This window comes from Dendropsophus ebraccatus, chromosome 7 (genome assembly GCF_027789765.1).
Source record: "Dendropsophus ebraccatus isolate aDenEbr1 chromosome 7, aDenEbr1.pat, whole genome shotgun sequence".
NCBI lineage: Eukaryota > Metazoa > Chordata > Amphibia > Anura > Hylidae > Dendropsophus > Dendropsophus ebraccatus.
This window is the reverse complement of record NC_091460.1, coordinates 29137224-29281402: the sequence shown is the minus strand read 5'-3', so window position 1 is coordinate 29281402 and position 144179 is coordinate 29137224. Positions and strand designations below refer to the sequence as shown.

Here is a 144179-nt window from a genome sequence, read left to right as displayed (position 1 = left end):
GGGGAAGGGGGGGGCATCTATGAGGGTGGGGGGGGAGAGGGGGCATCTATGAGGGTGGGGGGGAGAGGGGGCATCTATGGGGGGGAAGAGGGGGCCATCTATGGGGTGGGGGGGGAAGAGGGGGCCATCTATGAGGGTGGGGGGAAAGATGGAGCCATCTATGAGGGTGGGGGGAAAGGGGACCATCTATAAGGGAGGGGGGAAGGGGACCATCTATAAGGGAGGGGGGACATCTATAATGGAGGGGGGAAGGGGACCATCTATAAGAGAGGGGGGGAAGGGGACCATCTATAAGGGGGGGGGGGGGGGAGGGGACCATCTATAAGGGAGGGGGGGGAGGGGGCCATCCATAAGGGAGGGTGAGGAGAGAGGAGGCCATCTATAAGGGAGGGGGAGAGGGGGCCATCTATAAGGGAGGGGGTAGAGGGGGCCATCTATAAGGAGGGGGGGGGAGGAGGCCATCTATAAGGGAGGGGGTAGAGGGGGGCCATCTATATGGAGGGGGGGAGAGGAGGCCATCTATAAAGGAGGGTGGGGGAGAGGGGGTAGAGGGGGCCATCTATATGGAGGGGGAGAGGAGGCCATCTATAAGGGAGGGTGGGGGGAGAGGGGGCCATCTATAAGGAGGGCAACATGGGGGGAGAGGGGGCCATCTATTTGGGGGGGGCAACATAGGGGGAGAGGGGATACACAGAGGGGGGCATATACTATAAGGGGGGTCACATAGTGTCAGGGCTACCTACTAAATGAGGGTGTAAAGGGGCCAGTACAGATGTGCAGTGTGTATAGAGATGAGGATGGTGCCAGAGTGAGGAGACTAATATGTCTGTCTGGCAGATTCCGTGGATTCGTGGCTCGGAGAAGTTCTCATAACGGCCCAGGACAGATGGAGAAGAAGATAAAAAGGAAAGAACTCCGATCAGAGAAGAGGTCCCCCTGTGAGTCACCTGATATATCTGCACTGTAATGTATATGGTGTATAGAACCTGTGTAGAGCTGGGGCCACCTCTATATGACTGGATGAGGTGATTTAGTATACTGGATTTGGTCAGTAACAATATGGTGGTGATGGTAGTGGTTGTGGTGTGGCAGTAATGTTTCCTTCCTATATACTGGTATTACTGGTAATATTGGTCTCAGTATACAGGATTTGGTCGGTAACAGTATGGCGGTAATATGTACGGTGATAATACTTTCTCTTCCAATATGCTGGTGTTATTGGTAAAATCTGTCTTGGTGTGTGTGTGTATATATATATATATATATATATATATATAATATATCCATCCAGCCTGCTACTGCACATACTGTGTGTATATGTGTGTGTATATATATATATAGTATGTGCAGTAGCAGGCTGGATAGATATATATCTATATCTATATATCTTTTTATATATATATATATATATATATATATATATATATATATATATATAGTATGTGCAGTAGCAGGCTACAGTCACAGTATGGCGGTATTGGTCAGGTATGCTATGTTGGTGTTATCCAGTCACAGTGGGGCGGTATTGGTCAGGTCTGGTATACCGGTGTTATCCAGTCACAGTTTGGCGGTATTGGTCAGGTGTGGTATGGCAGTGTTATCCAGCACAGAATGGCGGTATTGGTCAGGTCTGGTATGGCAGTGTTATCCAGCACAGTATGGCGGTATTGGTCAGGTCTGGTATGGCAGTGTTATCCAGCACAGTATGGCGGTATTGGTCAGGTCTGCTATGGCAGTGTTATCCAGCACAGTATGGCGGTATTGGTCAGGTCTGATATGGCAGTGTTATCCAGTCACAGTGTGGCGGTATTGGTCAGGTCTTGTATGGTGGTGTTATCCAGTCACAGTATGGCGGTATTGGTCAGGTCTGCTATGGCAGTGTTATCCAGCACAGTATGGCGGTATTGGTCAGGTCTGATATGGCAGTGTTATCCAGTCACAGTGTGGTGGTATTGGTCAGGTCTTGTATGGTGGTGTTATCCAGTCACAGTATGGCGGTATTAGTCAGGTCTGGTATGCAGATATTTAATGTGCAACCTTGATTATATTTTAAGCGGTTAAAAACCACATAGAAAAAAAGTCAGACAATGCATGTGCCGAAACCATGCGTCCATTTCCTCCCCAGCAGCCAGGAGGGGGGGCCCCATTGGAAAGTTTGCTATGGGGCCCAGCCATTTCTAGTTACGCCCCTGGACAGTGGTGTCGAGGAAAGGTAAGTATATGTTTTTTTATGTTCACTACTTCCCAGAGCCTTCCCCTCCAAAAAATTTCTTAGGAATGACCCTTTCCTTTAATCATAAAAAAAAAAAAAATGTGTAAAAAAAAGAAAGCATGTAAAAGTTCAAGCTATATAAATTTATAAGGTTAAAGGAGAACTCCAGGCTGGGATTATTTTTAGCAGAGTGCTCCCCAGCTCCAGCATTGGTTCCAGTATGCCACTGCTCTGGTCCCCCTGTTCCGGTCGCTTCTGGGAGTGGAGACCTTGGACATGACAGGCCCGCTGATCCAGTCAGTGGCCAAAGTGGGTCCATTCAGGGGCGTAACTAGAAATGGCTGGGCCCCATAGCAAACTTTCCAATGGGCCCCCCCCCTCCTGGCTGCTGGGGAGGAAATGGACGCATGGTTTTGGCACATGCATTGTCTGACTTTTTTCTACGTGGTTTTTAACTGCTTAACATATAAACAAGGTTGCACATTAAATATCTGCATACCAGACCTGACTAATACCGCCATACTGTCACTGGATAACACATACTGTGACTGTAGCCTGCTACTGCACATACTATATATATATCCAGCCTGCTACTGCACGTACTCCCCCTCCTTTCACGACCAAGTAATGCTATTGGTGTGTGTATATATATATATATATATATATATATACACCAAGACAGATATTACCAATAACACCAGCATATTGGAAGAGATAGTATTATCACCGTACATATTACCGCCATACTGTTACCGATCAATTCCTGTATACTGAGACCAATATTACCAGTAATACCAGTATATAGGAAGGAAACATTACTGCCACACCACAACCACTACCATCACCACCATATTGTTACTGACCAAATCCAATATACTAAATCACCTCATCCAGTCATATAGAGGTGGCCCCAGCTCTACACAGGTTCTATACACCATATACATTACAGTGCAGTTATATCAGGTGACTCACAGGGGACGTCTTCTCTGATCGGAGTTCTTTCCTTTTTATCTTCTTCTCCATCTGTCCTGGGCCGTTATAAGAACTTCTCCGATCGACGAATCCACAGAATCTGCCAGACAGACATATTAGTCTCCTCACACTGACACCATCCTCATCTCTATACACACTGCACATCTGTACTGTCCCCTTTACACCCTCATTTAGTGGGTAGCCCTGACTCTATGTGACCCCATAATAATATATGCCCCCCTCTGTGTATTCCCTCTCCCCCTATGTTTCCCCCCCAAATAGATGGCCCCCTCTCCCCCCACCCTCCCTTATAGATGGCCCCCTCTCCCCCCACCCTCATTTATAGATGGCCCCCTCTCCCCCCACCCTCCTTTATAGATGGCCCCCTATACCCCCTCCCTTATAGATGGCCTCCTCTCTCCTCACCCTCCCTTATGGATGGCCCCCTCTCCCCCCCCCCTTATAGATGGTCCCCCCCTCCCTTTTAGATGGTCCCCTTCCCCCCCTCCCTTATAGATGGTCCCCTCCCCCCCTCCCTTATAGATGGTCCCCTCCCCCCCTCCCTTATAGATGGTCCCCTCCCCCCCCTCCCTTATAGATGGTCCCCTCCCCCCCCTCCCTTATAGATGGTCCCCTCCCCCCCTCCCTTATAGATGGTCCCCTCCCCCCCTCCCTTATAGATGGTCCCCTCCCTCCCTCCCTTATAGATGGTCCCCTCCCCCCTCCCTTATAGATGGTCCCCTCCCCCCTCCCTTATAGATGGTCCCCTCCCCCCTCCCTTATAGATGGTCCCCTCACCCCCTCCCTTATAGATGGTCCCCTCCCCCCCTCCCTTATAGATGGTCCCCTCCCCCCCTCCCTTATAGATGGTCCCTTCCCCCCCTCCCTTATAGATGGTCCCCCCCTCACTTATAGATGGTCCCCCCCCCCTCCCTTATAGATGGTCCCCTCCCCCCTCCCTTATAGATGGTCCCCTCCCCCCCTCCCTTATAGATGGTCCCCTCCCCCCCCCTCCCTTATAGATGGTCCCCTCCCCCCCTCCCTTATAGATGGTCCCCTCCCCCCCTCCCCCCCTCCCTTATAGATGGTCCCCTCCCCCCCTCCCTTATAGATGGTCCCCTCCCCCCCTCCCTTATAGATGTTCCCCTCCCCCCCCCCCTATAGATGGTCCCCTCCCCCCCTCCCTTATAGATGGCCCCCTTCCCCCCTCCCTTATAGATGGTCCCCTCCCCCCCTCCCTTATAGATGGTCCCCCCCTCCCTTATAGATGGCCCCCTCCCCCCCCTCCCTTATAGATGGCCCCCTCCCCCCCTCCCTTATAGATGGTCCCCTCCCCCCCTCCCTTATAGATGTCCCCCCCCCTCCCTTATAGATGGTCCCCTCCCCCCCTCCCTTATAGATGGCCCCCTCCCTTATAGATGGTCCCCTCCCCCCCCTCCCTTATAGATGGTCCCCTCCCCCCCTCCCTTATAGATGGTCCCCTCCCCCCCTCCCTTATAGATGGTCCCCTCCACCCTTCCCTTATAGATGGTCCCCTTCCCCCCTCCCTTATAGATGGTCCCCTTTCCCCTACCCTCATAGATGGCCCCATCTTTCCCCCCACCCTCATAGATGGCCCCATCTTTCCCCCCACCCTCATAGATGGCCCCTCTTTCCCCCCACCCTCATAGATGGCCCCTCTTTCCCCCCACCCTCATAGATGCCCCCCTCTTCCCCCCCACCCTCATAGATGGCCCCCTCTTCCCCCCCACCCTCATAGATGGCCCCATCTTTCCCCCCACCCTCATAGATGGCCCCTCTTTCCCCCCACCCTCATAGATGGCCCCTCTTTCCCCCCACCCTCATAGATGCCCCCCTCTTCCCCCCCACCCTCATAGATGGCCCCCTCTTCCCCCCCACCCTCATAGATGGCCCCTCTTTCCCCCCACCCTCATAGATGGCCCCCTCTTTCCCCCCACCCTCATAGATGGCCCCATCTTTCCCCCCACCCTCATAGATGCCCCCCTCTTTCCCCTCACCCTCATAGATGCCCCCTCTTCCCCCCCACCCTCATAGATGGCCCCTCTCCCCCCACCCTCATAGATGCCCCCTCTTCCCCCCCCACCCTCATAGATGCCCCCTCTTCCCCCCCACCCTCATAGATGCCCCCCTCTTTTTTCCCCCACCCTCATAGATGCCCCCCTCTTTCCCCCCCCACCCTCATAGATGCCCCCCTCTTTTTCCCCCACCCTCATAGATGCGCCCCTCTTTCCCCCCACCCTCATAGATTCCCCCTCTTCCCCCCCACCCTCATAGATGGCCCCATCTTTCCCCCCACCCTCATAGATGGCCCCTCTTTCCCCCCACCCTCATAGATGGCCCCTCTTTCCCCCCACCCTCATAGATGCCCCCCTCTTCCCCCCCACCCTCATAGATGGCCCCCTCTTCCCCCCCACCCTCATAGATGGCCCCTCTTTCCCCCCACCCTCATAGATGGCCCCCTCTTTCCCCCCACCCTCATAGATGGCCCCATCTTTCCCCCCACCCTCATAGATGCCCCCCTCTTTCCCCTCACCCTCATAGATGCCCCCTCTTCCCCCCCACCCTCATAGATGGCCCCTCTCCCCCCACCCTCATAGATGCCCCCTCTTCCCCCCCCCACCCTCATAGATGCCCCCTCTTCCCCCCCACCCTCATAGATGCCCCCCTCTTTTTTCCCCCACCCTCATAGATGCCCCCCTCTTTCCCCCCCACCCTCATAGATGCCCCCCTCTTTTTCCCCCACCCTCATAGATGCGCCCCTCTTTCCCCCCCACCCTACGTAGTGTGAACGCAGCCTTAAAAAAAAACAAAAAAACGAAACTCACCTGACAACGCGCTCCCACGTTGATCCTCTCTCCTCCTGGTCTGTCCCCGGCTGCTGCGCGGCTGCCGGGGGTGTCGCGTCTTATCCCCGGCAGCGTGCGCATCCCAGAGCTCCCTGCGCGCCGGAAGTCAGGGCCCAGGGCGCGCAGGGAGCTCTGGGATGCGCGCGCTGCCGGGGATAAGACGCGACACCCCCGGCAGCCGCGCAGCAGCCGGGGGCAGACGGAGCCGGACTCTTGTGACCGCAAGCAAAACAATGCTTGCGGTCACAAGAGTGATTGATCGGGAGGGCCACGCGGGCCCCCCTACGTGGCGGTAGCTACGCCACTGCACATCACCCAGGCAGTCACAGTGACAGGGAGGGAGAGAAGGGAAGGGGGAGCGCACGGGCACGGAGTTCAGATGCAGAGTGCAGACAGTTTCTCCCTGGGTAGCCTAACCAGGGAGAAACTGTCTGCACTCAAAGAGGAGAGAGGACACAAACAACTAGCTGGCCGGGCCCGGGCCCCTTGATGCGGCGGGCCCCATAGCAACCGCTACGGTTGCTATGGCGGTAGTTCCGCCACTGGCTCCATGTTACAGCTGAGCGGACCTGACACGTCACATCCTGGGTCCCCACACAGACCCAGACGTGTATATGGCTGGGGGACCGGAACTGCGGGATACTGGCACCAGGACTGGAACGAGTTATATTTAATGCCAGAAATGCAAATGTTTGGCTATCTCCCCTCCCCACAATATTTAATAAAAGAGATCTACAAGTTAGGTGAAAATCTAACCTAATTGAAAATGGTACAGAGAAGAAATACAGAAAAACAAGCACTCCCCCTCCCCCCCCCCCCACACAGGTCCATCGCAATAATAATACATTTTATAGGTGTCAGAAGATGGTAAGTAGAGGCAGGGGCGGTCTTGGCATTTCTGGGGCCCCAAGCGAAGTTATGTCTGGCCCCCCCCCCCCTCAACACACGCTCCACAACAATAGACCGCTGTGTGCTGCCCCCAGTAGTATATACCCCTCGTGCACTACCGCCAGTAATATATACTCCTCGTGTGCAGCCCCCAATAGTATATACCCCTTGTGTCCTGCCCCCCAGTAGTATATACCCCTTGTGTGCTTCCCCCAGTAGTATATAGACCCCTGTGTGTTCACCCAGTTATATATAGCCCCCCCGTGTGCTCCCCCAGAGGTATATAGACCTCCTGTGTGCTGCCCCAGTTGTATATAGACCCCCTGTGTGCTGCCCCCAGTCGTATATACCCACTGTGTGCTGCCCCCAGTTGTGTATATACCCCCTGTGTTCTCCCCCACTAGTATATAGACCCCTGTGTGCTCCCCCAGTTATATATAGACCACCTGTGTGCCTCACCAGTAGCATATAGACCCCCTGTATGTTCCCCCAGTAGTATGTAGTATATAGACCCCCTGTGTGCTCCCCCAGTAGTATATAGCCCCCCGTGTGCTCCCCCACTTGAATATAGACCTCCTGTGTGCTCTCCAAGTTGTATATAGACCCCATTCTGCTGCCCCAAGTAGTATATAGACCCCCTGTGTGCTGCCCCCAGTAGTATATAGACCCCCTGTATGTTCCCCCAGTAGTATATAGACCCCTGTGTGCTACCCCAGTATTATATGTAGACCCCTGTGTGCTCCCCCAGTTATATATAGACCACCTGTGTGCCTCACCAGTAGCATATAGACCCCCTGTATGTTCCCCCAGTAGTATATAGACCCCCTGTGTGCTCCCCCAGTAGTATATAGCCCCCCGTGTGCTCCCCCACTTGAATATAGACCTCCTGTGTGCTCTCCAAGTTGTATATAGACCCCATTCTGCTGCCCCAAGTAGTATATAGACCCCCTGTGTGCTGCCCCCAGTAGTATATAGACCCCTCTGTGAAGCCCCAGTAGTCTATAGCCCCCTGTGTGCTCCCCCAGTTATATATAGCCCCCCCTGTGTGCTCCACCTGTTATATAGCCCCCCCGTGTGCTAACCCCATTTATATAGACCCCCGATGTGCGCTCCCCCAGTTAAACAGACCCCTGTGTGCTCCCCCTCCCATATAGTATATAACACAATAAAACAAACACTTATACTCACCTGGGTCCGGGCGTCTCCTCTTCTCTTCACTCTTGTGGCCGCAGGAAGGGTTTTCCCTGTGATCACAAGAGGCCGTGTTCCCCTTGTCCTGGTGCCGATGCTCCAGTGATGTCACTGGAGCACCGGCACCACAAGGACAAAGCGGCCACTTGTGACCGCAGGGAAAACACTTCCTGCGGCCACAAGAGTGACTGACAGGAAGGGAGCCAATGGTTCCCGCCCTGTCAGTGCTGCTGCATGTAACTATGAGCGAGCGGGGCAGCGGCCCTGTCCAGCCGTCTTGAGCACAAGAGCGGGGCATGGGGGCCCCCTTGGATGTTGGGGGCCCCAAGCGATCGCTTGGGGTGCTTGGTGCCAAAGACCGCCACTGAGTAGAGGAATTCTGAAATGAAAGTGTCCCAAAGGTCCTAAAAAGCCTTGTATGACACTCTGCAGTCTCCTAGAACGATATTCAAGCGATCTAACACCAAGATAGGGTAACCCTAACTCAGGAAGATCAGAATGATGTAATTCCAGTGACATATTTACTATCAGGAGCAGCCACTGTCACCCCTCCCCCTCCCTGGCAGCAGCATATATATATATATATATATATATATATCCATCAGCACCTGACAGACAGGTTGATTACCTGAGCGAGCCACCAACTCAGAGACAGGGATCAAGGACCTGACAGCTAGAGAGTAACCCAGTAACTGCTGGATATAAATGAGAGACGGGACGTCCATATCGCCACCATATTGTTTACATAGATGTAATTATCTCCATCTGTCATCGATTGGACACGGGCCGGATCAAAACCCAGAATGTTCTCCCGCAGAGCCAGCACATCAGATAATAGAGGGCCTGTACAGTAAACTTATGCAAACTTCTCAAAAAGCATTACAAATAAATCTTGGCAAATAGTCTTGATATTCCATGTCGTATATGAAGTTCTTATGCGTAGCACCAAGAGGAAACTCTGCACCAGATCATGCAAATTTTGGTAAAAAAAAAAAAAAATTGGTTGTAATTTTGCAAATTTAAATTTTTTTTAAATCAGTGCAAATTTTGAAAAGTTTATTGCAAATTTGGATTTCCCCATTGTAGTCAACGGGGAAAATTACCAATAGAACCCTACGTTTTCAGTCCCCAAAGCTGACATGCAGGGCAGTTTCTGCATAGAACAGTCAATTTTTCACAGATTTTTCTCCACCCTCATTCACTTTGCTGCTCTTTTAAATTTTATGGATTTTCCGCTCACAGAAATTACTGTGTAGAATCCTCATTTCCTCTACGTGTAATCCTTAAATGGTTGTCATATTGTTCTCCTCTGAACTCTATTACCCGGGGACTGGACTGAGGATTAACCATGGAAATTAGCAGATCTGCGAAAAACTTTATCTCATCAGATGAAAACGCGTTGATACCTTAGGTAAACTCATTTGTAGTGGTGGACACGGAGGTGGCGACATTTATCAATTACTCAGGATTATTCTAATAAAATCAATGAGCAGAGGGGGAGGCAACATTGATCTGTTTCCATGGTAACGCTTGATTATTATTAAAGCATCTTTATATTCTGTAACACTTATTCTGTCTTCTTAATTCTACACGATATTGCTTGTCAGTCAATGCAGACATTTCATACTGATTCTGTCCTGTTTACACTGACACAGTGGGGCGGATTTACTAACACGTTCCTGGCGGTTTAGTTTTCCGGCATATTTACTAAAGGTGTTTGACACTAATTTTGCAAAAATCCGACCAACCCACCATTTTTTTCCAAAAAAAACAAAAAAGTGGGTGTGTGGTGGGTGTGTCCTTTTAAAAACCCGCTGCAACTGACAGATTTATTATGGAAACCGTCATTTAAAAAAAAAATTGGTTTTCTGTTCTAGTATCAGCCACTTCTAGTGTGGGGGGATGGTCAAGTTTTAGTTTTGCCATGAGAAAAACCGACACATTTGTGAATTTGACGTAAAAAAGCACAACACAACTGCCAGCATAACAGCTTAAAAATGAGGGACTGTTAGTAAATGAAGCCGGATATGAGTCTGGTTACAACCCCCACTCTGCATGGACCAGGCGGTATTTTTCTGCCGATAATCTTCTATGTTTCTATGTTTCAGATAGTACTGCTTCTTCCCCTCTTTGTATATTATGCAGTTTGAATTATTCTCTTTTTTATATTCTATGGCAGACGATTGTGGAGTAAGGTGGAGTATTGCCTGTATCACCCTACCGGGGGTTAGTATAAGTAAGAGCAGCCCTGTCCATTAGCCATGGAATATCTAGTGCGAGTAATGAAGAGGTTTATGCTGTTTATGTCATTCTCCAGCTTTATGATTGAAAGTAATAGAAAGGAAAATTGACAAAACACAAAAGCCTGATAGGATTGCTGTGTAATTTATGAAGTGTGTTCTGCGTGGCGTGCCCTCCTCTGTGCCAATCACATGTGACTTCAGCTTTCGACCTTGTTCTGATATTGTCGACGTCTCTGAATTATTTTATTGTTCTCCGTGTGATGAATCATAAGCAAAAACTTGTGTCAACGCTCGTAAACATAATGGAGAAAATATATTAAACTGTGAAAGCCAGACTGGCGTCCAAAAGTGGCAATTGTTTTGAGTGAATGTTTGACATAGTGTATATTATAACAGAAGTTGTTGTGGCACTGGTACAGTCCAAGCGCGCCAAATATTTTTGAGAGGCCTGCGCCACTTCTCCAACTTCTTCTAGTCTCTTTGCTGCCCATGCTTGTACACACCGCAGTACGTTGCCCTCTGTCTTCTTTTAACTCTCACTTTACAACATTTCCTAACACCTTACAATTTTCTTTCTATGCCCCCTACATTTACCTACACCCTTAGGGGGGCATTTATTAAGTCCGGCGTTTTTTACGCCGGACTTAAAAATGCCCCCGCAGCTCCGGCGCTACGGAGATTTATGTAGAGGCGGACTGCCTCTACATAAATCCCCCGCGCGCCGGTGCGCACCGCCGAAAACCTACGCCAGCTGAGGACTGGAGTAGTTTTTCGGCGTATATTTGGGCGGAACGGATGGTAAATCGCGCGGATTCTGAGTCCGCGCCCTCTACACGCCCCCTTTCCGCCCCCCTGCCGTACTCGGCGGAAAGTGCCGATTTGCAAATATTTTATTCGCAGATCGGCCATTTGCGTATAAAAAAATACGCAAATCGCCACTTTCCACCGAAATTCATCCGTTCGCAGGATGATACATGTGGCCCTTAGAGTATGTTCACACTATGTATTGACAACGGCCACTTACATGTTCAGCCATCCAATACTGCAGTGTCAGCTATTAAAGTGCTGTATTGCTCCCCAAAAGTTATACAAATCACCATTATACACTTATTATGGGAAATAACTTCCAGGATAAAATGGTGATGTCACTTCCTGGATAACATGGTGATGTCACTTCCTGGATAAAATGGTGATGTCACTTCCTGGATAACATGGTGATGTCACGACCCGACTCCCAAAGCTGTGCGGTCTGTGGCTGCTGGAGAGGATGATGGCAGGGGGACACTGAGGGACACAGGGCACTGGAGGGACACTGAGCATCCCTCTGCCATCAATGAGACATTGCTCTGTACATATTTTATAGGCAAAATTTCAAGTGGAATACACGTAAAAGTAAACGCAGATTCAGCATGAAATTCCTCGCCTAGTAAGCAGAAGGGACTGAGTACTGTTGGAATGTCAATCCAATATAGACAACCCTGTGGATCTGTGATGTAGAAGAGTCATATACGTTGGGTCAGATTTTAGTGTCATATACAGCAAATCCCAGGATGAAAAGAAGCCTAGCAAGGGGGTTACACCTTATATCCAGACCCTATCATTCTGATCCTGGGGCGAAGCAGGGGATTGCCGTATGCCAGGGTAGCTTTGGGGGTGTTATGGCAGCTCAGTGGGTGTAGGGTCACTTGAGCACTTATCACGGTAGCCTGGAGTGGCGTTGGCACCCACCCCCGGTCAGACAGGCACTGCTCACACAGGTTTGGATGACCCAAGTGTAACCTGGTGTGTAGGTGCAGAATGATAGGCAGAGTCCAACAGCTTAACCAGAATAACGCCCGTTTACCATCACATGCGTCCTCTTTAACCTGACACAGGGATAGAACGGCGCTGTGACGGGGAAGCTGGTGCCGCGGCCCGTTGTTCTTTTCACGTTTACCGCCGCCGCCGTTCTATCCCTGTGTCAGGTTAAACAGGACGTAGCTGGTGGTACATCCTCTTTAAGTTCTTCAGTGCAATATAACAACAAGGCTTCAGTAACTGCAGGTGCAGGCAAGAGGTAGAAGATAGAGTAATTGTAGAAGTGAGAGTAGAGGAGCGTCTTAAGGGCCTTATCCAATGTAGCTATGTACTCTGCCAGAATAGCAAAGTGAAGAGCTAAAGAAGAAGAAGATAGTAGTACTCCCGTATGGATCCTTTATCTGACTGTCATATGCCCTGCAGTGTCGAGATACTCATCCTGCTAGGGTAGTACGAAGTCCCAGGTCCCTGCGCTGGGTTGAGCAGACTTCCCAGGGTTTCCCAGAATAGCCGAGCTTTACAGTAGGATATATAGGCGAGTTGCAGCTTTGTCCTACTGGGGCCAGTACCTAGCTCAGGTATGCTGCCCTGTGTCTTGTTGATAGTATCCCTGGCATGGACAAGGTGATCCTCAGAGGACGTTCCTTTCCTCCTGAGGGGTCTAGCACCACAGGCCAGCATTGGTGAACAACTTAGGAAACTTCTCTGACTCTGTGTCTCTCCCTCCACTGACTCAACTGAAAAGACCCTCCCACCAGGAACTAACCTCGCTTTTATAAAGCCAAACTAAACCTCCTAGTGATTGGTGGAACTGTGTGTGCAAAAGAGAAAAGAGATAGGACAGAAAAAGGAGGATTAACAGGCCTGCACCTGTGATAGGGGGAAAACAAACATGTGACAAACTGCAGTTAACCCAATGCTTCCTTCAGCTGTGCTCAATACAATACACACAGTAAGTTCAACAGAGACACCTAGTGGGGAAAACACATAGTACATCTTGACTTCATCCCACTGTGAAAACCTGAGTTACTTTGCCCAGGTGCAATAAAAACTTAGTGGCACATCAGTGCAAGAAATATCATTCAGTAGCTGCATTTCCCCATAGTTTCCAAATTATCTTTGCTCTAAGTAACCTGCAGATGTATAGAGCCGTCTATTCCCAGAGAACTGAATCTATAGAAACATTCCCATGAACTTGATGGGATCATTGGCATTATGAATGGAAAATAGCAGGATCATGTCAAACATTCCCTGAAAATACCCATGTCAGTGGTGGCACTGTACAGAATAGCAGGATATATATATATATATATATATATATATATATATATATATATATATACAGGTCACATAGCTCTGTATAATTATATGTAATTATCCACCAGAAGCTGAACATTTGCATAGAACTCCATCTATACCTCTTCTCAACAAGGACAAAGTTATTTGTGGGTCTTCAGGGAGTGATTGACATACAGTACTACAGTGGCCCCTTTAATCCCCAATGGAGATGGCCTAGTTTGGTATGATGACACAGCAATTTGTTCTCCGCTTTTCTTTTTTTCTCTCAAGCCCACATTTCATTTTGAAAATCATAAAATTTTATAGGTTTAATTTTGAGGTACATATTTTACTTTCATTTATTTATTTTAGTTTTACGGGGGGTTGCTGGAGTACACCCCCTAATAGTCTATTGCATACTGGAAGCCTAGGCGTCTACCGCATATTGGAGCCAAAGAATCTACTGCATACTAGAGGAGTCTAGGTCTCTACTGCACACTGGAAGTCTAGGTGCCTACTGAATACTGGAGCATAGGAGTCTACTGCACACGGGAGGCTAGGCATCTAATGCATACTGGGGCCTAGGAGTGTACTGCACACTGGAGCCTAGGAGTCTACTGCACACTGGAGCCTAGGAGTGTACTGCATACGGGGGCCTAGGAGTGTACTGCACACTGGAGCCTAGAAGTCTACTGCACCCTAGAGCCTAGGAGTCTACTGCACACAGGAGCCTAGGAGTCTACTGCACACAGGAGCCTAGGAGTCTACTGCACACAGGAGCCTAGGAGTCTACTGCACACAGGAGCCTAGGAGTCTACTGCACACAGGAGCCTAGGAGTCTACTGCATACTGGGGCCTAGGAGTGTACTGCATACTGGGGCCTAGAAGCCTACTGCACACAGGAGCCTAGAAGCCTACTGCACACTGGGGCCTAGAAGCCTACTGCACACAGGAGCCTAGAAGTCTACTGCACACTGGGGCCTAGGAGTCTACTGCACACTGGGGCCTAGGAGTCTACTGCATACTGGGGCCTAGGAGTGTACTGCATACTGGGGCCTAGAAGCCTACTGCACACAGGAGCCTAGGAGTCTACTGCATACTAGAGCCTAGGAGTGTACTGCACACTGGAGCCTAGGAGTGTACTGCACAGTGGAGCCTAGGAGTCTACTGCACACAGGAGCCTAGGAGTCTATTGCATACTAGAGCCTAGGCATCTACTGCATACTGGGAGCATAAAAGCTTAATGTATTTCTAGAAGGACAGATGACGGTAATTCAGTCTGTAGTATATACTTTGCAGAGGGTCTTTGTCATGGGTGTCAAACTCGGGCCCTCCAGCTGTTACAAAACGACACTGAGAGGGAATGGGTTCTGGGAGGGAATGGGTAAACTGCAGTCAAAAAACTCCGGTACTGGCTAATCCCTCCCAGAACTATAGAGCCGAGCGCTAAAATTCCATCATGCCCAACTTTTTTATCTGTCGGTGGAGTCAGGAGGCCCCAATACACCTTATATTTATATTAGTCTAACAGGCCACCAGTGGTGGGTTCTATCAACTTTAACTTAGAGAATATAGACACCTTTAGAATGGACTAGACCTTCGTCCAATGGAGAAAGAAAAAGAAAAAAAATCAAGGGAGTTGAAAACTTTAACTTTTAGATGACCCCAGCAATGTAAATGGTACATGTTTTTTGGCTCTGTGTTAGAATTTCACGACACATTTAGGTTAAAGGGAACCAATCACGCAGAAAATCACCCTAATGATAAGGAAACGTGCTGGCACATCACCCAGCACACTTCCTAAACATCCCCCTTTACCCTCCGTGCCCCCCTCTATTAGATCGTATTCTTACTTTTACGCTGTATGTAAATGCCGGGCAAGTAGTCACGGTGGGCAGTCCTGGTCGGATCTAGTCACGGTCCTGGGCATTGGAATAGCTGTAATCACGCCCAAAGGGACATGATTGAAAGACCTGCGTTCTTCCGACGTCACCCGGGGCCTGCGTTCCACGTCGGCGGCGTGCCGATGTCTTCAGGACGTGCTAAAGACGTCGCTGCGCCGCCGACGTGAATCGCAGGCCCCGGGTGACGTCGGCAGAGCGCAGGTCTTTCAATCACGCCTCTCTGGGCGTGATTACAGCTATTCCACCGCCCAGGGCCGTGACTAGATCCGACCAGGACCGCCCACCGTGACTACTTGCCCGGCATTTATATACAGCGCTGGACATCATACAAGTAAGGATACGGTCTAATACAGAGGGGCACAGAGGGTACAGGGGGATGTTTGGGAAGCGTGCTGGGTGATGTGCCAGCACGTTTCCTTATCATTAGGGTAATTTTCTGCGTGATTGGTTCCCTTCAAGCCTCCGTCCACCATGTTCCAGATAAAACCCAACAATGATTTAAACATCATCTTAATTATAAGGAGACTTGGCTACTACGGAGAAGTCTGAAGATGTTCAAGGACATAAACAAATCTTTTAAAATCTGGTCAGTCATTGATCTGTCACACAGGTGGCAGCTAGAGCGTGTACCTGACATAAAACATGGCAGGTAATGAATTGCTTTCCTGTCTTCATTTTAAAGACGCATATATAATAATTGTCAGCCTACGTCCTCGCCCCATAGTAGATGCATAGATACCAATCCACGGATTTATCTTGGTCAAGGACAAAAATGTTTCTGATGGATATGGGCGCATATTCAAGTGCAAAAAAAAAAAATGGAAGAGTTAAATGGAGCCACTTTAAGTAACGGGCCACATGTTTTAAAAGCAATAAACAATTTTTTTTACTTCTGGGTCCAGTACAAATTTCAAAACTTAGTTTAACGTTTCTATAAATTTTTATGTCCATCCGGAGGTGAAACGTGAAAGAATATTTCTGCAAACCATTTGCGCCTAGTCTTGGCCACGTCTCACACCATGCTCTGCCAGCAGCGGGGTAATCTCTGCTATGAACTGTACACAAACCTATTTTAAGTACAGACCAACGAGCTTATCATATCAGTGTGGCCAAGTGGAACATAGTGCGGTCTGTCTGGGGAAGCTGGGCTACATTAAGGAATGAGAGCAGCGAACATAAGAGCCAGCGGATTCATTTTCTAAATGTACAGAGTGGCCGTTCCATTTCTAACCTTCTGCCTCGGCCCGATTGTTATTTACTCTAGTCATTTACTTAATGTGTTTTTCTGGGTTATTGTTATTTTCTGGAGGCTGGTAAGTGATTGCATTAAAATGTGCATGACCAATAACCAAGGGGGTGGAGTAGGAATATTCTATTTGGTGTTGATTGAATGACTGTGTCATGCTCCACCTCCTGAGGCCCTACATCATAACGTTGCACTTTGTAGAGTTTTTTAGCCGCATAGCACATTGGCTACAGATCACAAACTAGAGATGTGAATACTTAAAGGGAACTCCACATACGGAAAACGTGTTCTCTATTAAAAATGCATTAAAAGTTACATAGATGTGTCTATATAATGTATTAGCGTATCTGTACGGTTCTGCCACACTGGTAGCTGATTGAAATCCAGGAAGTGAAGAAAAATGGCCTCTGTTCCTATTCACATTGTCTCCTGCTCCTTCTGCTCTCCCACCTTAGGAGACAAATCTTCCATGCCTCTGTCTCACATTGTGTGTGTTTGCTGTGCACAGGCTGATGATGCAGATAGGGGGCAGGACGTGATGTCACAGGAGGCTTGGCTGGATCCCCCATCTCTAACCAGCCAGAAGCAGCTGCTGCAACTTCACTGATTGTGCAAAACTCTGCAGTGAAATTAGGGCTATGTTCACACATGTTGGAGTGTCATCGCAGTACTGCAGTGTCTTCACAAAAATGATGCAGTAACACAATTAAATAATGCTAATCGTCACAGAAGATCAGAGCTGGCACTGCCAATCCCACCTGGACAAAAAACAAAGCATAAACAGTATATCCCATGTAACATAATATCGGATAAAGTCCTTATTGTGGAGCTCAACCTCAAAGATAAAAGATGTTTGATCATAATATGTGCGTGGAGATGAAAAGAAAAAAAAATTTAATTAAATAAAAAAAGTTCTTTACTTTATTCCAATATCGGCGTTACAGGTAGAGAATACACTGTGCTGTGTGGGTGGGACCACAATGAAGTGATAAAGTACTGCAAATAATTCAGTAACACAATGAACCTGCAATGTGTGAACACAGCCTAGATGTTCTGCAACAGATTAGGACGGGGAATAGGCAGGGTGGAGGACTGTGATGAACAGCTGAGGGAAAGCATTGCATTCTGGAACCTGTAGTACTGTGTACAACTGCTCAACCAGGAAGTACAGAAACACAATACAGAGCAAAACAAACCACCCCAAAACATATGGATTTTTGGTAGTTTCAAAACTGGGATTGATAGTTAAGTAATGCTATATACTTCTGAAGAAGGCTCCTCCCCCCTTCCCTACCTGGAGTTCCCCTTTAAAGCCTTAATTATCATCAGACAGGGGTGTGGGGTCCTTTTAAATGGCTCTAAGTAGTTCTGATCAGCGAGATCATGGCTTGTTTGCAGAGCCTTTACAAGGCTCAATCAATTGTGTGGACGGGATTGTTGCATTGTGGCCCATTCATTTCATAATACTGGTAATTCTAACATCCACACAAAGAATGCGATCAACGGACGGAAAAGAGATTTCTTATTTATCTTCTTATCACTGGTCCTTTTGTATGAAATGGTTATTGTCAGTAAGTCTTCCTGCCTATCGATCATCGGCCCATGTAAAAGGACCCTAAAGGATCCCATGGTCTCATAACAGGGCTGGATGCAGGGTAGAGGCAAGGCAAGATCCCTATTCAGGTGAGTTGGCAGAACACTTAGTAGGGCAAACAAAGCCTAAGAAAAATCGTTGTGGTAGTTAAATTTACTAGGGGTACTATTACAGCAAACGATTATCGGTTGAACTTGGCCGTTTCATGGCCATTACGGACAATAATAGTTTAGTGTAATAGGTCATGCTGAAAGGCAGCGATCAGCCAACATGCACAATGCTGTGTAATAGGAGTGGTGGCAGGAGACAGTCACTCTCTTCTATAGGCCGCCCGGATGGTCTAACGATTGTCCAGGCAGCCCCCCCTACAGCTGGCTGCCGCCTCCCCCCCCCCCCCGCTTTATACCTGTGCGTGTAATAGCACAATGAGCGGGAAACGGTTCCTAATTATCGGGTCGTGTAATATGGTCCTTAGGGCTACATGTCCCCAGCTAGGAGAGGTACTTAACAAGTTAAAGAAGTAGTTTTTGTCACAGGTCTCTTGTTACTTTTCCCTTTCTCTGGTGGGCACACGCTCTGGTCTCAACAATGTGCAGCTGCTTCACAAAGGGATTTTTTTTTAACTCTTCACCATCTTCACCCTTGACCAGCTGCAATGTGTACTGTGTGGACTTTGGGGCAGGATAATCTCCAGGCCATGATGAATTGGCATCCGCAGCATTCACACTGAAGTAACATAGTCAGAAATGGAGGTAGTGGTTGTCACCAGGAAATAGAATGTCACAGGCCAGATCAGGAGACCAGGTAGAGAGCCACCAAGACAATGCTGTCTGATCTATATGTGGTGTCTCACTGTGGGTGTTGCTATCCTTTACACCCCTTGTAAAAGTCTTTTCTTGTTTGTGGACTTGTTACAGCTGTAGTATTACCAGAGATGACCACTAGATGTCGCTGTATAGTATAACTAAGGTTTAGAAGCTGCACAGCTGAAGTATCCTAAAGGATTATTGTTTGTGTAAGCCCCAGATTCTGTTATCCAGTAGGATTTCTCCTTTCTCTCTCCTTTTCTCTTTTCTATCCCGTTTATCTATTGCACTCTTTCCACCCTACCACAGCGCATCTTAAACGCTGGTTAGGAAGTTAGTTCTTGGGTGAAGGAGGAGTCTTAGCTGAGCTTTGGTGGAGAAAAGACGCAGCTCGGATAGCTCTTCACCATAGTTCTACCTGGGCCCTAGCCCTCTGCCAGGTCAACCCTACGAGTTCAGTCTTAGTCAGTAACCCACATGGGTAGGATGCAGAACAGACATCCTTAAAGTTCTTGAACCACCCCATACTCTGTGTGATGCACTTTTAAGCCCTTCAAGAGAGGATTAGCCAACAGATAACCTCAACCCACGCTGAGGACAAGGAGTAGCTACAGTGCAGGACAGTATCCACTACAGAGCCAAAGAGCTAGGAACTGATCCAGGTGGAGCAAAGTTACATAAAGTCTATGAACTCCATCTTGCAGCGCGGGTGTACTTAGTAAATCCTAACCATTCCGCTCATCCCAGGTAACAGGGTCTGGGGCCTGTGTCACCCATTGGTACGGTTCTGCCAAAGCTAGTGGGCATCAGGTGGTGTGAAGAATATAGGAAAGGTCAAAACACAGGCACAGGTTGTTTCTTCTTCTTCTACAAGTATTCTTCTCTACACTCTACTAATTGGGTTAAGACTCTCACGGCACTCTCCTCTCTACTACTACCTCAGTACAACCTTATCCACTGTACTACATCCTACTAATCTAACAGATCTGGTGGTTCTATATTTGTGTATTTATTGGAATTGTATCAAGTGTATTCAATATTCGTTGTATTACCTGCTGCACCTTTACAAGTAGTAAACCAAGTCAACGTTATCAACCCAGTCTGTGATTATTCACTACCACCTGCACAGCACTTGCACCACAACCTTGGGACATTTCCCCTTTCTGTGGCCATCTGTGACTATAACACCTGTGACATAATCCTAAGGGACCCTGAAGCAACCCACCAGGACACCGACCACAGGGGAAAAGGGTACAACCGGCCTTACACTATAAAAGCAGGCATGCCATCACACCTGTGTGCCCACCAGGAGTAGTGGCATCACACTTCCACCTAGCAAGTGATTGGCCATCCAACCACTACAACATCATCTGGGGGCACACCACATATAGCCATCATGATATAGAGTAGGACCGAGCAGATTAATATATATATTTGGGGGATAAGATTCAGTATAACTTGTTGATTGAAATCCCTGATCATTCATTTTTAAGGAGTCCAGTGGGTGGTGTCACTTAATGGTCTGGACTCTTTAGCCTGGAAACATCAGAGATTTAACTGAATCTTTTCACTGAAGATAAATATCAATCTGCTCAACTCCTTCTTTTCCCTAACACAATGCCAATAGCTTAGGTAGCATTTTCATAGTGTTGGGTTCCCTTTAAGAGTTATTTTTCACTTTTGATAATTTTCACTTATCACTTTTAGGCTATGTTCACACACCGTTAGAGACCGGCCGTTCCGTGACCCCGGCCGGGTCACGGAACGGCCGGTCTCTGCCCTGATCATCCCGGCCAGTACCTAAGTACCTCTCTGCGCCCGCATCAGAGCATCGCATAGCACACAGTGAAGTGAGCGGCCAGAGTTGCTCGCTTTACTGTGTGAACTGACAGGTCTACATTGAATTCCGGCCACAGAAAACTGACATGTCAGTTTTTTGCGGCCCCGCATGGGCTCCCGGCCGGAGCGTATACGATGTGTGTACGCTCCGGCCGGGATCCCATTCATCAATAGGCATTGTTCCACCCCGCAAAACTACGGCCATAGTTCTGCGGCGAGAACTACGGCTGTATTTTTATGTTGTGTGAACATAGCCTTAGGCTGGGTTCACACAGTATATTTCAGGCAGTATTTGGTCCTCATGTCAGGTCCTCATAGCAACCAAAACCAGGAGTGGATTAAAAACACAGAAAGGCTCTGTTCACACAATGTTGAAATTGAGTGGATGGCCGCCATATAACGGTAAATAACTGCTTTTATTTTAATACAACAGCCGTTGTTTTAAGATAACAGCAAATATTTGCCATTAAATGACGGCCATCCACTCAATTTCAACATTATGGGAGAGATTTATCAAAGGGTGTAAAATTTAGACTGGTGCAAACTGCCCACAGCAACCAATCACAGCTCAGCTTCCAGCTCTGGTTAAAGAAAAGCTGAGATGTGATTGGTTGCTGGAGCCAGTTTGCACCAGTCTAAATTTTACACACTTTGATAAATCTCCCCCTATGTGAACAGAGCCTTTCTATTCTTTCAATCCACTCCTGGTTTTGGTTGCTATGAGGACCTGACATGAGGACCAAATACTGCCTGAAATATACTGTGTGTGAAGAACCCAGCCTTAAGCTGATTGATCATAAAGTGTTAAAAGAAGAATTACACAGTGACTATTTAAATCAATGGTTGTCTGTACACAGCAGGACAGGATAAGTCCTCCAAAATGAGAGACGCTCTTTGTAACCAGTTTTTCACTAAAAAAGGCAAAAGATGAGAATCCTGAGCAGAGGACCCCCAATGTCTATACTTGGGAATATAAAGGAGTCCCTGGATACTGGGAGTCAGGAGGAGTTCTGAAGAAGTTTATGCTATAAAACACTGAAGCTTAACAGTTTGCAAAATAATCTGCTACAATGGGAAACCCTCTAACATATGGTCCCCATCTGCAGGAAAATAACAAAAGACAGTAATGTAAAAAACATAGCATAAGAAACAAATCACAAGAAGAACGTTTTTTTTTCCGGGAGCCTGCCATGTGGTGCCGATGATCCGCACCAGGATTCCCCCTGCCGGCTACAATCAATTCTGCTCTGCTTTAGAGCCGCTTCTTGTTTGATAAAATTTATAACAGAGATGAATTCTGAATTCCAGAAAAGCCGCGTGCGTGAAGCGACACCTAATCTATACCGCGGTAATGGAAGTTCAGAAATCACACGGCAGAACTATCGATTTCTCAAAGCATCGGCATATAATCTTTTTGGACAGATAACAAGACGCAATAAACCCAGCGGCCCGGAGCGAGGACTTCATCTGACTGTACTGTATCAAACTTCTATATATTTGAATCTGTTTACATGTAGGAAATCTGAGTCTGTCACTCGGCATAACTCTGTCTGTCACTCGGATCACATTGCCTTTGCTTTTCCATAGTCCTGGTATTTCTAACATCGGTGACTTAACTTGGGCATGAATGAAACCATAAAATGCTTTGGTGGCTTGTAATTAGAGATGATCGAACAGCGGAAAATCGTAGGTTCTATAGAACGTGAACCTTGTTACACCTTCTGCATTTGATTCCCGATGCCTTCCCGGTCCGTGGGGAAGGAGGAGACTGCCCAGGTACCGCCTGGAATTCCGGGATACAGCCTATTACCTAGACTGAATTCCAGAATTCCAGGCGGTACCCGGGCTGTCTCCTCCTTCCCCACGGACCGGGAAGGCATCGGGAATCAAATGCAGAAGGTGTAACAAGGTTCAAGTTCTATAGAACCTAAGATTTTCCGCTGTTCGATCATCTCTACTTGTAATAGCTCCCCCACTTATCATACCCTCTCATAAAGAATCCAGTGTAGAGATGTGTGAACCTCAAGCACGCTCAGGTCCGTCTGAATCCGAACTCTCTGCATTTGTGGCTAAAGAAGTTGGATGCAGCCATAGGGAGTCCTGGAAAACATGGAAAACATGAATTCTGAATTACATCAAACCATTAACAATGATTTTGGTGTCAGCACCAAATGAATGAAGAACGATTTCTTGTTGGTCGTTTGATCGTTGCCTGCATTTACACAAAGCCATTCTTTTTTAAATTCTATATAACGATAACTCGTACGTAAATATAACGATAACTCGTATGATAATCATCCCATTTAATCAGGGCCGTATTAACAGCTGCTGCTTCCCTAGGCACTAAACCTGAAGACACCCCATCTTGGGGAGCGTGAAGGAGAGAGGTTTCGGTCACATGCATCTTTCTACATGTAGAAACTTTGTCTGAAACGCGTTTTTTCTGGTTTTTAACTGCTTAAAACATAAAATTAAAGCCGTCTGCATATTGTGTGAAGGAATTCTCACCACAGGATTGGTGCTGCCCCCCTGCAAGGTGCTGCCCTAGGCACCGGACCACGGGTGCCTAGTGGTAAATATGGCCCTGCGTGTAATAGGGCCCTTACCCTGCCCACTCATAGAGAAGTTGTAAGAAACTTACTGGTCTGAGATGCCTTGGGAGGGTGGTTGTGTTACCCTGGCAACCTGATGATGGCAGGGTTGGTCGGCCTATAAGTGAAACAGGACGCTGGGCCAATCAGCTGGGATGCTGGTGACCATACTGGTCCCTAGCATGGTACACCCTCTTATGATGCTCAGCATGACTCCCCTCTCAATCCTTGTCCCCAGCATACTTCACTATTTGATTTCCAGTCTACAATCCAGGTTACATATATCATTCCTCTTGTCTAGCCAGGCTCATCCCCTCAGTCCTGGGCCAGCATGGCTCCCCAGCTCATTCTTAGTCACCAACTTGGTTCCTTTACTTCTTCCTAGTTTCCATCATGGACCACCATTTCATTCATGGTCCCCAGAAGGACTTCTCTCTCGTTCCTTGTCACCAGCATGACTCCACCTCTTATTCTTTTATCCCATCATGACTCACGTTTCATTCATTGACCCTGCCATAGCTCCCTATTTTATTCCTCAACCCCCCCCCCCCCCCCCCCAGCATGTGTCCCTGTCTTGTTCCTGGCCCCCTGCATGACTTCCCCTCTTTTACTGAACCCCCAGCAGGGCTCTCTCTCCAGGCTTCCATCGTAGAAACATGGAAAACTGTCACCACTTTTTTGGGTGTTTGACATGGCCCCCCTGTCAGTCTAAAGTCCTATTAGACGGGGCGATGAAGGCCGGATCAATACTCTAAATGAGCGCCGATCTGTTGGATCTGCACCCTCCCCAACCATAATGAATTGCTGTGACATTTGAAGGGACAAATTTAGTCAGGATTTTTTTTCAAATTAGCATTTGAATATTTTTTTAATAATTCCCGAACTACAGGATTATTGGCCGAAAATATTTCTTCAGAGTGATGGTAATTTATACAATGTTAATATGGTGTCCTGGGGGTTTCTACTGAATATATCAAAAAGGTATCGATAAAGATCAACTCATCTGGGGCTCCTCCACAACGTAACATGACGGACAATGTTAAAGTTCAGATGTCACTGAATTTCATTTCGCGGCCGAAGAAGCAACTAAAAAAATCAATAGTGTCATTTCTTGTCCAGCCTTGTTCTCATTGTGAATAAAAAACACAGGATTATAATTTACTGAAAAACCACAAGATCAAGAAATATCCTGTAAAATTGGCCTTTCAGGCCGGGGGTCACGTCACATAGACTGACATAGAGACATAAATCAATCGTAGTCACCTTCACAAGTTTGTGTATCTGGCTAAAACTAGACAAAGGCTAAAGCCACCAGGTCACCACCCATGGTGAAGAGGTGAGGCGAATGATTTCATGGGGGCACAGAATTGTGGGCCAAGTAACTGTCTACTAAAACATTAGGGACTGTTCACTTTTATTTGAGGGTGCCTTCACACGTACCTGATCCGCAGCGGATTTTACGCTGCAAGTTTCCTTCCACTGCAGATATATGACCCGGCCCCTTTAACCCCCGGCCGCCCACCACCCTGGCCCGGAAGATACATTACCTGCTGCCGTGCACTGATTGGCTGATGAGGAGCGAGCCGAGCGACTGCTCCATCTAGCCACATGGCATTCCTTTATTCCTTCCACCCACCAATGTATACCAGTTGAAAAAGGTTGTACTAGACCGAAACGTCCGTTATGGTATATGTTCTATGGATGTTGTTATACAAGAATGCATGTGCCTAATTGCGGAGCCAATTTTTGTGTATAAATATTGGAATAAAATAAGAAAATAAGAAAGAAGCAAGATAACTGTTTCATGGTGTGCAATTAATATTACAATATGACCTATTGATGTTCTAATTGCACCCAATAGTGTGCACAGATATAATACTACTATGATTTATTTGAGGTGTCTGGCCCAGAGTTTGGATTACGTTAAGGCTGGGTTCACACTATGTATATTTCAGGCAGTATTTGGTCCTCATAGCAACCAAAACCAGGAGTGGATTGAAAACACAGAAAGGCTCTGTTCACATAATGTTGTAAATGAGTGGATCGCCGCCATATAACAGTAAATAACTTCCATTATTTCAATACAACAGCCGTTGTTTTAAAATAACAGCAAATATTTGCCATTAAATGGCGGCCATCCACTCAATTTCAACATTATGTGAACAGAGCCTTTCTGTGTTTTCAATCCACTCCTTGTTTTGGTTGCTATACAGCCTCAAATATACAGCCTCAAATATACGTAGTGTGAACCCAGCCTGAAGGGTTTAATTTGGCGTCTAATTAAGTTTAGGGAACTTGTATTGGTCTAAATGATCTAGCTTCTATATGAATTTAGCACAAATAAAACATATCTTTCTTTACCTTTCATCTTGGCTTGACCTTGGAATCCTTAAATTGTTACTGTCATTTGAAAAAACTTTTGCCATGTCCCACAGATATCAGAAAAAAAGAAAAATTTGATTCTAATGGAGCAAAATCAGCACTGGCTACCCTACGCCGTTCTATCCATGTAAAAAACTTAAAGCAAATATTCTGAAGGTACATTCCCTTAAAATCACCCACAGGACATGGGTGGAGTGCAAGCCAACAGGAGGTAGCCACCCCCACCCTGCACATACAACAGAAAAAAGCAAAAACTGGCAGCATCTCTATGCCTCTGTTCACACTGTAGGTTGCACGTTGCTTGTGGCTTAAGTACAGACAAAAAAAAAAAACAGAGAGTGCAACAGCAACCCACAGGTGGAAGTGCTTACCGTATATACTCCTCCCAGTGTACACACGAAAGAAACCTGCTCTATAGATATTAAAAAATGTTCTTAGTAAACTGTTTGATCAAATAGAGCGTACCACGTCACCATGTTAAGTGTGCAACCCAGGGGCCATTAATAGTATGAAAATTCTAGAATAGGACCATGTCTTTGAGGACACTTTAATGTGGTGACATGGTACTCTCAGTTTGATCAAATAGTTTGCTAAGATCCTCATTTTTTAATATCTATAGAGCAGGTTTTTACTGTGCATACCCTGGGGGGAGTATATAGGGTAATCACTTGCACCTGTGGGTTGCTGTTGCACTTTTTGTTTTATGTCACACAGATGTGTCAAATGTTTTACTTGGGCGGAGTCTTAGTGCTTTCTAAAGGGTGGACATGAGTATATTTATAGGTAACAGCCAATTTCTATTGTGTTTATCCCTATAGGCTGTGCCGATGTAGCCTTCTCTCCAAGGATGGAGGTTCAACTACCTGGATACTTTGGAGATGGTAAACTCCACACATTAATATAATATAATATTTAACAAGAAGCATTGTAAGGACACCAAACAATCAATAGACTCGAAGAACCGTCTTATTCAAATTTTTTTGAAATTTTTATATTAATACCAAAAATTCATTTACAATCCATAAATTTCTTTCACAAAATCACTATGACGTCCCCTCCCCTCATCCCCACATAAAAAGAAATGGCCATCAAATCAGCACAATATAGGACATATATCTAGATATCTGTTTCTCGGAGGCCGCAGCAGTCTGTGAGGTCGTACATTTGATACTCTAGTTCCGTAAAGTCATTGGAGACGGCCATGGAGATGGACTCCACCTCGCTCTTGTAGGCCGCCGAAATGTTACTTTTTGTCGAGCTGTTCCTTATCTTATTAGAAAGGTTGTTCATTTTTTCTTTCAGCTGAGAAGAAGAGCTTCGGAAAGGAGAGATGAGCTTCCAACTGTTTCCAAATTCCATACTCTTCCTCCTGGTGGCGATGCCGTGATCGCCGGGGTTAAAAATAAATGAGGAGTTCATGGAGGAGTAGTCTGTAGGTTGTTCTGCATCGGATCCCCTCCTGGAACTGGTCATGGAAGTTCTCCATTGATGGTCGTAGACCCTCCATAAAGGACGCCGCCTTCTCCGGCAGCGGCACCTCAGCAGTCTTATGAAGGCCCTTTTGAATTCCTTGCTGGAACATGGGTATATAATGGGGTTGACGCAGCTATTAAAGTATCCCAACCAGAAGATGACTTTAAAGACGGAATCGGAGGGTCTCAGAGAAGGAAAAAATGAGCCTAAAAAAGAAAAAAATAAGAACATTAGAACAGTCATACACTGTAGATCATAACTTTTTTCCCCTTTAAATAGATTTTTTATTTCGAATTCCAATAAAAAACAAAAACACAATACAGCCAAGGTGTATCACACCCTATATCAAAGAATAAACAAACCCACCCTATAGAGGAGAAAGGGTATATCATAACTGTTTATGTGGCGCTGTTTATGGAAGAAAGTAACCAAATACTGGATAAACCCTTTAAAAACAACACATGGGATGACACATAGAGGGGCGGGACACACTGCGACATTGCATAACAATTATGGTCACATATTTCTGCTGCATTTATGTCATGTGATAATCCAAAAGAGCCACACTTTGCTGGGTTGTTGCTGCAGATTCGCAGAAAGTTTAACCTTATATGTGGGCAAACCTTTTACACAAGTATTTTTCACTATAAAAACTAAATGTATTATAATATGCACTATTACACCTCAAATCTGCAACGATTCTAACACATCTGAACATGGCTTTAAATATAGGGTTACCATACCACAGTTAAAGGGTCAAAGGGGTTATCCTTGGTTAGAAAAGCATGGCCGCTTCCTTTCAGAAACCACTCCTGTCCTCAGTTTGGGTGTGGTATTGTAGCTCATTTCCATTGAAGTGAATGGATGTTAGTTGTAATACCACACACAAATTGAGGACAGGGGCGGTGCTGTTTTTTTTTTTAGTTTTACAAGAAAGTAGCTGTGCTTTTTCTAATTCTGGATAACCCCTTTAAGACATTCAAACTAATTAAGCACAACTCCACTCCATTAGGGGGCAGTGTTTAACACAACAGTGACACCTAGTGGTTGGTTTTATACATACAATGTACTAGCGGAAGAAAAATTAACGATGGTTTTGGTAAAAAAAAAAATAAAAAATAAAATAAAAGCAAGGTGAACAACATGTCTAGTTGGTCCTGAATCAAGATTTATATAAATTATAAATGAGCATTTTATTCAAAGTATATAAATTATAATATAGGGGTTTAAAGCATTAAAAAACATAGCTGGTTTCTTCCAGAAAAAGTGACATTCTTGTCCTTGTGTGTGGTATTACAACTTGGGTCCATTCACTTCAATGAAACTAAACTACACTACCACACCCAAACTGAAGACAAGAGTGGCGCTGTTTCTGGAAGAAATCAGCTATATGTTTTTGGCTGACTCCTTTAACATTTTGTTTTTCAATCATTTCATCATTTCCAAGATCTCTGGTTACTATAAGTTAATGGAAACGTTATTTTTGTGACCTTGTTCGATAAAGTGCGCCATTCCTCTCTAATGAGGATTGTACACCAGCCTACAGTCTCATTTACATGTATCCAGCATGACAACATTTACAAGTAATTTGGTGACGCTATCATTCAACAATCATTTACCACTAATCTTCTCTATCAATCACACTGACCAACTATTCTTATGATTATAGCTAAATGGTTCCATGTAAATAGATTGTTACCTACACTGATACACTGTAACACACCCTCAGCTGTGTGGGCCCAAGGAAATGTATCCAACCTGGAGGTGTTGCCCATAACACCCAAACTACAACTTTATACTACTCACCATAGGGCTGTGGCAATCGTGGTAAAAGGATTTTCCTGCAGCTGCCACTAGAGGGCACTCACAGAATAGGAATTTTTAAAGTAACTCCCACAACGTAGGGCCCCTGGTGGTTGCTCTCAGTAACTACAACACTGTTCCTTTGCTTTTGTTTTCGTAAATTAACGCTACACATTTTTTCTCATCAATACAAAATTTTGCAGATCGTCTTGGTCTATGGTTTATTACACAATGAGCGATCTACGTTCCTCCTAGTAAGTAAGTGCTTCCAGACGGATCTCCAATCTATATGTACCAGATCCATGACAAATTCAAGAGGAACTAGATGGACGAGATAATTGGAAGCAGTCAGAAAGATTGTGGTGAGAAAGCTTAGCTAAGACCCTCTAATGCAAATATATTACAGTAAGGTGCCCAGTGGTGGGAAGCATCTGCTCTGAAGCTGGCAGAATTATGAGTACAGCTCTGGAGGGAATTATAGATTCTTTGAATCAGCACAAGATAAATACAATCTACTTACATAGTAGAAAAATTATTATCACCTCCAGGTACAGTACTCTGGTACTCACTGCCTATATGATATGTTCAGGATGCTCTCTCTCTCGCTCTCTCTCTACTTACTGTCATTTCAAAAAATTCCCCTCCATGTCATACTCTATGTGATTTGTGTTAATAATCTGTTTGTAAATCAAAATGACTCCTTAACCTAGAAAAACAGCTAAAAAAGATCTCGGCCGCTAGGTGTTTAATTTCTCTGCAATCTCTGTCTGTTGTTAGGGGCGATCTGTCTCTAGTAACAGAGACAGCAATGTGGATAGTAATGGCACAGTACAGTTCTGAGGGGGAGGTAGAGCCGACAAATTCCCTTTAACTCTGCAGCTCGGTTTGTTCAGATCAGCTGTCATGTAAAAAAACCCAAGCTCAGTAGATGTAGAGGGCAATAGTAGAATCATGTTAACTTTCAGAAAGTTTTACTGAATTTTTAACAGACAAGATGTAAAGTGTCAAAACTGAGAGATCAAGAAGTCAAATAGAGAACAACATAACAGTAACTTACTAAATCAATACTGAGATCAAATATGTCCAATAAATGTCAGACATACAGTATACTGAGGGAAATTACAGACACAGACAGATAGATAGGAAATAGATAGATAGGAGATAGATAGATACATAAAATATAGATAGATAGATAGATAGATAGATAGATAGATAGATAGATAGGAGATAGATAGATAGATAGATAGATAGATAGGAGATAGATAGATAGATAGATAGATAGATAGATAGATAGATAGATAGGAGATAGATAGATAGATAGATAATAGATAGATAGATAGATAGATAGATAGATAGATAGGAGATAGATAGATAGATAATAGATAGATAGATAGATAGATAGATAGATAGATAGATAGATAGATAGATAGGAGGGTAGTCTTTTGACAGCACATACAGCCTGAACCTCCAGCAGGACTCTAAACTGTTGCTTAGAGTGTTTCCTCCCTGCTGCTCATTAGATGCTAGTGATAAAATGCCATGTTCCTTCCTATCAGTATGACATAACCCCCTGGCTGTTGATATTGGCCCTACCTTTATGCCACAGGCTCAATCATAACAAAGCAGCAAAGAAAAAGGTTCCAGTTCCATATTTTTTTCCAAATATTTAACTCACTGAACTGCTCTCCTGCTCCGCGGCCGAGATCAAAGGACCAACTATGACCTGCTCTCTACTACCCAAACAGTCAATGTGACTACTACTCAACATGGGCCGTGCAAACAGCGAAACACAGCGGGGTGCACACAGTCCCAGCCATAGTGAGGAGGTTACTTGTTCCAATTAAGAATATTTAACATACTGTTATTCCATTTACTCTTACTCAAAGGAGCAATATTATACTACTTACGGTATATTATTGTAGATATGAGGCAGTATTATAGTAGTTATATTCTTGTATATAGGAGCAGTGTTATAGTAGTTATATTCCAGTATATAGGGGCAGTATTATAGTAGTTATATTCTTGTATGTAGGGGGCAGTATTATAGTAGTTATATTCTTGTATATAGGAGCAGTATTATAGTAGTTATATTCTTGTATATAGGAGCAGTATTATAGTAGTTATATTACTGTATATAGGAGCAGTATTATAGTAGTTATATTCCTGTATATAGGAGCAGTATTATAGTAGTTATATTTTCATACATAGGAGCAGTATTATAGTAGTTATATTCTTGTATATAGGGGGCAGTATTATAGTAGTTATATTCTTGTATATAGGAGCAGTATTATAGTAGTTATATTCTTGTATATAGGAGCAGCACTATAGTAGTTATATTCTTGTATATAGGAAGCAGTATTATAGTAGTTATATTCTTGTATATAGGAACAGTATTATAGTAGTTATATTCTTGTATATAGGAACAGTATTATAGTAGTTATCTAAAGCAGAATGCGGTCGGCACCACTGACGCTGTGATAGCAGGAGGATATGCAGTGACACAGAAATTCCAACGGGGTGCTCCGTACAACAGAAGAATGTGTAATGTAAACAGTGAAGACAGAGGTCCGGGCACTCACCGATCTTCAGGAATCTTTATTCAGGCACAGTATACATCAGGGAAGGGAGGACAGGTGAAAGTGCGGGCGTACGCTACCCCAGGACAGCTGTTTCCCGGCTGATTGCCGCTTCCTCAAGCTAGGGTATCACGTGACTGCAGGGGGGAGGGTGCTTAAATAACAAAGCGTGACACTAAGCAAAACAAGTGATAAAGTAATAAAGTGACACAATGTTAAAAACAACACTACAGGCAGGCATTGAAGTCGTTGCGCTCATTAAGCCCTAAGGGGCCAGTGGCATTGAGTTTAGAGATCCAGAATACCTCTCTGGCAAGTAGTAACTTATGTCTGTCTCCTCCCTCTGGGGGGATATTAACCCTTTGCAGACCAAAAAATCTCATGCAACTTGTGTCTCCACTGTGAACCAGACGCATATGCTCAATGAGTCGGGGGACACCTTTCCCTGATCTCACCGAATACATGTGTTCCTTGAACCGGACCCACATGCACCGCTTCGTTTTCCCCACATAATATCTGGCGCAAGGACACGTCACAACATAGATGACAAAACTTGTCTTGCACGTGATAAAGTGGGATACTCTGCACTCAGTGCCATTGAGGGAAAAATAGGCTCTGTCGATCAACTGATCAGCCGGGAAACAGCTGTCCTGGGGTAGCGTACGCCCGCACTTTCACCTGTCCTCCCTTCCCTGATGTATACTGTGCCTGAATAAAGATTCCTGAAGATCGGTGAGTGCCCGGACCTCTGTCTTCACTGTTTACATTATAGTAGTTATATTCTTGTATATAGGAGGCAGTATTATAGTAGTTATATTCTTGTATATAGGAGCAGTATTATAGTAGTTATATTCTTGTATATAGGAGCAGTATTATAGTAGTTATATTCTTGTATATAGGGGGCAGTATTATAGTAGTTATATTCTTGTATATAGGAGCAGTATTATAGTAGTTATATTCTTGTATATAGGGGGCAGTATTATAGTAGTTATATTCTTGTATATAGGAGCAGTATTATAGTATAGTTAATACGGTTGAAAAAAGACACATGTCCATCAAGTTCGACCAAGGAGGGGATGGATACAGGGAAGGGGGAGGGGTGATAGGTTCAATACATATGCATTTATATTATTTTGGTCTAAGAACTTGTCTAGCCCTGTTTTGAAGCCCTCTAATGTTTTTGCTGTGACCAGATCCTGTGGTAGACTGTTCCACAGATTCACTGTTCTCATGGTAAAGAAGGCTTGTCGCCTCCGGTAGTTATATTCCTGTATATAGGGAGCAGTATTATAGTAGTTATATTCTTGTATATAGGAGCAGTATTATAGTAGTTATATTCTTGTATATAGGAGCAGTATTATAGTAGTTATATTCTTGTATATAGGAGTAGTATTATAGTAGTTATATTCCTGTATATAGGGAGCAGTATTATAGTAGTTATATTCTTGTATATAGGGAGCAGTATTATAGTAGCTATATTCTTGTATATAGGAGCAGTATTATAGTAGTTATATTCTTGTATATAGGAGCTGTTTTATAGTAGTTATATTCTTGTATATAGGAGCTGTTTTATAGTAGTTATAATCTTGTATATTGGGGCAGTATTATAGTAGTTATATTCTTGTATATAGGAGCAGTATTATAGTAGTTATATTCTTGTATATAGAAGCAGTATTATAGTAGTTATTTCCACAAAGAGAAAACAGGTAACCAGCACAGCGGTGTATAATATGCCCTAGTACATGGAGGTGGATATATTGCTGTGTAGGAGGCTACAACCATATAAAGATGCCGTACTCCCGGGTTGCTCGGAGCAGAAGCTAGCAAACAGTAAATGCTGAGGTAAGAGAAAACAAGTTCCGCACTCACCGGATCCGATGCAATCAGGCAAATCTTTATTGTGTGAACTTACACATAGCGGGGAGGGGATGGAACAGGGTGCTCAACGTGCCTCTTGCGGCAACGGCCGTTTCAGGATATTCCAGCCTATCTTCTGGCCTAAAGGTACCGTACTCTTAGGCCAGAAGAAAGGCTGGTATAGCCTGAAACGGCCGTCGCCGCAAGAGGCATGTTGAACACCCTGTTCCATCCCCTCCCGCTATGTGTAAGTTCACACAATAAAGATTTGCCTGATTGCATCGGATCCGGTGAGTGCGGAACTTGTTTTCTCTTACCTCATCATTATAGTAGTTATATTCTTGTATATAGGGGCAGTATTATAGTAGTTATATTCCTGTATATAGGAGCAGTATTATAGTAGTTATATTCTTGTATATAGGAGCAGTATTATAGTAGTTATATTCTTGTATATAGGAGGCAGTATTATAGTAGTTATATTCCTGTATATAGGAGCAGTATTATAGTAGTTATATTCTTGTATATAGGAGGCAGTATTATAATAGTTATATTCTTGTATATAGGAGGCAGTATTATAGTAGTTATATTCCTGTATATAGGAGCAGTATTATAGTAGTTATGGTTCAGGGAAGAAACAGAGTGCTGCACCTCACACCTATGGCTGATACTAGTGCCGCTTGGCTAAATAAAAAACACATCAGAATTTTGTGTATGAATTGATCAAGCCATACTGCCCCATGTACCTCGTGCCGGTATCTGATACACATGGGTCCCTACACTAAGTCCACACCGTGCCAGTCAGTGGCCACCAACCCCGCAGGCGTGCACAGCCAGGGAACGGGGGCCATGGGACGGCCCTGCGACCCCCATGCCACAGGACCAGACCCAAAAACACCACACCAGAACCCGGCCAGCACCGCCGGCGGAGAAGGTCGCCCCCAAACAGCACAAGTCTGGATAAGGTATTGCGCTCACCATAGCTGCAGCAAACAGAATGGGAAAAAACAGGAGGGATTAAAACCATGTGCACTCAGGTGTCTCCTGCTAATTGCGGTCATGTGGGTCTCACCAGGAGGAGTGCAATACACGGAGAAAAGAGAGAAACAAAATGCGGTTCAGGGAAGAAACAGAGTGCTGCACCTCACACCTATGGCTGATACTAGTGCCGCTTGGCTAAATAAAAAACACATCAGAATTTTGTGTATGAATTGATCAAGCCATACTGCCCCATGTACCTCGTGCCGGTATCTGATACACATGGGTCCCTACACTAAGTCCACACCGTGCCAGTCAGTGGCCACCAACCCCGCAGGCGTGCACAGCCAGGGAACGGGGGCCATGGGACGGCCCTGCGACCCCCATGCCACAGGACCAGACCCAAAAACACCACACCAGAACCCGGCCAGCACCGCCGGCGGAGAAGGTCGCCCCCAAACAGCACAAGTCTGGATAAGGTATTGCGCTCACCATAGCTGCAGCAAACAGAATGGGAAAAAACAGGAGGGATTAAAACCATGTGCACTCAGGTGTCTCCTGCTAATTGCGGTTATGTGGGTCTCACCAGGAGGAGTGCAATACACGGAGAAAAGAGAGAAACAAAATGCGGTTCAGGGAAGAAACAGAGTGCTGCACCTCACACCTATGGCTGATACTAGTGCCGCTTGGCTAAATAAAAAACACATCAGAATTTTGTGTATGAATTGATCAAGCCATACTGCCCCATGTACCTCGTGCCGGTATCTGATACACATGTGCTGCTTGGGGGCGACCTTCTCCGCCGGCGGTGCTGGCCGGGTTCTGGTGTGGTGTTTTTGGGTCTGGTCCTGTGGCATGGGGGTCGCAGGGCCGTCCCATGGCCCCCGTTCCCTGGCTGTGCACGCCTGCGGGGTTGGTGGCCACTGACTGGCACGGTGTGGACTTAGTGTAGGGACCCATGTGTATCAGATACCGGCACGAGGTACATGGGGCAGTATGGCTTGATCAATTCATACACAAAATTCTGATGTGTTTTATATTTAGCCAAGCGGCACTAGTATCAGCCATAGGTGTGAGGTGCAGCACTCTGTTTCTTCCCTGAACCGCATTATAGTAGTTATACTCTTGTATATAGGAGCAGTATTATAGTAGTTATATTCTTGTATATAGGAGCAGTATTATAGTAGTTATATTCTTGTATATAGGAGGCAGTATTATAGTAGTTATATTCTTGTATATAGGAGCAGTATTATAGTAGTTATATTATTGTATATGGGGCAGTATTATAGTAGTTATACTCTTGTATATAGGAGCAGTATTATAGTAGTTATATTGCTGTATATAGGAGCAGTATTATAGTAGTTATATTATTGTATATGGGGCAGTATTATAGTAGTTATACTCTTGTAGGCATTCCATAATTGTACCTTGGGGTAATATTTTGGTGCTCACTATGATATTCGGCTTAGTTTATAGGACCAGGACTTTGCTCAGAATCAATGTTTTCTCGTGTATTAGTCGGGAATGTTTATTGCACTATGGATGGTAATATCAATATTGACTAGATTCGCTCTGTAAAATACAGGTTTGCTTTATAAAACATGAAATACTAATAATCCACAGGGAATGTTCCAAGTTTTAAACACTTGTCCCTTGGAGTTTTATATTTGTAGAAATGTCTGTGTTTTGTTAGGACAGGCTCCCTACAGAAACATATCCCTCCAAATGTTTATATTAGACACGATTCTCACCATCCTGTCATCGGTCCGGGGTTTTTAAAGGACAACACCATCATTTTTTTTTGTGTATCAGCTCTCTGGATGAACACCAAAGACTTATCAATATAGTTATTAATAATTTTTGAAGATGACACCTGTGCATTTAAAGGGGTAGTCCACCATGTGCAATTTTTTTAAATATTGTAGACACCTCAACTAAAGAGAAAATTAATAGATTTGAGAGGGATTGAATAACATCTTTTTCTGAAACGGTTTTGTTTTGATGGGGCATTATACATCATAGATACCAATGTTAATAACATGGCCCCTTTAAGAAAACACATCCAACAGTTTTGTACATCCAGCAATGTGCCTTGAAGCTGAGGATTATCCGTATATCCTATTCTTGGTGTAATCTAATAAAAATCATGCAACTAATCCCAACTTCTGCTTGAGTACACAAGATTCGGCTTATAGACTTATAGAAAGTCCGTCTGTAAATAAATGAAAGTTTTTGAAAGTGATCCAAAAGTTCTATCCTAGGATCCCAATTGTGTAATGAGGCTGTAATAATCCCTTATGTAATAGCACTCTCTCTATGTGGAACATTGGGGGCAGATAAGTTAGAGGTTGAGATATGGATGCAGCACAGTAGGGCGATGGATGACTGGCTTGATTTATTTCAGCTTCCAATTGGTGCTTGACCTCATGCTGAGAGTTCCTGCTGGGGAGGGGAGATAAAGCTGCTCAATTTATAAACCAGACTTAAAGCTATTTTGAAGGCGGCTGCAGAGACCATATCATCAAAGGGGTTGTTCCGTGAACATGATGGGGGAGATTTATCAAAGGGTGTAAAATTTAGACTGGTGCAAACTGCCCACAGCAACCAATCACAGCTCAGCTTTAGGCAGTGCTGAAAGGAAAGCTGAGCTGTGATTGGTTGCTGTGGGCAGTTTGCACCAGTCTAAATTTTACACCCTTTGATAAATCTCCCCCGATGTGTTTTTTGCTCACAGTGCCAGTATGGTGGCACAAGATGAGACTATGGGGGTATTCGGATGAAAATCTTTTTCTTTCAAATCAACTGGTTACAGAAAGTTATATAGATTTGTAATTTACTTCATTTTAAAAATCTCAAGTTTCCCCATACTTATCAGCTGCTGTATGTCCTGTAGAAAGTAGTGTTTTCTTTCCAGTCTGACACAGTGCTCTCTGCTGCCGCCTCTATCCATGTCAGGAACTGTCCAGAGCGTTTCTATGGGGATTTGCTACTGCTCTGGGCAGTTCCTGACATGGACAGAGGTGGCAGCAGAGAGCACTGTGTCACACTGGAAAGAAGACACCACTTCTTGCAGGACATACAGCAGCTGATTAGTACTGAAAGACTGACGAATTTTAAATAGAAGTAATTTGCAAATCAATATAACTTTATGAAACCAGTTTATTCATAGGAAAGTGCTATAAGTGCTGCCATGCGGTGCACGAATGACAAAATTTTATTTATCGTGCTACAAAGTTTCTTTTCTAGGATTCCTTAGGGAAAAATACCTAAATGTGTAAAATTACAGCCACGCAATGGTTCAGTATAGTCCAATATACTGAACTGATCGCTGCCACTTTTAACGACCGAAGGAGGGTTTCTAGCAACTCTTCTGGATGATAATCAGCCCATGTAAAAAGCCTTTAACAAGCAAGAAAAATGTGGGAAGTAGGAGTAATGGTCCCCAAACACTATGGGGGGCACTTATTAGGACTGGTGTACTCGTACGCCAGTCTTAAGCCCTTAAAGGGGTTGGCCACTTTATAGTAAAATAGGTCAGTATACAGTATTAGTAACTCACTAGTAACTCATGTACTCACTGTAAATACTGACAGCAGCTCCCTGTGTACCTCATAGAGCTAAAATCAGACTCCCCTTCACCTGGCTGGGCTGTCCTGCTCTGTTTGGTTTCTGTCCATAAAATGGCCGTTATGGAGGAGCATGTGACCATGCCCCGCCCCCTATGTCCTCCATAGACATATACAGGCTCAGTGGTGATCACTGGGGGCGGGGCTCAGTCACATGCTCCTCTATGTCAGCTATTTTATGGACAGGAACATCACAGAGCAGGACAGCACAGTCTGGAGGAGGGAAATCTGATTTTTAGGTCTATGGGGTACACAGGGAGCTGCTGTCAGTATATACAGTGAGTACACCTACTTATACTGTATACCAAACTATTTTACTATAAAGTGGCCAACCCCTTTAAGGACCAATGCAGAAAGTACCTAAAGGACCAGAACCTATTTTTTAAATCTGACCTATCTCACTTTATGTGCTTATAGCTTTGTGATGCTATAACTTATCCCCATGCGATTCTGAGATATGTGTACTTTTTTTTCTTAATTTATTATTATACTAAACAAATACTAAACTAAAATACTGTATGTGAACATAGCCTTAAAAATGAAAGAATAATGAGAAAAATAAATAAATAAAGACCTAAATTTTATTTCCTTTAGGGGATTTGAACCAAAGAATGGTCTCTAAACAGGTGAGTTACCCCTAGACCACAGTTCCAACACATTTGGGCTGAGAGATTCAACCATATCTGAGTGCTTCTTTCAGACATAAGCTGCCTACAGAGGACTGATCTGCAATCAGAGACACTGGCTGACAGGCAGGAGGCCGGGCAGCATTGATTATTCATGAAGAGGGAGCAGTGAGTTGTGAGGTATGCCAGTGTGTGGTACAAACAACTCCTCTTTGCCTCTTCAGTACAGTAGGAGACGTGAGATTGTGAAAAATCCACTGCACGAAAAATTACCAAATGGCGCCATGCTCACTAGGGGACTGCCAGCTACAGCACACTGTCAGCATCTTAGGAAGGGCCCAAGAGCTGACAGATTCCCTTTAAGGTAAAAAGCAAAAAAGACTGCAGTACCAGGATGTGCATGTGGGGGGCGTAGTAGATGCATTGGTAGAAACTACCACCAGACTTCTATTTTCTACATTGACAATACCAAGTTTGTGTCAAAATTCTATCATCTGGTTTCCTAGAAATGGCATTACATCTGCTACATTAGAACATCGTGGTCACAAACTCCACAGCAGTACACCTGGGACGTGGCATTATCCTGTCCGGCTGCCACGCTGTGATTACATTTTGTTTGTTTCCTCAGGAGTTTCATATGTTCATAAAAAAAATGGAAAAACAAGTCAGCCATTAAATTGAAAAGCAACTGCCTGATTGCTCCATGTGGTCTCTCCGATCCGCTGGACGATGTCTCAAAAACAAATCCCTTTTTTTATGGTTATATTCTTGATTTCGGGAACATGTCAGAAGCCAAGGCTGGCCGCTGGTATTGATGTTATACTGAAGTGGGAACATTGAGTTTACCCGACCACTTAGATTTCTCAAGAGAGAGTTTTATGAAAAAAATATATGTATGGAGAGGAATAGTGACGGTGCAATAAGAGGTTCATCAAACAGCGGCAATGAGAGGGTCTAATTAGAGGAAGGGAACAGAAGGAGCCTGAGAGGAAGATAAAAGGAGCTTGGAACTCAGTAAATTGAATGGCTGGCTTTATTTATCTTTAAGGAATAGGGTATTGATCATCGTTCACTTCTTTAAGATGTAATTATTAATTGGAGACTTTGCAATTACCCATTTTTGTAAAATATGTTTGATTGGATAAGGCAGAACATTAAGCATTGAAATTGTAAGGGTACCGCAATGGGCACTTACATGCCCCCTAAAGCAAGCTGTTACTAGGATATTTGTGGAACACAGGAATGTTTTTATAAAATATGAAATTATCTTCATCCTCACTAAAGAGGGTAATCGTCGTTCTACCATTGTGGACTTGGAAAGTGTTTCTTGGCCATATCGGCTGGTTTATAACTTAGAGGTTCATAGTCAATTTGCTAAGTGATTATCAAACTTAATTTAGTGCAAGGTAAGTATAACATGGCTACACTAAGTAGGGTTCATCTAGCGTCATTATAAGCTTTTCATCTGCGGCACTGTGGTCACTGAGTTCTAAGTGGGCTGTCCTGACTGTTCCTTTTTTAATCAAGTTTCAGTTGATTATGCAGACAGTTGCTTTACTCAAAGCCTATGATACTGCTGAAGATAGCTGACTACAGTGTTCTACTATCTCTAGAGAGGCAGTGTGCACGCTTAACCGCTGCTCAATTCTAACAGGAACATTCTGGATACAGTTCTCCTGCTCAGCAGGAGACAGTAGGACCCCTAACCACCTGTGGGGTGGTAACCTGTTGTAATTATGGCATAACCTGTTATGAGGGTTATCCAGAATTGGAAAAAAGCACTTTATTGCAAAAACACCTGTCCTCTGGTTATGTGCGGTATTACATTTTAGCTCCATTCACTTTAATGGAACTAAGTCGCAAAATTACACCCAGACTGAGGACAAGACTGATGCTGTTTCTAAAAGAAAGTGGCCATGTTTTTTAAGTCTTAATAACCCCTTTAAAGTGTACCTGTCGTAATTTTTTTTTAAAAGAAATCAACAGGGGGTGTGTATATCAACTGAGGGCAAGTGACTTAAGGCCCTACTACACTAAAAGATTATCGGCCGTGTTTGTCTTGTGTAATAGAAGTCAACGATCAGCCGACATGAACGATGTCGGCTGATCGTTGCAGTCATTTGTCTTTCAACATGTTGAAAGACAAACAACTTAGATAACAGCGATCTGCTGCTGTCGCTCCATGGAATAGGAGCTGCTGCAGCAGACCGCTATGGGCTGCCCAGACGATCAAGCGATCACCCTGGAACCCCCCACCCGTAGCTCCCCACGGCCCCCCCTGTACTCACCTGCTTGCTGCCGATGCATGTAATAGCCCCGCAAGCGAGCGGGGAATAGGGAACAAACATCGCTTGTTTGCTCCTCTCTGTCGCCCTGTGTAATAGGGGCTTAAGGCTAATTATATTATTATATATTATTATTTATTATATATAACTTTTCCTAATTCTATTATCAGCTCTGCAGCTTACCAGGAGACAATGTTTTTTTATGTAACAATTCAGTCAGTATAATGTCACTGTGTGGTTACAGAGGTTTTGGTGCTGTGTGACAGGAGAGCTGACCATACAATGCGAGCACCCCCAGGATTATGTGCTACTAAAAGTGGACAGGCAGAAGCCATACACATGGGCAGTAAAGGGAAACACCTAGTGGCCATATGTATAACAACTAATTTAATCATAAAATTTTTTTAATAAAGTGGAGTATATTGCAAAATTACAACCCCTCTTGGTTTCTTTAAAAATAATGTCATGACAGTGCCTCTTGTACATCGTACAAGATAATTTGATTTTAAAAGTGGAGGACTTGACTCCATAAAGTCTAAGTGCAAGTTTAAAGGCCAACCTAGACACAAACATTTTTTTATGACAGCAACTTATTAAGCAGTTTATCTAGTGTTTTTCTTACAAGCGTGGTCCCTCATAGCAGCCAATGGACATAACCCTGCCATTGACTTGACTTTTATGGAAGCCTAAGGGAAGTATAAAACATCATTCACATTAGAAATCTAAGTTCTCCAACACTCTCATGACCTCTTTGTGCTGCCATTCCGTCTCTGTTTTTCTATATGTATGGAGATATTCTCCCTTAGAAGGCAAGCAGAGTTCCAGTAGGGCCCCATGCTTCCCTATGGGGGCCCTAGTATGGGCATCTTTGACAAAATGTCAGAAGAAAATGGTCCAGTGACTGCGACCTAACGCTGGGCTTTGCTTGGAACTAGTCATTGTTTGCTTCGAGTTCCTTTTTGTTATAAAACATCTCAGCTAGTAATTGGCATAAGCCAAAGCCTATGTTTTCATTAGTCTAAGCTGCTTTCATTGTGCTTGTCTCTCGGGAGGTTCGACAATAGGGACTCTAAGACCTTAAATACTCATGAAAATCACATAAAATGTTTTGTAAATAACTTGCGCAAATATAATTACACAAGAATTACACTCGGAATTATTTGGGTCCTTTGAAAAGTACTTTTCGGCTCTAAATGAATCTTTGTAGGAAGAGAAATATTACCGACAACGTTGTCTCATGCGATGGATTACGTAACTCTATTAAAGGAACATTCTGGTTGAGAAACTATGTCTACCCCCTGCCCTGGAGACCCAATTTCCTCAAAAAAAAAAAAAAGTCCCAGCATCTTCAGGGGATTGGTGGTCTTTATGAGAACCATGAACTTACTTGTTAAGGCTCAAGCCATTTGAGGATGTGACCACACTGAGAGGCAAATAAAGCCCCCCGTCCTGGTCTCTGTGCCAACTATAGTGGTTTACCACCTCTTTTGGCTTGTGAGTTAGTTTGTGTTCTATTACCACATACAACTGTCACTGACAATAAAAAACACTTACAAATATAGCATATGCACATGGTCGCAATATATCACTAAAGTTAATTGAAAAAAAAAAATAGCAAAAACAGGGTGATGCGTCCTCATTGACAATATATAAAAAGGGAGGCGGCAGACGTCCAGCTCCAAACAACACACAAATTGATGTTACTGCACGTCTACCTGACCAAAGACATCCCCAATTAGGAAAAAGCAAAAGGACCCAACGTGCTTCCCCTATGCAGTCAAACTTTCATCAGGGGATCAGAAGCAGGGATTACAAAGGCACAGGCTAACCATGCGTCATATGTAATGAAATAAAGGGGTAAAAGATGCAGTAATAATCAAGTAAAATGTCAAATTACTAACGTGTCAAATGAAAAAAAAGAATTATAAAAAAGCAACAACAGGGTGATGCATGCTCAACGCCAATATACAGAAAGGGAGGTGGCAGACGTCCAGCTCCAAACAGCACACAGACTGTTGTTACTGAATGCCCACCTGACAAAACCATCCTCAATTAGGAAAAAGCCAAAGGTCCCAACGTGTTTCCCCTATGCAGTCAAAGTTTCATCAGGGGATCAGAAGCTGGGGTTACAAAGGCAAAGGCTGACCATGGGTCATGTATAATGTAATAAAGGAGTAAAAGATGCAGTAATAATCATGTAAATACATGAGACTATAAGGCTTTGATGACCGGCTTTTATAGAGTCCGGAGATAGTAGATGGGGAAAGCAGCTGGTCATCTGTAAGCAGTTAAGAAAGCAGTTGTTTATGCAGCAGTGTAGCGGCAGCAGGGTTACTGTAGGGTGTAGACTTTTCTGAAGAGAGTTCCTTATGAAGGTTTTTATAGTGGATAAAAGTCAGATGTGACAGAGAAGTGACTTCCAGAGTGTGGGGGAAGTATGGGAGAACTCTTGAAGATGGTTGTGTAAGGAGCGGACACAGGGAGAGCACAGATAGAGGTCTTGTTAGTATTGGAGATTGTGTGATGGGCGTTACTGGGAGATCAGGTCAGACATATAAGGAAGGGACAGATGGGGACGGCCTTGTATGTCATTACCTGTTAATACTGAATTTAATATCCCCCCTTTCCTTTCACCTTTGTACCTCTTTTTTTACTTCCCTATCCCTTTCCTGATCAGTCAACCTCCCTTACCTGACCACTCCGACCTCCACCCCCCACCCCCCCCCTTACGCAGTTCAGATATGTTATTTCTAGTTGACTTACTGACAACATCCTCATTAGCGTTCCACAACCCATGTAGATGGACCTCCGCTCCAATGGACTCCTGTTGCAATTAAAATATTGCTGATTTTACACTTTATATATGATATTGTAACAACTATTGTTTTGTTATGGCCTATCAGTACGGTCAGTACTGTCAGTTAAAGGGCCGCACCAGCCGTCCCTCATGCTGGCCCCCCCTCTGACGTATCATCAGCTGCTCAGCCGTGATTGGCTGAGCATAACTATGCTCAGCTAATCGCGGCTGAGCAGCTGATGATGCGGCAGAGAGAATGACGAAAATGACGTCGTCGACCCAAGATGGCAGCCGGGGTCGACAGCAATTGAGTAAGTATACTACACCACACTTCCGGGGTGGGGGGAAACATGGGGAAGGGGGCCATTAACTTAAATAACACACATTACAAAGTTGTATAACTTTGTAATGTGTGTTATTTAGTGAATAAATGTTAAACGCTGCACTACCCCTTTAAGCTTATTTAGATATCTCTGCTAGTAGAGGATAGACGGAGGTCCCAAAGAGTCCATCTATCTATCATCTATCTATAGAGGGATGAGGAGTAATAGCTACGGCAGAATGAATAGCCAGCTGAATACAATGAAAGAGTTAATCCCTCATGTCGGATTGCTAAGTAGATAATTATACCTAAAAACCAGATCAAAACCATTGACGGGGAGCTGGCAGGTAGACGGGATGAGGATGGGGGTGGGGAGGCTACATGAAGTCTGCAGAGTGATAATGACGCTCTGCTATTCCAGCAGCACACATTGCGTGTTGTGAGGGGGATGAGGTCCTGGGGGACATGATGAAGTATGTACAGCAATCAGTGAGAACATGAAGTCTGGAGATTCCCATGTAAATAAATATATGCAACCTAGAAACTGAAATACCGCGACCCTGTGTCCATCCCATCCAGGCTCAGGGATGGATTCCGGATAATCATGGGGAAATGTGTGTAACCTATACTGGGAAATGTCCGCCGTTATAAGTCATGTTATTCTTACAATATAAATCAAAGTCGCCCCCTTTTAGTCCACACACACTATGGACACCCCATCCCCAGGAGCGTCCATGCACCTAAGATCTAGGTCTGCAGCAGGGGGTGAATGTGGCTTAGTTGCCCCTAGCAACCAATCAGATTCCACCTTTCATTCCTCACAGACTCTTTGGAAAATGAAAGGTGAAATCTGATTGGTTGCTAGGGGCAACTGAGACAGACTGGAGGTGACTGGAGTATGAATGATGAAGATATGATAGTATGGGGGTAGTAAAGGCAATAGAGGAGATTTAGCAACCAATCAGACTCCACCTTTCATTTTCCAAAGAGTCTGTGAGGAATGAAAGGTGGAATCTGATTGGTTGCTAGGGGCGACTGAGCCAGTCTCACTTTACACCATGTTTGATAAATCTCCCCTATTGCCTTTATTACCCCCATACTATCATATCTTAATCATTCATACTCCAGTCCCCTCCAGAGCTGCATTCAAAATTCCCTTTGCTGCATGAAATCTGAATCCACAACAGAATAATTGTGGACAATTCACCTGAACTCCCAGAATGCAATGTGTTCCGTTGTATTGCATCATTGTAAGGGCTTTTTACACAGGCTGGTTATTTAAAGGGCCTGTGATCAGCTAAGGAATGATAAAGCGGCATCATTTGTCAGCCGTTGAAATCATTAAAGTCATGGCCGCATTGAATGACTATAAAGAGTAAAATATAGTTGTTATGATCCAAAACATGAGGGGAGATTTATCAAACATGGTGTAAAGTGAAACTGGCTCAGTTGCCCCTAGCAACCAATCAGATTCCACCTTTCATTCCTCACAGACTCTTTGGAAAATGAAAGGTGGAATCTGATTGGTTGCTAGGGGCAACTGAGCCAGTTTCACTTTACACCATGTTTGATAAATCTCCACCATGGACTCTAAAACTGCTCACAGAACAATTGCGCTGCAATCTATGAACCACCACTAGGTGGCAGCACTGTAACTATAAACTATAACTATAAAGGTATTACTAAAGAAAGGTTTCTCATAATAGGAAACTTCAAGGATTACAGGATGACTTGTATGTATTGGGTAACTACAACAGACTGTGTACAGAAGGGCTACAATGTTAAAGTCTGGGGCAACGCCAGTGCAGTCAGATTTACACAGAACTATAACAATGAATGTCCTTAAAGGGGGTTATCATCTTAAAGGGGCTCTCCTATCTAGATATCCCCTTTCCATATGAGGGCTATTCTCCAACCTGTGGCTCTGCAGGTGTTTCACAGCCCAGCATACCCTGACACTATTGCACGGAGTGATTTTTAACGATTAACGACTAACGATACACGATCGCAAACGACATTGTTCATTGTTAACCTGAAATCGTTCACCATATTACACAAAACGATGGTCGTTAGACACGATCGTTATTGTGATTGTTTATTCCTTCTCATCTCAGGAAAACAATGGGCAATGTGCAATTACACTGAACGATTAGTGATAAAATGCAGAACTTGAGCGAACGAAGGTGGAACTACAGCGAACGATTAGCGAATGATTAACGATAATTTTAGCTTCAGATCTAAATCAACGATCAACAACATACGAACGATTTTTCGATCTTTTTCCTGCAATTACACAGAACAATTATCGTTCAAATTCGAACGATATAGCGATTTTTCGCACGATAATCGTCCCGTGTAATAGGACCCTAAGGAGAAAAGACTAAATATCAACACAGAGGGAGCATTGACCACAGTTTAGGTTGACTATATTGCAAAACTGTTGATTTCTTTTAAAACATTGTGAAAAGCATGCTTTAAAGGGTCCATCCAGGATTAGAAAAACATATCTGCTTTCTTCTGAAAATTTCAGGCTCTTCTATTCACTTCAATGGAACTGAGCTGCAATACCAGTTACAAACTGAAGACCAAAGTGGTGCTGTTTTCTGGAGAACTTCGCTATGTTTTTCTGATCCTGGATAAGCCCTCATACATTAAAGAACAGAAGGCCAAATTGACTCATAGTTTTGTATATTTTTTGTAGAACAATATCTTTGTCACTACTTTTATATCTTGTAGACGTGGTCCGTATAATTCTAATCATTGCTTTTTATCAGACAAGATCGGGTTTCCTGTGCGCTGTGTGACCTCTGACCTAGCCATGTTATGAGGGGCGGGGTAGAGACGTATACAGTCACATTTCACATGAGTCTTAGATTAGAGGATCAGATACAGCAGCACTTGAGCAATCTCATATTTCATGGACTCCTATGGGGAATTGGGGATGGAGCGCGTGCAGCGCGCCAGATAATTTAATAATCGTACATTAATACTCGGTGGTAAGCGGCGGGGAACTGGACCACTGGGTATTGTTCAGACAGTCAAGATGCTCGTATGGCTGCCTGGAGAACCATGGGTGGTAAAATGTACATGTGATGCTAAAGAGCTTGGCAAATATTGTACTAATATTAAGTGATATGATGCTGTATTCTCTAGTTATATCCAGAGCTGCACACGATTGAACACTTACACTGGCTTTTTCCACAATGTATCTATCCATATACCATGCCGAGGCATACTGGGGGTGGGAGTGAGATGTAAGGTTGGCCTTCCTGTGAGCTAACAGAACACCTGCTTGGAATGCAGCTTCAGGCTATGTTCACACTACGTATATGTCGGGCCGTAGTTCGTACGTGGCCGGACATGTGTGGCTGAAACTACGGCCGTGTGAAAAATAGACATGCGGGCGAATTGCGAACATACACCCGTAGTATAGTTATGCTTCCCTAGCTTGTTTCGAAGCTGTCTGAAGCAGGTCATTTACTTGGAAATCTTCGCCCAGCCCAGTAAACCACACAGAACCTTTTAATATAAAAATCAAGTTCAATTTGGCTGAAATAAGTACTCCGTACGGGGCCGCATTGAAATCCACGGCCGTGAGTTGGAACAGTTCCGGCCTCAAACAATGATCTTGTTCTTTTTTCACGGCGCCGTATACGATCCGGCCGTAGGCTCATACCTAGTGTGCATTGTGCGGCCGGATATCGTATACTTTCCAGGGTACGCATCAACCTCATAACTATGGGCGTATATTCGCAGTTCGCGCTACAGCCGGAAATATACGTAGTGTGAACATAGCCTAAAACAGGACTGGAGCTTGTAGAGCCTTTTGCACAGGCAATAAATTATTAAATTGTTCAAATATAGGCAATAATCTTCTGGTGTAAACATGAAAAAACAATCAAATGAGACCAGAGGAGTAATTGACAGGGCCGGGAGCTAATGGCACCCGGCCCTGTCAAAACACTGCAGTAACGCGTACAATTAAAGGACCAGAGTCAGTAGCCGGTGGCACCTGCCTGGGTGCTAAAGCTGGCCCGGCAAGCAGTGCATCCGAAATTCTGGAGAGTTTCCGGGTGCCCATCCAGAGCTGTCTAGAATTCCAAATGCCGACAAAAAAGCAAAAAGTGCAACAGCAACCTACAGGTGCAAATGCTCCGATAGAATTCTTGGCCTATTTTCCGGACAAACACCCTTCAGGAAAAATCCTTAGGGTGTTCGTGCTCAATAGAACCCTAAAGGTCAGGAAACCTATCGAGATCTCCTGATAAGAAATCGAGAAATATTTTCATGATATTTGAAGGGGCCAATAATCTGGAGAAATGATAGAAAAACGGGACGGGTCCTCCATGTTCTGTGTGCAGGAGAGAGAGAGAGAGAGGTTTTGTATCTGCAAGCTGCATCAATCCACCTGCCGATAATTATTGAATTAGAACATCATCACAATTTGAACATCATTTTTTATCTCAGCACCCCAAAATTAGTCAAGATCAACTGTTTTCATGTCGGAACCTTTTTGGCTGTTGACCAGTGTAATGATCCACACTGTTCCTGAAAGGTAAATCAAGTCTTCCCTATGATCTGTGACCACCCATAAAGCTCAGTGCAGCTGTCACTTAAATACACCGCCATGTAACCCCCCTTCCCTTTAGCTTCTCAGCATCCGTTCACTGTTTAGTGTAACCCATTCCTTGCTGCACTCCCACTGCTTTTTTTTTTATTTTCTGCTCAAACCCAGTGCATCAGTAACCCACTTGTTCCTCCACATACCTACTACTATACTGTGTTAATCATCAGGCTCTTCACTATGTCATGGTGTAGCAGAGAGGAGCTGTGCTGCGCTGTGACTGGTCAGAGAGCTAAGGGAAAGGATGTCTATTCCTTATATTAGGGTAAAATCCTAATAAGTCATGTGTCTTTGGTAGTTTAGTGATGAGTAATTTTGAACAGACACATATAAGAGATATACTTGATGCATAGGTCGCATCCTGGGGAGACACGGTTATTTTTAGCGGCCCATCATAACATGAACACACGTCTCATCCCAGGACTATGCCACGCGATGACAAGTCTGACCGGACATAATTGGGCGTCAATGTATCCACCGGCTCCAGACGTCGCCATACGTAATGCAGAATGAATGACCTTCACAGTGATGTGTCAAGGTTGTTACCCAGAATTCACCATTTTTAGCTTTTCTTTTTTTATTTTACACAATTACACAGAAAGATCAACAGGCAGAAACAGGTTCCTTGTCCCCGGGAATGAATGAAAAGCTAATTAAGTCCTAATGTCGCTATCTGCCGGTGAATAATGCAATGATCAGGCACGAGGTCAGCGCCCGCACAAGGCAATTACTACTAAAAGCAAAATGGACAATGCCTTATATTAGTCAGTCACTTAGTCATGTGCAGTGGAGGCGGCGAAAAATAATAAAAAAAAAAGAATATTCCCAGTCTTGTGTGTTCTGACACCTGAATCATAAGCGACCATTCATTTCTCGGCAGTTTGCTTTACAGCAGCGTAGGGGATAACTAGCTCAACAATTGGTGGTCTGACCACCAAGATCACAAGGTCAAAGGTCACATGACAGCCCAATTCACTGTCTATGATTCTTCTGAACGTGGCTGAGAACATACGTGCTACCATTCTAGTCACTCAGGGGAAAAATTACCTCACTTTTTTACCTCAGTTGAATCCTCACCAATCAGATACTGTAGTTATCCCCAATAATCATTGTAGTATAACACTTCTAAAGGGATTGTCCTTGATAATCCAGAAACAGCACCATACCTGGTCTGTGTGTTGTATGTATTACTGCAGATCAATTCCATGTGGAGTATTTTGATCCATCTCCCGTTTTTCTAGCTGCTGCCATTCCTGAGTTTTTCTAAAAGCAGGTCTATAAGCAAAATGGTGCCAGCCAGAACTACATTTCCCAGCATGCATTGCACCTCAGAGCCAACTGCCAAGAAACTGCCTCATCTTGTAGTATCTGCCCATCACTGGCTCAATCTGCTTCTGGTTAACACTGGAAACAAAATATCTATCTATCTATCTATCTATCTATCTTTCTATCTATCTTTTCATCTACATAGATATATTAGAAGGAGAGAGAGAGAGAGAGAGATGAAACAACTGTGTTTCCTTACCCTATACTGCTCAGGAGGCTGTCACTGTTCTATTGTTTCCCCACCCCTTGACCATGTGCTCACTGATTGGTGTGTCAGTGATGGGCAGGGTTACAGAGGAAGTGTTACAGCTTGCCTGGAAACAGAAGAGACGGAGGTCCTGTGACTTTGGTCTCAGAAGGGAAGGGGAGGACAGGACAGAGGAGCCGAGACCATGTGGACCATGAAGTGAGGATTTTCAGCAGCTTCAGGGTGTGAGGCAGGATGTGCTGCAGTCATACAGCCCAATTCATGTAATAGAAACCTATTACACACAAGCTTAGATTAAGGGCAGCGATTGTACAGGTTTAAATCTTTCTTAAGTGGAGTACCCCTTTAAGTAATTTGTCCTCACACAACCTGAGTAGAAGTATGGTAGTGTTTTTGGAAAAATGTCATCTAAAAATGGATAACCCCTTTAAAGGAGCACTCTGGGCAAATGTTATACATGTAAGAATCACCTTTTGCCTCTTCTGTCCTGGCACCAGGCGCAGGGCCAGCTCTGTTGCCACCACATTAGGAGCTGGCTGCCATGGAAACCTATCAGCACCCCATGATCAATCAAAGCCCCTCCTTTTGTTTAACCACTTTCACGCCACAGTTGCTATTGAAGCCAGCATCTAAGGGGCTAAACTTCTGGGATCTGAGTTATCTCTGATCCTTGTCAAAGAATCAAATGATGATGTCACATAACGGTTTACTGCAGTTGTGATAGGTCTTGCTTTTCAGGCGGGGTGGAGCTCATTACTTCTAGTCTCGATATTGCCACTTTAAGGGACCATCTAGTGTAGATTCCTTCTCCGTTTTACAGACACCCTTAATTAAGCAGTCCTGGTACAATGAGATGTGGGCATCATAGGAAGGGGGGGGGGGTAAAATTTTAGAAAACAGTAAAGACTGACACATTTCCAGGGCAGCAGTGGAGGAGGAATAGGAATGGATGTAACACTGTATAACACGGCTAACAGGGTCTAAGAAGAGCTGAGTGATTTCTAGGCACTATGAAGGCCGACATTAGTCCTAGTAACAGCTGTACACATAAAAGGAAGAGTCCGGCTTGTATTTATAGGTCTTAACATCTGGAAATCATCCAACCTCTCCACGACCTCCGCTCCTCATTATATATATCATCCTTTCATCCTGCCGCTCATTCTTCTTATCCCTCCACCGGCTTATTATATTCCCACTTGGCGCTCCTGTGTCCTCAGCCGACCTCCCCAGGGCTCACATTGGAGGCATCAGTTATGGGTCATCCCAATGATCCCTACACATATCCCTAGAATGATCCCTACACTGATATATGGCGTGGATAGGTGTGGGGTGGACACATGTCAAATGTATAGGTAATGTAATATATGTACACAGTGACCCCACCAGCAGAATAATGAGTGCAGCTCTGGAGTATAATACTGGATGCAACTCAGGATCAGTACAGGATAAATAATGTAATGTATGTACATAGTGACCCCACCAGCGGAATAGTGAGTGCAGCTCTGGAGTATAATACTGGATGCAACTCAGGATCAGTACAGGATAAATAATGTAATGTATGTACATAGTGACCCCACCAGCGGAATAGTGAGTGCAGCTCTGGAGTATAATACAGTATGTAACTCAGGATCAGTACAGGATAAGTAATGTAATGTATGTACACAGTGACCGCACCAGCAGAATAGTGAGTGCAGCTCTGGAGTATAATTTAGGTAATCATTACTGGTCATGGTGTTCTGCAAGGTATGGCTTCCCATAAATTGAGAATTACCTATGTAAATAAAATAGTGGCCCTATATTTCCTAGCTGACCTTCTGAGAGAGTCATGGTTAATGTTAAGGACTGGGCCTGGCTGTATCTTTCGCTCTGTCAGTAGCAGACTATAGCGGGATCACAGGCAGACTCTTACACTCCGCCGGCTCCTATTGAGGATTTCTTATGAAGGATCTGAAGACTAATGATCCTGCTGATTTTCATTTACCTTCTACACTACAAAGACTTTAAGGACTGTTTCAGATTTGCCCCTCTCCAGACCCCTGTCATCTCCATCTTACATCCCGCCATGTGCCCTGACCTCTCCGCAGCCTGCCCTGGGTGTCTCTGTGCACCCGCTCTGCAGCTTACAGTCATATCATGTATACAGATATAGCAGAGCCAGCTATTTATTATAAGGCAGATTAGCTGCAGTCCCATGTAAAGATATCGCTATGAGCTGTAGCAAATGACAACCTCAGCTCAGATGCATCAGTCACAATCAGCTCTGCTTCATCTGCGTGTGCATACTGTATATAGATATTGCTGAGATGAATTTGTATAAGGGCTCAGTTTATTTAATGTGGCATAGCTGAGGATGTCACTTGGCACGCTCCGCCGTGATAGCACAATGTTTATTATTCCTCACTCTATACTGTATCCTTCAGGCTTCCTCTACATCAGTGATGGATTAAGTGTTCTTCTCCCACTGATTATTTCTTTCACACATTGTCCTTGTTGCTTAAAGTGATTAAACTCCAACAGATCAGGTTTGGTCGATGGGGGTCCATGTGCCAGGACCCCGACCATACTTCACTTGAACAGAGCTATATTGCAGTTCCTTGCACAGCAGGTCCCTTCGTTCCTACATTCTTAGGAATGGCGGAGGTCTTAGAGGTTGGACCCCCACCAATTATAATATTATGGATTTCCTATTATAGGATGGGAGTTCTAAGAATTGATGGTCTTGGATGGATTGGCCAACACCATGGTCCCATTTTCACTTTAATACAGCTATTACTGTAGCTAACTACTGTACAGGTATCACGCTTTTCACAGCTGAGAGTCAACACATTGCAGGTAAAAAAAACATTATCCTGGCTGTATAGTTCCCACTGTATAGTTCATTGCCTACACTAAGTACATCCATATGCTGTTCAAAATAATAATGCCATATGCTGTACATATAAAAAATACTGCCATATTCATCTCATATTAAATGATACTGCCATAGGCCATGTTCACACAACCTAAGTTCTGCAGTAATCACGGCTGTTGTTGCCGATTTTCAACAACGGCCGTGATAACTAATGAAACTACATTGTGCTGCAGGCTAAAGGAATCCTGGCCGGAGTGTATACACATAGTATGCTCTCTGTGCGGGATCGCTAGCAGGGCTGCAGAAAACTGACATGTCAGTTTTCTGCGGCTCCTATTCATTGAATAGCGGCCGCAGAGAACCTGTCAGTGCACACAGTGGAGTGTGTGGCTCACAGAACGGCCGGAGTCTTAGGCCATGTGAACATGGCCATATACTGTTTATATAAATAATATCTCCATATGCCGTACATATAAAAAATAATACTAAATACTTCTGATATAAATGAAAATGCCATTTATTGTGTAAATAAATAATACTGCCATATTCTGTACTTATAAAAATACTACCATATACTTCTCATATAAATAATACTGCCATATTCTGTACTTATAAAAATACTACCATATACTTCTCATATAAATGATACTGCCATATACTCTATATATAAATTATACTGCCATAAGCTGTACATATAAATGATACTGCCATATACTGTATATATAAATAATACCACCATAAGCTGTACATATAAATGATACTGCCATATACTGTACATATTAATAATAGCTCCATATGTTACATCATATATTGTACATATAAATAATATTGCCAGGCCAGTAGAAGCGCATGAAGCGCAAAACGGGCCCTCGCCTGTGGAATACCCTTGCTACCACTGTGTGTACCCCACTGTGATGTGTCGGTGAATTTCACAATAAAAGGACCTTATCGCATGAATATGCGAGTGCCGCTGGTTTATCTGCAGGTATCCTATATAAACAATATGGCTATATGCTGTAATATATAAATGATACTGCCATATACTTGACATATAAATAATGTCGCCACACACTGTACATATAAGTGCAACTCTGCAATTCCTTTCTGATGTTCTTTTTGTTTCAATCCTTCATCATAGTTAAGACCGCTGCTTGCTGTCAGTGAATAAAAATGTTACTGTGTATATCCACAACCCGAAACAACTGAACATGTAAAAATGTAGGTAAAATGTATCATCCTGTATAGTTCACAGAGAATTGCTTACACTAAATTGAACAAACCCTCAGCTATGTAAAATATTAGGTTTTTCGGTGTAAGGTTGGGAGTATATAGTAACTGATTCTGTGGGTCCAATCAGCCTATACAAAAGTAATGGATGTTCAGTTTGAGCTCCATATTATCAGTGACACAGTAACCCGAGCAGCTGTAGATATTTCCTGAAGTGCCGCTTTCCGTTCATGCCGCTCAAATATGTAACAAATCAGTAAATCCCATAGAATTGGTAAATGAGAACAGAATGTGATGTGTGGAATGTATACATCACTGACAGCTCTTATACAAGAAGGCTGATTGCTTGTCATATAATACATGAGCCGCACAGAACAACGGCAGCAGAAAGAGATAGCGGATCTGCTGGAGATTGACATATATATACAGAACACTTACCGTATATACTGTACTGATTATATAAATAATACGTCTATATGATGCACAGAGGGATAAAACCTCCATATGCTGTACATATCAATCATATCACCTTATACTGACCATAAAAATAATGCCTCCATATACGGTACATATAAATGATACCGCCTTAGACTGACCATATATATAATACATCCAGTAGATGCACCTATAAATAATAACACCATATACAGTACACATGACTAATACCTCCATGTTCTGTACATATCAATCATACCATCTTAAGTCGACCATATATATATAATACCTCCAATAGATGTACATATAAATGATACCACCTTATATAGCACATATAACCAATACCGCCATATACTGTACATATAAATTATACTACCCTATACTGACCATATATACAATATAATACCTCCAATATATGTACATATACATGATACCATCTTATATAGCACATATAATTAATACCTCCATATGCTGTACATATAACTCCAACCACCTTATACTGATCATATAAATAATGCCTCCATATACTGTACATATAAACAATACCACCTTAGGCTACGTTCACACAGAGCAAAAGGAGCGGATTACGCAAGGAAATATTTCCGCCTGAAATCAACTGACGCTGAATTCCGAGCAGAATATAAGCAGAATGCAAGCAGAATCCCTGCGTATTCTGCTAGGAAAGTGTTCAGCTCGTAATCAGCTCTTGACAAATTCAGTGCGGAATACTCGAGGAATCCGCGCTGAATCCGCATGCATTCAGCGCTGAAATTCAGCGAGTATTTGGTGAGTAAACTAGACTATACCAGAACATATACTAGAATCCTCCTCCCCCCCTTTTCCCCATTTCCGCGCTGATTCAGCGAGTAATTTCCGCTTGTATTACGCTTGTATTCCGCGCTGAATCCGCGCTGAATTCGCGCTGAAACAGAAAATCAGAGCCCCATTGACTTGTATAGGCTTCCGCTAGCGGAAGAATGAACATGTTCATTCTTCTGGCGGAAAGCGGATAAGTTCAGTGCGGAAATTCCACTGTGTGAACTGCAGAGCAGAATTTCCATTCAACACAATGGAAATTAGCTCTGCACCTATTTTAACGGCTGAAATTTCAGCGCTGATTCAGCGCAGAAATTCAGCTGCTTTTGCTCAGTGGGAACGAGCCCTTATACTGACCATATATATAATACCTCCATAAGATGTACTGTACATATAAATGATGCCACCTTATACAAAAAAATAAATAAAACCTCCAGTACATATAAATGATACCGCCTTACACTGATATACTATATGTATGCACTTTTATATACTATACATCCAGATAATACCTCCATATGCTGTACATATAAATTAAACTACTATATACTATACATGTAAATAAGACTTCCACACGTATGATACCACCATATACTGTATATATAAAGTGTTGCCATATGCTGTATGTCTAAATCATCCTGTCATATGCTGTACATATAAATGATACCATTAGCTACTGTACATATAAATAATGTTGCCACTTGCTACACAAAAAATATTGCAATATACCGTACACTATAAATAATTGCTACATATGCTGTACATAAATACTATACCACCATATCCTTAACATACAAATAATGCCTTCATATACTGTACATATATATGACACCACCATATACTGTACATATAAATAATGCCTCCATATACTGTACATATAAATAATGCCAATATATGCTGTACATATATATATATATATATATATATATATGATACCACCATATCCTGTACATACAAATAATGCCTCCATATGCGGTACATATATATGACACCATCATATACTGTACATATAAATAATACCTCCATATGCTGTACATATATATGACATCCCATATCCTGTACATAGAAATAATACCTCCATATGCTGTACATATATATGACATCCCATATCCTGTACATACAAATAATGCCTCCATATGCTGTACATATATATGACTTCCCATATACTGTACATATATATATATGATACCACCATATCCTGTACATACAAATAATGCCTCCATATGCTGTACATATATATGACACCATCATATACTGTACATATAAATAATGCCTCCATATGCTGTACATATATATGACACCCCCATATACTGTACATATAAATAATGCCTCCATATACTGTACATATAAATAATGCCTCCATATGCTGTACATATATATGACACCCCCATATACTGTACATATAAATAATGCCTCCATATACTGTACATATAAATAATGCCTCCATATGCTGTACATATATATGACAACCCCATATACTGTACATATAAATAATGCCTCCATATACTGTACATATAAATAATGCCTCCATATACTGTACATATATATGACACCCCCATATACTGTACATATAAATAATGCCTCCATATACAGTACATATAAATAATGCCTCCATATGCTGTACATATATATGACACCCCCATATACTGTACATATAAATAATGCCTCCATATGCTGTACATATATATGACAACCCCATATACTGTACATATAAATAATGCCTCTATATGCTGTACATATATATGACTTCCCATATACTGTACATATAAATAATGCCTCCATATGCTGTACATATATATGATACCACCATATCCTGTACATACAAATAATGCCTCCATATGCTGTACATATATATGACACCATCATATACTGTACATATAAATAATGCCTCCATATACTGTACATATAAATAATGCCAATATATGCTGTACATATATATGACACCATCATATACTGTACATATAAATAATGCCTCCATATGCTGTACATATATATGACATCCCATATACTGTACATATAAATAATGCTAATATATGCTGTATATATATATATATATATATATATATATATACACACAATACCACCATATCCTGTACATATAAATAATGGCAGCTTATGCTTTTGTAGAAATGGTAGTGACCCCACTCCTTCTTGGGAAACAGAATGATCTGGTGTAGGGGCATTTCCTCCATATCTATAGATGAAAGAAGACTGTGCCCTATGGGGGAGGACACTCTCTATAGAGCATGGTGCCCCCATATTGTATGCCGCCCACTAATATCATCTATGTAAGAAGATGTTCCATATCAGACAGTGGAGGAAGAGACTGGAACAGCTGGAGGGGTTCACCCGTGCCTCATACCTATAGATATTTCATGCTCATGGCGATTCCGATGTGAGAGGTGCTGTCTGTCTGATCATCTACAACCAGATTACATTACCACTTCCCCGGGAAGAAATCTGAGGCATGTGCGTGCAGCGCGTAGGAATAATCCGGTACATGTGCCCGGGTCACCCGTCTCCTCTCACCACATAATAGAAACCAGGTAGATGTGAACAGAACTCATTCTGACAGCTCGCCGCCAACAGCGTGAAGATGTCAGCCTAAGAAAACTTACCAGCACCTTGCCGAGTCCTGAGAGTCTTAACCTCTGGAAGAACGGAAAAGGTTTCCTTTTTTTTTTGCTTTATAGTTAGAGTTGTTTACTTAGTTACATCCTTAGGAAAGCTGGGTGACAACCAACATGGCCGCCATTGCATCAGGGACTCTAAATTCACAATACTGAATGACATGTCAAAAGTTTTGATTGGTCCGGGTCCGAGAGTTTAGACCCATAGAACGAGCCAGGAGAAGACCGCACTTCAGACCCTGTAAACAAATACAGACCCCAGAGTAGACCTCTGAAATACAGATCCAGATTTGACACCGTGAACAAATACAGACTTCACACCAGACCACCTTAAAGGGCTATTCCAAAATGAAATGACTTGTCCCTTATCAGTCATTCTCTATGGAGTGCAGCACTTGACTCTTTCTGACAGCTCCATAGGAATGAATAGAGACATGGGTCACAGGTAGAGATGAGCAAACCTGGAGCATGCTCGAGTCCATCTGAACCCGAACTTTCGGCATTTGATTAGCGGTGGCTGCTGAAGTTGGATAAAGCCCTAAGGCTATGTGGAAAACATGGATATAGTCATTGGCTGTATCCATGTTCTCCAGACAACCTTAGAGCTTTATCCAAATTCAGCAGCCGCCACTAATAAAATACCAAACGTTCGAGTTCAGATGGACTCGAACCCAAACCCGGTTTGCTCATCTCTAGTCACAGGCCATATTCAAAACAAAGAAGGAGCAGGCTGCCACAGAGATCGCCGGAGGTATAGAGATTGGACCCCGCCAATCTCTTACTTGTCCTGTCCCGTGGATAGGGGACAAGTTATTTTATCTTGGACTACCACTTTAATATAAACAAATCCAGACCCTGTAAACAGAAGCCGCCGACCGTACGCCCCCAAAAATCTAGATCAAAACTTTTTTGATTAGTACTAAAAAGACATCCTAGATCCCTCTAAATTATTGAGGGTCTCCTACCCTTTCTCACTTCATCATATTACTAACCCAACAGACTCCCAAGCAATGTCTGGATCTCAGTCCAGACCTCCTAAACATATACAGACCCCAAACATCTTTCTATATACAGCCCCAGACCCTCTAAACAAATACACACCCCAGACCAGGTCTCCTAAAATCAGTTCCCAGGTAGTGTCCCAGCACAGGGGTGCCACTAAGTCTTATTGCACCTGGGTAAAGTAACTCTCACACAGAAGTGGATGAAGGAGATTGTATTGTTTGTTTTTCCACACTAGTTGGCGCTGTATTTATTGTGTACTGTATTATGCACAGCTGAAGGTCTAAGGGTTACTTGTCTTATGTCACCTGCTATGTTTCCTCCTATCACAGGTGCAGGCTCTGTTCCCTCACTTTTCTGCCTATCCTATCTCTTCTCTCTTATCTACACACAGCCCCATCAATCACACACTAGCTAAGATACCCCCATAAAAAAGAGCTAGTTCCTGGTGAGAGGGTGGTTTTCTCGTTGAGTAAGTGGAGAAAGACACCACAGAGCAAGAGATATTTCTTCTATGCAAGTTACCACTGCTACCATGCAGTGCTAGAAAACCTTAGGAGGAAAAACCTTGTCCACGCCAAAGATACTTTCTACAAGACGCAGAGCAGTCACCTGTAATAAGATACTGACCTCAGTAGCACAAGCAGCGTTAAGAAAGCTGACATATCTTACTGTAACGCACAGCTTGTTACGGCCGCGGCGGCGTCCCGCGTTCCGGGCCGCCGCCGCGACCGCTACCTGCCCTATGCAGCAGCCGGTGTCCATAGTCGGGGACCCGGCGCTGCTGTCACCTCGGCCCCGGGGGGCGCCTCACCTCTCCACGCTCCTGTCTCCCGCTGTGCCGGCCGGCGCGCGCGTCCCCGCCTCCTAGGGCGCGCGCGCGCCGGCTGTCTCAGATTTAAAGGGGCAGTGCGCTCCTAATTGGTAGTTGCACCCAATCACTCCCCTATAAATCCCAGCATGCCCTGTCCTTAGTGTTGGAGCCTCTACATGCTTCCCATAGCGTTTGGCCCAGCCCCCTGTTGTTCCTGAGTCCTATCTGTTACCTGGTCCCAGTCCCTGTTCCTGAGTCCTATCCGTTACCCGGTCCCTAGTCCCTGTTCCTGGTTCCTGTTTCCCTGTCACTCCATCTGTTCCTGCGTTCAGCCTGTCACGTGCGCTCTCACCTGCAGACCTTTGCCAGTGCCATCTCCTGCCTACTGCTCCAGCCACGCCTCGCCTGCCGACACCAGCAACCAAGCCAGGGGTAGCGACCTGGGGGTCGCCTGCCGCAGCAAGTCCATCCCGCCTTGCGGCGGGCTCTGGTGAAAACCAGCGGCCCCTTAGACTCCGCTCCCTGGTGAGGTTTGTGCCATCGCTGGTGCCGGTCCAGTGGATCCACTACTCCGGGCGTTACAGTAGGCTCCAACCATGGATCCCGGCGAGGTGCCAGATCTCCGTGACGTCGCCAGAGTGGTCGCGCAACAGGCTCAACAAATCCAGAAACAGTCACAGCAGATCCAGCAACTCACTGCCGCCTTACAGCAGCAGTCTACTGCCCAGCGCACACCATCTCCTGACGCTGCTTCTTCACTCCGACTGGCTCTCCCAAGCAAGTACTCTGGGGACTCTAAGTTGTGCAGAGGATTCCTGACTCAGTGCACCATGCACATTGAACTTTTGAGTAGTCAGTTTTCCACCGAGCGCTCTAAAGTGGCTTTCATCATCAGCCTATTAGAAGGTAGAGCCCTGGCCTGGGCCACGCCACTGTGGGACCGTGATGATCCAGTTGCTGCCAATCTCCGGGCCTTCCTATTTGAGTTTCGCTCCGTCTTTGAGGAACCTGCCCGTGCTTCTTCAGCCGAGACTGCTCTCCTCAATCTCTCTCAAGGCAGCTCCTCTGTTGGTGACTACGCCATCCAGTTCCGCACCCTGGCAGCCGAATTGGACTGGAACGAGGCCGCCCTATTGGCCACCTTCAAGAAGGGCCTGTCTAGTCGTGTGAGAGACGTGCTCGCTGCCCGAGACCTGCCTACCTCCCTGAACGAACTCATTCTACTGGCCACCCGAGTTGATACTCGTTTTTCGGAGAGGGAGGAGGAGGTTCGGCATGAACATTTACTAACCCGTTCCCGTCGCCATCCCCAGCTGGCGCCAGTTTTCCAGAATCCTGACCTTTCGATGTCCCAACCCTCTCCTGAGATTCCTATGCAGGTGGAACGGGCTCACCTGACGCCTGATGAAAGAATCCGGCGCCTGGAGCAGAATCTCTGTCTCTATTGCGGTGGTTCCGATCACTTCCGGCTGGGATGTCCCCTACGTCCCCAAACATCCGGAAAATGCTCGCACCTAGGTCCGGTGGGACAGGTGTCCCTAGGTGTGAATGCCACCATTCCAAGTCTGTCTATGCCAGTTTCCATCCGGACTCCCTCAGGACAAAATCATCAGACTACTGCCTTCCTCGATTCTGGGTCAGCAGGCAGTTTTATTGCGGCAACATTGGTCCAAAGATGGCGGCTACCCGTGACCCGACTAGCCAGGCCCCTGACTATCTCCTCGGTCACAGGCGAAATTCTTACCGACCGTGTGTACTACCAGACCGCATCTTTAGTCCTCCAGGTGGGTCCTTCACATCAAGAAGAGATATCCTTCTACGTCCTGCCCCATTCTTCCCCCGCGGTCCTCCTGGGACTCCCGTGGCTACAAGAACATGCCCCTCAGCTGGACTGGAGAACCGGGGAGATTCTCAGTTGGGGTCAGGACTGTTCCCACCAGTGTCTCAAGTCGCCTCAGACCAAGTGTATTATGTCATTTCCTGTCCCGGCCAAGCCTCTATCCGGCCTACCGGCAGAAGACCAAGACTCGGCGGATGCCTTCTCTGCCGAGGTGTACCCTCTCCCCGTGCCCAAGACTAAGGTCGTGTCCTCTCACCACCGGAAGAACTTACAGAAGGTCCCTTGCCACGTTATACCGCCTGATCGCCTAGTACCAGTCGTCACCTCCACTCTTCAGAGAGTACCCCCCGGAAAGACTCATGTTCACCCTGCGCTTCGAAGAGGTATTTTGAACTGGGGACATTCCTCGTTGGAGGCCGGGCACCCGGGAGTCCGTAAGACCGGCCAACGGATCTCTCGCCACTACTGGTGGCCCAGCCTATCCCAAGATGTCAAAGACTTTGTGGCTTCCTGTGCCATTTGCAGGCAAGAAAGAGGGGGAGGCCAAAGGGGGGGGGTACTGTTACGGCCGCGGCGGCGTCCCGCGTTCCGGGCCGCCGCCGCGACCGCTACCTGCCCTATGCAGCAGCCGGTGTCCATAGTCGGGGACCCGGCGCTGCTGTCACCTCGGCCCCGGGGGGCGCCTCACCTCTCCACGCTCCTGTCTCCCGCTGTGCCGGCCGGCGCGCGCGTCCCCGCCTCCTTGGGCGCGCGCGCGCCGGCTGTCTCAGATTTAAAGGGGCAGTGCGCTCCTAATTGGTAGTTGCACCCAATCACTCCCCTATAAATCCCAGCATGCCCTGTCCTTAGTGTTGGAGCCTCTACATGCTTCCCATAGCGTTTGGCCCAGCCCCCTGTTGTTCCTGAGTCCTATCTGTTACCTGGTCCCAGTCCCTGTTCCTGAGTCCTATCCGTTACCCGGTCCCTAGTCCCTGTTCCTGGTTCCTGTTTCCCTGTCACTCCATCTGTTCCTGCGTTCAGCCTGTCACGTGCGCTCTCACCTGCAGACCTTTGCCAGTGCCATCTCCTGCCTACTGCTCCAGCCACGCCTCGCCTGCCGACACCAGCAACCAAGCCAGGGGTAGCGACCTGGGGGTCGCCTGCCGCAGCAAGTCCATCCCGCCTTGCGGCGGGCTCTGGTGAAAACCAGCGGCCCCTTAGACTCCGCTCCCTGGTGAGGTTTGTGCCATCGCTGGTGCCGGTCCAGTGGATCCACTACTCCGGGCGTTACACAGCTCTTCTGGGAAGTCTTGTAAAGTCTGCTCAACCGAGTGCAGGGTCCTGGGACCTCGTACTACCCTATTAGGACAGGAAGCCGACACTGTAGGGCAAAAGGCGGTCAGATTAGAGAATCTAATCTACGGGTATCTTCTTTTTTTCACTAGGCTATCCAGGAAGAGTTCATTGCTACATTGCACAAGGCCCTCAAAATGCTCCTCTACCCTACCCTGCTGTTACAACACTTGCCACTATCTCCTGCCTGCACCTGCAGTTACCAAAGTGTATTTAACATGTATTGCACTGACGTTCTATTTTGTTGCACCTATACCTCTACACCTGTTCACACTTGGGTTATCCAAACGTCGAGCACTGTGCCCATTTGTCCGGTGGTTGGGTTCCAACACCACTCCTGGCTTCAGTGACAAATGCCCAAGTGACCCTTCACCTACGCAGCAGCCACAACACTGCATAGCTACCCCGGCATACGGCACCCAGAACCCAGCCCCAAATAAATACAGACCTCCTAAAAAAGGACAGACTGAGACCCCCATATACAGAGACACGTGTCAAGTACAGACCCCTGAGTAGAGCCCCCTAATAAATACACACCAAAGATCAGACCCCTTCTGTAAGTGGATAGAGACTTAGGTCAGACCTCCTAACAAATAAAAAGTGTAGATCAGACCACAAAACTAATACTGGCTATCAGTGGCGTAGCTAACATTGAGGCAGGGTAGGCAGTTGCTATGGGGCCCTTGCAGGAAGAGGGCCCGGGGGAGAAGGTAAGAGGTGTGTCCTTCTGCTTAACCCCTTATGTACTGCAGTATGTAAGTGACCCAATGTTTACTAACATGCTGCAACACAAAAAAGGGTTAACAAGCAGTAGACAGAGATCTCTGCTTCACTACTCTGATAACCCCTGACCTCTAATCTCCAGCTGGCAATTAAGTAGGAAAGGAAAATGTGCAGAGCTCCATGCAGAGGTCAGGGGTTATCAGTTATCACCACCAGTAAAGCATATATATATATATATATATATATATATATATATATATATATATATATATATATGTGTGTGTGTGTGTGTGTGTGTGTGTGTATATATAAATAATCACAGTGCTTTGTGTTATGCGTAGGGGAGGGGGGGCCCTTAAAATTTTTTGCTATGGGGCCCTGTGAATCCTAGCTACCTCCCTGCCGGCTGCAGATCATACTCTGCCTGTTCCTGCAGTCCTGATTGCTGCCATAGTCAATGTCAAGATGTTATCTGCAGCAGCATTCAGTGAGGAGGACTGCAGGAACAGGGAGAGGTGAGTATTTAGTAAGGATGTGCTGCCCCCTTTTTCTTGGAGCCCCCTATGATTTTGAGGTTTGGGGTACAGCAATAGACACATAATGACATAGTGATTTGTATCTTTCCTCTCCACTCTTAACATTGCATTAGATTGGCTTCCTTAATGGACACTTCTGTTACACACATGCTTTGCATCTGACCATGACAGGTGTAAATATACTGCCGGCAATGTTATGGGTACAAAACACACATGAGGGAAAGGAATGTCTGCGGTGTCCTTCAACATCAGAGCTGAAGTCACTGCATTGTTTTTCTTACAGAATGTAAGAATTATTATTTTTTTTAAATCTACTTTGAAATAAAAAGTATGAAAAATATGAGTATCACTATACAAATCGTAATGTAGAATATCACAGACACTATCATTTTCCAGATTTACGCATTGTAAACGTGTAATTTCCAGTTGGATAGTTGGATGTAGCAAAAACTGAAAAGCGTGGTCTTTAATCACAAGCCTTCCTCGTATATCTTTTTACTGGTGCCTTGAGCTATTTTATGCTATATCACGCAGCCAACAAAAAGTTTGAATCTGAAATTCATCCAGTTCTCGGTCTAAAAATCCCAAGTACGTGCTCTCACGAGGCGAATGAAACGATATACAGAGCACTTTTCCAGCTACTGGCATCCCCTTCGCTTTACGTGTATGGCGTATAACTCTTCCAGGGCTATCAGGAGCATTGCACACATAACTTGGAACGGCATCTAAAACTACTTCATCGTAAATCACCGGGAAGTGCGAGAGCAGAACTGAAAACATAACGTCATAAGAGAAATCAATCACCAAAGAAGTTGACAGTTCTGTACAGAGGGGAGAAGACAATGGTGTCTATGAGAAGAAGAGAATACGGCACGGCCATGGGTCGCTTCGCTGACGATGGGAGGCTCTACTGGAACCATAAACCAGGAAGAATGTATGAGCCAGCTACACAAATACACTTCTTCCCTTTCCAAAGGATCCATTAAATTGTTCTTATCCCCTTTTGTAGTTTGGCGTGATAAAGTGGAACCCTGGGAACTACAATGTTAGCAAACAAAAGTGGTGTGAAAAGAAATGCAAGGGCTATCCTAAAGACACCCTAAAAGATTTGAACGTAAGTTTGGACGTACATGGCTCAGTGTGGAGGAGAAGCTGGCTACTTCCTCTTTCATCCCAATTAGCCCTCATATCAGAATAGGGGGTTGGAACCCCTATGCTCCTCCTACGATGGGACTGCCCCAGGATCAATTTTGGATCAATGTCTTTACCATTTATGGTTGGGTTTCTGGGAGTCAACTGAGTCCCTTAGGGCAAATGGGATTTTTTCAATCACCCCTGAAAGCTTTTTTCCATAAAGAAGGGAATTCTGTGCAACCCATTCATAGCTGCCAGAGCAGTCATCCACAGATGAGGTCTTCTGTCCCACAATCTAAACTGGATTAGGTAGCGGAAATTCATTCATGGTTCCCATATACTTTATACCTATGTTGGCTGAATCCAGCGCTCACCAGTATGAAGTGTATGGGGGCTCTCCCGAGACTCCACCGACAGATGATGCTGGTGGAGACAGAGGTCAGGTGTGATTGATTTGCACACCCTAACCTCTTTGTTCTTGGAAAGATAAGCTGCTTACAGAGCAGTTTGGCCACAGCTTACCCTCCCTTCCCCATAAAGAACACAGGAATATTCAGCTGTGCCAAACATTCATGTGTATGGGGAGGACACGAGAAATAACTGGTTATTGAAGGTGTATGTCCATCTTTACTGGCGTTAGTGGTAGATGACGCTAGTAGACCAGAAGCTTCTATGCCACTTGGACTTGCTGGAGTGACTTCAGAGAGTCTCCTGCCCTCAACAGGTGGTTGAATTAAGCTGCCATGACAGAGAATATGGTCTTCTCCTATCCTCTACGTGCCACCTACTCCCCCTCTTTCTCTCCCCTCAATCACCCCCTTCCTTTCTTTCTCTTTATTGTATCTTGTCTTGTTTACGTTGGCTTATTCTGTTATGTTTCTCCTTGATTTGCCTCATTCGGAGAAGCTGTTATTTGTCAGCGACGGTTCAGCGCTTTTGTATTTGTTGTGTTAAAAACTGTGGAGTTATTGTTTCCTTTGATGCCGCTTGAAACTGATGAAATCTTAATCTATCTATATTGTTGTGCAATGCTTCTGCCGAGTCCACAAGAAATCTTAAATTAAGAATAAAAAGATTTACCAGTTGTGTCACACTATGGCCCTACATAATAGTATATGGGATTTTAGTAAGAATAAGAAGAATTATTATTATATTATATGGTATTGGTCACAGTAATAAACCAGGTTACATGATAAAACACACACACACACACACACACATATATATATATATATATATACACACAAAAAAATTTACTAGTTCCTAGTTACTACTGTTCGTAAGTGTCCCGGCCTTCTTAAAAGACCCTATTACCCTCACTGCGCTGTATTTTAAGGTACCGTAGGAGCTGGCCTAGATCTTCCTGCCAGTAAGAAGACTCCGGTGAGTTGTTTTTCTAGTTTATGCCTTTTTGGTGACGGGATTTATTGCAGCAGCGGCAGTAAAGCCTTAAAGTTTCTTTCTCTTTGATATATATGACAAAGACTAAAGCTTAAACTGATGATAAAAACAATGAAAGTATAGTGCAGAGACGATAAAACTTTTAAAGATTGTGGTAAATTAGCCAGAGTTTGACTACTAGCTTTATTAAGATGGTTTCGACAATAATCATGGACGTGTCCTGGCAAGGATGGCTCAAGACCAAATCAAGCACCCATTGCACTCAAGCACTCCATTCTACTATAGCACGCTAATCCACTATAGAACTCTAGCACTCCATTCCACTTTAGCATGCTAATCCACTATAGCACTCTAGCACTCCATTCCACTATAACACTCTAGCACTCCATTCCACTGTAGCATGCTAATCCACTATAGCACTCTAGCACTCCATTCCACTATAGCACTCTAGCACTCCATTCCACTATAACACTCTAGCACTCCATTCCTCTATAGCACGCTAATCCACTATAGCACTCTAGAACTCCATTCCACTATAGCACTCTAGCACTCCATTCCACTATAACACTCTAGCACTCCATTCCTCTATAGCACGCTAATCCACTATAGCACTCTAGCACTCCATTCCTCTATAGCACCCTATTCCATTATAGCACTCCAGCAATCCATTCCACTATAGCACCCTATTCTACTATAGCACTCTAGGGCTATGCTCACACTTAGTATCAGACCGGCCGTTCCGGATCATCAGCGCGCGCCCGCATCAGAGCTTCCTCCCCCTGCACAATATGGAGGGAGCGGCCATGGATTCTACTATAGCACTCTAGCCCCCAAGCCAATCTCCCAATCACACATTGACCAGCCTCCAAGGATCCCCCAAGGCTTACCAGTTGCAGCCAGGGTTAACTTGATCACGATAACGCATTTAACTTGACTTTCTAATTGACTTGATTAACATAGCTGCCTGACACAATTGCTGCGTCACGGATCAAGTTAACCCTGGCTACAACTCATGGTAAGCCTGGCTACATCTGTATGAGATGGAATTACATCATTTTGGGCATTTCTAGTCTGGCACTTGGAAGACGGATGAACCTGTCTTTGTACATTGTCAGGGGTTGTAGTATTAACTCTAGAACGTCTATGTACTGTAAATACCATATGTGTTGTATGACATTTATGTTTTCTGTTTTGAAAACACATTGGAGGATTCTTTCCATTTAGTTGACGTATTGAACGGTTGTCAAAACCTTTATTCTTCTCCTTGACATAAGTGACACAAGTAGGTTGTTAAATTGTAAGAGTTAAAAAGGTTCTTTGCCTCAAACTGGGTACATTTCAGGACGTGTAGAAAAAGGGGTTCCGTTTCAACTGTGCTCCTCATGGGCGGGGTTAGCTCCCAAAGGACCTCCCCATTCATTAGCACTGTAATGGCAACTATTTTCTCCAGGCTGTCAGGGCATGCTGGGAGTTGTAGTCTCCTGCATCTCCTGCATTTTCCTGAACTCTACCACATCTGCTCTTCTTGGATATTTTTGATACTTCTTTAATGTGGGCCACATGTTCTAACTCTCCTCTATATCCCCACTCTCTCAGTGCCTGTATACAGTATACATGAGTATGACATCTATAATACAGTATATACAGCTGGAATGTGGGATGATATCCAACACTTGGGAATGTCTGATTGCCGGAGCTTATCTGAGAATTTAGCAGAACTACAAATAATGGTGACTTTCTGCAATCACTGACTCGGAGGCAAAAGTTAGGACTCACGCGGCGTCATCCCGATTTAGTGTAAAGAAATCTTCTGTCTGTGTTTGAATTTTTTTTCTTGACTTTAATACTGATTATCTAAGGGAAAGGATGACTTCCTGTAATGTGTTACATGCAATGATGGCAGTGTACCTTCCATGTCACTGTATGGAATTTCTAAGACGTTATAATGAGAGCGAATAGGCAGTCTGTAGATCTGGACCTTGTGGACAGTGATGGAGGTCATTCTGACTGATGGGCGGACGGGGTGCAAAATTAAAGGGGTGGTGTCACAAAGAAAGGTCTATAGTGATGCATTATATTTCCAATGTACAAGCATTTCTTAAAAGGTATCGTTTAAGAGATATAGACTCACTAATCCCCCATGTCCTGCTTTTTTATAACCTGTTTTTCTTGGTTTCAGCCCACTACTATACACTATCTGGGGGTCACATGACCTGTTCCGTTAGTACTGGCAGCTGGTTTTCAATTCACATGCAGCAAGGGGGATTGTGGGAAAGTGTCTGTTGCATGGCAACCGCAGGGTCACAGTTCAGAATGTTTTCTTGGCACTATAAGGCTGTTGTTGGTATTTTGGGGCATTGTGCCTAGCACTGTATTGGGCATGAGGTGGTCTACACTGCATGGGGCACCTTGTGGCTGATAAAGTATATGGCGCACTGGGGCTAGTACTGTATGTGGCATGAGCTATGTTGTGCTTAGTACTGTAGGAAGGCACATGGTGTCCGGCACTGTATATAGCACACAGTTACCTGCACTGTATATAGGAACACTAGGGGAGATTTATCAAACATGGTGTAAAGTGAAACTGTCTCAGTTGCCCCTAGCAACCAATCAGATTCCACCTTTCATTCCTCACAGACTCTTTGGAAAATGAAAGGTGGAATCTGATTGGTTGCTAGGGGCAACTGAGCCAGTTTCACTTTACACCATGTTTGATAAATCTCCCCCACTATGGCTATATGGAGTACACTGTGATTAATGGAGTACACTGTGATTAGCACTGTAAAGAGGCACATGGTGACTGGCACTATGTAGCACACAGTTACTTGAACTGTATGTAGGCACACTATGGATGGACTCTGTGGAGTACACCTTGGCACTGTACAGAGGCACATGGTGACTGCCACTGTATGTAGGAACAGCGTATGGAGGCACATGGCAGCTAGCATTGTATGAACTGTAACTAGAGATGAGCGAACCTGGAGCATGCTCGAGTCGATCCGAACCCGAACTTTCGGCATTTGATTAGCGGTGGCTGCTGAAGTTGGATAAAGCCCTAAGGCTATGTGGAAAACATGGATATAGTCATTGGCTGTATCCATGTTTTCCAGACAACCTTAGAGCTTTATCCAAGTTCAGCAGCCCCAGCTAATCAAATGCCGAACGATTGGGTTCGGATCGACTCGAACCCGAACCCAGTTCGCTCATCTCTATTTATGAGGCATACTGTTAGCACTATATGGGGCACCCTGTTGTTATAACTGTATAGAGGCATGTGGTGGCTGTTACTATATAGAGGACACAGTTGGGACACCCGGTAGTATAAAGCACACATTACAACTGCGTGGGGCATGGGGCACAGTGTGGCTAGCACTGTATGGGGGATACACCATGTACCATTTATAACGCTGATGTCAACGTACACAGCAGGGGAGCCTTTCGGCCTCCCCAGTCACAAGGGCCCAGGTGTTACTTGGTATCTGGAAACACTTAAAGGAACTCTGCGGACATCTTCTTGCTCTACTAGTTGTCTTCACTGATCCACTTGTGGCATTTACTACGCTTCTGAGAAGCATCACCCATAGTCTCAACATCTGTTTTGCAAATCCCACCTGTTTTCCATTTCCCTCCATTCTCTATAAGGATGACATATGTATAATGGCTAATACAATAAAACTGTGGTTCAAGGGTTTAAACAGGACGACTGTTCCAACTGCAAGAGCCTTACCTCGTAATCTTACATCTCAACCTGTCTACGAGGAGCGAACGGTGCACTTATAAAGTCCATACTATGAAAACACAACCCCATGATTTTATATTATATGTATGTTTGCTTAGTGAGCTGATGCCTCCTGGCTTAGGATGTTCCACCTTAAAATGACCATCTCAACACAAGAGACCTTTCACCCGTGATGTGGCTATGAAGGTGGTCGCACCATCTTCAGACTATTTCTTCGCCTGGTTCTTCTAATTCACTTATAGACTACAGACATTTCCTTTAAGGATATCAAAACAAGGAAGAGCCCTGGAGCAAGAATTCACATAAAGTAAACTTGTTAAGGGAAGAAAAAAAAAAACGTGCAGTTGAAACCGTTTATAGTTAAACGCAACACGAAACAGTGGTTCAGGTCGCCAAAAGACAAGTATAAATAGTGTTTTTTAAAAAGATGGACGACATGACGACCTTTGCTCTCGGCACACAGCTATTCTTATAGATGGAGGGGTCAAAAAGACAGGAAAACTGTGTAAATGTTTAAAAATTCTTCCATCATAGCTGGAAATATATGGGGTTACTGAACTCGGAAGAACAGGATAGAAGACATACATTCATGGGGAGAACATAAGGTCATTACTGTATAGTCAAACTGTATATTTTAGCACCATGGTATTTATAAGACAAGAGCTCGGGAGCTTGAGCCGCTGGACACCAATTTGTTAACCTGGAACACAATCGGCTTCCGAGGTCTCATAAACAGCTATAAAAACTTCTTGTAGGTCTTGCAATAAACTTATTTTATTTAGGTTATAATAGTATGGGCAGACGTGGGAATTTAAAGTGTTATTATTTATTGTATTGTATTATCATAAAAAAAAAAAATTGACATGTCCAAAGTTTTTATGGGTCCGGTGCTGGATGGTAAAACCCCCACCAATCGCAAACTTAGATGAGTAATTCTCTCCCTATCTTTCTTCTTGCTGCAGGAAACTAGAAATAGACGCTAATTGTCCGGGCAGCCCATAGGATACAGCAGCGTCTGCTACCGATACTCCTATTCCACGGAGCAACGGCAGCAGATCGTTGGTGTATCAGTCGTTTGTTTTTCAACATGTTGAAAAACAAACGACTGCAACGATCAGCTGACATGAACGATCAGCCGACATGAACGATCAGCCGACATGAACGATCATCAACGACCTGCATCAACGACACATTAAACGCTTTCTTTTTTTTAAAACTATAGTAACACTTTAAGTCACATGATCATGCTCCATCTGTTATAAGGGTTCAACACTTTGGATAAGCTGTACTTGCTAGAAGGATCCCTTGATAATAAGCGGATGAAAACCTTCCCTTGCTGCACCCTCAAAGATCAGCTGTAATCATATCGGAAACTAGCAGTAACTGTTCATTTTTGCTACAGCGCCACCACATGGGGGAATAAAGCATTACATAGTGTCCATTCAAAGTAATACTGACAGATCAGAGAGACTCCTTGTAGCCACTCCACACAGAACCCCTCCTCAGGATAACCTAATAGTCTATAAAATAGGTTTTTAAAGTCAGATAATGCCTTTTTCTTTATATGACTTGAAGCCTTACAACAATAGGGAACAAAGCTTGTTACAAAACATATCATTTGCATCCACAGAAGTTTGAACCAAGTTTACCATCCTGGAAGCCTTCTGTACTGTTTCTCATCCTTAACCTGTACAGCAGGACACAGAGACTATATAATAATCTAGTATGCAGCCTACAGCCTCTTTAGACATGGGTGTTGCCTATATCAGTGATGAGGAACCTGCGGCCCTTCAGCTAAAATTCCCATCATGCCTGCACAGCCAAAGCTTCGCTTTGGCCGTTCAGGCATGATGTGAATTGTAGTTTTGCAACAGCTAGAGGGCTGGAGATTCCCCATCCCTGGCCTATATCGATTAATCTGGACCCTGAGCTACCAGTTATACAAGTTGGTACCATCACCATGACTATTTTTTTTAACATCTATACACAGATCTGGATTAAGCAATTATTGGATTCCCTCAGATCCTCCAGTATGTCCTCTTCCTATTCCAACTATAACAACATTAACATGGACCCACTCCCATCCCCAATCTATTGTTCTGTTTTCTGTTTGGTTCCAGGACAATTCCTTAAATTAGCCTCTTGTCCTTATTTTATCTGGAATCTCCGTGTATTATTTGGCAATGATACGAAATGTCCAAATTCCCCAATCTCTTGGAAAAACAGAGATTTGGCACCGAGTCACTGAGCAAACGTGATTTCTGTTGAGTAAATCTACATTACAGACATTTGCAGTCGCGGCTCGTGGCCAAGTTCCCACTTTTTGCCGGGAAGAGACCACTTTTTTTTTGTTGTTAGTTATTCTTCCCCAAGTGTAAATGAATTGTCTAGGGTAAGAAAAGTGATGTGATTTTCTTCCAAAATGGTGTCTGGACTGTCCACAATTTGGGTAGGATTTTGCAACTCTGCCCCATTTACCTCAATGGAACTGAGCTTTCATATCTCAGCAACCCAAAGATAGGTGAGTATTTAAAAAAAAAAAAAAAAAAAAAGTAAGTATGCCAATGTATGCCACACAACACATATGCTGGCTATATTGGCTACAAATTATATATTTTTGTGTGAACAGAGCCTAGAACTATTATATATACAGATTTCTCTACATTCATAACTCCGACCACACATCGTGCAATTATTTGGCCTTTACCATCAGTGACCACCCATACGGTGAGCTAACCCCTAAATCCCTGGAAAATGGAAAATTGAATGAAGGTCAGCAGCACCACATTTGTTGATGGTTGGTTTGGTGGAGCTCAGGTAGCTACAGTGAGTGCATGTTGCATGGTAGCTAAGCTATGGTGGTAGGGAGTTGCATTGCAGCTAGTTGCAAGTTCCATGCTAGCCATAGTGGGTGTCAGTGGCATAGTAACTATAGTGGGTGTCAGTGGCATAGTAACTATAGTGGGTGTCAGTGGCATGGGAACTATAGTGGGTGTCAGTGGCATAGTAACTATAGTGGGTGTCAGTGGCATAGTAACTATAGTGGGTGTCAGTGGCATAGTAACTATAGTGGGTGTCAGTGGCGAGTAGCTATAGTGGGTGTCAGTGGCGAGTAGCTATAGTGGGTGTCAGTGGCATGGGAGCTATAGTGGGTGTCAGTGGCATGGTACAGTAGTTGTAGTCCGTGTCAGTGGCATTGTAACTATAATGGTTTTAAGTGGCATTGGAGCTATAGTGGGTGTCAGTAGCATGGGAGCTATAGTGGGTGTCAGTAGCATGGGAGCTATAGTGGGTGCCAGTAGCATGGGAGCTATAGTGGGTGCCAGTAGCATGGGAGCTATAGTGGGTGCCAGTAGCATGGGAGCTATAGTGGGTGCCAGTAGCATGGTAGCTATAGTGGGTGTCAGTAGGATGGGAGCTATAGTGGGTGCCAGTAGCATGGGAGCTATAGTGGTTGCCAGTAGCATGGTAGCTATAGTGGGTGTCAGTGGCATGGTAGCTGTAGTGGGTGTCAGTAGCATGGTAACTATAGTGGGTGTCAGTAGCATGGTAGCTATAGTGGGTGTCAGTAGCATGGCAGCTATAGTGGGTGTCAGTAGGATGGGAGCTATAGTGGGTGCCAGTAGCATGGGAGCTATATTGGTTGCCAGTAGCATGGGAGCTATAGTGGGTGCAGTAGCATGGTAGCTGTAGTGGGTGTCAGTGGCATGGTAGCTATAGTGGGTGTCAGTAGCATGGTATCTATAGTGGGTTTAAGAAGCATGGTAGCTATAGTGGGTGTCAGTGGCATGGTAGCTGTAGTGGGTGTCAGTGGCATGGTAGCTATAGTGGGTGTCAGTAGCATGGTATCTATAGTGGGTGCCAGTAGCATGGTATCTATAGTGGATTTAAGAAGCATGGTAGCTATAGTGAGTGTCAGTGGCATGGTAGCTATAGTGAGTGTCAGTGGCATGGTAGCTATAGTGGGTGTCAGTGGCATGGGAGCTGTAGTGGGTGTCAGTGGCATGGGAGCTATAGTGAGTGTCAGTGGCATGGTAGCTATAGTGGGTGTCAGTGGCATGGTAGCTTTAGTGAGTGTCAGTGGCATGGTAGCTATAGTGGGTGTCAGTGGTATGGTAGCTATAGTGGGTGTCAGTGGCATGGGAGCTGTAGTGGGTGTCAGTGGCATGGTAGCTATAGTGGGTGTCAGTGGCATGGGAGCTAAAGTAAGTGTAAGTTGCATGCGAGTTATAGTAGGTGATAGTCATAGTGGGTGCAAGTCTCATGCTTGTTATAGTAAGTGGTAGGCTACACCTTGGTGTCTTAAATGGTTTGTCCAGGTTTAAAAATACATAGCAGCCCCACCCCATTCTTTAGGTTTGTTTGTATATAGTATTACCGCTAAGCTCCATTCCCTGAAAGGGATCTAAGCTGCAATACAACAAGCAAACTGAGCAGGAGAGTGGCGCTGTTTCTAAAGAAAAGCAGTTATGTTTTCTCTAGTCTTGGATAACACCTTTAAGAGGCCAAAGGCCTCTGGGCCATATAGGAAGATATCAGTGGTATAAATGGCACCTGATAAGCGTATGGCTTTGTTAAAGATTGCTTTAAAACGCTGCTATTATTTAAAAAAAAGAGACCTAAATTGAGACCCCAAAATTGCTAAAATAGTCTGAGAGAAACACTGAGCTAAATGCTTCTCTCCCAGGCTCCATAGACTTCTGCAGCCGGAGAGAGACTGGAAGAGAAGCACTGAGCCGAGCGCTTCTCCCCATTCATTCTAGTGATCGGTGTGAGTCTGCATACCCAGGCCCCAACTTTTAACAAATCTCTCAAAACTTTTGACAAGTCTCTCTTTGAAGCAATAGCAATGATATAAATTAGATCTCTGGGTTGGTCTTAAAAATTCTTGGCCTGTGACAACAACCCCTTGGAGAACTTGATGTAGGACATGTCCACTGATTATAGGTCTCGGCCTCTTGACTACAGTGAGTACGATAAGCTCCTATTAGTGGTGTTTTGGGAAGAAGCCATGCAAGAACAAGAGCCAAATGGCTGAAGTGCCCAGAAATTCTGTCCGGAGGCTGTCGACACTCATCTCTGACTGCGGCTTAGAAGGTGCTTGTGCGTGGGGTCTATTGCAACACTCACATCTTCTCCCCTTAAGGTTATGTTTAGGCATGAGCGAACCAGGTTCGGGTTCGAGTCAATCTTTCAGCATTTGATTAGCGGTGGCTGCTGAACTTGGATAAAGCTCTAAGGTTGTCTGGAAAACATGGATACAGTCAATGACTATATCCATGTTTTACACATAGCCTTAGGGCTTTATCCAACTTCAGCAGCCACCGCTAATCAAATGCTGAAAGTTCGGGTTCGGATTGGAGATTTTTGATGTGGACTCCATGTCAAAATCTGCATAAAATCTACATCACATTGAGTCTGATCTGAGGAGTCTTTATTAATGTGGTATAAGCTATTTTTTTATGGTGGTCCGATCTGGCTCCTGTATTTATTGACAGGTCTGGGGTCTGTTTATGTTTAGGGTCAATATCTGCAACTCTGGTCCAGGTTGTATATTGTGGTTCTTTTTATTTAGTCTTATTTGGAGTCTGTTTTTGTTTGGGAGTGTTTTTAATCTTTTTGTTTTAAGACGCGCTTTTTGTATTTTATATCCTTGAAGCGATGGCCGTCCGTTTTTTCTCTGATTGAGTCTGTATTTGTTTAGGGTCAAAGTCTGCTGCTTCAGGATCTATATTGTGGGTATGTGGTCTGCTTTGAGGGTTGTATATAATGGATCTTGTCTAAGGTTTGTATTTATAAAGTATATGGTCTGTATTTCTTACGGTGGTCTGATCTGGGGCCTGTATCTATTTAAAGGTTGGGGTCTGTATCATTTAGGGTCAATGGGGGAGATTTATCAAACATGGTGTAAAGTGAAACTGGCCCAGTTGCCCCTAGCAACCAATCAGATTCCACCTTTCATTTTCCAAAGAGTCTGTGAGGAGTGAAAGGTGGAATCTTATTGGTTGCTAGGGGCAACTGAGCCAGTTTCACTTTACAGCAGGTTGATAAATCTCCCCCATTATCTGCAGGTCTGGTCCTTTCTCTCTCTATCATATCTATCTTTACTTGTATGGAGTTTGCCCACCATTTATTCCCAGGCCGGCACAGACAGTCAGTAGAGGAATGCAGTGATTTTGTACAATGTTGACTATGGGAAGACACAAGCTTACTGCAGAATTCTTGAACGTGAATAATAAAGTTTCAGGCCCTGATTGTAAACTATACAAAGCTCTATAGATAAGGACTGACATTTAATGTGATATCCCCGAGCCCGGCTCTCACACGTAATACTGCCCGTCACACTCAGCCCGCGAGCTGCTTAGCCGCAGACTCCAAACACAATTAAAATCTAATTGTCCCCTGATCGGCCGGATCCTATTCAGGATCTGCGGCCCGGAAGACGCTTATTGTTAATATTAAAGAATCCTTCAGTACGAGGAGATTTCTCCCTCAGGGTCTCGTTGTGATAGAACAAATGCCAAACACATTGCAGCGATTGCTGATTTCTGAAATGAAATATCCAGCATTTCTATTACACTCCATGTTACAAGGAAATGACTATGTCTGACTTAGTTAAAGTGGGAACCTGGTATGGAGACGCTTTAAAGGGGTTCTCTGCTTTAGACAATCCCTACTTAGAAGCGATCAGGTGTAGAGAAACCTGCAACTGAGCGTTCAGCTTCCCTGCAGCGCCACCACAGGGGAAACTAAGCATTACAGGGGTTGCCAGTGTAAAGCAGGACAAGTCTTCCAGAATGACAGATGCTCTTTAACTACTCTCCATTTTGGCCAAAAGATGAAGATGGTGAACAGAGGACTCCTTCTATTGAATCTAAACTCCTTAAAGGAGTACTCTGGCAAAAATATATTTTTTTTTCAAATCAACTGGGGTCAGTAAGTTCTATAGATTTGTAATTTACTTCTATTTAAAGGGGTACTCCGGCAGGGGTGCACTTTTTTGATGGGACCGGGGAGGGGGTGGCTGATGAAAAAGACGTCCACTCACCTCCCCGGTTCCAGCGGCGGGTCCTGCATTGTGGCGCTCTGGTGCCCGATTCCCGGCCACTTCCTGGTGTCTGACGCCGCCCGAGACGCTACGTCTCAGGTCCGCTTAGCCATTCAGTGAAGGAGGCGGGATCTGAGCGGATTTGACACGGATCCCGCCTCCTTCACTGAATAGCTGAGCGGACCTGAGTCGTAGCGCCGCGATGCGGGACCCACCGCTGGAACCGGGGAGGTGAGTGGACATCTTTTTCCTCAGCCACTCCCTCCCCGGTCCCATCAAAAAAGTGCCCACCCACCGGAGTACCCCTTTAAAAATCTTCAGTCTTCCAGTACTTATCAGCTGCTGTGTGTCCTGCAGAAAGTGTTGTTTTCGTTTCGGTCCGACACAGTGCTCTCTGCTGCCACCTCTGTCCGAGACAGGAACTGTCCAAAGCAGTAGAAAATCTCCATAGAAAACCTCTGCTCTCTCTCGGACAGACATGCTAGCAGAGAGAACTGTGTCAGACTGGAAATAAAACAAAATTTACTACAGAACATACAGCAGCTGATAGGTATTGAAAAACTTGAGATTTTTAATAGAAGAAAATTAAAAATCTATACAACATTCTGACATCAGTTGATTTGGAAAAAAAAAAAGATTTTCGCTGGAGTACCCCTTAAAGGGGACAACCTTTTAAGATCTATGATGATCTTTGATGCATTACACACATAGAACAAAGCTTTATAAAATGTTTAGTCACTTTGTATTTGATACTTAAGAGCTGCATTCACAGTTCAGCCGGCTGAAATCTCCTAGCATTCAATGCTTATTTGGTGTGTGCAGGTGTGAAGATCAGGTACAACCTTTGTCTTGGCTTTAGGCAGTGATCTGATTTTTCTGCTGCATTGTGAACTGATTCTCATTATTCCTGCCTTTTTTCCAGGTTATAAGAGAACGGTTGTACAGTACATCAAAACTACTTGTTTAAAGTGAGATAATTAATGCGTAGTAATTGCTGTGTTGCCCTTAGTGTTTGCAATGCTGATCAGCTCCGCATGGGCGGGGCTGCAGTGTGATTGACAGCTCTGCTCTGAAACACTTATCTTACAATTTGCCTATACTCTTCGAGCCTGGGTTTGCATATAGTAACTGTGCTTTATGGAGTGCCCTATGGCCAGTGCAGAGGTCTCATCATTGTGCAGATGTTGTGGTTGGGAAAAGGTGCAAAGCACACCCCAAAGCACAAAACCTGGATAAATGTGGACTTAGGTGGCCAATGGTGACTAAGGTAAGCGGTTGACATTGTTGCTCCTGGTTCTACATATAGCTAAGCTTTACTAGAGTAGTCAATGTTGGACCGGTGACATGCACTATGGTGGTCACGTCAAGAGTGAGGAAGATGGGGGTTCACCACAGCTCTATTTTTGACTCACACATGACTGAAGCCTAGCTTGGTAGGCAGTGTCATACTCATTGGTTGTGAACTTGATCACCTAAAAACCCTAAAGCATTTCTTAGTAGGCAATACTGGATTGGTGTCATGTTTGCTTGCTTGTCTAGTGGGGAGTAAGGTAGACATAGAGGCCCACTGTAGTTCTGTTTCCCAAGGGCTCACAAACACCTACGGCATACCATGGTAGTCAGTGATGGACTGGTGGCATGCCCTATTCTAGTGTTAGACAAGGGGCCCAATATGGTCACCTACAGTATATAGACCTACAGCATGCCCTTGTAGGCAATGACTAAGGTCCCCTAAAAAATAATTCTGAGGGTCTACAGTTATTATATACAGAACTTGGGCACGTCCATCAAACTATAAGTGTTATCCCTAACATAAATGGGTTGTCTTCTGCTTGGGCCTATAACTGTGCCAGAACCTTGGTCCCTGGTGGGCCTATATGACCCCACCCTTCTCATAGGAGCACATGTGTTACACAATGGATTTATTCTTCTTAGCCAACAGAAATAAACATAAATCCAGAGAAATCAATTGGGATCTATGGAAATATCTCATAGCTTACATACTTTGGGCCTCGGTAAAGCTCCACAAGATGGCCTTCACCCACAAGGAAAATGAATCCGTCCAGTCATTGTATAGTCAAACATTAATAAACGCTATAGAGACAACTCTCAATGGACGGGCCGGTGGTGGGAACCTGAAGAAACGGAGCTGTTTGTGTGAAACTAGAAATAAAACCATGTAAGATTGCACAATGTCTGGTCTTTGGCTTGTGGCTCGGCATTGCTTGGCTTCAGCACTTTATCAGCTTGTCCAGAATAATCCCCTCCATTCCCTCCCGTAACTTTGAACATTCTGTGATTTTTAACCTTTCGGAGGAGATTCTGCCAAATAACATCTCCTGGGGATTCTTTAAGTACTTTTGACATACACTTTATGTCTTGCCGTTACTATACTCAATTATTTAAAGGACTGATACCTCGAGTGTCAGCAGCAATTTCCTTCCTTCACCATCACGGAGGAGAGTCACGCCGCTAAATCTGATTTTCATTATTAAGGGTTCCCCTGTGGAAATTGTTAACCAACTACTGCAGTACTTACATCTCCGCCATGAGCTAAGAAACGGGAAGACGGTGTTTGCGTCTTCATTGAGAATCATTAGCGGGGGTCTATGGAATGGGATCCTGAATACTTCTCAGGTCAAGACATTTTAAGAACCTTTGACGCCCAAAATTTTTAATCTTCTACGCATACCATAGCTTCTTCAAGATGTACACAGAGTTAAAGAGCATCTTATCTAAATATATTAAACCAGAGACTGTGGTAAATTGGCTCGGGGGACTCCCGTCTAGACCCCTGGAAGCTATGCCAACAGAAAGTTATTCCATTATATACACTGGGCCATTGACTTTAATCACTTTAAAGGGGTATTCTCATGTACCATAGTTATACTTTCAGGACTCGTCATGTTGAACATTTTTGCAAATACAATCATTTAGTAAACTTGCCTCCTTCTCCTGATATGCTGCTCTTTCCTTCCCATTGTTAAAAGCTTCTTATCTAGGTTATTAACCACCACTCTACTCTAAAAGGAGTGGTCTAGCTGGTGTATATATAGATATAATGTAGATGTATATAGATACAGTGTATATATACTGTATAATGTATGTATGTATATATATATATATATATATATATATATATATATATATATATATATATACAGGCTCGGACTGGCCCACAGGGGAGCAGGGGAATCTCCCGGTGGGCCCTAACCATTGGTGGGCCCCTGAGCAGGAGGTCTGTATCCCTGTTTAGCAGCTTGAGGATGACATAATCCCCCAGTTAGTTTCATGGGACTTCACCTTTCAAGAAACTTAAGTGGACGGCTGTGCTGTTTGCAGAGAGCAGGGATGGGGAATCTTCGACCCTCCAGCAGTTGCAAAACTACAACTCCCATCATGCCTGGACAGCTCCTATACACTAGAACAGGGATGGGGAACCTTTGGCCTTCTAGCTGTTGCAAAACTACAACTCCCATCATGCCTGGACAGCTCCTATACACTAGAACAGGGATTTGAAATCTTCGGCCTTCCAGCCGCTGCAAAACTAGAACTCCCACCATGCCTGGACAGCTGAAGGCTGTCCAGGCATGATGGGAATTGTAGTTTTGCAACAGCTGAAAGACCGAAGGTTCCCCATCCCTGGCATAGAGTGTCTGACCAGTTACTAACAGCACTGTGCAATGACGCTATAGTAATGTGAAAGGTTTGGCGCTGGGTATATCTGGTGTATGTAAGGTGGGCCCCTAGACTAAAATATTCCCTGGTGGGCCCAAGGTACCCCAGTCCGACACTGTATATACATATATATATATATATACAGTATATACTATAGCTACATATACAGCAGCAAGACCACTGCTTTTAAAGCAGAGCAGTAATTGATAACCTAGACAATGAGCTGTAAACAAGGGGAGGAGAACAGTGGACATATCAGGAGAAGGAGGAATGTTTGCTAAATGAATTTATTTGCAAAAACATTTAAAGGGGTATTCTTGATATGTTGCTGCCCATGGTGCGAATAACAATTCCTTCCATACTTGTTATTATCAATTCAGTCTCATTCCCCCAGTTCTGAGCTGCTGCATTCTGCTTTTCTTGAAAAATGTCATATTTCAAGTTATGGACATTAGAATTCAGCTGATCCAGGGATAATTCTGATTGCCCTTGGAGATGGTAATTAATTTACCCCTCCCTGGGATGGGGTAATCTGTCTCATAAAGGTTTTTGCCTTCAGCACAGTGCGTTTTTTTTGTAGGTTAAACTTAATGGACTCGTCTTTTTTTAAAACCTATTACCTATGTAATTATGTAACACAGAAAACTGTGTGAGCTTTTCTCTCTGTCTCCCCCCCCCCACCCCTCCCTTCTGAGACGGCTGAGGTAAAGAAGTCCCTGGCTCTCTATCTGCAACTTTGTAGCTTCTTTGTAATGCTGGAAGGGTTAATCGGAGGTCATGTTGCTTATGAACTCACTGTAATTATACATCCTGGCAACAAAGTTGCAGATAGGGACTTGTTTACATCAGCTGTCTCAGAAGGGAGGGGGAGGAGGGGGAGGCAGATAGAAAAGCTCACACACCGATTTTTGTGCCTTCAGCAGGAAGCAGCAACTAAGAACTGGGGGAAGGAGACTAAATAGATAATACCACGTATGGAAGAAATTGTTAATCCCACCAAGGGCAGCAACATATGAAAAGTTTTATGAGATTTATCGAACATGGAGTAAAGTGAAACTGGCTCAGTTGCCCCTAGCAACCAATCAGATTCCACCTTTCACAGAGTCTGTGAGGAATGCAAGGTGTAATCTGATTGGTTGCTAGGGGCAACTGAGCCAGTTTCACTTTACTCCATGTTTGTTAATCTTCCCCTGCGTGTTCCCCATGATCTATGTTAATATACCTTTTTGCTGGTATCTTAATGTACACTGCTAACATGCCCAGAACCTGTCATGGAGGTTCAGCTCCCACAACTTCCCTGCAGGTGGAGCACCGTTATACCACTGTTATATCACCGTTATATAGCACGAATGCTGCCCTTTATTATTCTACATCATAATAACAAATATAATTACGTGGTATATAATATAAAGTCACAGCATATGATTATGTGATGTTTATTGTAGTTCTGTAGTGTTATAATTATTACAGTGTTGTCATATTATTACTTTATTATAATATTGTAATGTTACCAGGTTATCAGGCAGCAGCAGGATGTTGGGGAACAGTGAAAAGAGCAGGAACAGGGAGAAGTGAGTATCTGTACAACTGGTTTAATTTGGGATCTGTATACAGGGGTGGTCTCATCTGGGGTCTGTAAACAAGAAATCCATAAATAGGGGAGTCAGGTCTGGGGTCTGCAAATATAAGGGAGGTAGACTGCTCCATGGTTTTTGCCACTGAGGCGGCAAAGAGCATAACAAATCCATAAAAACTGTCGGGTATAAAGCAGGAAACACAAAAAGAGATGGGACAGGGGCAGATAAATTGTACAGAATGCAGTTTTCCTACAAGGGGACATATAAGGTTATAAATCTGCATAGTATCGTCTACTATAGGGAAGAGTAGGGCAGGAACTCTTGGTGAAACAATAAACTTCAGCACTCAATGCCAGTCAGCTGCATGAAAAGCTAACATGATACCAAGGCAATGATAATTGTGTCAAAACAATTCATCATCCCCATAATATATACTGTATATATAACACATCATTTCTGGTACCTACAGTACTATAGAGCGCTATGTCATCTGACACCAGATGTCTGTTTCCATCAAGTTTCACCCCACCGAGACAATTAACAATGTTACAATGAATGAAGAATAATTGCGAGGGAAGGAATTTTAATCTTGTTGTCTACACTGTCCAGACCTCTCACGGAGTTGGCATACGGTATGTTCTACATATTTACTCTCTGACGGTATTTATCAGAAATGACCTTATAATATAGTCCATAAAAGGTTTGTAGGCCATACATGCTTAGAGGTTTTCCACTTAAAACTAACTTGTCCCTTATTCACATGATAGGGGACAAGTAAGAGATCACAGGGGGGCCGACCTCCGTACCCTTCGGCGATCTATTGTAAAGTTTTGCTATACAGCTCCTTTTCCTCTTTGGATGGCAGTAAATTTAGGATGATTTATTCTGGATTCACAACTATTCATGTGGCTTCCCATCCAGTTGAGGCCTATGGCTGGTCAACAACTCATTTTCATTATAAAATACTAAGCTTAAAGGGGTTATCCAGCGCTACAAAAACATGGCCACTCCCCCCCCCCCCCCCCCACTTGTCTCCAGTTCAGGTGCGGTTTGCAATTAAGCTCCATTTACTTCAATGGAACTGAGTTTGACACCCCATCCAATCTGGAGACAACAGAGGGGAAAAAGTGGCCATGTTTTGTAGCGCTGGATAACCCCTTTAAATTATTTTTCACGCTTACAAGACCTTTGGGGGCCCATTTTTTGCCCTTTCCTTGTCAACTTTGTTAATTCTGCCAAACCAGGACACTAGGGGTCACACTTATCGTTTTCATATATCTCTAGTTAACACTAAGTAAGAGATACGTTACTGGCTCGGAAAACCTTGGAAACACTTAAGACTTGCAGGCTGCATGATCTATATTATCTTATAACTTAGGTGGTACTCAGTAAGGGTTGAAGAGTCTGTACGTGGAGGCCAGGAACCAACATCCTGTGATCAAAGCCTCCTACATCTGTTGAAAGCAGTGATGAGAACAGCATGGCGGCCGGGCGACCTTCATCCCCCGCCACATTGTATCTCTGCAGATGTTTGGAGATACATACTACTGTGCTAACCACACGGCTGTGACCGGACACAATCAGGACAACACACTGCAAAAACAGTGTACACAACCGGTCTGTTGAGTTTCACACTTTTTTTTTTCCTGTTGGGCAGTATGTTTGCTTTTAAACTTAGATTGTTCACACTTATATTTAAAAAAATATTTAAAATCTAAACAAAAATTTTGTTTTCATTTAAAAATCAAAATGTTAGCAACATTTTTGTTAACATAAAAAAATAAATTTAAAAAAGGGGAAAAAAATAAATGTTATAATATGTGTATACTATTCATCTCAATGCGGGACTATATCCATATTGTTAGTTCTGCTCTTTGCTATTGGTCTTTCTTCACTGGCTTGGCAACCTAGTAGTTATTAGTCTATCATATAAATATACATTCAGAAGCAGATATATATGAGACATTGACAAACATGTTATATAAATTTAGTGTTCGAAATATTTGTTTACTAAGCTATAGATTGATTCTATATCTGTCTATCGCATAATATACCGCATCGGAGAGTTATGCTACCACCAGTGGCATTACATACACAAAAAACCTTGCTTCATGTTATTTTGTGTTTTTTTATGTGATCTTAGGGCCCTATTCCACCGGGCGATTATCGTTCGCATAATGGTTAATGATTAACGTTCTCAAATGACCGCTATTGCGAAAGACCTGAAAACGTTCACTCATTTCCATGGAACGATAATTGTTACTTATGATCATATTTGCAATCGTTTTTTCTTCGCTATTTCTTCGCTATTGCGTTTGTATCTACTGCGACCGACGTCTTATTCAATGCGAACGATTTGCGAACGAGCAAAGATAAAAATAGGTCCAGGTCTTATAAAGCGATCAACGAATTCTCGTTCGGTCGTTAATCATTAACTGCATTTCAACCGAATGATTGTCATTTAGATTCGAACGATTTAACGATAATCTGAACGATAATCGTCCAGTGGAATAGGGCCCTTAGCTTGTTATGGTGGGTTCACACTGAGGAATTCTCGAGGAATTGAAGCAGAAAGTTTTCTGCTTGAAATTCTTCGCCTAATCAGCTCTGGCAGAATTTGAGCGAAATTCAAGTGGAATTCAAGCAGAATTTAAAGCAGAATTAAAGCCCCATTGACTTCTATAGAATTCCTCTAGTGGAATCCGCACAAAGAATTGACATGTCAATTCTTCAGACGGAAAGCGGATCCGCTATGGAATTTTCAGTGCGGAAATTGCGCTGTGTGAACAAATAAGTGGAAAGCCCATTAAAGCCAATGTACAATCACAACGTTTATTCTTTATAGGCGCATTTCGCAGCGGAATCCGCCTGAAAATCCGCGAGAATTCCTCAGTGTGAACCCACCCAAAGGGCTCATGGACACTGAGCAAAAGACGAGGAATTGAAGAGGAAAGATTTCTGCTTGTAATTCCTCTTCTATTCTGCTCTGGCAGAATAGGAGCAGAATTTGAGCGGAAATCTAGCGGAATTTGAGCGGAATTCAAGCGGAATTTCAAGCAGAATTCAAGCCTTATTGACTTCTATAGGATTCTTCTAGCGGAATACGCCCAAAGAAGTAACATGTCACTTCTTTGGGCGGAAAGCGGATTCGCCAAGGAAATTTACGGGCGGAAATTCCACAGTGTGAAAAGCACAGCGCAAAGCCCATTGAAGACAATGGAAAAGTGCCTTGCTCAATTTAAACGGAATCCGCTTGAAAATCCGCCTCTTTTGCTCAGTGTGCATGAGCCCAAACACTTTGTTCAGCTTTGTATGTTGTATAGATACCATGAATAAGAACCAGTTTGGTTTGAAACGTGTCGGTTATTTCAAAGATTTGCTACAATAAAATGTATGAATTTTAAAGAGAGCTGTTTTTTGTCTTGAAAAAATAAATCACAGACAAAACAATAGGTTACATTGGTGAGAAAACATGGCTACCTTATTTCCGAAACAGCGCCACACCTTGCGACTGGCACATTCACTTCAATGGGGCTCAGCTGCAATACCTCATGTAACCTTTGGACAGGTGTGCGGCACTATTTCTGGAAGACAGCAGCTATGTTAGTCGAATCCAAGACAACTTCCTCAAGTGGTTAACTTTGCGGATGAAGAAGAAGTAACCTGCTGTGATCAGAACTTTTGCCATTGCTATTAGGGGAATTCTAAAAATAGATTACAAGTCTTCTGCGGGCAACGAAGTGCGCAAATTGTGACTCACTGTCCCCGCTCCTCGAGCAGGAGGAATACAGATATAACCCAGGGAAGAAAAATAACAATTACAAAGGACAAGATTTGATCTTCCCAACACGTAGCAGCTATCTATATGATAAATATGAGAGCGTGGAGCGGGATGGGAAAAGAATACCAAGGAGTTCTATGTAGATTCACACAGAGGAAGGCTGCACGCTATAGGATCAAAGCCGCCAGCCTTCTGTCAGGAGAGATTTTCTTACAAAAAAAAAATATATATATATTTTTGATCTTCGGCTTCCTATTAGGCTGAGCGTATCAGAAGATTTTACGTGCATGCATTTTTTTAGTTCATATTTTGATGCAGAAAATTTAGCAAGACAAAAGATCGGAAATATATGGAATGTTTTGTTAAAGGAGAAGTACGGCCCCGCCGGAAGGCATTTTCCCCCAAGTTGTGATGACATTGTGATTTCCCCAGAGTTGTGGGAAAGTGCCTGCTTTGGCTGATGGACTGTCCACTGCCCCGCCCCCATCACTGATTGGCTGAGCGGCTAGTCCATCAGCCGCGTCATGGCATGTGCAGCACCAGAGATCCAGCAGCCCGGCGGGGTTCCTGGATCGTTGATCCAGGGCTGAAGAAGCATAGGGAGACGTATGGCCTCCCGACCTATTTTCTTATATTCATGCTAAAAAACTGGAGTAAATCATTGCTAAAATGAATGACAGCCAGGAGCATAAATCATAGCACACGAATGGTCAAAGATGTCCCTCAATTATCATAGGGTCCGCATATCTAAAGGGGTTCTCCGGAGAAAACAAACTGTGTTTAAGTCAGAAAGGTTGTAAATTATGTCTTTATTTAAAGAAAAAAAAAAATCAAGTCTTCCAGTACTTATCATCTGCTGTATGTCCTCCAGGAAGTGGTGTTTTCTTTCCAGTCTGACACTGTGCTCCCTGCTGCCACCTCTGTCCATGTCAGGAATTGTCCAGAGCAGGAGAGGTTTTCTATGGGGATTTGCTCCTGCTCTGGACAGATCCTGTCATGGACAGAGGTGGCAGCAGAGAGCACTGTGTCAGACTGCAAAGAATACACCACTTCCTGCGGGGCATACAGTAGCTGATAAGTATTGGAAAACTCAAGATTTTTATACAAGAGTAAATTACAGATGTACATAACTTTCTGACACCAGTTGGTTTTAAACCATTTTGGCTATACATTTCTATGGGTGCCATGTAATGGATCTGTATAACACATAATACAGCAGCGTGTATATGGCCTAAGGGTAATTCTGAGGTAGTGATCGGAATGGGAGGAGGGGTAATAGGATGCGCCAACACTATATAAATAGCTATCGCCGACCTTGTGGGAAATGCTGGACCTTTGGTTGACGCCGAAGTGTCATTATGTCAAAAACTGCCATATATTGGCCAAATAATACTACTATACACTTACCGAAATAAATAGATTAACCCCATCATATTCTGCAAACCACACTATAAATACTACCAAACAATGTATAAATAATTCCGCTATACAGTGAACAATTAAAGTGGTTATCCAGCGCTACAAAAACATGGCCACTTTCCCCCTACTGTTGTCTCCAGTTCAGGTGCAGTTTGCAATTAAGCTCCATTTACTTCAATGGAGCTGAGTTTCAAAACCCCACCCAATCTGGAGACAACAGTAGGGGGAAAGTGGCCATGTTTTTGTAGCGCTGGATAACCCCTTTAAGCGCTACATACACAGTAATAACACTGTTATGTAAAATCTATACAATAACAGTATTCTCCAGTGTCAGGTCATCTGCAGCGCCCCCTTAGCACAGGCCGAAGAAGTGCTCTGGGCTACCACACCCCTAAGGCCAGTCCTGGTATTGATTATGGATTTGGACATATTCATGAATCAGCATTCATGTCATGTTCCGTCCATGTACTCTGAGTCATGTAGGGTAAGATACAGACCAGGGATTACAATTCTCATCATAACGTTGGCTGTCCAGGCATGATGGGAGTTGTAGTTTTGCCACAACTAGAGGGCCGCAGGTTCCCCATCCCTGCTATAGACAGGGATGGATACAAATAGTTAATCATACAGTCAATCCTTTGTGGACCGGTGAGGACTTGTTACAGACAAGCCACGACTTTAAGTAATATCGGAGTGTGAAAACCTACACCGGCTGAGAATTACTGCCGGTGCCGGGACGGAGAAGGGAATCCTGTAAAACAATTGTAGACTGAAGAGAAGCCAGTATTGTGCGAGAAGCAGAGGATGTCACCTAATAATACGTGTGAAGTATGTCACCCCTGGACCAGTCATAGCGCCATGTTTATTACTGGAGCCACTGGGTGCAAATTCAATTATCACAAATCAAATTCCTCCTTGAGCCCTGCGTCCTTTTCTTTCAAGAAGCCTGAGCGTCTCTTAGAGCATGGTTACAACAGAGACGTCTCCGCTATGGTACCAAAAACCGGCTATAAAGTGAATGTACAATCAGGTACATCGCTTTTTTTTTTTACATTACTCGATCAGCGACGGTGCGGGGATCCTGGACAAGATGGGGCAGAGCTGTCATTGGATAAGCGGCCTGTCACTTCAGAGACCGGCTCTAAAGTTCCGGTGGCTGCGGGCAGAAGTGAGGAGAACACCGGGAGCATGGACATCGGGATGTGTAATAGTCGTACAGGCTATTTTAAGAAACTTTGTAATTGGGTTAATTAGGCAAATATGCCATTGTCTGCATTCAAAAAGACTTTCCCCAGGTCCCCCTTCCTCTTTGCCCTGTGTTACCTATGGAGAGGGGAGGGGGGAGATTAGTCAGCAGCAGAGAGCAGAGAACAAAGGATTACACAATGGGACCTGTGTGAAAGCCGCTATTCAGAGGTCAGAGAGGTCAGTGCTGACTTCAGAGGATATAGCCCGTAATGTAGCTGTAAATTAACACTTTGTTGTCCTGTTTTGGTGCCTCATCTCCCTCAACCCCTCCCCTCTCTATAGAAAACCATGAAGACAGGGGGGAAGTTTAAAACGGCTTTTTCATGATAAAAATGCATTTTTCGGCCAAGAAACCCAATTACAAAGTTTCTTAAAATTGCCTGTACTATTGATTTCTGAAAAAAATGTTTTAAAAACGACAGTGACACTTTAAGTGGTCTGTGATATACAAGTTTTAAGAACAAGGTAAAGAGAGTTGAGGTCCTATTACACGGCTGATGGTGGCCCGATCAATACTGTAAACAAGTGCCGATCTGATAGATTGCCCCTCGTTTACTGGACCTATTACATGGCACAATAATAGCTTGGCAAGCATTAGCGATGTCCGTGCAGCCTTTACCTAAACCGTTTTTCCATTACTTCTCCACGTTCCCTGTCTCCTCCTGCGCTCTGCTTCCTCCCTGGGACCGCCAGTGATTGGCTGAGCGGCCTATCAGCTGAGTCAGGCTGCTCTGAAGCTGCAGCACGCTGGTTCGGGAAGGAAGCAGACCGTAGGAGGAGACAGGGAACGTGGGGACGTAATGTATACTGTTAGTTGAATGTATTGATTCATGGTCGGCTCACAGTAATTTTTAGGTCAGGGCCTAAAGAGGCGATTCCACCTCCCACCTGTCTAGAAAATTTCCTCACAGAAATCTCCTCACAGGCTATAGTCCCCTCAGTGGATGTTACTCCTGCTACAGCTGCACTCAACTCACTAATGGTGGTTTTACACGGAGCGATAATTCGCCTGATCGCACGATTAACAATTTTGAATGAACAATGTTTTTTTTATAACGATCAGCGTTTAGACGGAACGATACATCATACGGAAAAATCGTTATGCGATCTTTTAAGCCTATCTCACACATAGGTGAAATCGTTGAAAGACTGTTTACACTGAACGATCTGCAAATTTTTTGCGAACGATCAACGATAATTTGAGAACATGTTGAAAGATCAAAATGAACGATTTCTCGCTCGTCGTTTGATCGTTGGCTGCGTTTACACGTACGAATATCGTTCGAATTCGATCATTATCGTGCAAATTCGAACGACAAATCGTTCCGTGTAAGAGGACCATAACTCCCTGTGTCAACAGCCTCTTGAGGGGAGCTCATTAGAATAGCCCCGCCCTCTTTCTGGACCCTTCTCTTAGCTAGTGTAGTTCACTAGGGAGGCAGTTGTTGTTGCTATGGTAACTCCCTGAGTGTGGTGTGTGGATATATAGCTGTAATGACCCATCTCCAGCATGGCTCCTCTCTACAACACAAGAACAACCAATATATAAACAAATCTATTGCTGCGTTTACACGGAACGATTATCATGCGAATTTGCGCGATAACGTTCGAATTTGAACGATAATCGTACGTGTAAACGCAGCGAACGAGCGAGAAATCATTCATTTTGATCTTTCAACAAGTTCTCAACGTCGTTGACCGTTCGCAAAAAATTCACAGATCGTTCCGTGTGAACAGTCGCTCGCCGATTTAACCAATGTGTGAGATAGGCTTAAGCGATCGCAAAACGAATTTTCCGTACGATATAGCGTACCGTCTAAACGCTGATCATTATGAAAAAAAATCGTTACTTCAACATCGTTAATCGTACGATCGGGCGAATTATCGCTTCGTGTAAACGCAGCATGAATCAATACAATATATGGCCCATTCTCTGCCCAACCCCAGGGAAACCCCCAACTCCTGTACACTGCAAATATACACAGAGAGGGGTCAATAAACTATATGGACCTGTTGTAAATAGCCAACCCTTCTCTATGTATATTTCATTTTATTATTTTTAAAGTCTCTAAAATCCATTGATGATCTCTGTCTAGTGTGTATAAAAGTCTGTGAATTCAGTTCGTATAACATCATGTCCGACGAGGGGGGCTAGACTGCCATAAGCTTACAATCTAATAGACTCAGTTAGCCGCTATAAGGTATCGGCTGATTTCTTCAAGCTTCTATGGTACCGTATTGACAAATCTAATAATCTCTGCAGCAGCTTAGCGTCTGTCACCTATAATTCTGTTACGGGAGGATGTTACCTATAACACAGCTTTGAGGAGCGGTAATGATTCTTCCTGCGCAGACAATGTCATATTTCATACGGGTAAAGATGCATGAAATTCATAAATTGGGAAAAAATGTCTCCTCTACTACAAAGTAAATCAGGATCCTCTCATCCACAGCAACAACACTACTGCGTGTCACAGCACAACTGTGCTCATTATTATGCAGGTAAAGGGGTTATTCACAAAAACTAAATTTCTTTTGAATCAACTGGTGCCAGAATGTGGCAGAGATTTGTAATTTACTTCTATTAAAAAATCTCCAGTCCTTATCAGCTGCTGTATGTCCTGCAGGAAGTGGTGTATTCTTTCCAGTCTGTCACAATGCTCTCTGCTGCCACCTCTGTCCATGTCAGGAACTGTCTAGAGCAGCAGCAAATCCCCATAGAAAACCTCTCCTGCTCTCCAGACTTGAAAAAATACCACTTCTTATACATACTGTATGAGACAGTATTATAGTAGCTATATTCTTGTACATACGGGGCAGTATTATAGTAGTTATATTCTTGTATATAGGAGGCAGTATTATAGTAGTTATATTATTGTATATAGGGAGCAGTATTATAGTAGTTATATTCTTGTATATAGGAGGCAGTATTATAGTAGTTATAAACAAGGATCAAGAAACAGAGTCTCGCACTCACCGGACTGAAGATGCAAGTGGTTTATTTCCGATACATCAGAGTAGGCTAGGCGGGGAGAGGGGAGGTAAGGTTCCTAGCCCGACGAAGCGCCTCTGTAGGTGTGAAACATTTTGTTGCTCCTGCTGAACACACCTGCTTCACCATCTCCCCTCTCCCCGCCTAGCCTACTCTGATGTATCGGAAATAAACCACTTGCATCTTCAGTCCGGTGAGTGCGAGACTCTGTTTCTTGATCCTTGTTTATTTATCCTGCCTTTTTTGTCTCTGCACCGCCGCTCCACGGTTTGGATACAGTCTGTGTGCTATATACTCCAGTCCCGGGTTTCCCACATTGGGTGTACCTTGTAGTTAGTGCCGGCCGGAACTCTCACCATACGTATTATAGTAGTTATATTCCTGTATATAGGAGCAGTATTATAGTAGTTATATTCTTGTATATAGGAGCAGTATTATAGTAGTTATATTCTTGTATATAGGAGCAGTATTATAGTAGTTATATTCTTGTATATAGGAGGCAGGATTATAGTATCTATATTCTTGTATATAGGAGCAGTATTATAGTAGTTATGATGGGTGAGAGAGGTTCAGCCGGCACCAGCTGATGTGAGCACTTGGATGGAACCGGGGGCAAATAGATGCAGTAAACAGTCAGTGTAGGATAACCTAGTAAACCGGGGTGCTGGAGACTGAGGAGATGAATATGACTGTGCAATGGAGAAAGAGGAATCCGCACTCACCGGTAAGCAGAAAGAGTAGGTATATTGATCCAAACACCAGAGGCAGTGGCTGGGAGGGGGAAGGTCTTACGCAGGTGAGCTCCTTACAGCAACAATTGTTTCTCGCCTGCTCGGCGCTTCGTCTGGCTGTGAGCAACGTCAGAGGAAGGGGGAGGTACAATATACACGGGATACAGGTGCACAATAGAAAACAAATCATATACACCATAAACGTGAAAGGAAATATAAACCAATATCTACAATAATGTATTCATATCGTTACGCTCATTAAGGCCACATGGGCCTGTGGCATCTAGCTTAAGAATCCACTGGGTTTCCCGTTTTAGCAGGAGCTTAAGCCTATCTGAACCGTCTGTGGTGGGATTAACCCTCTCCAGACCAAAAAATTGTAAGAGCTTAGTGTTAGACTGGTGCACAGTCCTAACATGCTCAATAAGGCGGGGTACACCTTTGCCCGTGCGCACAGAATATAGGTGTTCTTTAAACCGCGTCCATAAAGGGCGCTTGGTTTTTCCTATATAAAATCTGTGGCACGGGCAAAGGATGGCATAAACCACGTGGGTAGTGCGACAGGTAATTAGATCTCGTACCAGACAGTCATGACCTGCTAGGTTCAAATATGAGGTATTATACATTTGCCACCATAGGCGATGTTTTAGCCAAGGTGACGCCTAAACGCAGTGTGAACTGGCTCCAACAGAATAGGCCGGAGGGCAACAGACGTTGCGGTTTCTGTACCTACTGTGTACAAATGTATAATACCTCATATTTGAACCTAGCAGGTCATGACTGTCTGGTACGAGATCTAATTACCTGTCGCACTACCCACGTGGTTTATGCCATCCTTTGCCCGTGCCACAGATTTTATATAGGAAAAACCAAGCGCCCTTTATGGACGCGGTTTAAAGAACACCTATATTCTGTGCGCACGGGCAAAGGTGCACCCCGCCTTATTGAGCATGTTAGGACTGTGCACCACAAGCTCTTACAATTTTTTGGTCTGGAGAGGGTTAATCCCACCACAGACGGTTCAGATAGGCTTAAGCTCCTGCTAAAACGGGAAACCCAGTGGATTCTTAAGCTAGATGCCACAGGCCCATGTGGCCTTAATGAGCGTAACGATATGAATACATTATTGTAGATATTGGTTTATATTTCCTTTCACGTTTATAATTATGGTGTATATGATTTGTTTTCTATTGTGCACCTGTATCCCGTGTATATTGTACCTCCCCCTTCCTCTGACGTTGCTCACAGCCAGACGAAGCGCCGAGCAGGCGAGAAACAATTGTTGCTGTAAGGAGCTCACCTGCGTAAGATCTTCCCCCTCCCAGCCACAGCCTCTGGTGTTTGGATCAATAAACCTACTCTTTCTGCTTACCGGTGAGTGCGGATTCCTCTTTCTCCATTGCACAATTATAGTAGTTATATTCTTGTACATAGGAGCAGTATTATAATAGTTATATTATTGTATATAGGGGGCAGTATTATAGTAGTTATTTGGTGGGGCTTTTTGGGTCTGGTCCTGTGACATTGGGGTTGCAGGGCCGTTCCATGGCCTCCCTTCCCTGCGTGTGCACGCTTTGCGGGGGTGGCGGTCACTGACCGACACGGTGTGGAGTTAGCGTAGGGACCCGTGTGGACCAGAGGACCTGCGCGGTGGTACACGGGGCAATATGGCTTGATCAATTCAAAAACAAAATTTCTTTTGAATCAACTGGTGCCAGAATGTGGCAGAGATTTGTAATTTACTTCTATTAAAAAATCTCCAGTCTTTATCAGCTGCTGTATGTCCTGCAGGAAGTGGTGTATTCTTTCCAGTCTGTCACAATGCTCTCTGCTGCCACCTCTGTCCATGTGAGGAACTGTCTAGAGCAGCAGCAAATCCCCATAGAAAACCTCTCCTGCTCTCCAGACTTGAAAAAATACCACTTCTTATACATACTGTATGAGACAGTATTATAGTAGCTATATTCTTGTACATACGGGGCAGTATTATAGTAGTTATATTCTTGTATATAGGAGGCAGTATTATAGTAGTTATATTATTGTATATAGGGAGCAGTATTATAGTAGTTATATTCTTGTATATAGGAGGCAGTATTATAGTAGTTATATTCCTGTATATAGGAGCAGTATTATAGTAGTTATATTCTTGTATATAGGAGCAGTATTATAGTAGTTATATTATTGTATATAGGGAGCAGTATTATAGTAGTTATATTCTTGTATATAGGAGCAGTATTATAGTAGTTATATTCTTGTATATAGGAGGCAGGATTATAGTATCTATATTCTTGTATATAGGAGCAGTATTATAGTAGTTATATTCTTGTACATAGGAGCAGTATTATAATAGTTATATTATTGTATATAGGGGGCAGTATTATAGTAGTTATTTGGTGGGGCTTTTTGGGTCTGGTCCTGTGACATTGGGGTTGCAGGGCCGTTCCATGGCCTCCCTTCCCTGCGTGTGCACGCTTTGCGGGGGTGGCGGTCACTGACCGACACGGTGTGGAGTTAGCGTAGGGACCCTTGTGGACCAGAGGACCTGCGCGGTGGTACACGGGGCAATATGGTTTGATCAATTCATATACAGACACTCTGGTGTTGATTTTTAATATAGGCCTAGCGGCATTAGTATCAGCCATAGATGGGATGTGCAGCGGTTCCATTCTCTCCAGTTCGTGTTTTACAGTTCTCCCTCTCTGAACAGCTAGCACTCCTTTATAAGACCCACATGACCAAAATTAGCAGGATATGCCTGTGCTCACACGTCCGGACCTTATGTCTTCCCCATTCTGTGAGAGCAGCAATGGTAAGTGTAATACCATATCCATACTTGTGTCGTTTGGGGGCAGCCTTCCCCGCCGGTGGTGCTGGCTGGGTTTTGGTGGGGCTTTTTTGCCATTAGAGACATGCCATGCACCTTCCTCCCTCCCTGCTGCTGCATTCAATAAATTAAAGAAGCAAGCCGGCTACAAAGTACATGGTGAGTGCTGGAATCATTTCTTTCTCCTAGTATTGCTCATTGACTGATTTCTGATCCGTGCGTCGCTACACTCAGGCTGTCTTTATTGGAGGTGGACTCTCATTGCCTACACTTATGTATATAGGAGCAGTATTATAGTAATTATATTCTTGTATATAGGAGCAGTATTATAGTAGGTATATTCTTGTATATAGGGGGCAGTATTATAGTAGTTATATTCCTTTATATAGGAGCAGTATTATAGCAGTTATATTCTTGTATACAGGAGCAGTATTATAGTAGTTATGCGGTTCAGGGAAGAAACAGAGTGCTGCACCTCACACCTATGGCTGATACTAGTGCCGCTAGGCTAAATAAAAAACACATCAGAATTTTGTGTATGAATTGATCAAGCCATACTGCCCCATGTACCTCGTGCCGGTATCTGATACACATGGGTCCCTACACTAAGTCCACACCGTGCCAGTCAGTGGCCACCAACCCCGCAGGCGTGCACAGTCAGGGAACGGGGGCCATGGGACGGCCCTGCGACCCCCATGCCACAGGACCAGACCCAAAAACACCACACCAGAACCCGGCCAGCACCGCCGGCGGAGAAGGTCGCCCCCAAGCAGCACAAGTCTGGATAAGGAATTACACTCACCATAGCTGCAGCAAACAGAATGGGAAAAAACAGGAGAGATAAAAACCATGTGCACTCAGGTGTCTCCTGCTAATTGCGGTCATGTGGGTCTCACCAGGAGGAGTGCAAAACAGGGAGAAAAGAGAGAAACAAAATACGGTTCAGGGAAGAAACAGAGTGCTGCACCTCACACCTATGGCTGATACTAGTGCCGCTAGGCTAAATAAAAAACACATCAGAATTTTGTGTATGAATTGATCAAGCCATACTGCCCCATGTACCTCGTGCCGGTATCTGATACACATGGGTCCCTACACTAAGTCCACACCGTGCCAGTCAGTGGCCACCAACCCCGCAGGCGTGCACAGTCAGGGAACGGGGGCCATAATAGTAGTTATATTCCTGTATATAGGAGCATTATTATAGTACAAGGTCCACTGTATTATGGTCATAGCTATAGTATCAGCTGAATCAATAGATTGGGAAGTTGTACAATGAGTAGTGCCACATATATAAATAAGGGGCAGAGGTCTTATTGCCTCATCCCAGTTATTGCTTGAAAACTTTTGTGAATTCCTTCCGCACAAAACTGAGCAGATGAAGTCGATAAAATTATACAACTTCTCCATCTCACAGCAGAACAGGTGATTTCCTCCCTCCTGACAGCAGTTTTATGTATACAGCTATTGAAGTGGCTTCCTACATCACAGAAGAAACAATCTTCCTCTCGCCAAAACTTTTTTTGTGAAACTTTTTATAGCACAACCCTTTGAATGCAGCGAGAGAGTGCACGGAAATAGATGAATCGAAGTTCTTTTCTTACTTTTAATCTCCCCTTTTAAAAGGCCAGAATTGATTGTTGCCAGGGATTTAGCCAAGAAACTGCAGTAAAAGGCAATTTATTGTCAGCCGGACCTGCTGGAACATACCAATGAGCCTGGCGCTCACCACTCACTATGACGCCTCCTGTATTTGTATTCTGCGGTCGTCTCCGTCTAATGTGGGTCACCCACTAATTACAGTGTTCGAGGTTTCCAGAAGTATGTAACTCATTGTGCTCGGCCGTGATGTATGAGGCACGCCAATCGCTGAAACCCTTCTGTCTCTGCCTGATGAATAAAAGTCACTAACTACACTGGTGATCCACAACTCATTGCAAAACTATAACTCCCATCATGTCCTGGCAGCCAACACCCCAATTGATCAGCTGATTGTCAGAGCCCTGCTGCCCCTGTACACATTGATATAGAGCCTGAAATAGACAGCGCCGTCCATTGTGTAGTGGCCAAAAATGGTTACTGCAGCTCATCTTCCATTGAAGTGACCCTCACCCATCTCATGACCTTACTTGAGGATGAGCCAACAATATATTTTGCCTGGAAAATCCCTTTAATTGAGAATATAAGCCATGACTATAAAACTTAAAGGAGTACTCCGGAATCCTTTCCCTTTATATCGACTGGTACAAGAAAGTTATATAGATTTGTAAATTACTTCTATTTAAAAATCTCAAGTCTTCCAGTACTTATCAGCTGTTGTAAGTCCTGCAGGAAATGTCCAAAGCAGTAGCAATCCCCCAAAAAAACCTCTCCTGCTCTGGACAGTTCCTGACATGGACAGAGGTGGCAGCAGAAAGCACTGTGTCAGGGTATGTGAACACTGAGGAATCCGGGGGGGTCACCTGCCGCAGATTTTGCCGCTCGCCCCTGCTCAGGGCTGCAGGTTCATTCTTTGGATGGTCGGCGAAATCTGCCTGTGCATAGAATGAAGTCTATGGTATGGACGGAGATGCGTGCGGCTGTGAGCGGGGGCAGCAGGTGATCCGCCCGGATTCCTCAGTGTGCACATCCCCTCATACTGGAAAGAATCCACTCCATTCTGCAGGACATACAGCAGCTGATAAGTACTGGAAGACTGGAGGTTTTTAAATTAAAGTAATTTAGATATCAGTATAACTTTCAGAAAAAAAGTTGATTTGAAGAAAAAAAAATTTTGCTGTCATTTTTTCTTTCCAGCAAAATCTTAATTCAGTACGATGAGTTAAGATTTACAGGGAATCCTATGGCACTCCATCTGACCCAGCTCTGCTACTTCTGACAAACTCGGCTGCACTAAATCTGACACTTCAATCAATAATTGGTAGCCAGGTTTAATAGCAGCGATATATCCTCCAGACAATGCTATCAGCCTAGATGCTGTGAATCTATATCCTCTCCTAAGAGATTTCTTTTATACAGTACTGTAAGTTAATAAAGTGCAGGAGGCTCCCTGGATAGTGGCCTCATCTGTCAGAGTAGAGAATGGCTGTAGAGGATCCAGCACACATGCACCATGCAGACTAGTTGTTGCCTTATGTACTATGTAATACTTAATTTCTCCTGGAGTGGCGCTGCAGAGAAATAAAACAGCAAAATAACTTTCTATTTTCAGTTATTTCCTACATTTAAAGGGGTTTTACGGCCATTGCCGTTAATAAGCGTAAATGTACGTTATATATCGGGAAGGATTAGAAAAAGATGGCGGCTTTCTTCTAGAAACAGCACCTCTCCTGTTCTCAGTTTGCATGTGGTTTTCCACAGTTCCATTAAAGTGAATGGAGCTGAATTGTAACACCACACACAACCTGAGGACAAGGGTGCCGCTGTTTTTGCAAGAAAATATCGGTGTTTCTTGTAATCCTGGATAGAGATGAGCGTCGCTCTTCTGGGAAATTAAGATTCATTGCAAACTGAGCTGTCGCTTCGCTTCGTTCTGGGAAGCAAATTTCCGCCTATTTGTTAAGGAATTTTGCAACAAAAAAAATGGCAGCCGCCTATGCTGTCTGGAGCATCACTGAGAAAGAGATTAACCATAATCACTAGCGCCCGTCCAATCAGCTGCAGGCCCCTCTGTGATGTCTATATAAGGCGGTTCAGTAACGGAGGCGGCCAATCGGCTGTGTGTGGAGGAGAGAGCAGGATGGCAGCAGGCAGACAGAGCAGAGTAGAGCGATTTTTAACGATTAACGATTGTTTATCGTTAACCTGAAATCGTTCACCATATTACACAAAGCGATAGTCGTTTGATACGATTGTTACTGCGATCGTTACTATGATTGTTTATTCCTTCTGATGACAATGTGCAATTACACTGAACGTTTAGTGAAAAAATGCAGAACTTGAGTGAACGCACGTGGAATTACAGCGAACGATTAACAATAATTTTAGGTTCAGATCTAAATCAACAATCAACAACATACGAACAATTTTTCGATCGTTGCCTGCAATTACACAGAACGATTATCGTTTAAATTCGAACGATATAAGTTTTTTGCAAGACAATCGTCCCGTGTAATAGGGCCCTAACAAAGCGATATAGGGACAGAGAGGAGAGGAATGGCGGAAATTAGATGAGTCACTGACTGATTGACTTTTTTTAAGATTGTGATTTTCCAATTTTTGACACTTTTACAAAAACATGCTTTGACAAATTCTCCCTTCTGTAATAGTCCTAGTACTGTAGCTACTATAGTTTTGGCTGTTTTAATGAAGTTCGGTAAGATTCAATTTACGAATTTCCGGCTGTTTTGCTCATCTCTAATCTGGGATAACCCCTCTTCTGGTCACTCCGGTAAATCATTGACTCTTAGGTTGATGGTCACCATGTAAACCAGGGGTGGGAAACCGTCAGCCCTCCAGCTGTTGCAAAACTACAATTCCCATCATGCCTGGACAGCCAAAGTGAAGCAGACATAAACCTTCACCGTAAAGCACAACGCAGAGAACTGTGAACATGAGGGCCCTACACAAGACCAATTAGTTATACGAATTTAGAAACGCGTCCTATTGTTTTCCCCTGTATACTTCGACTTCAAAGGGATTTTTCACCGACTTGCCAAAAGCACAAAAAGGGAACAGCTGTCAAAATATTGCTTAACAAAAATCATTAATCTTATTTTTCTTCACAATAGCGTAAAAATAATCTGATCCTGAGGTCCACATACTTGGAGTCCTCGAGTAAACAGCAAGTTGGAATCGAAATCTGCCGAAATGACATGTTTTCTTGGATTTCTGGATGGAAACCTTCTCTACGTTAGAAAGTTATTTACTAACATTTCCAGATTATGCAAATCATAGTCATCAATGAGGTCATTCATTGCATCGTCCAAGAGATGGCTGGCGAGGATGACACAACCTAAGTGTTCACTATGACAAGCCAAGCGATTGGTCCAAGAATCAGATCTCGTCTATATTCGTAGACTTTCTGGGTGGCCTAATGGTGCCCATACATTGTCACCTATCTTATGTTTATAGGGGTATCTTGAATCATCGTAACAGAAAATGTTGGGGGAAAAGAAGAACAGGACACAGTGGATAGGAATTCTCATACTTAGGGCTTCGGGCTTTGGTTGTCATCTTCAACATAGACCAAGAAGATCTATATATTGTACTACTTGTCCTGGGTTATTACATCTTCTCCAAGTCCCTATTGACCTCCATGTACTTGTGTGAGGCTCCAGTTTCTTCCTACCACGTACCGATTAATCAGTGTACTTTTCAATTGCTCCTGTATACAATGACTCCAAGTGGCCACAGCCATCATCCTCTTCGTAGATCTAATTATTTTTAAGAAAATCTGTCAAATATCTGATAATGTGACTGGCTGATTAAATGTAAAAAAATTGGACTCGTTCCTGCTGTAAAGGTGGCTGTAAAGATAAAGGCTTCAATACACATTAGAGATAAACGTGGACTGGCTGAATAATGTGTATGAAGTAATGTGTATGGGGTCTCCTGACAGTCAGGGGGGAGAAGGATTAAGTATGTTGTACAGTATATCAACTGTTCTCAGGGAGATAAGCCACCACCAACAGCCTGGCAGCAGTTTGTCTCCCCTCTCTTTATTCATGCTTGGCCAAGTCAAGTATTCATAACTATAGGGTGAACAAGAGAGATGGCGGTTGGTCAACGGACATTCAGCCAACAACTATAAAAGGTGTACGGACAGTATTAAGACCCTAATACAAGTTAAGAGCCAATTATAGTGGGATTGGCCAAATGTGTGTATGGGGGCTTCCTGGCTCTCCTCCAGCAAATGATGTTGGGGGACATAAGGATCAGGCATGTTGGAGTCAACACTTTTTTATTTGGAAGAGATAAACCACCAGAGTCTGGCAGCAGCTTACTCCTTCTTTCTCCATTCAGAACACTTGAATATTTGCTGGAATTAAATAAGGTTCAGGAGGGGAGTGTTTTTAGTAAAAAAAAAAAAAAACTGAGCTCAAGAACAAGAGGACACCGTGAGAGGTTAGTTGGGGGAAAGATCAGAAGCAATGTGAGAAAATATTATTTTACTAAAAGAGTAGTAGATACCTAGAACAAACTTCCAGCAGAGGTGGTTGGTAAATGTACAATAACAGAATTTAAACACGCCTGGGATAAACATACATCTATCCTAAGATAATAAGAAAGAAAATACTAAAAGGGAAGACTAGATGGACCCAGTGGTCTTTTTCTGCCGACAATCTTCTATGTTTCTATGGAACTGAACATTCATGTGTATGGTAAAATTGAGAGATATAGGGATGGAGATTTATCAAACATGGTGTAAAGTAGAATTGGCTAAGTTGCCCCTAGCAACCAATCAGATTCCACCTTTCATTTTTCAAAGAATCTGTGGGGAATGAAAAGTGGAATCTGATTGGTTGCTAGGGGCAACTGAGACAATTCTGCTTTACACCAGTTTGATAAATCTCCCCCATAGCTATTGGCCAACTTAACTTTTGCCCATAGTTATTGCATGTGTATGAGAATTTTAAAGGCCCTCATACACTTTACACTAAAGTTGGCTGAACCCACCACAGGTGTGATTGATTTTCATTGCCTAACAACTTTGTTTTTATGGAAATAAGCCGCTGGCAGGGCTGATTGAATGCAGCTCACCCCTTCCCTCCCCACAGGGATTACATGATTGTTTGCCCATGCCGAACATTTATGTGTATGGGGAGGATGGGAGACAATCATTGGCTATGTTCACACAACGTTTTTTCAGCTCCGTTTAAAATGACGTCCGTTTTTTTGACTCTACAATAACGGGCGTTATTTAGCTGTCTGGCCTACCCTTAGTGCAATGACTGATGTTTGCACATTATTCTAGTTTGGGGTTATGAATTGGCCTTTGGGTGCGGCTTAATTGAAAAGTAAAAACGGAGAAAGAACAGTGACAAAAGAAAAACTGTGTGTGAACTACTAATAAAAAAACGTCCGCTGTTTGCAAAAGACATCCGAAAATAATGACCATGTTCATTATTTTGATGCCTGCGGCAAAAACGTCCGTTATTCATTACATTGTGTGCATTGAACGTCTGTATTCCCATTGACTTTAATGCATTGCCATTGCAGTCAGTTAAATCTCGGCAAAAGGGAAGAGGTTGGAAGGTAGGGAGTCTGGATTATACTTACCTCTCCGCACTCCTCCACTGTTCTGCCTATTCTCCGCTGAACCCAGCTGCTGCTAACACTTCTGAACCAATAACTAACCTCGGAGCTGTTCCATCTCGGCCAGTGATTGGCTGAACGGCCTGTGACTGCAAAATTGGGTTTGGAAGTGCCAGCAGGGAACAGGCAGGAGGACACCGAGGGAGTGTGGAGAGGTAAGTATCATCTTTATCATTTTCTATACACCTTTTATCAGCTGATGATTTTCAAACACGTTGAAAGACAACGATCAGCCGATGATTGTCTCCTTGGCTCATTGTTGTCTTTATTACAAGGAGAGATGTCTTCCCCAATGGGCCTGATTTGGCAGATAATCGCTCCGTGTAATATGGCCCTAATGTGTATGAATACCTTAAACCCATTAAGATAAGTAACCCAGTGGTGTCTGTCAGTCACTTATCTCTACAAATCAAATGCTCATGTCTAGGGTGGTCCCAGCCAAACAATCATTTAGCCACCAGCAATGACATATCTAGGGATAAGGAGATTAGATTGTGAGTCAGGGTTGGAACCATGGAATGTATTGATAAAAAAGACAATAGGATAATGAAGCCTGGAGCACTGAATGAGTGTTCTCCTATTTATTAAGCAGGTTGGCGGTGCATGTAGGTACACGAGAAAAAGGGATTAAATCACAGCCTGAGAAAGGTCAAAAAGTGTACATTACACTACATATATAAACAACAAGAAACAATCCCCGATCTGCAACACAAGGGTGGACCAATGTTATAACAATAAAAGCTTTGCATAGGGAAGGACAACAAATACAAGGAAGTATAAGCCGAGCTATTGTTCTCAAGCAATTAATAATTACTATACAGTAAACCTTTGTTTTATTAAAACCATGGTAAGGAAGTCGGATGGTGAGAAAGACTGGTGAAAGAAGAAGAACCTGAGTATGGGTTGGCCCATTATCAAGCTATAAGGTGTCGATTGCTGTTGGCAATATACTGTATATGGTGTTTTGTTTATGGGGAATGAACGTTTAGCTGACAGTTATTGTAAATGTATGGGCACCTTTAGATTGTGATAGCTATCTAATAGAGTTGATGTTTTACAAGCTCTAGTCGGTTTTCATAATGACCACTTTCCATGACCCAGTATCCCGGACGAGCCCCCAAATCCCTCATCTCCCAAGCAGTCACAGTTCTAGAACTCTTCAATCCCTCTCAGGAAGAAATGCTGAAATCCAAGTTTTGTCAAGTGTAAAAAAATTATCTCCCATCAACGGACAAATGTTTATTTGTCCTTAGAGGATTTGTTAAACAGACAAGAGCCTTCACCCTCATTTATAGCCCAGAAGATGACCAGGCAATGTTTTTAAGATAAATTGAATGCCAGGAATGCTAGAAAGGGGACTTTAATGGGCCGGGGGATTTATAACAAACAATCGGCTCATGGTTTATTGTCCCCCATGAGATACAGAACCTGAGCCAGAGCTTCAAGGGTGAATGTATCCACAATGCATACCTAGACAAGTATAGGACAATGCTTTAAAGGGGTAGTGCACCCAAAAAAAATTTCTTTCAAATCAACTGCTGCCATAAAGTGCCAGAGATTTGTAATTTACTTCTATTAAAAAATCTCAAGCCTTCCAGTACTTATCAGCTGCTGTATGCCCAGCAGGAAGTGGTATTATTTCCAGTCTGGGAGAGCAGGAGAAGTTTTCTATGGGGATTTGCTCCTTCTCTGGACAGTTCCTGACATGGACAGAGGAGGCAACAGAGAGCACTGTGTCAGACAGGAAAGAAAACACCACTTCCTGCTGGACACACAGCAGCTGATAAGTACTGGAAGGCTTGAGATTTTTTAATAGAAGTAAATTACAAATCTCTGGCACTTCATAGCAGCAGTTGATTTGAAAGAAATTTTTTTTGGGTGCACTACCCCTTTAAAGGGCCAAATAGCTGTCTCCAGTGTTAAGTAGATGTTTGTAAAAGTACAATACCGCTTGTATTTATAGGATTTAGGCTGCATTCACTGAATTCACACGTCCCGTAAAATTGTCCTGTATAATTTTAGGAACCATTCAAATAAATTCATTCATTCACACGATCCGTGCTGTGACCCCCACCACAATATTAGATGTGTTTCCAATTGCCGAGGAGGATCACGGCACAGATCCTATACCAACTCCGGCGCCCGGCAGCAGAGATGACAGGAGCAAATAATCTGACAACTACTCGCTACTGCCCCCATGTTCACCAGAAGTGGCATGGTCCCTCGTTACCTTCTTCTCTCGGCACCAGCACGAACCAGCGTAGTCCAGGCAACTTCCGGTGAACAGCTGGCTGGCACGGGGGAAGTAGTCGAGTAGTTGTCAGATTATGTGGTCCTGTCATCTCTACTGCCGGGGGAATTTGGGGGGATTGGGGGATCGTGGAGGGGGTCGCGTCATGGATCGTGTGAATGAGGCCTACAGAAGTGCATAATCTACTGTCTACTTATTGTTCAGCATATATCATATGATTATTTTATGGCAATTTCTCCTGAGTGAGCATCTATAGATGACAATTACTACAACTGAAGATGGGAAATTTGCTTTGAACACCCCCTTTTTTGTTAGATCGATCCACAATGATGAGCTGATCACAGTATGTCCTGCTGGAGTAAGCGTTTAATTTTCCTGCAGCACTCCCACAGGTGAAATGAAGAATTACACATTTCCTTTTTAAATCAATGGACTGCAATACTAATGTGCTGGGTCCCCTACTACTAAAAAGGTTCTAGTATTAAAAAAAAAAAAAATTATATATAAAAGGGCTGTACTTGTAGTTAACGCAGCCCAGCCAACAGGTTTAGTCTTGATTACTATAAGAGTGGAGGTAATGGTGACAATGAGACTTATCACACACAACGCAAAGAATGAGGACTGGGTAACCATCACGGCCCAAAGCTTCCAGAAAACACATCAAGACTGGGGCTGAAATACTTTGTAATGAAGAATGGAGCCAAGTAGACAAGTCTGCCTCAATGGACAACTGTACTGACTTTACATGATACAAATCCCTCATGAGATCTTGCCATCCATAAAATATTTCAGCGTAGGGCAAAGACTTCATAGACGTAAAGACACAAAGTCCTAATGAAAAATCATTTTATTTGTATGGGCTAGTTACAGAGCGTCCCCATGATGTGTTCAAATTGGTTCAGTTGTCCTGCAGCACCACCGCAGGCCAAATAGGGAATTGTAAGGTTCCCATTAAAATAAATGGACTGTTGTTGTGTCGTAAAAATGCAGGGTCCTACTGAGTGAGGAATGTTTTTAGCTGCTCTTCACTGTGAACAATAGATGAGGATTCCATTAAAATAATAACAATAATACTTAACCGGGAAAAATCATATCTGCTATGAACAAGAAACAAATGGGTGACCATCTAAAAGTCTATAGGGGAGATTTATCTGGTGTAAAGTGGAATCAGATTCCACCTTTAATTTTTCAAAGAATCTGTGAGGAATGAAAAGTGGAATCTGATTGGTTGCTACGGGCAACTAAGACAAATCTACTTTACACCAGTTTTATAAATCTCCCCCTATGTTTCTAACCACTTGAAAATAAAGAGTTGATAAAGTTAGACCCCCAGCAATAAACATGATAAGTGTTTTCTAGATTTTCTACAGCGCCTCCACAGGGGAAGTGAGGCATTACACAAAACCCATTCATTTCAATGATGTGTTATGTAGGACAGGACAGGTCCTCCAGAGCAGGAGACACTCTTTGTACCCTATCATCGCTACATCTAACTTTGTTTTATGGGCAACCCACTGCTACCCATGTAAATCCAACACGATATTACAGATAACAATGTGTTACGAGCAGATGATACATGACTATGGATTGTGTAATTATAGGCTACACACCATTGTTATCAGCCATATAAACACCACATTGTTATCTCAGTGGATGACATGAACACCACACTACATTGCTGCCCATATAATAAGCTGTGGTTGTTATCATTGGCTTCCGCTACAGCCGGAAATGAACCGGTTAACCACTTTATTACTAATATCAAACCCCAGCGTTTAGGGTGGTGCAGTATGTAAGTGGTTATAGTAGTGTTTGTTCTTAGAGAATTACTCCATGGTGGATACATCACGCTGACAAGACGTCTTGCAACATCAGCAAGGTGACGTTGTTGTCGTCGCTCCAGACACGCCAGCGCCCCATTCATGTCAGCCTTGATCTATGCGGTGGAGGGAGAGCGGATGGACTGAGGTTACGCGGCACCATAATAGCCTTCAATAGTCACAGGGCCTCATAGACGGCAGACAGATGTGTTCTGTGTCATTATTATCCAATCCATTACCCGCCGAGGACTCGATGAAGACGCCTTGTCTTCTGCAAATTCTTTCTATCAGCCCGTAGATGTGATCCAAGTAACGGCAGCCCAGTCACGGCTTAGGGATTAGTTTTAAAAAGGAATTTATCATAAATTCAATCTTAGTTTTATACTTTAAAGTGGTTTTCTACTTTTATCTGTGTACTTTGTGTTTGGATTCTTTACCCCTTATCTTTGCTTGCTGGTTGTAAATGGAAGCATACATTGTTATTGCATACACCCCTCTCCGACTATCCATCACCAATCCCGACTTCCCCCCTACCCCATGGGTCTGCAATAAGAAGGTTCAGCAATAGAGAGCCATGGCCCATTCACTCTAGTATCTGTCATAGACACGTGGCTGTGTCTGGTACTGCAGCTTGGTTCCATGCAGTCAACTCCCTTCCATGGAAGTACCAAACATGGCCACATTGGTCAGTAGAAGGAGGGGCGGAGAAGTGCAGAGTTGAGTGCTTTTTTCCCTACTTTCTGTTTGTGTGATTAGTCATGTAGCCCAGAACTGGGAGGGAAGATAGTGTGCACCTTTCCTGACTTAGGGTGTGTTCACAGTGAGGAATCCGCGCAGTGAAGTTCCCCTGGATTCCGTCGCTCGTCCCCGCTTGCGGCAGAACACATCTCCGCCTGTGCCATAGACTCCATTCTATGCTCAGGCAGATTCCACCGTCTGCCCAAAGAATGAACCTGTTAATTCTTTTGACGGATGGCCCAATCCACCCGGCCACAGAATGGAATCTATGGTCAAGCGGGGATAAGCGACGGAATCCGCAGGAACTTCTCCGCGTGGATTACTCAGTGTGAACCCACCCTTAAGGTATGTGCACACTACGGAATCCTGTGGTGGATTCTGCCTCTCATCCCCGCTCGCCCCCGTGCGCATCTCCGCCCGTGCCATAGACTCCATTCTATGCACATGCGGATTCCGTCATCTGCCCAAGAATAAACAGGTTCATTCTTTGGGCGAACGGCGGAATCCTCTTGTGCAGAGATGCGCGCAAGGGCGATTGGCTGAATCCGCCACGGGTTATCTGCCTTGATTCCATAGTGTGCACATACCCTAATTCTAGTGATCGGTTGGGGTCTGTACACTATGGATTTGACCAAACAAAACTTCTGACACCTCTCCATGACATGTAAAAAAAATTTAGAGTAACAGTGCCAATTTTAAGTGTCACAGACCTACCTTCTACATGTTCCAGTGTCCTGCCTCTTCTCACATGGTACCAGCTTGTGATTTCAAACATGATTTCAAACATGATCTGGCCAGTCAAAAGAAATGGTGGCTTATATAATAATAGCCATTCTTCTGATGATGTCTTGCTCCCCCTACCTGCTCCATGATTGGCTAAGTGGGGGACATCATTGGAAGAAGCTAGTACAGCATAGGACTGCCCACCAGAGAGCCGCAGCTAAGGGTAGCGGGAGAAATGAGTAAGTGAAATCTAACGGTTTCTTGCAGGCACATAGTAAACTATTCCCTGAAAACTCCCCGTAGTGTGGAGCTTCTGCTCATTACAACCATCCATCCAAACCATTCCGGGAAATCAAATACTGGACCACCTTAGTGGAGCAAGACGAGTACCTAGGCTAAAGGTGGCCATAGAAATATGTGCTGAAACCACCAGTTTTGATGGGACTGGTTGACCATCTAATGTGTATAGGGGTCTATAAGAGGTCTTCCGATGGCAAATGTCAGGGCCAGCTTTAGTGGAGTCACAGTATAAACAGCTCTAATTGGAGAAATAAGTCCTCGGTATGATTCTCTCCCTGTATATCGAAGAAACCAGATCATTACCGGTTGTTTGTGAGAGACTGAAGAACTTTGAGTTCTTCTGCATGAATTAAGAAGAACATCTGCTCCGGGCTGAAGCTTCTCATTACGGGATCGGCATTGAGCTTCATTTGCCCACATGGATTTCTTCATATCCCCATAATAAACTACATGAAATATTAAAGAATCGTATTGTCTGTCCCCAAGGGTCATGTTCTCCGTTCAGATCTCTGGAACAAAATGTGAAGCCGGGAACATGAACACACTGACCCCAAGCAACTACCTAGTAAGAAGCTACCAGGATAAGAGACACTGGGAAATGAGCAGAAACCACCATGTTAGGTAAGTAGATATAGGATGACAAGTAGATCGTCAGAAACCAGGCTGGATCCTATTATTTAAAATGTATTCCCTACTATAATCCAATCTAACAGATAAAGCTGGCCATGTCTTAGAGTTCAGACAGAGCTTTGGTCATGCATGGTCGTTCTGTTAAAGTTGTCATCCTCGATGACATAGTGGAAGGCTGTCCAGGCAAGTTGGCAGTTGTATTTTTTGCAACAGATGGAGACCCAAGGTTGGGGATCACCATGTTGGAGATCGCTCTAGGTTTTCGTCACTTTATCCCATATAATGCATGCTTACCATTAAGATTTCCACAGTGCCATCTGTTTCATTACAGCTCTGCTGCATCCATACATTTCATTACAGTTGCTGGGACCACCAGAAAACTGCTTTATGTGTCTAAGAAAGTGTTCTACTCTGGGGCAGCTGACTTTTAGGGAATTTCAGGACAACACCAGCGCCTATCAGATCCCTTCTCTTGGCTCAGAGACTGTTCCCCTTTTCCGAGCATCTATATCTGTATACTGCTGCTGCTATCTTTATTGAACCAGGATGTATACAATTTATGAGTAAGAGACTTCACCTTCTCTCTTTCTCCCTGCAAAATCATGAAATCATGGGAAATGTAGGTAGCATTAGGAAATCATTTGGGGAAATAGGTATCAATATGGCTAAAAACCAAATCAGATAAAACATGTTACCACATGGCATCCACAGGAACCTTTACATAGTTAAAGCGAGAGATCAATGTTGATATAATTATATAACATGACGGTAATTTTATAGGTTAACATGTCATGAAATCATCTAATGTCTAGAAAGACTGTACAGATCCTGAGTCACAGTGTTTGTTGTAGCCTAGAGCAGCATTCACAGATATGCAAATGGAACTGTCCAGAGCAGAAGTATTCTATTGGGATTTGCTGTTTTTCTGGACAGTTCCTGACATGGACAGAGGTGGCAGCAGAAAGCACTGTGTCAGACTGGAAAGAGAACACCCTGCAGGACATACAGCAGCTGATAAGTACTGGAAGACTGGAGATTTTTAAATAGAAGTAAATTACAAATCTACCTAACTTTCAGACCACAGTACCTTTAGAGTAGCAACATTTAAACAACATTTAAGGAGTTAGCTCAAGATGAAAAGCTGAAGAAAATTTCTTTTGTTCCCAGCTCATCCCTGTCTATTGTTCTGCCCAATAAGCCAAATATCAGCACTAATACCACGTTGCAATACTAAATCCAGCTGGGAACCGTAATGCAGTCATTTATATGCAAGACAGAAAATCTATTACCAGAGTTTTAATTTCCCGTCTAATAGGACAAGTGCAGACGGTACACCGACATCCTAAAGACGAAACCACAGCGCTCAGCCGCGTAATGATCCCACAATTGTTACCATGTGGCAGAAAATGCAATATAAATATAAGTGCCCAAAGCCAAACACAAGCAAATAGTTCACAATCACAGGGATTTACCAGGCATGTCCCGGATCCAGATACCAATCACTGCTATCACGCAACACACCGCCTGAGGAAGGATGCACTGTCTATATACACTGGACTGCATATACTGTATACTGCACTAAATACCAGTGTTATAGTAGTTATATTCTTGTATATAGGAGCAGTATAATAGTAGTTATATTCTTGTACATAGGAGGCAGTATTATAGTAGTTATATTCTTGTACATAGGAGCAGTATTATAGTAGTTATATTCTTGTATATGGGAGCAGTATTATAGTAGTTATATTCTTGTATATAGGAGCAGTATAATAGTAGTTATATTCTTGTATATAGGAGCAGTATTATAGTAGTTATATTCTTGTATATAGGAGCAGTATTATAGTAGTTATGCGGTTCAGGGAAGAAAAAGCGCTGCACCTCACACCTATGGCTGATACTAGTGCCGCTAGGCTAAATAAAAAACACATCAGAATTTTGTGTATGAATTGATCAAGCCATACTGCCCCATGTACCTCGTGCCGGTATCTGATACACATGGGTCCCTACACTAAGTCCACACCGTGCCAGTCAGTGGCCACCAACCCCGCAGGCGTGCACAGCCAGGGAACGGGGGCCATGGGACCGCCCTGCCACCCCCATGCCACAGGACCAGACCCAAAAACACCACACCAGAACCCGGCCAGCACCGCCGGCGGAGAAGGTCGCCCCCAAGCAGCACAAGTCTGGATAAGGAATGACACTCACCATAGCTGAACAGCTAGCACTCCTTTATAAGACCCACATGACCAAAATTAGCAGGAGATGCCTGTGCTCACATGTCTGGACCCTATGTTTTCCCCATTCTGTGAGAGCAGCAATGGTAAGTGTAATACCATATCCATACTTGTGTCGTTTGGGGGCAGCCTTCCCCGCCGGTGGTGCTGGCTGGGTTTTGGTGGGGCTTTTTGGGTCTGGTCCTGTGACATTGGGGTTGCAGGGCCGTTCCATGGCCTCCCTTCCCTGCACGTGCACGCTTTGCGGGGTTGGCGGTCGCTGACCGACACGGTGTGGAGTTAGCGTAGGGACCCGTGTGGACCAGAGGACCTGCGCGGTGGTACACGGGGCAATATGGCTTGATCAATTCATATACAGACACTCTGGTGTTTATTTTTAATATAGGCCTAGCGGCATTAGTATCAGCCATGGATGGGATGTGCAGCGGTTCCATTCTCTCCAGTTCGTATTATAGTAGTTATATTCTTGTATATAGGAGCAGTATTATAGCAGTTATATTCTTGTATATAGGAGCAGTATTATAGTAGTTATATTCCTGTATATAGGAGGCAGTATTATAGTAGTTATATTCTTGTATATAGGAGCAGTATTATAGTAGTTATATTCTTGTACAGAGGATTAGTATTATAGTAGTTATATTCTTGTATACAGGGGCAGTATTATAGTAGTTATATTCTTGTATATAGGAGCAGTATTATAGTAGTTATATTCTTGTATATAGGAGCAGTATTATAGTAGTTATATTCCTGTATATAGGAGGCAGTATTATAGTAGTTATATTCCTGTATATAGGAGGCAGTATTATAGTAGTTATATTCTTGTATATAGGAGCGATATTATAATAGTTATATTCTTGTATATAGGGGTAGTATTATAGTAGTTATATTCTTGTATACAGGGGCAGTATTATAGTAGTTATATTCTTGTATATAGGAGCAGTATTATAGTAGTTATATTCTTGTATATAGGAGCAGTATTATAGTAGATATATTCTTGTATATAGGAGCAGTATTATAGCAGTTATATTCTTGTATATAGGAGCAGCATTATAGTAGTTATATTCTTGTATATAGGAGCAGTATTATAGTAGTTATATTCCTGTATATAGGAGCTGTATTATAGTAGTTATATGCTTGTATATAGGAGCAGTATTATAGTAGTTATATTCTTGTATATAGGAGCAGTATTATAGTAGTTATATTCCTGTTTATATGAGCAGTATTATAGTAGTTATATTCTTGTATATAGGAGCAGTATTATAGTAGTTATATTCTTGTATATAGGAGGCAGTATTATAGTAGTTATATTCTTGTATGTAGGAGCAGTAATATAGTAGTTATATTTCTATACATAGGGGTAGTATTCTAGTAGTTACATTCTGGTACATGTAATATACCTTCTAATCGTATGGTGGCCTTTATACTTTCCCTAACAGCAGATGTGAGAGGAGATAAAGATCAGACATGTTGAATTTCAACTGCTTGATCCCTTTTTTCTGGGGCAGATAAGCTGCCAGCTGACTCCCCTCTCCCCATTAGACACACATGCACACTTGTGTATGGGGTGATTGGGTGGGATTGCTGTTGTACAGTAGGTTAAATCATGGTGCCCTCAGCTATCTGATATGCATGACCACCTTTAGGAATGTCTGCTGTATCACTGCTATATGTAGTGCCTCCAGTCACCATGTCACCATTCAGCCTGTGTATTGGCAGTGCTATTTGCAGGTATCTGTCCACCTTCCTGATCATTATCTGCGCTGATTAGTTTTTAAGCTTGGCCCGAAGTCATTCAGGCTCTGGGTAAACAGTGGAGGTCACCATGTCAGCACTTTAGTGACGGCTTCAGGCGAGGACTTAAAATAAATAATACAACACAAAAACAAAACAAGACAATAGTCATTCCCCATATAATATAAACTGACTACTTCCAGGTAGCACCACCTACTTCTAGCCATTACCTGTATGTAGAAGATCCCTCAGCTGCCTCTTCATAGACAAGTAAAAAAAAGTTAGGCCTAAAAGACCTGAAATATGTAACACTGGAATTATCTCATACTGACCTACTGTACATCAATGATCCATTATACCGTTATACAGCTCACCCTAATACACACTACAGATAAGAACATACAGGAGACACAATAGTCCTTAAAGGGGTTCTCTCATTAAAGGTGGCAATATCAGGAAAAGTCCTATCTGACCAGATGTTTCCGCTACAGACAACTTTAACATATAGGGCATATGGTCACGGGGTGTCGTACTGAGGCACCCGACATTATATAATAGACTCCACAAGCATCACTACGGTAGAGTATTGGAGAGGTGATATGTCTGTGGTTAGGAGACATTAACCAGACATTAGTTTGGGGCTGCAAGTTGCCTTCCATTAAGCACTCCATTGGAAATACACGTGATTAAAGTGATACCAGCAATGAACGTATCACAGAAACAACACTGGTACCAGGTCTGGAATTACTCTCCAGGATAAGTTCTCCATTTACTTTCTCATTTGAATAAAAATGAAAACATACTATAAATTCTTATATATAAGAGCAGTATTATAGAAGTTATATTCCTGTATGTAGGAGCAATATTATAGTAGTTATATTCTTGTATATAGAGGCAGTATTATAGTAGTTATATTCTTGTATATAGGGGCAGTATTATAGTAGTTATATCCTTGTATATAGGGAGCAGTATTATAGTAGTTATATCCTTGTATATAGGGAGCAGTATTATAGTAGTTATATTCCTGTATATAGGAGGCAGTATTATAGTAGTTATATTCTTGTATATAGGGAGCAGTATTATAGTAGTTATATTCCTGTATATAGGAGGCAGTATTATAGTAGTTATATTCTTGTATATAGGGGGCAGTATTATAGTAGTTATATTCTTGTATATTGGAGCAGTATTATAGTAGTTATATCCTTGTATATAGGGAGCAGTATTATAGTAGTTATATTCTTGTATATAGGAGCAGTATTATAGAAGTTATATTCTTGTATATAGGGGGCAGTATTATAGTAGTTATATTCCTGTATATAGGAGCAGTATTATAGTAGTTATAGTCTTGTATATAGGAGCAGTATTATAGTAGTTATATTGCTATATATAGGAGCAGTATTATAGTAGTTATAATCTTATATATTGGAGCAGTATTATAGTAGTTATATTCTTGTATATAGAAGCAGTATTATAGTAGTTATATTCTTGTATATAGGGGTCAGTATTATAGTAGTTATATTCTTGTACATAGGAGGCAGTATTATAGCAGTTATGTTGTACGTAGGGGGCAGTATTATAGTAGTTATATTCCTGTATATAGGAGCAGTATTATAGTAGTTATATTCTTGTATATAGGAGGCAGTATTATAGTAGTTATATTCTTGTATATAGGAGCAGTATTATAGAAGTTATATTCTTGTGTATAGGGGGCAGTATTATAGTAGTTACTGTATATTCTTGTACATAGGAAGCAGTATTATAGCAGTTATGTTGTGCGTAGGAGGCAGTATTAAAGTAACCATGTTCTCCTACATAGGAAGTAATAATATACTCTGGGGGCAGTGACTGAATCTGTGCATGCTGCAGTGATGATAATCTCCTAAATGCCAATGTTTGCCAGGACAAAATGTCAGGTCTATGAAGCCAGAGATAGACAGTAACCACTTCAGGCCAGGATGTAGTAATTATTCTATCAATCCAGACAGGAATGCTCATGTTAACTCATAAACTAAATGAAGCGCCACCTCCTACCCCAGGGCACGGGTGCGGTGTCTAATCTTTACCTGTCTCATATAAACTCATTATGAGTGGCATTGTGGGGTGGTGCTTGGCATTAGGAAAACTACTCTAGTGTCTTATTACCATTCATTGAATTACAGGAATTCCCTTACTAATATCCTGTGTCATCTCTTCTCATCCACAACTAAATCTAATCTATCTATCTCCTATCTATCTATCTATCTATCTATCTATCTATCTATCTATCTATCTATCTATCTATCTATCTATCTATCAGCTTGGTTCTGACCCTGTACCCAGTACACAGTGCAAGTTATAGTGATAACTAATAAAAATAAATCCTCCACCATCTTTAGGGGATTACCATTAGCAGTCTGCCGGCTTCTTCATACCACACTTTGTTGCTGGGCAGGAGCAGACAGCCCTCCATGTGCCAGGCATTCCTATTATGTCTATCCGGGATCAATGACAATATATAGCGGTACATAAAGTCTGGCTTGTGAAATGGCAGTAATAAGGAAGCACTATATATATATATTACTCTACATACTCCTATATATATATTACTCTACATACTCCTATTACATTGCTCCTTATGGGACGCGGCAAAGACTTGATATTTACATAATGAAAGGGCAGGTCAGGTTCTTGGCACTGAGGCTATGTTTAACCCTTAAAGGGCTGAGGTCACATATTATGTAGCACTCCTGTACTGTCTTACCTGGGCTCATCCTGAGCCTCCTGGACAATGAATAGAATGCCAGAGCTGCAGTGAAGACTGACACTGGGTACAGCATACAGCTGCACTGACATGTTATTGTATAGGAGACACCCTGGAGATAGGTAGAACCTTACAGATCATATGGTGGGATAATGAGTAGACATTACATTGCCAATAGGTCCCACTAGAATCAGAAGGGTCCCCTATAATACATGAAAAGTCTATGGCGCGTCAGTGGTAAGCAGCTGGGGAAAGACAGCAGTTGGGGAGCCGATGAGAGTTGTAGTTCAGCATTGGTTGGACACCACTGACATACTGGAACCTGTCCAGTCAGAAATGCTGTGACTTGTAGTTCTTTAAAAATCGATTGTTACAGACTTGTATTTGTGACCCCCAACATTTTTTCTGGTATGAAGTTCTAGAATTTTCACAATTTTGACAACTCATAATGGATGACTGACAGGATATGATGGGACTTGTAGTTCCCCAATAAATATGATGATTGACGGACAAGGAATTCTAGTAGTGCAGAGTATATGTCATATGTGGAAAACTATGGAAATACATGGAAATCAGATAACAAAATCAGCTCCGCTACATCTCTCTCTTTCATGTCTATCTATCCATATCTATCTATCTATCTATCTATCTATCTATCTATCTATCTATCTATCTCCTATCTATCTATCTATCTATCTATCTCCTATCTATCTATCTATCTATCTATCTATCTATCTATCTCCTATCTATCTATCTTTCTATCTATCTATCTATCTATCTATCTATCTCCTATCTATCTATCTATCTATCTCCTATCTATCTATCTATCTATCTATCTATCTCCTATCTATCTATCTATCTATCTATCTATCTATCTATCTATCTATCTATCTATCTCCTATCTATCTATCTCCTATCTATCTATCTATCTATCTATCATCTATCTATCTATCTATCTATCTATCTATCTCCTATTTATCTATCTATCTATCTATCTATCTATCTATCTATCTATCTATCTATTATCTATCTATCATCTATCTATCTATCTATCTCCTATCTATCTATTATCTATCTATCTATCTATCTATCTATCTATCTATCTATCTATCTCCTATCTATCTATCTATCTATCTATCTATCGTTCTATCTATCTATCTATCTATCTATCTCCTATCTATCTATCTATATATCTCCTATCTATCTATCTATCTATCTATCTATCTATCTATCTATCTATCTAATCAAAGGAATCTCTGTGGCACTCAAAAGATAGTGAAAAAAACTCGTGGTTTATTTGCCCACAACCGCAACGTTTCGAACTCACAGTGAGTCCTTTCTCAAGCACTGCTTGAGAAAGGACTCACTGTGAGTTCGAAACGTTGCGGTTGTGGGCAAATAAACCACGAGTTTTTTTCACTATCTTTTGAGTGCCACAGAGATTCCTTTGATTATATAATTTAGCACCTATGGTCACAAAGGTGCTTTCTGTTTGGCACCAACTATATTTTTCTTGAAGGAGTGCTGCGCCACAGAATATTTTTTATCTATCTATCTATCTATCTATCTATCTATCTATCTATCTATCTATCTCCTATCTATTATCTATCTATCTATCTATCTATCTATCTCCTATCTATTATCTATCTATCTATCTATCTATCTCCTATCTATTATCTATCTATCTATCTATCTATCTATCTATCTATCTATCTATCTCCTATCTATCATCTATCTATCTATCTATCTATCTATCTATCTATCTATCTCCTATCTATCTCCTATCTATCTATCTCCTATCTATCTATCTATCTATCTATCTATCTATCTATCATCTATCTCCTATCTATCTCCTATCTATCTCCTATCTATCTGTCTATCTATCTATCTCCTATCTATCTATCTATCTATCTATCTATCTATCTATCTCCTATCTATCTATCTATCTATCTATCTATCTATCTATCTATCTCCTATCTATCTATCTATCTATCTATCTATCTATCTATCTATCTATCTATCTCCTATCTATCTATCTATATATCTATCTATCTATTATCTATCTATCTATCTATCTATCTATCTATCTATCTATCTATCTATCTATCCATCTAGATTCTTTGGGGGGCATTTATTAAGTCCGGCGTTTTTTACGCCGGACTTAAAAATGCCCCCGCAGCTCCGGCGCTACGGAGATTTATGTAGAGGCGGACTGCCTCTACATAAATCCCGTGCGCGCCGGTGCGCACCGCCGAAAACCTACACCAGCTGAGGACTGGAGTAGGTTTTTGGCGTATATTTGGGCGGAACGGATGGTAAATCGCGCCCTCCGTTCCGCCCACTACACGCCCCCTTTTCCGCCCCCTGGCGTACTCGGCGGAAAGTGCCGATTTGCAAATATTTTATGCGCAGATCGGCCATTTGCGTATAAAAAAATACGCAAATCGGCACTTTCCGCCGAAAATCATCCGTTCACAGGATGATACATGTGGCCCTTTGTATCTATCTATCTGTCTGTGAATCTGAAGCACCTTACACCATACTATTGATAAAGATGTAGCAGAGCTAAATTTGCCTTTTACACCAAATGTATCAGTGCGATGTGATGTGATATAAGGATTCCCAGCATTAGGACCACACATAACCCATTGGGGAGTCCTGTAGCCAACTCAGCTCTGTGACATCTGTCATTAAAATTGCAAAATTCAGCCAGGACATCTCACTAAACAGTATTATTATCTGAAGTGATAAGAAGACTAGAACGTGGTTACAGATGCTAGTGAGCGCTGCCTATGTAGCTGCTCTATCTTACCTCCCAGACCTTGGATACTGATGTAGCAGAGCTGGATTTCACCTCAGTAACGCACTTCAGTTACACCATGAGATAAAATAATTCTATGTGAATTGATGCTGACAGGTTCAGCACTGCTACATCTGTGCATTGGCTCCTCTGCAGCAGTCTCTGCTCTTCCACCTTGAGCTCTGGGCACATGATGCAAATGAAGGATGATCAGACACAGTCTCTTATCTGCTGCAGCTGAAGTGTCTGTGATACAGGACAGTGCAGAGACTGCACAGCATCAGGACTATCCTGCTGAGATAGGGAGCCCATAGCCCAACATATGCAGATGTAGCAGAGCTGAGCTGCTCCATTATGCATCACCACATCAGGGGAGCACCAACACAACATATGCAGATGTAGCAGAGCTGAGCTCCTCCATGCTGCATCACCACATCAGGGGAGCACCAACACAACATATGCAGATGTAGCAGAGCTGAGCTCCTCCATGCTGCATCACCACATCAGGGGAGCACCAACACAATATATGCAGATGTAGCAGAGCTGAGCTCCTCTATGCTGCATCACCACATCAGGGGAGCACCAACACAACATATGTAGATGTAGCAGAGCTGAGCTCCTCCATGCTGCATCACCACATCAGGGGAGCACCAACACAACATATGCAGATGTAGCAGAGCTGAGCTCCTCCATGCTGCATCACCACATCAGGGGAGCACCAACACAACATATGTAGATGTAGCAGAGCTGAGCTCCTCCATGCTGCATCACCACATCAGGGGAGCGTCATGAAAGGAAGCAGCACTGAACAAATCCAGCTCTGCAGCAAACAGGGGACAAACTCAACTTTGCTACATTTCACCCACAAAGCAGAGCAGTGCACTTGACAAACTCAGAGAAGCTACATCTGACATAATCACATACCGGATACTAGAGCTACTTGTACATAGCACATATGCCAGCCAAACTGACACGTTATAGCAGCATTATAGCACATTACTAACATATGTAGCAGAGTGGAGTTTGTTATTAGGGACTTTAGCGAAGGCAACTGTATTATCATAGCAGATATTGCAATAGAACAGAAGACATTCTGCACACTACTGCAGCTGTATACAGCCAAAAGCAATGGGACAAGGTCCAGGATGTATATAACACCAGTATCAGCTGTATACAGTATATAGCGAATGCAACACAACACTGGAGCTTGGATGAATGAAAGAATAGAGAGGCAACACTGCAGATACCATGTAATACATCCAACACAACAAGGGGCTGTACTAAAGAAAAACTACATGTGGTATACAGGTATCCATGATTTCTGTATGTATATATGTATGTATGTGTGTATGTTTGCATGTATATATGTATGTATGTGTGTGTGTGTGTATGTATGTATGTGTGTGTATGTATGTATATATGTATGTATGTATGTATATATGTATGCATGCGAGTTTGTATGTATGCATACTAGAGTGTACACAATTACACATGAATGCTTATATACAAGTATGTATTCAAGTACCATGTATGTATTTATGTATACAAGTATGCAAAATACAAATAAACATATATGTACAATTATGTATATGAGTGCTCAAGTGCATGTATGCATGTATATATGAATGCCTATATGCCAATATGTAAGTGTATATGCATGTATATATGAATGCTTACATGTATATATGTATGAATACAAATATGCATGATAATATATAGTGAATGTATGAATTGTATGTATGAAGGCGCATATATGAATTCTTGTATGTATGTATATACATAATTGATGTATGAACTCATGTATGTACATATGAATGAATTGCTGTTTCCATATGCATACACTTTTATATGTAGGTATATGTGTATGTATTATGGTATGTGTGTGTTTTTGTAGGTATGGGTATAAGAGTGTATGAACTCTATATGCGTGTATATATATTTATATGTACAGTAGGTACTGTATATGTGTATGTATTATGATGTGTGTGTTTGTATGGTTATATTTGTGTGTGAATTCTTGTATGTGTGCATGTATGTATATACATGAATGATGTATGAACTCATGTATGTACATATGTATGAATTGTTGTTTCCATGTGCATACACTTTTATATGTAGGTATATGTGTATTTATTATGGTATATGTGATGTATGAATATGATACAGTGTATGAATTCTTATGTATATAAATGAATTTGTGTATGTCAGTACAGCCAACACAACAAATGTACAACAACAACAAAAAAGCAATGCTCATACACTTCCACCACTGGGGTGACCCCTGGGGCTACTTACCTAGAGGCAGCACAATGAAGAAGGGCAGCCAGCAGAGAATAAATACCCCCACCACTATAGCCAGGGTCTTGGCCGCTTTCTTCTCCCTGGAGAACTTGATAAGTCTTACAGACAGTGAGCTCCTGAAGGTATGTCCCTTGGACCTGCTGCTGGAGGTGGACTCCCCCATGACACTACTTCTGCAGTGGATTCTCAGGACAACTTCCATGGACTTATTTCTTTCCCTCTTGACCCCAGCCTCTAAACTCTTGGTGGTCCTTCTGGCAACAATGTAGACTTTGAAATACATGACAAGAATGACCAGTAAGGGCAGATAGAAGGAGCCCAGAGAGGAGAAGAGGGCATAGCCAGGTTCCTGAGTGATGTTGCACTGGCTGTCATCTGCTGGTGGAGGCTCCTTCCATCCCAGGAGTGGTCCAATGGAGATGACCATGGAGGTGACCCATAGCACAATGAGGATGACCACAGCCCTCTTCTCAGTCATGATGGTTGGGTATTTCAGAGAGTACTTCACCCCTACATACCTGTCAATGGATATGATACATAGGCTCATGATGGAGGCAGTGCAGCAGAGGACATCCACAGCAGCCCAAATGTCGCAGAAGATCCTACCAAAAACCCAAGAGCCCAAGACTTCCAGGGTGGCAGAGAAGGGCAGCACGGTGGTGCTCAGCAGGAGGTCAGCAATGGCCAGGTTGATGATGAAGTAGTTGGTGACAGTCTGCAGCTGCCTGTTGCATGCCACCGATAAGATGACCAAGATGTTGCCCACAATGGCAAAGAGTATAAAAACAGCCAAGACCATGCCAACGCTGAGTGCCTGCAGGTCCACCCCATCCCCCAGAGAGGTGGCATTGTCAGTGCCATTGCCACCCAGCAGCTCTGATCTGTTCCACCAGCTCTCATTGATGAAGAAAGTCATGATAACTCTCCATGTAAGAAGGATCCTGCTCTCAAACTCCTTGCAGAAGAAAGTTCAGGCATGGTGGTCCACAAAGTCTCATCCTTGGTAGCCCCTATGCCCCAGCAGAGCTTGTGCCTTGCCAGGCTTGTGTTCAGGAGGCGTGAGGCTCAGCAACTCGTGAGAAACTTTTGCAGTGTGATGCACCTCCCATGCCTGACATAGTGTCTGAGGCTGCTACTTGTCTCAGTCAGTAACAGCAGCAGCTGTAGTAGTGGGGATGGCAGCAGCTCCTCCCCAGTGGGAGCCCAATGATGCTTCAAGGGGTGCAAGAAGAGCCCTGCATGACCTGCTGCTCCCTGTGCCATCTAGCTGACTCCACTCTCCATGGCAGCAGCTCAGGGCACTAACATGGGCTCAGCAGCTCTGAGAAGCTTTGGAAAAAAAGAAAACTCAGATTGCATGGATAAGGAAGCCTCCCGGGGCTGTAATTCATTCACTTGGGCAGCCAGGTCTCCTCCCTCTCTCTATTTGATGCTATTCTCACAGTCATCTGAATGATTCCTGCATTCTGCAGTGTGACCAGTAGAGGGCAGCAGCAGGCTTCTCTAATTGCTACTTTTGTATCAAAGTTGATACTTTAGTATTTAATGTTTAGATTTACTTTCTGCAACTTGTTTTTCCTTCCTGATCGACAACATCTGATCCCATTTAACCTGTTCCGATCGCTCCGATTATTGTGCTGTTAGCCACAATTTTCAGGCTTGTCTTCAGAATTTTCTGATTTCTACCTTCAGGCACTTTGTGATGTCCAATGTTTTATAGATCTGCATCAGGCTACTGATTTCTTTGCTGATCCTATGGGACCAGAAGTTCCAGCATGCCTTTGCACCAAGTGACAGAAGGAGATCGCAGCAGGAGGGTCCAGACATGCAGAGATCCCAGGACGTCTAGGTGCTGAACAGCTCGCAATGCTCTGCTTTTGGAAGGATGATGGGAGGCGTAGTGGTTTAACCCCTTCCCTCCTGGGCTAATTTTCGTTTTTGCGTTTTCTTTTTCTCCAAAGGCCATAGCGTTTGCATTTTTTCACCTACAGACTCACATGAGCCCTTATTTTTTGTGCCACTAATTGTACTTTTCAATGACTTAATTTTTGCAAAAAATATGCTGCGAAACCAGAAAAAAATTATATGCGAGCTGAAATTGAAAATAAAACTGCTACATAAACAGCTCGTGAATCGTTTATCAAGGGCTGCACGAACATCGTTAGCGATGTCTGTGCAGCCCTTTCCCAAATACTCTATAATACCTGTCCACGTTCTCGGATCCCGCGCTTCAGCTTCAGAGTGGTTCTGGCCAGTGATTGGCTGAGCGGCCTTTCATCTCAGACAGGCCGCTCTAAAGCTGCAGCGCGAGGGACCGGAGAGGAGGCAGAGAGCAGGAGGAGATCGGGAACTTGGACAGGTAATGGAAACTGTTTGTTAAATTGTGAGCCGTTGTCCATACATCCTGTAGTGATGGACGGTCTGGATCTAAAGAAACGGTCAGCCAATGACTGTTCTGTCGGCTGATCATTGTCTCTATTAGAGCGAGTTCACACTGAGCAAGATCGTCGGAATCCCCCCGTGCTCAGTGTGCTGCTGTAAGTGAATGGAGAGGGCGCACGCTCATCTGCTCCCTCTCCTCTCCGCTCAAAGAACTAACATGTTACCTCCTAGAGCGGAGAGCGGAAATCTCCGCCGCGGAATTCCAACGATCTTACTCAGTGTGAACTGGCCCTTACACGGAGCGATAATTGTCCGATAGGGCCCTAGACCTCCCCCTCCCCTACATGCAGTAGCGTAATTTGGTGGGGGCAGAGGGGGCAGCTGCTCCCGGGCCCACACAGGCAGGGGGACCACTAAACATTTTGCCAGTTAATGCTGTCCGCAAAAGCTAACAAATGTCTATTGGCTGTAGGTGGCCCCTGGCCAGCAAGCAGTGCTCCTGGGGGGCCCACACGGCTACCGAATATTGTGTCTGACCATTTAGCTGTGTGCACTTGTATGCGAGGAGAACATACAGTTGAATGCAAGAGAGCAATGGTCTCCACTAGGGATGGTCCGAACAGAGTTCGGTTCGGGTTCGTAAGAACCCGAACCCTCGGTAATGATTTCCACTGTCTGCCCGCTCTGTGGAGCGGCAGAACCAGTGGGAGGAACGCCTTGAAAACTGGGATACAGCCATAGCCATAGGCTGTATCCCAGATTTCCAGGCGTTCCTTCCGCTGTATCCGCCCGCTCCACGGAGCGGGCAGACAGCGGCAATCTGCTGCCGAGAGTGCAGGTTCATACGAACCCGAACCTCGGCAGGTTCGGACCATGCCTAGTCTCCACCCTGCCAACCACTGCTGTGGCCACAAGAGGCTGTTCCCTCCCTTAGAGCAGTGAGACATTAGTGATGTCACTCGTGCACTCACGGAGCAATTCACGGCACTTGGAAATCAAAATTCGACCACTTGGAGGTCACCAAGTCCCCCATGAATCCTCCCTAAATGATGCCAACACCTCCGCAATGACACTGGGACATTAGGGGGAGCATGACTGGGTGCACCCAACACCCCAAAATCGCAGTATAATGCCACTCTGTGCAGTTGCGAAGGAAAAATATTTGCGAAGGCTTTACGAACATTTATGGCAATGATCACACATTTGTTTCGTATTTCTTGTGCAGCGTTACATACATGATTCCAATGTGCGTCCGCAGAGCGTCATTTTATTTGCGCCTATCACGCATCATGCTGTACGAACGTTATTGAAACAAAATGTATGACGTGCCTTTTTCTGGGCTACTGGAACAGTATGTATGACGTGCCTTTTTCTGGGCTACTGGAACAGTATGTATGACGTGCCTTTTTCTGGGCTACTGGAACAGTATGTATGACGTGCCTTTTTCTGGGCTACTGGAACAGTATGTATGACGTGCCTTTTTCTGGGCTACTGGAACAGTATGTATGACGTGCCTTTTTCTGGGCTACTGGAACAGTAGATATCAGGTGCCCTTAGTGGGCTACTGGAACAGGATGTATAACGTTAACGTGCCCTTAGTGGGCTAAACCAGGGACACTATAAGTCACTTGTACACACAGGGTACTGGAATGAATATACCTGCTGTTGCTGTTGCTGTTGTTGTTATATCATCTACAGTATGTTTTAGCACTGAGAAGCTTTGGATTCAGAGATGACTTTTTCTCTGGATCTTAGCCCTGAAAAGGACTTTTGGGTTCTGTAGTAAGCCTGCCTAACCAAAACCCTACTAAAACCTATCTCTCCCTGCTGCAAGATCTTTCCCTGGCTAGGCTGAAAGCGCATCTGCGGTCGAGAGGCGGGAGCCAAGTATTTAAGATTTGAGGTCATGTGGTTCAGCCATCCAATGAGGGTAGACGCCGTTTTCTTGCTGCGTGCGTACTCCCAGGGTCCCTCACGGCCTCCCTGCATGGTAATGGGATTAAAAAAAAGCTCCAACTGAGATGGGAGGACTTTCTAATGTTTCCCGCGTATTCGCCTCACTACTCGATTGTATTCGGATCTTTGGAATACCGCAGTATTCGCTGGAATATCATCTCGATCGAATCGTATTTGCTCATCTCTACTGTACACAATGATTATCCGGGCTGATTCCTCCTACATATTTCATGTATTGTTTCTGCGGCTCCTATTACTCGGCGCGTTGGGATCATATCGCTGCTATATTGACCGTTTATTTTTTAACATGTTGAAAGACAATGATCAGCCAACATCGTGCATGTCAGCTGTTTATTGTCTTCTATTACATGAGACGATTATCGGCCGCAACGGACGATAATCGCTTCATGTAATAGGGCCTTCAGAGTCGGTCCACACCTGACATATTGATTGCATCCATATTTACAGCTATCCCATTCATCTGAAGGAGTTTTGTAGAAACATCCAAGGTCATGTGTATGAAAAAGATTTTTCCATTTGTAGAAATTTCCCCGCATTATCCGCTGCATGTAAATATACCCTCAGGGTGATCTAGGCCGACACGTCCGTATAGCAAGCGCTCTATTGTTATGCAGGTAAGGTTGTATGGGAGATCTGAAACCTGCTGTGCATGCAAGATGACCGCTCAGTATATCTGACCTAGAAGTGTTCTGCAAAGAAGAAGAATGCAAAACTTACGCAATATGTTGAAAACTACAAGAATGTTATATAGATTTGTAAATTACTTCTATTTAAAAATCCCAAGTCTTCCAGTACTTATCAGCTGCTGTGTGTCCTGCAGGAAGTGGTGTATTCTTTCCAGTTTAACGTCTTTTTACTTAGTAAATCAACAGACAATATAGCCAAACAAGTGACTCTTTAAAGTTTAGCATCACTTAAAGGGGAACTCCAGGTAGAGGTTAAAAAAAAATAAACTTCTGCGGAAGCATATAACAATACTTACCTATCTATCCCAGTTTTGAAACTACCAAAAATCCATTTGTTTTTTTTTTTTGGGGGGGGGGGGGGGGTTGTTCTGTATTGTGTTTCTGTACTTCCTGGTTGAGCAGTTCCCAGAATGCAGTACTGGTTCCAGAATGCAATGCTTCCCCTCAGCTGTTCATTATAGTCCCAGAGAAGTTGCTGCACCTGCTTCTGGCCGGTCACACGCCCTGCCCCCTGTCTGCATCATCAGCCTGTGCTCAGTAAACACACACAATGTGAGACAGAGGCATGGAAGATTTGTCTCCTTAGAGGGGAGAGTAGATGGAGGAGGAGACAATGTGAATTGGCACAGGGGCCATTTTTCTTCACTTCCTGGATTTCAATCAGCTACCAGTGTGGCAGAACTGTACAGACACAGTAATACATTGTATAGACACATCTATATAACTTTTACTGTTCTTTTAATAGAAAACAAATTTTCCTTATGTGGAGTTCCCCATTAACCCCTTCCTGCTCTATCACTTACCGGTACATCCTGGGGTGGTAAGGGGGTTCAGAGAGAGGCCACGTAGCTGGGGACCGTGGCTAATTAACCATTTAAATACTTCTGACAGCTTCCGGAAATTACAGCACAGTATTAAAGACTCATTGTAAAGAATAAGTTATTACCAACAATAGGTGTAGATCTCTGAATCTTGGCTCTTTGTGCAGAATGACGTCTTTATGTCAAGTGTATCTCTAGTGTGGATTGAAAAAGTTCATATCCAGTATATATCTATATGGGAATACCTAAAGCGCAGTACAATAACAAACAATAGACGCTACTCAGGAGGCCCTTAGAGACTTACATTGCACTTGGTGACAGTTCTGCCACAGATCATTGTTAATAGATCATTCAGCGAAAGAAATCTCAAGGCTGTACCCCCCCCCCTCCCCCACCTCTTCACTTCACATAAACGGATCAAATCCAGTCAAGTTTCAACTACCTATCCAGATACACATGGCTAATTAGGAATGGCTGAGACCTGCAGCAATCCCGAGATACAGCCGGGGGACGGGGGAGTGGGCGGCAGCGTGTTCCAACCACCACACGGCTGAACGGCCAACTCTTTTGCTCTGGATTTTAATTAAGCGAACGAGTGGGATTTCATTGACAGCAGTGAGATGATCAGAGTGATCACCGCAGGGGCGTGTGGCAATCCAGGACATATATACTGGTATATATCACTGTTTGAGAGCTCATCCATCTGTGTGTATTTTTTCACATACTCAATTGTTTCCATAGTGCACTGGTCACTTCATACACACGTAGGCTATGTTCACACAATGTAAGTTCAGTAGTAATCATGGCCATTGCTGCCGATTTTCTGCTGACATACACAAACACACAATACCCAGACAGACAAACACTCCACTGACACAGACATACACAAAGATACACACACACACACACACACACACACACTGTCTGACACACACCGATACACACATATATACACACTGACACACACAGCAGTTACAGCCCAGTCTTCTAGTACATAAGAGCAGTAGTATAGTAGTTATATTCTTGTATATAGGAGCAGTATTATAGTAGTTATATTCTTGTATATAGGAGCAGTATTATAGTAGTTATATTCTTGTATATAGGAGCAGTATTATAGTAGTTATATTCTTGTATATAGGAGCAGTATTATAGTAGTTATATTCTTGTACATAGGAGCAGTGTTATAGTAGTTATATTCTTGTATATAGGAGCAGTATTATAGTAGTTATATTCTTGTATATAGGAGCAGTATTATAGTAGTTATATTCTTGTATATAGGAGGCAGTATTATAGTAGTTATATTCTTGTATATAGGAGCAGTATTATAGTAGTTATATTCTTGTATATAGGGGGCAGTATTATAGTAGTTATATTCTTGTATATAGGAGGCAGTATTATAGTAGTTATATTCTTGTATATAGGAGCAGTGTTATAGTAGTTATATTCTTGTATATAGGAGCAGTATTATAGTAGTTATATTCTTGTATATAGGGGCAGTATTATAGTAGTTATATTCTTGTATATAGGGGCAGTAGTATAGTAGTTATATTCTTGTATATAGGAGCAGTGTTATAGTAGTTATATTCTTGTATATAGGAGCAGTATTATAGTAGTTATATTCTTGTATATAGGAGCAGTATTATAGTAGTTATATTCTTGTATATAGGGGCAGTATTATAGTAGTTATATTCTTGTATATAGGGGCAGTATTATAGTAGTTATATTCTTGTATATAGGGGCAGTAGTATAGTAGTTATATTCTTGTATATAGGAGCAGTGTTATAGTAGTTATATTCTTGTATATAGGAGCAGTATTATAGTAGTTATATTCCTGTACATAGGAGCAGTATTATAGTAGTTATCCGACATGGAGAGAGAGGAGCGGCTGCACATCACACCTATGGCTGATACTAATGCTGCTAAGCCTATTTTAAAAAAACAACTTAAGGATGTTGGAATATGAATTGATCAAGCCATATTGCCCCGTGTACCAACGTGCAGGTCTCCTGGATCACACGGGTCCCTACGCTAACTCCACATCGTGTCGGTCAGTGACCGCCACCCCCACAAAGCGTACACATGCAGGGAAGGGAGGCCATGGAATGGCCCTGCAACCCCCATGTCACAGGACCAGACCCAAAGTCGCCCCCCTCCCCCAAAAGTCCCAGCCAGCACCACCGGCGAGGAAGGCTGCCCCCAAACAACACAAGTATGGATATGGTATTACACTCACCAAAACTGCTGCAGACAGAATGGGAAAAACATGGAGGTACTGCCATGTGAGCACAGGTATATGCTCTGCTGACTTGGGTCACATGGGTCTTATAAAGGGGAGTGCCAGCTGCCCAGAAAGGGGTGAAAAATGCAAAATCCGACATGGAGAGAGAGGAGCGGCTGCACATCACACCTATGGCTGACACCATCAGGATGTTGGAATATGAATTGATCAAGCCATATCGCCCCGTGTACCAACGTGCATATTGCCCCCTCCCCCCCCCCTCCCGTAATGTTGTCACGGAGGAGCGATCCCCGCGTTTTGTGCCAGACGGGGTCTGTGCCGCAATGGCGCTGATCCCAGCTCGGCATTCTATTGCTTTTGGCTGCAGCAGCCAAAAGCAATAGAACACTGATCTCATCGATCTATGCTGTATAACTGTACTGCATAGATCTCTATGAGAGATCAGTGTGGATATACTAGTAGTCCCCCCCCAGGGGGGCTTCTAGTATATGTGTAAAAAAAATGGTATTATTATTGTATTAGAATGATACTTTTTATAATTATACTTATTTTAGTATCCTCTCCCCTTATAAAAGTTTGAATCACCCCTCTTTTCCCATTTTATAAATAAAAATAAATAAATAAAGAAAGAAACATATTTGGTATCGCCGCGTGCCTAATCGCCCAAAATATGAATTCATCCCATTCCTGATCTCGCACGGTAAACGGCGTAAGCACAAAAAAATCCCAAAGTGCAAAATTGCGCATTTTTGGTTGCATCAAATCCCTCAAAATTGTAATAAAAAGTGATCAAAAAGTCTCATATGCGCAATCAAGGTACCGATAGGAAGAACACATCATGGCCTAAAAATTGACACCTCACACAGCCCCATAGACCAAAGGTTAAAAGTGCTATAAGCCTGGGGATAGAGCTAATAGCCGCGGCCCCGGGCTATATGCGGCACCCAGGACTGCGGCAGTTCAGAGCGGCAGCAGGGTGTAAATATACTCCTGCGGTTGTTAAGGGGTTAAAGGTCCTGTCCTACTAAATTCTACCATGTAATGTGAGAGTGATGATAGGATTATCAATAGTAATAACAAGTGTGACTAGAATTACTCTTTATCTCATCAGAGTAGTTATGTTTTCTTAGAGGTGGGGGGCTCTGTGAATAATGACAGATGAGGCCTAAGGGAAGAGTTCTCCAGACCAGGATTATGTTGAAGTAGCCCTCCTAGTCACCTATGACATTTGTCACCTTCACACAGAAAGGATCTGTTCACACAATGTTGAAACTGAGTGGATGGCCGCCATATAACGGTAAAAAACAGCCGTTGTTTTAAAATAACAGCAAATATTTGCCATTAAATGTCGGCCATCCACTCAGTTTCAACATTGTGTGAACAGATCCTTTCTGTGTTTTCAATCCACTCCAGTTTTGGTTGCAATATGAGGACCACAATACTGACTGAAATATACGTAGTGTGAACCCAGCCTAAGGCCATGTTCATACTATGTATGATACTGGCTGAAAAGATAATCCTGGCCGGGACTGCAGTACCAGACGGATGATCTTTGCAGCCGCAGAGTTCTGATCTCGTATTAGAACTCCCCACAGAACACTATGGAGTGAGTGGCCGGAGGCGCTCGCTCCATTGTGTGCACTGACAGGATTTTCTGCGGCCGCTATTTATGTAATAGCGGACGCAGAAAACTGACAGCGCCGCGAGAGATCCCGGCCGGAGTTTATACCATGTGTATATGCTCCAGCCGGGATCCCATAGGAGGCAATATTACGTATATTTTCGTAATAACCGCGGCTGTTGTTGCACTTGGAAAATATACGTAGTGTGAACATAACCTAAGTGTGTATACCTTGCAAACAACCTATCATCGAGAAAATACACCAATATTGATACAAGGTGAAGACACCTCTGTTTCTCACCATATGTGTCCATATCTTATCCGGGAAATTTACTTATCTCTCGTATAGGAATTCTATATTTCCCACTCAATAAAATGGAGTTCGGAATCCTCTGCTGACAAATATAGCAAAGAATTGGATATGCAGAGTTATGTAATGTCGGATTACTGCTGTGAATATTAATTGTATCGTGTTCAGTCCATGTTCTGCTATTCCTGCGTGTATAGAGAGAGCAGCGTTATTAACATGATCCAGTAATCTACTACATCTATTAATAATATACTACCTGTAATAACGCTAGAATGGTGATGTTAGCTTTGTTTTGTTCACTGCTATAATACTAATGATAATAAACCACCTTAAAGGGATTGTTCACCAAAATATATATATATATATATATATATATATATTGCAATCAGCTGGTGCCAGAAAATGCTAGAGATTTGTAATTTATTTCTATTAAAATATCTCAAGTCCAGTATCTTAAAATCTTCCAGTACTTATCGGCTGCTGTATGTCCTGCAGGAAATGTTGTTTTCTTTCCAGTCTGACACAGTGTTCTCTTCTGCCACATTGTGAAACCATACAGTATGAAAATAATATGCAGTGTCGAAGTAATACTCCCACATAGACCATTTTCAGCAAAATATTACGGCAGAGCACGGCACCCCTGGTGATGACTATATCGTATGGTATGTATGGTCGTTCAAGGTACAGGAGAAGAAAGCTTCAAGATTAAAGGGGTACTCCAGCAAAAATCTTTTTCTTTCAAATCAACTGGTTTCAGAAAGTTTTATGGATTTATCATTTACTTCAATTTACAAATCTCAAGTCTTCCAGTACTTATCATCTGTTGTATGTCTTGCAGAAAGTGGTGTATTCTTTCCAGACTGACACAGTGCTCTCTGCTGCCACCTCTGTCCATGTCAGGAACTGTCCAGAGCAGGAGAGGTTTTCTATGGGGATTTGCTTCTGCTCCGGACAGTTCATGACATGGACAGAGGTGGCAGCAGAGAGCACTGTGTCATACTGGAAAGAATTAACACTTAAAATAATACAATCACCACTACTACTAAAATCAACAACATTACTACTAAGAAATCTCTAGACTCATAATTACACCTGTGGTGTCCCACCACAGGTGTTTTTTTTTATTTCTCATGTGCACCTCTTAAAAAGCTTCCTTTTTTCAGGTTAAGTGGTGATGAAGGGTACTTTACAGTTTCACCACTAGATGTCAGTCTTTTGTATTTCTATGTATTGTACAGCTGAGGAAGGTCATGGATTAATGTTTTATGTGTACGAATTATATGTTGTTGACCAATAGGAGGATCTCTCTACTTCTAACCTATTATCTGTCTTCTTTCTTATGCACACACTCACCCCCACCAGCGGGGGATTCGAATGCGGGCGCACACTGAGGCGCCCTCATCCAAATTCATTAGTAGTGAAGATCATCCGGCCTGTACTCAGGCCCCTGTAGGAGGAGACACTGGTGGAGGAAGTGCAGTCTCAGTTCTTACCAGATTCTCAAAGAGGAAAGAAGCAAAACCTACTCTTCCTGCTGTAGTTAAGCCAGGGCCTGGCTGCTTCCAGAACCCTCACATGGACAAAGGGTTTGTACGGATGCAGCTAGTAACCAACAGTTCTTCCAGTATTTCTACTATATCTATTATACAGTGTTAAGCACTTTAAAGGTAGAGGAGTCCAGGAACACCATAACCCATGCCGAGAACACGTCTAAAAGCACAGGGCAGTATCCTACAGCAAAAAGGAACTAGCCTGGATAGGACAAAGCTACCATAAAGAAGGTCTACGTATCCTATCTCACAATGCAGGTAACTGGGACACCCCTGGACACTTAGCTAAACCCAAATAACCACAGCTGGGGCTTGTACTCTGACAGGATGGGTCACTCAACACTGTAGGGCATAAGGTGGTCAGACACAGTCTAAACACAACTACAAGTAAAGTATCTCACTACAAAGTATTTCTCCAAGTTCCTGCAGAGTACATTGCTACATTGAGTTGGGGCTCCTTCAACAAACTCTTCTCCTCTACTCAACCCTTCAAGCACCCTACAGCTACCTCTCTTCTACTCTACTTTTCTAAGCACCTCCTCAAACATAACAAGTTCCAGTCCTAAAGTCTATTTCAAAGATTTATCTATTTTGTGAAAGTGTATTGTACTACTGAAGCACTCTATAGTAAAGCTGTTCTATTTTTTTTATATCACTGGGACTCTGTCATACTTCATACGCGCCAGCACCCATACATACCAACCGCACACCTTGGGTTATTTTTCTGTGGGTGGCTGTACCAGGGCCGGATTAAAGGGAGGGCACCAGGGGCACGTGCCCCGGGGCCTCCACCACTTAGGGGCCCCCACCAGCAGGAACCCTTGTAGATTGGTGCTGCTTACCCAGGATATCAGGCTATGTAATAGGACCCTAAAATAGTGGTCAACAGCGCACAGAAAGTGCTGTGTTCTCACATTGCCTTATTAACACAAATACAATGTGGGAATACATTTTGATACTTTGCCCTCCCCGCTCCTGTCTCTAGGGTATGTCATCCTTCCTCTGCACTGCAGCCTCTAGTGACCATCCTGTGTGCAACAGAGGAGGATGCTAAGCAATACAGCCAGGAGCGAGGAGTGGCCTGTGCTAAGTCGCCTACAGTAAGCTGCCATCTGTATAGATCGTGGCATAGTTTTTTTTTTTTTATTTGGGGGGGGGGGGTTGCCGCCCGGGGCCTCCACCAACCTTAATCCGGCCCTGGGCGGTACCGATATCCCGGGTGGGTCAGTTGCCACTCAGGACTACCGTGACAAGAGCCCAAGGGACCCATGACACTAGGCAGGTCACCAACTATTGGGGATTACAGCCAGCCACATAAACAAAGCAGGTATCAACATCACACCTATGTGCTGGACAAGCACTGGGGTCACCACACTTACATCTTTGGCTGAACTGACACAACAACACCTATACCTGTACCTCACAACACATCCAGTTTGCTGCTGAATTTATATACTACAACACTTAATGCATGCAAATCCACTGGGGAAAGTCACACCCGATGATCAGGATTTATATCTTCTGCCCTATATACTAGACCAAGACATGGAAAGAGAGAAGGTTATTGTTGAGGATTTGTCTTTTGGCCCCACACCCCACTTTTAATAGTAAGAAATAATAATGCTTCTTACTTGTATAGCGCACACAGATTCCGCAGCACTTTACATAGTTTTGCCAATTATTTTAAAACATAGCTACTTTTTTTGCAAAAACAGCACCATTCCTGTCCTCAGGTTGTGTGCGGTATTGCAATTAAGCTCCCTTCCCTTTAACCGTTAGAGGACCGGGCCAATTAATTTTTTTGCGTTTTCGTTTTTCCCTCCTTGTGCTTAAAAGGCCATAGCACTTGCATTTTTCACCTAGAAACCCACATGAGCCCTTATTTTTTGCGCCACTAATTGTACTTTGCAATGACAGGCTGAATTTTTTCATAAAGTACACTGCGAAACCAGCAAAAAAATTGTGTGGTGAAAATGGGGGAAAAAAAACGCATTTTTTTAATTAGTTTTTTTTTAATTGTTTTCACGTCGCTCGTCCTGGGTTAAAACTGACTTGTTATATACTGTATGCCCCCCCCCCCCTCGACATGCGCTCCCCTCCCCCCCCCCAGTAGTTCTCTTATAACCCTCCTACCACCATACAGAGATTACATATTGCCTCAAAACTGCTCTGAACAAAACAGGAAGATATTACCAATGATGACATTACATAATACCGCCACACCATGACCCCTATCACTGCAGACCCTATAACAGAGTTCAGTTACTTCCAGTCACTCACAGGTGGCGTCTTCTCTGATCAGCGTCTTTTACTTCTTTTTTCTCACTCCATCCAGCCTGGGCCACCTTGAAGTCTTCTCCTGGCTGTGAATCTTCTCTCCAGAATCTGTCAGAGAAACATTTTAAGCTCCAACACATCCAGTAGTCAGGTCCCCTGTACCCCTATATAGTAGTTATACCCCTCTGTGCTCCCACAGTTTTAAGGTGTCCCTGTGCCCCTACTTAATAATTAGGTATGTTCTGTGCCCCAGTATAGCAGTAAGGTATATAGGCACCTCTGTGCAGTCCCAATGTAATATAGACCGCTGTGTGCTGTCCACAGTAGTATATACCCCTTGTGCGCTGCCGCCAGTAGTATATAGCGCTTGTGTGCTGCCCCAGTATTATATTCTCCTTGTGTGCTGCCCCCAGTATTATATACTCCTTGTGTGCTGCCCCCAGTATTATATAGACCTCTGTGTGCTCCCCCCAGTTATATATAGCCCCCTGTGTGCTGCCCCAGTTATATATAGCCCCCCTGTGTGCTGCCCCAGTAATATATAGAGCCCCTGTGTGCTGCCCCAGTTATATAGAGCCCCCCTGTGTGCTGCCCTAGTATAATATATAGACCCCCTGTGTGCTGCCCCAGTTGTATATACCCCCTGTGTGCTGCCCCCAGTTGTATATACCCCCTGTGTGCTCCCCCAGTTGTATATAGACTCCCTGTGTGCTCCCCCAGTTAAATATAGACCCCCTGTGCTCTTCCATAAGTATATAGACCCCCTGTGAGGTCCCCCCTGTTTATACAGCCCCCCTGTGTGCTGCCCCCAGTTGTATATACCCCCTGTGTGCTCCCCCAGTTATATATAGACCCTTGTGCTCTCCCATAAGTATATAGACCCCCTGTGAGGTCCCCCCGTTTATATAGACCCACGCTGTATGCTCCCCCCGTTTATATAGACCCCCGCTGTATGCTCCCCCCGTTTATATAGACCCCCGTTGTGTGCTCCCCCTGTTTATATAGACCCCCGCTAAGTGCTCTCACCACTTATATAAACCCCCGCTGTGTGCTCCCCCTGTTTATATAGCCCCCACTGTGTGCTCCCCCCGTTTATATAGACCCCCGCTGTGTGCTCCCCCGTTTATATAGACCCCCGCTGTGTGCTCCCCCGTTTATATAGACCCCCGCTGTGTGCTCCCCCCTCCCATATAGTATTTAACACAAAAAAACAAACACTTCTACTCACCTGGGTCTGGGCGTCTCCTCTTCTCTTCACTCTTGTGGCCGCAGGAAGTGTTTTCCCTGCAGTTACAAGAGGCCGTCCTGGCACCGGAGCTTCAGTGACTCCTCTAGAGCACTGGCACCAGGGACACAGAGCGGCCTCTTGTGACCGCAGCAAAAACACTTCCTGCAGCCACAAAAGTGACTGACAGGGAGGGAGCCAATGGCCCCCACCCTGTCAGTGCTACCGCTGCAAGTAACTATGAGGGCTTGTTGCGAGCCCACATAGTTACAGTTAAGATAGCAGCAGGGCATGGGCACCAGAGCGGGGCCACCCTTAATGTTTGGGGCTCCACGCAATTGAGTGGCATGCTTGGTTCCCAAGACCACTACTGTGTACAGGTACGCCCAGGGTCATCTAGGGGTTAATGGAACTGAGCTGCAAAATCCCCACACCCTAAGGCTATGTTCACACGGCGTATCAGACCGGCCGCTCCGTGACCCCGGCCGGGTCACGGAATGGCCGGTCTGTGCCCGGATCATCGCGCGTGCCCGCATCAGAGCTTCCCATAGCCCACAGTGAAGCGAGCGGCCAGAGCTGCTCGCTTCACTGTGTGAACTGACAGGTCTTTCTGCGGCCGGAATTCACTGAACAGTCAGTTTTGTTCCGGCGCCGCATGGGCTCCCGGCCGGAGCGTGTACGATGTGTAATAACCAGAGGTGTAATCTAGTAATCGCATCTCACTTCTGCGGATTCGCAGCGAGATCAGCTGCGGATCCAGTATCAATTCACCCCTATGATAGCACATACTCGCAGCGGGATGTCAATATGTGAAAATGTGCTTTAACCCCCCCGCTGGCCGCAGCCGCATCCTGCATCCTGCAGTACCTGCTCGGCGGCGCGGCTGCAGTGAGGCTGCCGACTCCGGTCCCGCTCAGATCAGCTGAGTGGGACCAGAGCTGAGAGCCTCACTACAGCTGCGCCGCCGAGCAGTTAATGTATGCTCTCGGCGGCGGGCTGCAGGATGCGGCCGCGGATGGGCAGATGCGGGGATGTGGGATGCAGGCTGCAGGATGCGGCCGGGGAGGGGGGGATGCGGCCAGTGATGGGGGAATGCGGGCGGCGGCGGGCTGCAGGATGCGGCCGGGGATGGGGGGATGCGCCGGGGATGGGCTGATGCGGCCGAGGATGGGCTGATGCGGCCGAGGATGGGGGATGCGGCGGCGGGGCTGCGGACAGCGGGGGGTGAAAGCACATATTTACAGCGGGATGTCAATCCCGCTGCAAGTATGTGCTATCATAGGGGTAAATGGTACCGGATCCGCAGCGGTTCTCGCTATGAATCCGCAGAAGTGAGACCCGCTGCGGATCCAGTAGGTGTGAAGGCACCCTTAAAGGGACTTAAAAAGTGTAAAGAAAAATCTAAAAGTTTTTAGAAATACAACCCCCCCCCCCCGTAATAAAAGTTATACTTAATATATTATGTATTGCTGCATGCGGAATTGTCCAAGCTGTTAAAATATAACAGCTCTCTCCCTCTTTCTCTCTAGATATAATCATTATTCCATCAGAATATGGCAATTCAAAGCCTTATTTTTATTGTTTTTTAACCCTGGGTTCACACTATGTTTTTCCAATCTGTTTTTTAAATATATTTTTGCAAAAAACGGATGGAAAAAATGGATGGAAAAACATATGCATTTGTGTGCATCCGTTTTGGTCCGTTTTTCCATTGACTTCCATTATATTAAAAAAAAAAAAAAAAAGGATCAAAACACATCCTTTTTTTTTTTTTTAACGGACACAAAAACACAGCCAACCTCATTTTTGTGTCTGTTAAAAAAAGGATGCGTTTTGATCCTTTTTTTTTCTTCTTAGAATGGAAGTCAATGGAAAAACGGATTCACACAAATGCATGTTTTTCCATCCTTTTTTTAATCTGTTTTTTGCAAAAACAGATGGAAAAAAAAACGGATTGCAAAAACATAGTGTGAACCCAGCCTAACTTATAAAGTAAGTAAAATATATTTAAAAAAAAAAAAAAGGATAGAAACTGGTTACCAATGTAATTGTACTGATCTGCAAGAAAAAAGATAATATATCGGTTTTACAGCAATGTTAAAAAAAAAACAAAAAACAAAAAAAAAACATTACTACTAGAGATGAGCGCTACTCAAGCATGCTGCATTTGATAACCGGGGCTGAAGAAGTTGGCTGCAGCCCTAGGAAGTGCTGGAAAACTTGGATACAATCCATGAGCCATAGGCTATATCCATGTTTTCCAGGACTCCGAAGGGCTGCAGCCAACTTCTTCAGCCCCCGGTAATCATATGGCGCACGCTCTAAATTGAGTACGCTCTGCTCGAGAAGCGCTGATCTCTAATAATTAGTAATTAAAATGCTATAAAAAGTATATTATAATATGCGATGATATATCAGTATAATAGTACAGTGTATGAGCGGGTAGATCCTCCACACGCTGCCGCCAGTGATTGTACAGGGTTTATACTGATATATATATATATATATATATATATATATATATATATATATATATAGGTTTATAAGCAGCATTAGATGGCGGCTGGATGTGAGGAGCATGATACGGAGGTTTCCCCATGTGAGAGGCGGACGGAGGGAAATCTCGTTTTATTTTCCTCAGCAATCATACTCCGCCGATCACCGGGTCGACAGGGGGTTCACAATCACTTACAGGGTAATTCCTTTGTTCTACACTTTTAATGTGTTTTCTATTTTAAGTGCAGAGGCGTAACGTGGAGGGTGACGGGATATCCATCAATCACTCACAGAGTCTGTAAACAAGACGGCTATTCTAATGGAGGAGAACCGCCGCCTGGCTGCTTATTAATAACCCTCAATGGTTAGCAGCCGGCTGGGGGAGTGTGGAGTGAGCCATAACACATACAGTACTCTCACCATCACCGCTCACTAACAAAGGGGCCGCAGATCAGGTATCCCGCCGCATATTAGGTATACCACCACAGATCATGTGTACCACCACAGATCAGGTATACCGCCGCATATCAGGTTTACGACCACATATCAGGTGTACCGCCACAGATCAGGTATACCGCCACATATCAGGTGTACCGCCACAGATCAGGTATACCGCCACAGATCAGGTATACCGCCACAGATCAGGTATACTGACGCATATCAGGTGTACTGCCACAGATCAGATATACCGCCACAGATCAGGTATACCGCCACAGATCAGATATACCGCCACAGATGAGGTGTACTGCCACAGATCAGGTATACCGCCACAGATCATGTATACCGCCGCATATCAGGTGTACCGCCACAGATCAGGTATACCGCCACATATCAGGTGTACCACCACAGATCAGGTATGCGGCCACAGATCAGGTATCTTTGTACTGACCCAGCGGCTTTTGCCATCCAAGTATTATGCAGTTTCCATATAACAGTACCATATTATACCACCATATACAGCCCACATAGTAGAACCATACAGTAGGAAAATAATATGCAGTGTCAAAGTAATACTCCCACATAGACCACCTTCAGCAAAATGCAAAAAGGTAGAGTCCACACGGCACCTCTAGTGATGCCTATATCGTATGGTATGTATGGTCGTTCAAGGTACAGGAGCAGGAGGCCTTTTTCTTTCAAATAAACTGGTTTCAGAAAGTTTTATAGATTTGTAATTTACTTCTATTTAAAAAATCTCCAGTCTTCCACTACTTATCAGCTGCTGTATGTCCTGCAGGAAGTGGTGTATTCTTACCAGTCTGACACAGTGCTCTCTGCTGCCACCTCAGTCCATGTCAGGAACTGTCCAGAGCATGAGCAAATCCCCATAGAAAACCTCTCCTGCTCTGGACAGTTCCTGACATGGACAGAGGTGGCAGCAGAGAGCACTGTGTCAGACTGGAAAGAATACACCACTTCCTGCAGGACATACAGCAGCTGATAAGTAATGGAAAACTTGAAATTTTGAAATAGAAGTAAATTACAAATCTATATCACTTTCTAAAACCAGTTGATTTGAAAGAAAAATCTGCCCCCCCCCCCCCTTAACAAGTGATTGCTACTAACTGGCTTCTTTAAAGGGAACCTGTCACCCCCCCGTGCCGGGGTGACAGGCTCCCGACCCCCCGTTAAAGCCCCCTATACTCACCTAATCCCGCCGGGTCCCGCTTCTGGAGGTGGTCGGGTGATGAAGATCTCAGCCGCTGCAGCCCGGCGCGCGCGCTGAGAGATGAGTCCAACACCCATAGAGAATGATGGAGCGCTGGACTCTCCTGTCATTCTCTATGGGCGTTGGACTCATCTCTCAGCGCACGCGCCGGGCTGCAGCGGCTGAGATCTTCATCACCCCACAGCATCCAGAAGCGGGACCCGGCGGGATTAGGTGAGTATAGGGGACTCTAACGGGGGGTCGGGAGCCTGTCACCCCGGCACGGGGGGGTGACAGGTTCCCTTTAAGATACAGATAAGAAGGCAACATATTGGGGATAGGAGTAAAGGTGATATCCCAGACACCAGCCACAACCCCATAAAATAGACATAATATGGAATACTAATGGATACCCATAGAAAGGCGGTTATGTCCTTTGCCGAGACTCAGCTCCCTATTGTATTGTCCAGGTTAGACGCCATTAAAGCAGCTCTTGTAAGGTCCAAATTTTTTTTTTTTTTTTTTTGGGAATGGCTGAGGGATGATGAGTAACTGTTACGTATAGTGCTCTGTACTGATGAATCCCCCAAATAACTGTCTACAGATCTATAGCCATGTAAGTCATATAGTCAGTGATGTACAGGGTAGCTTCCTATAGGTGGCACTAGAGAGACACTGTCCTTCCATCTGGAGGACAGCTGTTGTGTAGGTGATAGCTGCGCTGCCTGCACAGCTTCTCATGGCAGGTGGATATACTGATGTGTGGCGGTATATACTGATGTGTGGGTGTATATACCGATGTATAGGCAATGTTTTTCCCCTAATATATACAGTATGAGTTCTGCATAAATTATGATTCTTCTGTACTTAGGACTGGAGAATATAACTGTATTTAGTGCTGTGGGGTCTTCTGAGACTCCATCGAATACAAGTCCGTGGCCGAGCAGGTTGGCTGGATTATCTCTCACAGTAATCAGTGCCCCGTACTCTTTATGGGCTTAGATACATTGGTTTAGCAGATGGTATCACACAGGACAGGCTTAGAAACCCTAAGCAGCAGATGGTTCCCATAGCTTGTTTTATAGGATTTTCAGTGATATTACATGATGGGGGGTGTAGTGCTGTGTCCTTTTATATTATTCAGTGATATTACATGATGGGGGGTGTAGTGCTGTGTCCTCTTATATTATTCAGTGATATTACATGATGGGGGGTGTAGTGCTGTGTCCTCTCATATTATTCAGTGATATTACATGATGGGGGGTGTAGTGCTGTGTCCTCTTATATTATTCAGTGATATTACATGATGGGGGATGTAGTGCTGTGTCCTCTTATATTATTCAGTGATATTACATGATGGGGGGTGTAGTGTTCTCCTCTTATATTATTCAGTGATATTACATGATGGGGGGTGTAGTGCTGTGTCCTCCTATATTATTCAGTGATATTACATGATGGGGGGTGTAGTGCTGTGTCCTCTCATATTAGTCAGTGATATTACATGATGGGGGATGTAGTGCTGTGTCCTCTTATATTATTTAGTGATATTACATGATGGGGGATGTAGTGCTGTGTCCTCTTATATTATTTAGTAATATTACATGATGAGGGGTGTAGTGTTCTCCTCTTATATTATTCAGTGATATTACATGATGGGGGATGTAGTGCTGTGTCCTCTTATATTATTCAGTGATATTACATGATGGGGGATGTAGTGCTGTGTCCTCTTATATTATTTAGTGATATTACATGATGGGGGATGTAGTGCTGTGTCCTCTTATATTATTTAGTAATATTACATGATGAGGGGTGTTGTGTTCTCCTCTTATATTATTCAGTGATATTACATGATGGGGGGTGTAGTGCTGTGTCCTCTTATATTATACAGTAATATTACATGATGGGAGTTGTAGTGCTGTGTCCTTCTCTTATATTATTCAGTGATATTACATGATGGGGGGTGTAGTGCTGTGTCCTCTTATATTATTTAGTAATATTACATGATGGGGGGTGTAGTGCTGTCTCCTCTCATATTATTCAGTGATATTACATGATGGGGGGTGTAGTGCTGTCTCCTCTCATATTATTCAGTGATATTACATGATGGGGGGTGTAGTGCTGTGTCCTTCTCTTATATTATTCAGTGATATTACATGATGGGAGTTGTAGTGCTGTGTCCTCTTATATTATTTAGTAATATTACATGATGAGGGGTGTAGTGTTATCCTCTTATATTATTCAGTGATATTACATGATGGGGGGTGTAGTGTCCTGCTCTTATATTATTCAGTGATATTACATGATGGGGGTGTAGTGCTGTGTCCTTCTCTTATATTATTCAGTGATATTATATGATGGGGGGTGTAGTGTTCTCCTCTTATATTATTCAGTAATATTACATGATGGGAGTTGTAGTGCTGTGTCCTCTTATATTATTCAGTGATATTACATGATGGGGGGTGTAGTGCTGTGTCCTCTTATATTATTCAGTGATATTACATGATTGGGGGTGTAGTGTCCTGCTCTTATATTATTCAGTGATATTACATGATGGGGGGTGTAGTGCTGTGTCCTTCTCTTATATTATTCAGTGATATTACATGATGGGGGTGTAGTGTCCTCCTCTTATATTATTCAGTGATATTATATGATGGGGGGTGTAGTGTCCTCCTCTTATATTATTCAGTAATATTACATGATGGGAGTTGTAGTGCTGTGTCCTCTTATATTATTCAGTGATATTACATGATGGGGGGTGTAGTGCTGTGTCCTCTTATATTATTCAGTGATATTACATGATGGGGGTGTAGTGTCCTGCTCTTATATTATTCAGTGATATTACATGATGGGGGGTGTAGTGCTGTGTCCTCTTATATTATTCAGTGATATTACATGATGGGGGGTGTAGTGCTGTGTCCTCTTATATTATTCAGTAATATTACATGATGGGGGGTGTAGTGCTGTGTCCTCTTATATTATTCAGTGATATTACATGATGGGGAGTGTAGTGTTCTCCTCTTATATTATTTAGTAATATTACATGATGGGGGGTGTAGTGCTGTCTCCTCTTATATTATTTAGTAATATTACATGATGGGGGGTGTAGTGTCATTCTCTTATAATAGAGATGTGTCACAGCCTCAGAGTTATGCCGGGCTAGAGTAGAAGGACCTTGTTCAGCGCTGAATGGTACTTAGTTCAAACAGGTATATTGAAGAGATGATTTATTGTCTCAGAAACAACGCATTTCGAGGTGTAGTACCTCTTTATCAAGTTAAAAGAGACATATTGTACAACACAAAAAGGTGAGCATAACCATATGTGCTCCCCCTTCCC

General features: G+C 43.6%; 1 protein-coding gene across 2 annotated transcripts; it reads right to left on the bottom strand.

Moving 5' to 3' along the window:
• Positions 1-26839: 26839 nt before the first annotated feature.
• On the bottom strand, positions 26840-122887 carry ADRA1D (adrenoceptor alpha 1D). 2 transcript variants are annotated; one of them, XM_069976331.1, is made up of 2 exons: positions 121606-122887; positions 26840-27489 (listed from the first exon to the last, which is right to left on the bottom strand). In XM_069976331.1, the coding sequence occupies exons 1-2, from the start codon at positions 122525-122527 to the stop codon at positions 26927-26929; spliced, it is 1485 nt and encodes a 494-aa protein (XP_069832432.1). In that variant the 5' UTR covers positions 122528-122887; the 3' UTR covers positions 26840-26926. The 2 variants fall into 2 exon arrangements, 1 of the variants encoding a protein (XP_069832432.1); XR_011363790.1 differs by lacking the exon at positions 121606-122887 and adding an exon at positions 31666-32246 and having other exon boundaries at positions 27402-27489.
• Between the last annotated feature and the right edge of the window lie 21292 nt (positions 122888-144179).

Bases quoted from the DNA above. Each gene is read 5' to 3' on its own strand.
- ADRA1D (XM_069976331.1), bottom strand. From the start codon at position 122,527: ATGACTTTCTTCATCAATGAGAGCTGGTGGAACAGATCAGAGCTGCTG. The intron at 27,490-121,605 runs GTAAGTAGCCCC...TTTCTTTTTTAG, and splicing joins CTTCATTGTGCTGCCTCTAG to GCTCATTTTTTCCTTCTCTG.